General features: G+C 48.3%; 8 protein-coding genes and 2 pseudogenes across 15 annotated transcripts in view; 7 read left to right on the top strand and 3 right to left on the bottom strand.

The window, feature by feature from the left end:
- Positions 1-20,953, bottom strand: part of LOC120690559 (bromodomain and WD repeat-containing protein 1-like) — a 25,514-nt gene extending 4,561 nt beyond the window's left edge. The window contains exons 1-17 of one of the 4 annotated variants that reach the window (XM_039973247.1): positions 20,682-20,953; positions 18,730-19,105; positions 17,791-17,942; positions 17,404-17,634; positions 16,652-16,761; positions 16,487-16,564; positions 16,279-16,385; positions 15,113-15,207; positions 14,910-15,034; positions 14,633-14,823; positions 11,047-11,122; positions 10,444-10,612; positions 9,412-9,482; positions 2,188-2,268; positions 2,040-2,110; positions 679-775; positions 353-412 (exon numbers count right to left, since the gene is read on the bottom strand). In XM_039973247.1, coding sequence (XP_039829181.1) covers positions 353-412; positions 679-775; positions 2,040-2,110; positions 2,188-2,268; positions 9,412-9,482; positions 10,444-10,612; positions 11,047-11,122; positions 14,633-14,823; positions 14,910-15,034; positions 15,113-15,207; positions 16,279-16,385; positions 16,487-16,564; positions 16,652-16,761; positions 17,404-17,634; positions 17,791-17,942; positions 18,730-19,085 — 2,070 coding nt within the window. In that variant the 5' untranslated portion in view covers positions 19,086-19,105; positions 20,682-20,953. Of the gene's footprint in view, positions 1-352; positions 413-678; positions 776-2,039; positions 2,111-2,187; positions 2,269-9,411; positions 9,483-10,443; positions 10,613-11,046; positions 11,123-14,632; positions 14,824-14,909; positions 15,035-15,112; positions 15,208-16,278; positions 16,386-16,486; positions 16,565-16,651; positions 16,762-17,403; positions 17,635-17,790; positions 17,943-18,729; positions 19,106-20,213; positions 20,440-20,681 lie in introns of those variants that run through there. The other 3 variants (XM_039973246.1, XM_039973248.1, XM_039973245.1) reach the window with 3 other exon arrangements.
- A 41,889-nt stretch (positions 20,954-62,842) lies between these two features.
- On the bottom strand, positions 62,843-76,927 carry LOC120690558 (annotated as a pseudogene).
- Positions 76,928-79,710: 2,783 nt separating this feature from the next.
- LOC120690556 (bZIP transcription factor 53-like) lies at positions 79,711-81,144 on the top strand. Its single transcript, XM_039973244.1, has one exon. It carries the CDS (start codon positions 80,400-80,402, stop codon positions 80,892-80,894), a length of 495 nt encoding a protein of 164 aa, XP_039829178.1. The 5' UTR covers positions 79,711-80,399; the 3' UTR covers positions 80,895-81,144.
- A 2,756-nt stretch (positions 81,145-83,900) lies between these two features.
- On the top strand, positions 83,901-84,678 carry LOC120690555 (calvin cycle protein CP12-1, chloroplastic-like). Its single transcript, XM_039973243.1, has one exon. It carries the CDS (start codon positions 83,987-83,989, stop codon positions 84,377-84,379), a length of 393 nt encoding a protein of 130 aa, XP_039829177.1. The 5' UTR covers positions 83,901-83,986; the 3' UTR covers positions 84,380-84,678.
- Positions 84,679-85,077: 399 nt separating this feature from the next.
- Positions 85,078-87,180, bottom strand: LOC120690554 (bifunctional TENA2 protein). Its single transcript, XM_039973242.1, has 3 exons — positions 86,926-87,180; positions 85,672-85,883; positions 85,078-85,589 (listed from the first exon to the last, which is right to left on the bottom strand). The coding sequence occupies exons 1-3, from the start codon at positions 87,067-87,069 to the stop codon at positions 85,274-85,276; spliced, it is 672 nt and encodes a 223-aa protein (XP_039829176.1). The 5' UTR covers positions 87,070-87,180; the 3' UTR covers positions 85,078-85,273.
- Positions 87,181-88,297: 1,117 nt separating this feature from the next.
- Positions 88,298-92,949, top strand: LOC120690553. Of its 2 annotated transcripts, XR_005681805.1 has the most exons (3): positions 88,298-88,541; positions 91,787-92,564; positions 92,816-92,949. XR_005681805.1 is itself a non-coding variant. In XM_039973241.1 (2 exons), the coding sequence occupies exons 1-2, from the start codon at positions 88,469-88,471 to the stop codon at positions 92,476-92,478; spliced, it is 765 nt and encodes a 254-aa protein (XP_039829175.1). In that variant the 5' UTR covers positions 88,298-88,468; the 3' UTR covers positions 92,479-92,719. The 2 variants fall into 2 exon arrangements, 1 of the variants encoding a protein (XP_039829175.1); XM_039973241.1 differs by lacking the exon at positions 92,816-92,949 and having other exon boundaries at positions 91,787-92,719.
- A 65-nt stretch (positions 92,950-93,014) lies between these two features.
- Positions 93,015-101,220, top strand: LOC120690552 (probable glutamyl endopeptidase, chloroplastic). 4 transcript variants are annotated; one of them, XM_039973240.1, is made up of 17 exons: positions 93,015-93,153; positions 93,321-93,369; positions 93,458-93,681; positions 94,521-94,734; positions 94,848-94,958; positions 95,115-95,160; positions 95,247-95,356; positions 95,432-95,935; positions 97,241-97,369; positions 97,649-97,945; positions 98,046-98,504; positions 98,663-98,728; positions 98,841-98,901; positions 99,083-99,232; positions 99,311-99,448; positions 100,104-100,384; positions 100,888-101,220. In XM_039973240.1, coding segments are annotated over exons 3-17 (2,685 nt in total). In that variant the 5' UTR covers positions 93,015-93,153; positions 93,321-93,369; positions 93,458-93,563; the 3' UTR covers positions 100,889-101,220. The 4 variants fall into 4 exon arrangements, 3 of the variants coding, with proteins under 3 accessions (XP_039829174.1, XP_039829173.1, XP_039829172.1); XM_039973238.1 differs by lacking the exon at positions 93,015-93,153 and adding an exon at positions 100,493-100,581 and having other exon boundaries at positions 93,361-93,681; XR_005681803.1 differs by lacking the exons at positions 93,015-93,153; positions 93,321-93,369 and adding an exon at positions 100,493-100,598 and having other exon boundaries at positions 93,396-93,681.
- A 910-nt stretch (positions 101,221-102,130) lies between these two features.
- LOC120690551 (nicotianamine synthase 2-like) lies at positions 102,131-103,511 on the top strand. Its single transcript, XM_039973237.1, has one exon. The coding sequence runs from the start codon at positions 102,254-102,256 to the stop codon at positions 103,235-103,237; it is 984 nt and encodes a 327-aa protein (XP_039829171.1). The 5' UTR covers positions 102,131-102,253; the 3' UTR covers positions 103,238-103,511.
- A 19,372-nt stretch (positions 103,512-122,883) lies between these two features.
- LOC120690550 lies at positions 122,884-125,254 on the top strand (annotated as a pseudogene).
- A 14,545-nt stretch (positions 125,255-139,799) lies between these two features.
- LOC120690549 (protein trichome birefringence-like 6) overlaps positions 139,800-141,871 on the top strand; it is a 2,548-nt gene continuing 476 nt past the window's right edge. Inside the window, exons 1-5 of the mRNA XM_039973236.1 lie at positions 139,800-140,867; positions 140,969-141,161; positions 141,252-141,442; positions 141,582-141,740; positions 141,855-141,871. The exon at positions 141,855-141,871 is cut by the window's right edge and continues 476 nt beyond it. Coding sequence (XP_039829170.1) covers positions 139,864-140,867; positions 140,969-141,161; positions 141,252-141,442; positions 141,582-141,740; positions 141,855-141,871 — 1,564 coding nt within the window. The 5' untranslated portion in view covers positions 139,800-139,863. The remainder of the gene's footprint in view (positions 140,868-140,968; positions 141,162-141,251; positions 141,443-141,581; positions 141,741-141,854) is intronic.

Below are 141,871 nucleotides of genomic sequence, written 5' to 3'. Positions count from 1 at the left end.
TATCACAGCACTCTGATCTTTTCTCCTCAATCCTGAAAACTCTAGCTGCCTCTCTTGCCGCAATATTTTTGCTCTTTCTCTGTTCACCTTCCAATTATCATGTTTGCTGAGGTGACAACAGGGCCTCACAATTAACGATAAGCGAGCACAGCAGCCATGTCGAGACAACGGCAGCTATAGCAACAATGAGCAGCAAAGTGATGGCACCAATTTCCTTGAAAGCAATATATTATGTTGGAATCATTCCATTCATTAATCAGATTTAAACAATGCAATGAATGAAATTATGCATTTCTGAAAGAAATCATCTGAACTGTAGTACTTAACGAAAATTGTAACTTTCTTAACAAACCTGATCAATAACGCCTCCATTGGTATCTCGAATGAGGGGTCGATAGTCTCCAAGGAAGAACTGTTAGAGAACGCACATAGTCAGAACTACAAACAAATTCATAAAAAGATAATAATGTGCTCAAAGGGGTGTTTTTTATTATCTTAGTACAGTCATGTAACTATAGGCACATGGGTTGATGATTTTGTTAATATCTGCCAGACTAGGAATTTATACAGTACCAAATTGAACTGAGACATCAAATATGTATGTTATTCTTACTCATCAAACAAATCACATCATCACTGAGCTCCATAAACATGATAGTTGAGTAACAACTTGTGTACCTGATCATATTTTGCGTCCTTCTGGGACTCTCCTTGCCCAGTACCAATGATGAATATTTGCCCAATTTCGTCCGATAAAATAAGTGACGTGCCATCCCTAGAAGATCATCCAGCATATCATAAAGAGAACATGACAGATGATTTATTCACATTCATTACCAATTCAAAATAAAAATATTGTCAGGTCTCTTACTCCAATCCTATTAAGAGCTGAAGAAATGCACTACAAGGATAACTTCCATAGGATCCCTACTTAATGTAGCCAGAGGTAATGTGGCACCTATAAATAACCAAAGGCTATGAAGCCACCAGAAGTCCACCCAAGGAGATCTCATCCATAGCAAGTAGAAGCAGGAGTGTGTGTGAATATTGGGGGCTAGCTTATTCTTCTGCATGAGATTCTTTTATAGGGAGATAACATGACACCTCATAGGATTGAGAGGGTTATGAGAATTATAATTCCCTTGTACTCTTTGATGTTATTACAAGAATTCTAGTGGGTTCTGAAGCGATACCTACAAAAGTTGTGCATAAAGGAAGGCATTTCGTTTATTAACCATCTCAATATCTTCAACAATAATTCGCCTTGCTGGCTAGTGCGGGCATGAAAATTGAGGATAACAATAAGGTTGTCAAATTGGAATTCTTGTAGGGAGGACACTATCTCAGCTTCAACGAGGCCGTTTGCATTTCTATTTGTGCGGAGTCCTTTGCACAAGGTTGACAAAAGACTAGAACTTCTTGTGTTAAGAGTTTTTGTACAGGCAGAGCTGCATGAGTCATGTATAACTTTGGGAATCAATTATTTAAACAGTAAACATCTTGGGCAAAACAGCAGCAACAAGCTTTGTTGTCAGTATGTGCTGGTGCCTGGATTTTTAATCAGGTCAGATAAAATAAACCTATTATAATGACAATAGGGTCAAAGCCTTCAGCATTATTTAAATGTGTGGCCCTGTTTATATTTATTCACATGGAAATCATTCACACATGTAAATTACAGATTTATAGTGCACAAGGAAACATAAAACAGTGTTTCGCCAACACATGGCCTTGCTAATTTGTCACACCACCGCAACCTTGTTGAAGATAGGCCCCACAAGTCATGTCATCTCGAAGATCAGAACCCTGAACTGGCATCACCACCCCTCCCTCACGTGGGCTCGGCGCGTGGGTGGGGATGGGGATGTTTTTTTTTGGGGGGGGGGGGGTGTAAAGTCACTAGAATCACAGACTGTCCAAGAAATTCTTTTTGGATCCAATCTAGAAAATGTTATCTAAGTGCCATACTGAATCTCATGGTATTCATAGCATGTGTTAAGTAAAACAAGCTTGCGAAGAAAGTTTGCAATGATACTTACGGAGAGAACTTCCCATCAACTAGTTTAAAATGCCCTGTTTCATAAATTTGCACGGGTTTTCCTTCCCATATCTGGTGCAGAAAAACTGGATTAGATTTTTCAGGTATGGATATTGTTATAAAATAAAGGAATCTGGTTAGGAGCATACATCCCAGATGATCGTCTTTCCATCATACCCAGCACTCATAGCAATACGAGGGTTGAATGGATGCACATCAAGAACAAATGTCTGTTAAGAATGAAGTTGATCAAATTAAAAAGAATAACATTACTGCAAGCTAAAGATTCTGAGTAAGTAGAAGTTGAATAACAATACGCTGATGAAATGCAAAAGAACAGAAATCATGACATTGTATCAAGCAGCACCACAGATGCTTATTGTTAAAGAAGTTTGTTAGACATAAGATTAAAGGCATAGAACTCATGCAAGTTTGATGGTACTACACCAACTATACCTCAAATCATCATCAAGAAATTCAATAGTGATACAGGTTAAACAAGAAACTTCACATTATCACATCATTGCAAGAGAAAACTAGTAATTTATTTCAGATAATAGCACTGATGTCAATCTCTACACATATAGTCTGTTGCCAAAACAATATTAATGCACCAAATGGAAGTAAAGGGATGTGAAATGCAGTCACTGAACAAGAACCCAAAACTCCAGTAAGGTCCAAGGATGACACTAAATGGAAGACCTTACACATTAAATAAACAATTAAGAAAGAAGAGGTATAAGTTCTCAACAGTAACAAAAATAAGCAGCGGCAACTCAACAAAGTTTGCCAAAGAAAAAGGGGGGAAACATTTAAAAAAAAAACTCGAGCGGCAGGGAAAAGACCACCCCCACGGCATTGCACTAAGAAAGAAATCTCAGCCAAGCCAGCCGTGAAAACCCCTGAACTCCGGTTTCACCCTAGAGGGCCGCACCGTAACCTAGGCCGACCACGACCCACTGGGTCAGCGACCACTGCAACTACCCCCTGGTAAGAGGGCCCAGACCAACCACAGGTGCCACAGGCTGGCACTACTTTTACGGGTTGCCAACAAGGGGTATTTTCCGCTGGCACCAGGATTTGAACCCTGGTTGGTGTCTTCCTCAACTAGGAAGCTTACCACTACACTACATGAGTTTTTCTGCTCCTTTTTATGTTTAATCATCATTATCAGTGATCTTGGCAGAGCACTCAAGGCAATAATAATTAATAATAACGTGATGAACAATCCTTAAAAAAGGGAAGCTTAAGCTGAAGGGAAGAGGTAGTCCATTCACTTATACTTCAACACTCCTCACGTGCAGGCTTCCTCAGGCCTCAAACGTGGAAATCAGGAGTTGGCTGCAATTATTTTATTTAATCGTGCCCACCAGGATTCGAACTCGAAACCTCTAGCCCTGATACCATATTGAGTTATATGCACCAACCAATTCAACCCAAAAGCTTAAGCTGATGGGAAGAGGTAGGCAATTCACTTATACTTCAACTAATAGCACCCTAACAAACTAACTACTGAGTTACCCGCAGACTGAGTACCAACCACAATATAGCATTCACAAAATGAAAGCATAATGCATAGGATGTTAGAAGCTCAATTCTAACTCTCATTGAGCTGAGAGGATGACAATGAACTTGGGGCAATTTTCTGGTTTTCTCATATTCACAAACTCAAAACCATGCCAACCCAAGGGGCTGGGGATACATACTTATAGGCAGCCAAGACAGGCAGCCAAAGGTTGCTGCAGCAAAAGATGCTAAGATGCTAGTCAAAAGAACTAAAGCTAGATGCTGTCCTAGCAAACTGACTGTCCTAGCAAGATGCTGTCCTAGCAAACTGAAATATGCTAAAGGAATATATGCCCTGGTCCTTGCAAGGACTCTATGCCTTATCCATCCAGCACAAAGACTTATCCATCATTCTCCCCCTAAGTCTTGTGCGTCGTCTTGTGGGAGGATTGGACCATCCCGGTCCTGGAGCAGAGCTCAAGGAACTTGATCCTCCCAAGGAGCTTGGTGAGCAGGTCTGCAAGCTGGTCCTTGGTGTTGATGTAGCTTGCCTTGATGCTCCCGTCCTCCAAGCAGCCTCGGATGAAGTGGTACCTCACCCGGATGTGCTTGCTCCGTTCATAGAAAACGGGGTTCTTCGCCAAGGCCAGGGCGGACTTGCTGTCCACCCTGAGCTCCACCGCTCCAATGTCTCTGCCGAGTAGATCACCCAACAGTCGAGCGAGCCAGAGCGCCTGAGTCGACGCAGTGGAGGCCGCTATGTACTCGGCCTCGCAGCTGGACAAGGCCACCACCTGCTGCTTGACCGACTGCCAGCTAACGAGGCACTCGCCAAGGAAGAAGAGGATCCTGCTCGTACTCTTGCTGGTGTCGATGTCGCCGGCGTGGTCGCTGTCGCTGTACCCGACGAAGTGTGCCGCCCCAGGGCACCTCGGGTAGTGGAGACCGTGGTCGAGAGTCCCCGCAACATAGCGGATGATCCCCTTCACGGCCTGCTGGTGCTCCGTCGTCGGTCGCTGCATGAACCGACTGACGTAGCCGACGGAGAACGCCAAGTCCGGCCGTGTGTGGGCGAGGTAGCGGAGGCTCCCCACAAGACGCCGGTACTGAGTAGCGTCCACCTCCTCCGCCGTGCTGTCACGGCTCAGCTTCAGCCTCTCCTCCATCGGAGTGAGGGCTGGGTTGCAGTCGGTGAGCCCAGCGAGCTCGACGACGCGCTTGGCGTAGGCGGTCTGTCGAAGTGTGATCCCGGAGTCGTCCTGGTGCACCTCGATCCCCAGGTAGAAGGAGAGAGGCCCCAAGTCGCTCATCTGGAAGGTGGCCTTCATCTCCTCCTTGAACACTGCCACCTCCGCATCCTTGGTGCCGGTGATCACCAAGTCGTCGACGTAGACACCCACCAGCAGGGCATTGCCTCCTTTGCCCCGCCGGTAGATGGCCGCCTCGTGCGGGCTTTGCTCGAAGCCCATCCCCTTGAGCGTGGAGTCCAGCTTGGCGTTCCACGCCCTCGGGGCCTGCCGCAAGCCATAGAGGGTCTTGCGCAGACGTAGCACCTTACCCTCCTTGCCGGGGATCGCAAACCCCGGCGGCTGGTGCACGTAGACCTCCTCCTTCAAGTCGCCGTTGAGAAACGCCGACTTGACGTCCATGTGATGGACACGCCAGCCCTCCTGGGCAGCTAGCGCAAGGAGGAGTCGCACGGACTCCATCCGTGCCACGGGAGCGAAGGCATCGTCGAAGTCGACTCCCTCATGCTGCACGAAACCTCGTGCCACCAGGCGAGCCTTGTGCTTGACGACGGTGCCGGCCTCATCCCTCTTCAGCTTGAACACCCACTTAAGGGTGATCGCACGGTGACTGCGAGGGAGATCAGCAAGCTCCCAAGTGCGGTTCTTCTCAACCGCGTCCATCTCCGACTGCATCGCGGCACGCCAGGCCGCGTGTCCCTCGGCCTCTGCGAAAGACCGAGGTTCGCCATCGTCGCACGCGAGGTGCAACTGCGCCTCCAGGTCGTGAGGCACCAGTCCCGGCACCGGCTGGTCACCGAGAAGGTCCTCCATCGTACGGTACCGCAACGGCTCGCCGTCATGGTACGCGTCGACGCGCTCCTCGTCGTGAGAGAGCGGAGTAGCGAACTCCACCGGACTGTGCTCAGCACGAGCAGGTGTCGAAGTAGACGGGCCCGGAGGAGTAGCTATCGGTACTGGAGTGCGCGGCGTCGCCGGCTGTGGTGGTGCAGCCGAGGAACTCGGCGCAGCCGGAGTCGTAGCGGAAGGGCGTGGTGCCGCCGGTGTGGCGGGCGCCGGAGTCGGTGGAGGCTTGGGGACCGGGGTAGGCACGCTCGGCGAAGAAGAGCTGCCTACTCCCCCAGCTCCCTCGAAGTGGACGTACTCGACGGTGAAGTCGTCGTACGTCGGAGCCGAGCCGTCGTCCACCGCCTTGTCCCACGCCCATCCTCGCCCTTCGTCGAACACAACGTCGCGCGCCGTGCGCACACGCTGTGTCTCCGGGTCGAGAATGCGGTAGGCCTTCGAACCCGCCGCGTAGCCGATGAACACTCCCGGAGTGCTCCTGTCGTCGAGCTTGCCGATGTGGCCAAGCTCCTTGGCGAACGCGAGGCAGCCGAAGACCCGCAGGTGGGAGACCGCCGGCTTGCGCCCATGCCAAGCCTCATACGGCGTCATGCCGTCGAGTGCCTTGGTGGGCGAGCGGTTGAGGATGTAGACGGCCGTCACCACCGCCTCTCCCCAGAAGACAGCCGGCATCCCCCTCTGCTTGAGGAGGGCCCGGGCCATCCCCACAACCGTCTGGTTGCGCCGCTCGACGACGCCGTTCTGCTGCGGGCTGTACGGCGCGGAGTAGTGGCGCTGGATGCCCTCATCCACGCAGTACGCCGCGAACTCGGCCGCCGTGAACTCGCCGCCGTTGTCGGTGCGCAGCACGCGCAACTTGCGGCCGCTCTCCGCCTCCGCAGCAGCCTGAGCACGCCTGATGGCGTCCGCAGCCTCTCCCTTGCTGCCGAGGATCATCACCCACATGAAGCGGGAGAGGTCGTCGACGAGCAGCAGGAAGTAGCGCCGTCCTCCTGGTGTGACCGGTGTCACCGGGCCACACAAGTCCCCGTGTACGAGCTCGAGCCGCTCCTTGGCTCGAAAGCTCGCCTGCTGGGGGAAGGAGTGCCGCCTCTGCTTCGTCAGCACGCAGACGTCGCAGAGCTGCTCCACGTGGTCGAGGCACGGGAGGCCTCGCACCATCTCCTTGGCGCCGAGCCGCTTCAGGGCCTCAAAGTGGAGGTGCCCAAAGCGCTCGTGCCACTGCCATGCCTCGTCGTCCCTGCGAGCTGCAAGACAAAGAGGTTGGGCCACCCCGACATGGAGGATGTAGAGGCGGTTCTTCCCTCGAACCACCCTGGCGAGAAGCTGGCGACGGTGGTCCCAGATGCGGAGGACCCCGCTGTCGATCACCACACGGGAGCCGCTCTCATCGAGCTGCCCAAGGCTGATGATGGAGTTCCGCAGCGCCGGGATGTAGTAGACTCCGGTGAGCATCCGGTGCTCTCCGGACTTGGCGGTGAAGATCACGGAGCCCACGCCCTTGATCTCCACGGCGGAGGAGTCCCCGAACCTGACGGAGCCACCTACGTCGACGTCCAGGTCGGAGAAGAACTCCCGCCGCCCGGTCATGTGGTGCGTGGCGCCGGAGTCGAGGTACCAGCCATCGACATTGTCGTCGTCGGAGCCGTTGCCGAGAACTCGGGCACGCGGCTCGTCGAGGTGGAGTAGAGCTGTGACAGGCGGTGCCGTCGGGTGCGGCTCCATGTCCCCGTGGAGTAGGAACAGAGCCGGCTCGTCATCCGGCTGGGCCTCCGCGACGTGGGCTTGGCCCCCACGCCTCCGCTGCGGGCAGTCCCTGGCCCAGTGGCCGGGCCTGCCACAGTTGTGGCAGGCGTCGTCTCGTGCCGCCTTGGGCCTGTCAGCGGCGCCGCCCTGAGCATCTCCGCGGGCGCCACCCTCGGCGCGCCCTCGTGCCCTGGCTTGGGCACCTCCGCGCCCCTTTCGCGGCTTGCCGCGCTTGCGGCCACCTGTCGAGGAAGAGGGCTCCCCCCTCCTCCTGTCACCGCGCCGAGCCTCCCACTGCTCCTGAGTGAGGTGGAGCTTCCCACCGATGGAGATGCCTCCCGAGGGAGGCTGTGGCTCGTCGTTGTCGACGACCTTGAGGCGACCTATCGCCTCCTCGATCGTCATGGTGGAGAGGCCCAGCAGAGACTCGATCGAGCGAGCGGTCTGTCTGTACCTCTCGGGGACGCAGCGGAAGAGCTTCTCGACGGCTCTCTCCTCGTCCTCGACGGCTCTCTCCTCGTCGTAGGTGTCGTCGCCGAACTGCACCACCTTCTGCAGCAGAGTGTTGAGACGGAGGGCGAAGTCATCAACATCCTCACCTGGCTTGAAGGCCAGGTTCTCCCACTCCTTGCGAAGTGCCTGGAGAGTGGTCTTGCGGGCGCGGTCGCTGCCGATACGTGCCGCAGCGATGGAGTCCCAGGCCTCCTTGGCAGTTCGCTTCTTGGAAAGCGTGAACTGCATCTCGGACGGGGCTGCTGCGATGAGAGCATCTAGCGCCCGTCGATCCTCATCGTAGCCGACGTCGCCGTACCGGACTGCCTCCCACATGTGCCGCACCTGGAGCTTCACCTCCATGACTGCGGCCCACTCGACGTAGTTGGTCTTGGTGAGGGTGGGCCACCCACCGCCGGGACCGACGTCCCTGACCACCGCCTGGAGGCCGTGGTAGCCGGGGGCGCCGCCGCGCGCACCCCAACCAGGAGCGCCGCCACCGCCCTGCGCGCCGCCGCCAGGGGCGCCGCCTCCGCCGCCGGGTGCGCGGCCCATTGGACCGTCGCCGGGCGCACCGCCAGGCGCGCCGCCGTCCAGGCAGCCGCCGGGCGCGCCGCCGTCCAGGCCACCGCCGGGCGCGCGGGCCCCTGGACCGCCGCCGGGCGCGCCGCCGTCCAGGCCATCGCCGCCGGGGTGGGCTGCTGCCCACCGCGTGGTCCGCTCCCGCGCTCTCTCCCTCTCCAACTCCTCAAGGTCCTCGTCGGCGGTGGCGTCGCCGGCGATGGAGCCGCTGAGGCTGCCGCGCAAGGTCTCAACCTCGACCTCCGCCGCACGCGCCGCATCCTCCGCCTCCTCTGCTTCCACCTCCGCCCTGGCCGCTGCTGCAGCGGCTTGAGCCGTCGCTCGCCTGCGCTCCTCTGCCGCGGCGAGCTCGGCGTCTCGTTGGCGCCGTGCGCTCGAGGCGACCGAGCGCTGAGACGGTGCATCGGACATGGCGCGCCTCCAAGGGGCTGTTGCGTGGAGAGGGGGAAGGGAACGGGGAAGAAGCTGCTGCTGGTGCAGCTGCTGCTGCTGCTGCGCTAGCTGCTGGTGGTGGTGGTTGGGCTGCTACAGAGGCTTGGGAAGGAGAGGAGCAAGAGATATCCAACCTACAGGAAAGTACGGCTCGGATACCAGATGTTAGAAGCTCAATTCTAACTCTCATTGAGCTGAGAGGATGACAATGAACTTGGGGCAATTTTCTGGTTTTCTCATATTCACAAACTCAAAGCCATGCCAACCCAAGGGGCTGGGGATACATACTTATAGGCAGCCAAGGCAGGCAGCCAAAGCTTGCTGCAGCAAAAGATGCTAAGATGCTAGTCAAAAGAACTAAAGCTAGATGCTGTCCTAGCAAACTGACTGTCCTAGCAAGATGCTGTCCTAGCAAACTGAAATATGCTAAAGGAATATATGCCCTGGTCCTTGCAAGGACTCTATGCCTTATCCATCCAGCACAAAGACTTATCCATCATAGGAAGCATGAAATATACTTACGGATTCCTTATGGCCGATCAGTGAATGCACCAAGCTCCCATCAGAAGCATTCCATACACAAATTCTGCAATCTGCAAAAAATACAAGGACGATGAATAGAAATGATAGAATTGATCGTTGAATTATCAAAGAAGAATGGGAGAATGACTGATGCTTCTAAAAATAAAACTAAAAAATTAGGTGGATGATTTGAACATGAGGGTGGAGTAGCTGGAGGGGCTTCTACTCGTTCAGTAATATACATCAACTAACACAATAAGGGAGATGCAGGTTATTTGTAAACATGATTCCACGCTCTGGCACAGTAGTAGTTAGAGAAATTACTAAAACAATGTCACTAAGCAAAGCTACTGTTCTAAATTGTGCTGGGGGTGAGGGTGGGTGTTGGGTGTTCATTGTATTATATTATGATCCAAATTCATTGCACAAGAAAAGGCCAACTTCCGATGGAGCGAAGCGGAGGCCCGTCGCCGGGAGGCTTGGACCGGAGCCCCCCCCCCCCCCCCCCCCCCGCCCCGCCCGCGGTCCGGTTCATATAGCCTTTACTCCTCGATGGTTAATCCTCTTGTAAGCCGTCGTTACGTTGTAAAACACACCCGATATAGTGAAGATTTACTGGCTGGCGCCCGTGGTTTTTCCCCTTCCATATTGGAGGGGTTTTCCACGTTAAATCCTCATGTCTCTTGTGGTTGATCTCGTTGTTCTTCATCGTTTATTCGACTTAGCTTATACCACATTGCTAGGAAAATGGTTGACAATCAACAAACTAGGCACAATCATGCAACCCATTCTTGATTTGCCATGAATGAAATCAACATGAAAATTATTCTTTGTGGTGTTCGAGAAAAAAAATCTTTCTGGTCACAATGCAATTAAGCAACTATGAGAAATGAGATGATCAGATTAAAAAAGATACAAGGATCTACTGAAACAATTCAAATGGCAGCAGATGCAAATATTTCTCAAAAACAATAAACAAAGTGTTGTTTCAATATGGTTGCAGGGAGAACATATGAAACAGTAGACTATTACCCATGATAGCAGCAAGTACAAAGCGGTTGTCCAGACTCCAAACAATCATGTTGACACCACGAGGAGTTGGTTGGTATCTTTGACGAGGACCACCTCGAGGTGGTTGAGGAGCCATTGGAGGTGGGGGGACTTTAAGATGGTAAGCACGTGTCCAGCGTCCAACCCTTCCCTGGATCGAGATCAATGCAGAAACAAATTATACAGAAAACTATATCGAACGCAAACATAGCATACATCAAAGGCAGTGATCATGTATATTCTCACGAGAAGGAAGTCTGCTAATGAGCCAGTACACCTGAACTAGCCATCATATAGGATATTTTCGTTACAACTGGCTGCAGCCTGCTGCATCAGGTATTTTATATACTGACCCTTACTACACCCTCTAGTTATTGAAGCATGATTCAATGAAGAAATATGCAGTGGAGACTGAATTATGAAATATAATGGGCAGCTTTTCAGGAGGCGGTCATAGCAGTGATAGCACCATACTACCATAGCAATAGCTGCATTGGGCGGCTGTGAAAGTCATCATGGAAAATATTCACGCAAACAAAGGTTTTCGGGAAAAAAAATTGGAAGTTCTAGGATGCAGTAGCTTACATGTGACCTCCGAGATCGTGGAACCCATATAATTGCACTGCCATCACGTGAGCAGGTAACAATATTATGCGTGAACCTACCAAAAAGAGACCAACTTAGGTCATGTAATAGTTGAAGAGAGAGATGAAATCTTTTTGACATAGGTGAACAACTAAGAGGATTGAAGACAAAAATGACATCTTTTTGACATGGGTGAAGTGAACAACTAAGAACTGATTCCACTAACATATGATCATTTAAAAGGAGTAAACAAACCTTAACAACAACAACAACATAGCCTTTTTTCCCAAGCAAGTTGGGGTAGGCTAGAGAAGAAACCCGAAATAAATAAGTTCAAGGCTCAGGCACATTGATAGCTAGTCTCCAAGCGCTCCTATCCAAAGCTATCTCTTTAGAGATATTCCAATCCTTAAGATCTCTCTTAATCGACTCATCCCACGTCAGTTTAGGTCTACTTCTACCCCTCTTTACATTATCGACCCGCTCAAGAACCCCATTACGCACCGGCGCCTCAAGAGGCCTTCGTTGGATATGTCCAAACCATCTCAGCCGATGCTGGGTAAGTTTCTCCTCAATTGATGTCACTCCGACCCTATCCCGAATAACTTCGTTCCGGACTCTATCCCTCTTTGTGTGCCCGCAAAACCACCGCAACATCCGCATCTCTGCTACACTCAGTTGCTGGACATGTCGCCTTTTTGTAGGCCAACATTCAGCACCGTATAGCATCGCCGGACGAATTGCTGTCCTATAGAATTTGCCTTTTAGCTTTCGTGGCACCCTCTTGTCACAAAGGATGCCAGAAGCTTGCCGCCATTTCAACCAGCCAGCTGAAATTCTATGCCTAACATCTTCATCAATGTCGCCATCCTTTTGTAGCACCGATCCTAAATACCGAAAAGTATCCTTCTGGACCACCACTTGTCCATCTAGACTAACGTCTCCCCCGTCATGCCTAGTCGCGCTGAAATCGCACATCATATACTCGGTCTTGGTCCTACTAAGTCTGAACCCTTTCGACTCTAACGTGCGTCTCCACAACTCTAACTTCCTATTAACCCCTGCCCTACTCTCGTCAACTAGCACCACATCATCAGCAAAGAGCATACACCAAGGGATTTCACCTTGTATATCCCTTGTGACCTCATCCATCACTAAAGCAAATAAATAAGGGCTCAATGCTGACCCCTGGTGTAGGCCTATGTTAATAGGAAAGTCAGTGGTGTTGCCATCACATGTCCAGACAAACGTCGTCGCATCCTTGTACATATCCTTAATGAGGGTAATGTACTTAGTTGGGACTTTGTGCTTCTCCAAAGCCCACCACATGACATTTCTCGGTACTTTGTCATATGCCTTCTCAAGGTCAATGAAGACCATGTGAAGTCCTTCTGTTCCCTATATCTCTCCATCAATTGTCGTATTAAGAAAATCGCCTCCATGGTTGACCTTCCAGGCATGAACCCAAATTGGTTTTGGGTCACACTTGTCACTCTTCTTAGGCGATGCTCGATAACCCTCTCCCAAAGCTTCATCGTATGGCTCATCAGCTTAATCCCACGGTAGTTAGTACAACTTTGAACATCACCCTTGTTTTTGAAGATAGGTACTAATATATTTCTCCTCCATTCTTCCGGCATCTTGTTTGACCGAAAAATGAGATTAAAAAGCTTAGTTAACCATACTATTGCTCTATCTCCTAGGCATCTCCACACCTCAATGGGGATACCATCAGGGCCCATCGATTTACCTCCCTTCATCCTCTTCAAAGCCTCCCCGATCTCTACCTCCTGAATTCTCCTCACAAAACGTCTGTTGGTATCGTCAAAAGAGTCATCTAACTCAAGGGTAGGGCCCTCACTCTCCCCATTAAACAACTTATCGAAGTACTCTCTCCATCTATCCATGATCTCCTCATCCTTCACTAGCAGTCGATCTGTCCCATTAATGCATTTAATTTGGTTGATGTCCCTTGTCTTCCGCTCGCGGATCCTAGCCATCCTATAAATGTCATTCTCCCCTTCTTTCGTGCCTAGCCGCTGATACAGGTCATCATACGCCTTACCCTTTGCTACATTCACAGCTCGCTTTGCAACCCTCTTCGCTAATTTATAGCCCTCGATGTTGGCTGCACTCTTGTCAAGGTGGAGGCGCTTGAAACACTCCTTCTCCTTAATAGCCCTTTGCACCTCGTCATTCCACCACCAGGTGTCTTTTCCCTCCTGTTTGCCTCCCCTACTCACGCCAAACACCTCTGAGGCCACCTTCCGAACACATGTTGCCATCTTTAGCCACATGTCATCTGCGTCTTCTCCTTCTTCCCAAGGCCCCTCACCTAGCATCCTTTCCTTAAACGCTTGTGTCGCTTCCCCTCTAAGCTTCCACCACTTTGTTCTCGCAATCTTGGCACGTTTGTCCCGGTGGACACGTACCCGAAGACGAAAGTCCGCCACCACAAGCTTGTGTTGAGGGACAACACACTCCCCAGGTATCACCTTACAATCTAAGCAATCACGTCTATCCTCCCTCCTAGTAAGGATAAAGTCGATCTGGCTCGAGTGTTGTCCACTACGAAACGTCACAAGATGGGATTCCCTCTTCTTAAACACAGTATTCGCTATCAACAAGTCGTAGGCTAACGCGAAGTTCAACACATCCTCCCCCTCTTGGCTCCTGCTACCGTACCCAAAACCCCCGTGCACTCGCTCGAATCCTACATTAGTCGCACCCACATGGCCGTTGAGATCTCCTATGAAGAGTTTCTCGCTGGTAGGCACGGTATTAACCATGCTATCTAGATCTTCCCAGAACTGCATCTTGGTGCTCTCACTAAGGCCTACCTGAGGGGCATAGGCACTGATCACATTCAAAACCGAATCTCCAACTACCAACCGGATTAGGATAATCCGGTCGCCTTGCCTTCTAACCTCTACGACTCCATCCTTAAGGCTCCTATCAATCAAGATGCCTACACCATTCCTACCCGGAGTTGCTCCCGTGTACCAAAGCTTGAAGCCAGTATCCTCAACCTCCTTCGCCTTCTGGCCCTTCCATTTAGTCTCCTGAACGCATAGAATATTTACACGCCTCCTAATTGCTACATCAACTAGCTCTCGCAACTTATCCGTTAGGGACCCTACGTTCCAGCTACCTATACGAATCCTAATTGGCTCGGCTAGCTTCCTTACCCTTCGCACTCGTCGAGGGAAGTGCGAAGACCCTTGCTCATTTTTCACTACACCCGGGCGTAGATGTAGCGCGCCATTCAGGTGACGACCCGACCCTTGCTCACTTATCATCGTACCTAGGTCATGATACGACGCGCCCTTGGGGGGATGGCGACCCGGCCCTTGCCCATTTATCACCACACCCGGGTTCCGATGTAGCGCGTCGCTAAGAGGGTTACGCCCCAACGAGTTTCTTGTGGGTTTCAAATCCATTAGAGTGGCTATTTTTATGCTGGTTTGCCAAAACCTAACGCAACCCTCCTCCTTTATCCGGGCTTGGGACCGGCTATGCTGAGACGACTCAGGAGAGAGAGTCTTCCAGTCAGTAAACAAACCTTAAGTACGCACAAAATACTTACCAGGAATTTCTGAACTTCAGATTATTTTCTTCCTTAGAGATATGACTGGAATCAGATGAAAATGATCTTGATGCCACTGCACATCCACTAAACTGCACATAGTTTACATCGTTTTCATGCCCAGATAATAGATCCATCTCATGATTTGGTTGGTTGTGTTCCTCAGAAGAACTCTTGCAAGCATTCCATACCTGAAATAAAAATTTCTCTGAAAAAGCCCAATTTTCACTATAGTTAAATCAGAAGTTGACAACAAAAGGTAACAAGAAAAACACACCCTAGCAAAGGTGTCTGAGCTGCCAGTGACAAACACAGTTCCATTAGCATTGAACGCACAACATAGGATTTGGTGATTTGTTGGCTGGACTTGAACAGCGCTTGAAGATGCATCAACGCTCTTCCCTGGCATCAACACCACGTGGATTGGATTATCCAGAAACAGGTATTATTAATGCAGTATACATGCTTCAGTGAACTAACCAGGGGCAACATCTGGGGGCTTTGGTGTATATATTCGTGGAGGTTGTTGGGAGTATCTGGCATCCCAAATCCTGCATGTCCCATCATCTGATGACCTGCCAACATATAGCATTTGATAACTTCAGCAAGCACATAAATGAAAATAGCAAGCAAAACCCTACTTATGTGCAGTGAAGTACTACAGCATGTCAAATGGTGAGGTTATACCATAGCATAGAAGACACAAACACATTCTGAATACACCTTACATGTGTAATAAACGATCAGCATTCAAAATGACAATGAAAATCAGTCCAAGCAAAAGGTTGCCCAACAAACACGTAAAGCAATGCAACACATATCTTTTTATTTCGGAAAAAGCAAAATTATCTATGAAGGTAATCCACACAAATTAATTGCCCTAAGATCATAGAAAATGTAAGATCAGTAGACCGCATAAATAGAAGCCCATTCACTGTGAAACAAAACAAATTATACTAGAATATGGCTTTGCATATGTATATTTATTGCCAGTAAAATGGGTAAAAGTAAAACATTTGCCAAATAGTTCTTGGGAAGAAAAAAAAGGAAACATGGTTCACCACTTCAATCAAGTGTGTTCTTAACTGCACATACTGAATAAAGTAATGAGAAATGTCCCAGAAAATTCATTCAAATCCTTTAACCTGGCAATCTAGCTTCATAATTTCTTTAATCAAGTATCAGCCTCAGTTAGGGCTGGAATCGAGCCGAGCCTCGACTTTTTTCGAGCTTTCTTTGAAATCAATATATTCGTATTTATTATAGTCTCCCGCGTTGTTTGATATTCAACTTCAAATCGAGCATAACGAGCCGAGCCGAGCTTGCCAAAATTGACTTTTGTTCCAAATCAACTAATCTTTATTTTAAAAAAAGAACGAACGTAATCGGAGCAATTTTGAAACGAGCCACCGAGCCAGCTTAACGAGCTTTTTTTCCAGCCCTAGCCTCAGTCAAACATGAAAACTACAGCACTGCAGCAGATTACATACAGTTGTTATGCCATAAGCTGGTGTCAATTACATTCATGCAGAGCATTTTCATTTGAAAGCAGTTGCATCCAGTTTGCATGTAGCAACAACAACCAACAAAGTGGCACGAAACACATTTTATTATCAGGGAAAAAGGAAAGAAAAAGGAGCACTCACGACAACAGCTGGAAAGCAGCACCTGGCCTTGGACTAAATGCAATAGCAGTAACTGCTCCTGTGTGCCCCTTCAGCACTGAGACTGGCATTCCATCAGGCATACGCCACTGCATTGGTAAAAGTAGTTATGGAAGATAAGAATAATGTTATGGCCAAGAAAGAATGTTATGACAGTTTACTTAGGAAGAATGAGAACTACCAAACTCACCACTCTAATAATGAAATCATTGGATGAAGATGCCACCACAGCATTATTGGAACTGACAGCAAGATCAGTAATATCACCCTTGATTTGGAAAATGGAACAGAACAAGTGGAATTAAGTTATCAGTGAAAGGTCAGTTTATATATATGCAACGCAGCCACAACTTACTTCATGGCCCCTGCAGCTAGCCAGACAAAAAGCTGTTTCCATCGCCCATATTTTAACAAGGCGGTCATCAGAACCAGTAATAACATAACGCCCCGTGCGATCAAAGGTAGCTGCAGAAACAGGATTACTATGAAAGCAATACAACAGATAAAAAAGATGTATTGATGATGGAGTAAGATGGTTTGGGGTAAAAAAGATGTATTGATGATGGAGTAAGATGGTTTGGGGAACCAAAGACAACAAGGCAGCAACAAAATTTGTCAATGATATAGTAGGGGAAAGAATAAGGTCTTCTGGAACAGAATGAACAGCATATAAAAATTGTTAACTGAATTAACTAACAAATTTTGATCAACCACAGGAATTTTTCTAACAAGTACAGCAGGCCTTAACATTGAGTTGATTCATGAGGGACACAACAAAATACATGTTGAATTGCACCCTAACTCCCTAAGTGATGCCTAAGCTTAGTAAGCCACATCTTTTTCTTAGGCAGTGATTGGTTGCTGCTGCACCTTACTCTCCTTAACTTCTTAGCCTACTGGCCACGGGCATGGACTCAAGTTTCTTGACTAACTTTGCCTAAGGTTAGGTGGCCATTTTTCTTGCTCGTAAAGTGTGGCAAGTTAGCCACCTTACTCAAGAATGTGGGGCAAAATTAGTTATCAATTGAAATGCCAAATGCGCCCTTAGTTCAAATACTAGCAACAAACCATATATTTAAGCATAGAGAGCAAGAAAGTTAAACTAACCACAATACACAGCATTTTGATGTCCCCTCAATCGTTTTATGATTTGCATCTTTTCAACAAGGGTAGATGGCTTTGCGATAGCATAGCACGATGCACGTACAGAGGGAGCCCGACAGTGTTTAGTAAAACCACCAATCTCTCTTAAACCTAGACCATGAACTTGATCAGCCTGTATGTGCGGCCAACGAAGATAGCTTGGCATCTTGGGAGTTTCCTTATCTTGCCTGTCAGCTAAAGGATCCAAAAATGCATAAGCACATTACCATACTATAACATGGAAAAACAGGATAAATCGAACTGCTACAACTGGAAAAATAAAATTGCATATACAGATTATCAAAGAATATTAAAACGAAAAAAATGCATTGAACACCATGATATACATACATGCAAGAAGAGAAAAGGAGTTGGAGCCAAGAAGTGTTGGAACATCAGCAGCATTTGGAGAAACTGCCCCAATCAAGTTGTGTGGGTGACAGGAACTAACCATCAGTTGCTTTAATAGCTTTACCAAGTGGTTTTTACCAATGTGGGGGTATCTACAACAAGAAATGCTCAATGTTATGTAATCATTTAGAAATAGAAATAGAAGCAGATTAAGTATAACAGTTCTGCCAGGGTAGGAAGCTTATTTCATGTCTGCTCATTCATTCTGCTAAATTAATATGCTTTCTACTTTTCAAGATAACAGACATTTCAAAATCAAAAACTTAAATCAGTTAAAAACTAGACAGACAAGATATGCAAAACACTAATATCATTTACAAACTGTGGATGAAATATTATGGACTGAAGACTACCCAAGAGGCACCATATGAGTTTATTTGACTTATGCACTAAATACAGTTTTCTTTCCCAATTGTAATCTAAGAAACTAGCAAGTACTCCAACCATTTTAAAATATAAGGCGTCATTTGAATCTCCCAAACTAAACTCTGACTCTTAATTTATCTGATATGCATATATCGTGCAGGAATACTACACTTCCACAGGTGGGACTTTGCTAAATGTCCAACATCTTTTCCTATTGGTAGTGGTGATGTTAAGTTCACAGGAAAAGTATAGCAACATGATCATAACCGTAAGAAAGTACTTTCAAATGTCAATCCAATGGTATATTTTTTGTATAACAATATTTATATCATGCGTGGCTAATTGTTAGTTCAAGGTTACAAGATTTGACACTTAAATGGCATGCCTTATAAAATGAAATGCAGGGAGCATCTCCAGTTCTCCACATTAATTGTAGAATCAATCAAGAGTTTCTCACCTCCACGAGAAAATAACAGATTCAAATGATTAGACAACAGAATAACACATTTGTACCTCTCAGCTAACTTTGCATAACCCAAAGGGAGTGATATGCCATCATCATTTTCTTCACCACTATGAAAACCACCACGCGAATACCAAGCATGGTATCTTCTAGGCAGCAGTTGATGCTCCAGTAGTTCATTGCACAGTTCACCAAAGGTCCGTTTAAATGGACCATGAGATAAAAAATGCATAATGAGAAAGTAAACTTCTCTCATATCAATATCCACACCATCCATGGCTGCAACATCAGCTGACATCACTGAATTCAAAGGATTAACCTTCTCAAGTTCATGACTTGGAAAATCCAGAGGAGCCAAACTTATGGAGGCTGCATTACTGGAAACTTGGTGCTTTCTAAAAGACATGTCTACTAGATCACCTGGATCTGGAAATATAAAGAATAAGTATACACACTAAATTTAATAATCAAGTAAAGCATTAAATAATGAAATGATACGGCTCGGGAGTGGTAAGGAATATATAAAGTAGAAGTACATACATAAAAGCACAGAATCAAAAAAAAAAAGGAAAGACAGCAGCTAGCTGGCAACCACAAGTCCACACGATGTATGAGAGGAAAATGAATAAATTCTTGATGATGCGTCTCAAGTATCAACTAACTTGTGTACTGAAGTGATATGGCAGAACCATGATAAAAAATGGCACTGTGGTGTACAATAATACAAGACTACAGGCAAGCAAAAATCTATCCAGTGGTTGAAAAGCGCAAGCTTAGCAACTCGGTAGTATTACTGTAGCTACAGGAAAGATGGATTCACTAAACTATGAAGCAAAAGCACATCCTGTATAAAACTGCGCCACATAATCAGACCATGCACTGCAGAGATACATCCTACTAAGTCTAATTTATCAATGATACATTGCAGGATACTCTTCAACCTCCCCCCCCCATTCACCCCCTGCCAAACACCAGCATCTATAACATCACCAAAATGCAGGGAATCCTATCAATAAATAAATTATGCAACATACATATATTCAACCTAACTTTTGCACCATCCAGGCATCGAGCTTAACAAACAGATCTTCCCATGCAAACTCACCAGCTCCTAACAAGCAAAACTATTCCGAGATAATTAAATTCATATCACTAAAACCCTAGAATTCATGGCATTCAGGAAACAAGCAGATCCAATATTCAGGCCGCTCAATCATGTTCGTGCATGGAATTCCAACGATTATCAGTCCATGAAGGCCTTCTCCAAATACTCACAGGGGGGGGGGGGCAACCCACATAAGCACTTAATTAAACCCGCGAATTTGACCCAATTATCAATATTGGGGTTCTAAATCATTTCCCTAGCAACGGCACAACCGGAACTGCATCCTCTGCAAGAAATTGGACGCATCAATGGGTTCAAATCTACCATTCTAGCTCAAAATTCTGTAAATCATATACTACATAGGCTAAAGCAGCACGAGGCAGCCCGTAATTCGAGGCAGGGGGGACGGGGGAGGAGAGAGACAGACACCTCCTAGTCGGTGAGCCCTCTGGCAACGCGGCTACAACGGCGCGGAGGCATGCCAGATGCGGAGGGAGCCTCGGCGGCGCCCGTGCGGCACGAAGAGGGCGCCTCCGGCGGCGGCGGAGGGAGGTCGGAGGCCGCGGTCCGGTCGCCCCCACTGCGAGACTAGAGAGAAACAGGGAGACGGGACGGGGGCTGTTGCTTCGCGGGTGTGCGATCCGGATAGGCCGATGGAGGTAGCCTCCCGGGCTAACGGGTATTTTAACGCAACGGGCCAGTGGGTTAGCGGGCTGTGTTTATAGATCCGAGGCACAGCGGCGGGCGGTGCCGCAAAAATCGGAGCAGCAACCACGGCGACCACCTGGAACGAGCTCGCGCAAACCAAATCGGAGGGCACGGCGGCGGTCACGAGCACGCAGGTCGCAGGACCATGAGGCCATGAGAACAGAGAGAGGAGATGAAGGGAAAACCTACCGCCGATCTACGCGGGCCGCCGGAACCACTCTCGCGCAGCCGACAACCGTCGGAGCAGGCGGAGAACGCGAGAAGTAGCGGAGGCGGCGGCGAAGCGAAGCGAACCGCTAGAACGGCGACGACGCCCAGGGAGCGACGAACGGAGCGACCCGGCCAGATCGAGAGCCGCTCGGCGGCCGAGAGGAGAGGACGGGAGGGCACGGGCCAACGACGAAACGAACGCTCCCACCGGGCCGAAAGATGTCCATCGGCCCACAAAGTCGAGACAGGACGAAACAATCGGGTTAGCCCAGGGGAGTTATTTAGCAGTACCCGTGGCCGTGGGTGCTAGGGTAATACGATAGATCCAGTAACCATCAACTGTTCATTCACTTATGTACAGGACGTTCCTATCAAAAAAAACTTATGTACAGGGCGTACTGTGATTGTGCGAGATAATGATGGTCCGTGTTCTAATTAGAATTTCGATTGATTTCTCCAAATTTCTATTAGTATTTGAATTGATTTGTCTGGACTCCGATTAGGATTTCGATGGATGGACAAGAAAACATTGCTTGCTTTAGAAATTTATAGAAATAGTAGAGATTAACACCGCAATCTGCCCAGGTTGATCTCACAAAAAAGAAAGAAAAAACTCAATCTGCCGGGTCACTGTGCAAATTGATGGCAGTCACAAACGAATAAATAATACCCGTCACAGGGTAAATGTCAAGTAAAGACAGCCTAGACCTTATAGATGTTTATATCATTTAAAATTGAAGTAGATTAACACCAATTAGAGTTAGACGATCGGTATTTTTTTTAGCAGAGTTGGACGATCGGTATTGGGGTGTGGATTTACCTCTTTGGCATGGATGATCTGGTGGACTGCCGATGGAGCTGGGGCAGCAGGCATGATGCTAACAGCCGGTAGGTGGAAGTATCATGTGTTGCAATTGTTGATGAGATGATGGCCAATTCACTGGATTTCGAAAGGTAAGAGTATGGATGTAAATGGAACGAATATTTTCTAACCGTATCGATTTTGATCCGGATTGAAATAGTTTTTATCCGTTCATATCCGATTTCTAACCAATCTGCATCCGGACACTAAAAGTAACATTTTTATAATGTATTGTCCATCACAATCTTATCCCGTAAAAACTAATACTATCCGTATCCGATCCATATTCGAATAAAAACATGAAAATAAATACGATATCAACAATATCCGTTCGTATTCGATTTGTTTACACCCTAGGTAAGAGTCATCGGGACAAAGGACGAGGATACAACAATTGTCTTATAGCCAAGCTACTTAATATTTTTGCTAATGTGGAAAAGAAAAGGAAGGAGAGAAGAGAGCTTGGCTCTCATGCAAGTAATAAGGTAGGTATGGAAGCATATGAAGTAGTGAGTTCCAGCAGAGACGTAGGAAAAATAGAAAAGATAACAGAAACATGTAATAATAAAAAATAAATTTAATATATAAATAGAAAACTAACTATTGTATAGCTTGGCTCTTATGATGAACTCGCATTACTGACTATTAGTAGATGTAAATACCGTGGGTGAAAAAAGTTTAAGCAGCAAAATATATTTCTAGAAACACATATGTTTAACAGTTTAACTACTACCTTATTAAATTCTATAAATGTATTAAATAAATTATATTTGTAACACCCCAGTGTTAATCGCGATGCTAACCAAGTGCTTAACCCGCTAATCATGGACTTAAGTTCGTCGTTAGCGCTAATCAAGTTGTATAGTAAACATCGTTTTAGCCATGTTCGTCCGCGTTTTTCTCCATGATCCGAGCCTCAAATCAAATTTCGCCCAAAATAAAAGTTGAAGATCTTTTCTTCCTCTACAACTTCTATTTTGGCCAAATTTCAAGTTGCCATATGAATTTTTGAGTTTCAATCGGTCAAACACGAGTCAAAACTGGTCAAATGGATCACTGTGCTGCACTGCTCTTCACTGTGTCGCCGTGACGCCCATACCGGCGACTGTCGTCGTCGGCGAGCTTCCTCCACGCGTCAGTGATCGCGCCCCGAACTCGGCGTGGGCTCGTGCTTATCCCCTCCCGGCGTTCAACTTCGTTCCCCCTCCCCTTCTTCTTCCTGCTCGAGCTCGAGACGAGCCAAGCCGAGCAGAGCCGCCGTCGCTCGCCGCGCCGGTCACCCCTCACCACCCCGCCTCGATCCTTCGCGCCCCAACCTCTCTAGCCTCGCCCCGCACCTCCTCCACCCATCCACGAGCTCAATTGAGCCGTTTCCCCGGCCGAATCGAGCCCGCGACCGCCGGCCGCCATTGACGTTCTTCACCGAAGCTCCGCCCTCCCGTCGACGAACCACTTCCGGACCTCCTTCGCGCAAACCAAGCCCTCGGTGAGCATCCCCATGCCGCTCTCGTGCTCCCAGTCCTCTTCCCCGCTCAAATCCCACGCCGCCGTCACCGGGCCGCCGTCGCACCGCCGTGGGTGCCCTGCGCCGCCGCGCGTGCCGCCGCGACCTGCCCCTGTGTGGGGCCCCGCGCCGCTGCCGAGCGCCCCGTCACCGCCCGGCCATCCTGGCCGCGGGGCCACCACGCGCTCTCCGCCGGCCTGGGCCGCCGCCGGCGGAACGCCGCCACCGCCGTGCGCCCGTGGCCATGGCCACGGCCATGGCGTGCGTGCGGGGCAGGGGAGGGCGCTGGGGGCTGGGCTCCCACTGACGTGTGGGGCCCAGCCGTCAGTCCCCTCTTTTAAGTTTTGTTTTCTAGTTTTCATTTATTTTTTCGGCTGAAAAATTTGAAAATATGTAGAAAAATATAAAAAATGCAAAAAAATAAAAACTAAATTTTGTTGGGTTGCTTAGATCAAGATCTTCAGAGGAAAAATACTCTTGCATGCTAAATGTCACTTTTGCCCCTGCTAAAATTTTGGTTTGTGTTTAAGCTAGTTTATTTTGTATCTGTTATTCTGTTTGTCTAAAAACCTGAAAATTTTGTGGTAGCCTACTCTTTATATGTGTAGTTCACTGAAAATTTTTCAGGAGCATAGCCTATGTGCATGTTTGTGGATCTGTTATTGCTTGATTTCTATCCTAGGGCTAAAATAAATGTTTTCTGACACCAATAAATGTTGGTAAATTTTTGTTGCGTGTCCTTTCGATATCTTGTCTTGCTGGTAAATTGTTGTGGCTATATCATTCCTGCAAGTTACGCGTTTGTGTTTATTTCGTTGTTAGCCACCGTTTTTCTTTTATTGTTGCTAAATAAATTCTTTCCGACCATATTTATATCCTTGCAACAATTACTCGAATTTTCTGTTTATTTCTTGTGGTCCTGGTTTTAGGATCAGAATAGGGTGCTCTTAGATATGTGTTGGTTCTACTTGCTTGTTAGTGAATAAAATCTTTAATGAATCGTTGCCAAGTTGTGTTTTCCTTTAATTACCGTATTGCATTCTGAGTGCATTGCATCCCTTCATTACATTATTTTAACTGTTGCATGGCATCCTTTTGCATACGTGTAGACGCCGTGAACGAAGACGTCTACGAGCTAGTTGATGAGCGTGTTCAGGAGCTGCAAGCCGGAGAGCAGCAGGAGTACACAGTTGAACACGCTCCCGAAGAAATCGCTAACCCCGCTGACCTGCAAGGCAAACCCCGGAGCATAACCCATAAATTTCAGTATATTAATGTTTATTTACGTATTTGTGCATTTACGTTCTATGAGTTGTATGGAATCCTAGTATGCATATTCTCCCTAGGTACCTGTGAGTCTATACTAGTATGCAGGGTCGATAGAAATGTTCTACTAAGTAGGACCTCGGTAGAAGTCGAGTGATTCCTGTCACTCGCGAGATTTAAGATCTTTTTACTTGAGGCAATGTGGTTTGAGAAAGAATCAATGAGGAAAGAGAATTGGAGACCGGGCGGAGATGAATTGGTTCTGGATATGAAGTGACTGGAAAGTAAATCTCCGCCTATGTTGGTTGAGGACCGTACCGTTGCTGACACATTGATCAAGGCTTGAACAGTACTGACCACATGGAGGGAGTAGGAGGTAGTCGAAACCGGTAAACTGTGTACCACTTTACAACGATAGTTTGAATTCCGTCCTGCTACGCTGGGCGTGGGAGTTGGCGGGTGTTGGATAGGATGCCGCCTCCAGGTTCTCCGGGAGTTCACCGTGAGGGGCCCATCACCTGGGTTTTAGCAGGCGTGGTTCAGATGTCGTGGTAATGATGGAAACAGTTGATGCGCGTGGCCCGACGGGGCTTACATGTGTCGTGTTGGTTAGGTCCACCTTGCAAGGTTGAATCGGATCGATTTGCCGTCTCTCTCGATTAAGAGAACCTTGATCTCTCTGTCACATCGTAGTAAAGGATGGAAGTGAGAATGGAATGAAACTTTTGATTGTGTTTTACTAGAGGTTTAATGTGATCAACCAGGTGTACTCTAGATATTCAGGCTGATCTAGTTGTTACTTGTCAAACAAAATGGAGCTAAAATATTGAAAGTAAGGATTCACCGCTAGCAGCCTTTCAGCAAAAGAACTCCAGAGCCAAAAAGCTTTGCATATCTAGGTAATGGGCTAAGTATACCCATAGTCGGGTAAGCCTTGCTGAGTATTAGTATACTCAGGGTTGTTGTTGTAAACCTTCTGAGTAGGTTGTATCCCCGCTGAGTTCGAGGAGGTCTGTGCGTCCTAGATTGGACAACCGCTTCCTCCGGGTTGGACCGTCGAGTGGGCCCCGTCTTCCCCATGAAGATCGGGCAGGTTGGCATCACATCGGTGGGCAGGATGTGGAGCTCACCTTGTATCGTCATTCGTAGTTACCGTATTGTATTTCGAACTCGGTTTTAAACTTCCGTTGTGTATTTGAACTCTGTTGTTTGTATTCAAACATTTTATGTAAAACCATGTTGTAAATTAATTTGAGAACCTCTGTATGCTTGTATCACCTGTGCTCGTCTTCGTGCGAGCCTTCTAGTGCAATTGTGATTCTGGAGTACAGTAGTTTAATCGGGAATTACCCGACGGACTGCCGAATTACACCGTTTTAAGTGCGTGGAAACTTGATTATTCATTAAGATGATAGTTAGTGCACTTAAACTGGTTTAATTTGGGCGGATCTGCTACAGATGGCATCAGAGCTCTAAATTGCACTGGGGTGATTACTGGCGTGCTTAATTAAGTTAAGTAACTCTTACCTTGCAAAGATTTCGGGTTTTTCGAAAAGTTGACGCTAGATGCGCTAAAGAATAGGATAGATAGTTCGTATGCCCTAATTATGTTACATGAGTTAGGTGGCATCTAAGTATCTATTTTATTCCAGCACTTCCAGCTTTTACTTTTTGTTAAACCTTATTTTGGTAATGACGCACCTACGCTAAGGTAAGCATTCTTGGTAGTCCTTTAGAATAGCCCACGTGTTTCATACGTGCGCGGGTCCTGTATGATGAGCATACGAGGAGGTGATAAGGCTCAATTCAAACGAGCATGTCGCTATCTGCCGCCTGATATGGAGTGCGGATTTCCTACCGTGTGATTGTGATCACGACCATCTCGTAAGGCAATGTTACGAGATGTAAACTTGTCATGCGGTTGGCCATGACCGTGACCCTTGGGACACGTCTACCCTTGGATGTCCCGTAAGGCGAGTGTACGGGAAGTGAATACGTTATTATGACGTATGCAGCGCTGCCAAGTCAGCGTCGAACGTCTGGGTGCCATCTCTATAGTGGATGGTAATGTATGTGTGAATATGTGGGAAACTGCATATGCATTACCCATGTGGCGTAGGACACATGGGGGCCGTTCTTGAGTGCTGGCACGAAGGGTCCAGAAGTGGATATATATATTCTGTGTTCTTTTGCAGATAAACTAACCACGTTAAACACGTTATGAAATCCTTGACCGTAGGAACAACTAGTTATATATAGGGAGAGTACGTAATTGTGCAACCGGTCATCCTCGTATACCATATTTTGGTACTTGTTTGGTGAGAAACGATATAACATGCATGCATCTTGCATATTTGAGTTTGGTTTGATCGCCTTATTGTTTATTGTTGCGCTTCAGTAAAATTTATTTAGGTTTTTGTACAAAAATTTATTCTGCGGATACTTGAAAATTTTGGAAGTCCAGTGATGAGCTATGCATTGGATGTCTGTGAATCTAAATTCTGTGCGAGCAATGTTCAGTACCGCCTACGCTAGAGCTACTATGGGCGGAACTTGTGCAACCCGAGTTACCAATCTACGGTTCAAGTTGCATAGATGCGGTTTCAACCGAAGCAAGTTATTTTATTTTCCCTTGGTGAACCATATCGCGAGGGAAATGATTCATGCCGTGTGTTCATACTATATATGCACATTCTTTATTTGCATGAATCAGTCCTAATAGCGGGATGGTTAACCAAGGGGTGGTTATTTTGCAGATGGGTGATAACCATGCTGCCAACCATGACAATGATAATCACGGAGCACTGCCCCAACCACCTCCCTCTTTGGCTCAGGTTATTGCGGCTCTTACGCCGACCGCAATGAGCAGACTGAGTTGATGAGGCAACTGGTGCAAGCCAATACCGGTAGATGCCGACAAGCTCCCCTGCCACCGCCAGCAGAAACTGACTATGTCGGTTTTCTGGCCACCCAGCCACCTCTGTTCCACAAGGCAGATGATCCCCTTGAGGCAGATGCTTGGATTCGCACCATTGAGGACAAGTTCAGCATTCTCCATTGCACAGAAATGGACAAAGCTGCCTTTGCACCACAACAGCTTAGAGGCCCAGCAAAGATATGGTGGGTCAATCACAAGGCTCTACTTCCCGCCAATACGCGTCTCACTTGGAATGAGTTTGTGGAAGCTTTCAAAGCCCACCACATCCCTACTAGCTTGATGAGGAGAAAGATGGCGGAATTCCTAGCACTAAAGCAGGGAAATAACACGGTCCTTCAATATGCACAAACTTTCAATCAGTTAGCTCAATATGGTGGGTTCCATGTGGATACCGATGAAAAGAAACAGGATTGCTTCAGGAGGGGACTCAGCACAAAGCTTCAGAACAAGTTAGCTCTCACAGCTTGTGACAATTTCACTGAGCTAGTGAATAAGGCCATTACTCAGGAAGATGCCACGCTAGCGCACAAGGCTGACAAGAAAAGGAAGGCACCTGCTGGATCCTCCAGCAATGCACCCCAGAAGTACAAGCTGGTTCAGACAGGGACCCAGCAAGCTTCAAACCGCCCTCCGCAACAGGGTCATTGGGTCGCTAGGCCGCCACAGCAGCAGTGGGCACCACGTCCCTCGACACAACAACAAGGGTGTAACACCCCAGGTGTTAATTACCAAGTAATTAGGATTAATCATGTGTTTAACATCATCATTAGCATTGAATCATGGTTTTTAAAGATTTAAACTATCTTCAAATTTCAAACCAATCTGCCTTTAAAATAATTTCTTAAATATAGTTCAAATGAAATTTTTCCCAAAAGAAAAGTTGTACCATTTTAAATATGGAACAACTTTCATGTTCAAGTATTTTCAAGTTTCTATAAAAAAAAGTGAACAAAAATTTAAATTTAAACTGGAATATGGCAATTATGCACAATCATCCAGAATTCAAATTTAACTTTCAAACCAAATCTCAAATGAAGTTTTGCCTGAAACAAAAGTTGAATATCTCAAAATTTTGAACAACTTTCGTATTCAAAAGTTTGTCATTTGAGGCCATGAAAATAGAGAAAAATTGAGTTTACAAAAGAAAATTTTGAACTTTGATCTAATTACAAGACTGCCATCACCACCATCTTCATTTCTCTCCCTCCTCTGTTTTTCGCCGTGATGGCGTCCGTGCGCCGGCAAACATCGGGGACGGCACCCCGTCCTCTGCCGGCCACGCGCCGCGCCACGAGCCAAACCACCCTCGCGCCCCTAGTTTTCTCCCAACCCGCTTTCCCCTGGCACCCGTCGCCGTGTCCGTCCGCTGCGCCGTTGCCCCGTAGCTGCTCAAACCGTCCTCATCCTCTCCCAAGCCAATTCGACTTTCTCCTCATCCTGCTCGAGCACCCCTGCCCTCTGCAGTTCGCGAGTGTAACATCTCTAAAATTCACTAATCAAATTCACTCGCTAAAAATCATTTTCAAAACATATTGCAAAAATTTATCTTTTGAGCTCAAACTCCTTTGCCATCTAATTTTCACCATGCATCTAATCTACATCCAATTACCTTTCCTGTTGCACTTTCTAATCAAGTTAGTTTCTTTTTCTTCTCCATAAGCCATTTGCTCTCTTCTCCCCCTCCACATTCTTGTGCTTGCACATGCAAGCTACACACGCACAGGCCATCCATAGCATGAACACAGCAGCAGCACAGCCATAGCACGCGCGACGCAAGCCAAGCAAAAGCCGGGATTCGCTCGCGAGCTTCGCGGGCAATGCAGCACGCCGCACCGCGCCACCCGCGTAGTGCCAAGCCACTGCCGCTGAGCTGCCGTATCATCCCATCACCACGCCGAGCTGCTCACCGGGCCAAAGCCGTGCCGGCCGCCGCGACCGCCGCCGTGCGCCACAGCACCTCAGCCTCGCCTCCCACACACCGCACGCGCGCCCCTGTGCGCCCACGCGCTCCACACTCCCGAGATGTTCGCTGCGCCCCTGCCCGACCCATCCCGTCGTCCCTGAGCCGCCTCGCCGCTCACGCCGCCGCTCCACGACACCGGGCGCCATTAATGGCCGCCGAGAAGCTCGCCAGCTGGCCACCAGCGCCCCCCTCTCCACCGCCTTTCAGCGCCTATAAATAGGCCTTTACGAGCTCGCCTCGCCACCACCAAGCACGCCGAGCTGCGTAGCTCCACCGCTCGCCTTCCTCGCTGCTCCAATTTCCCGCTTCTCTGTTTCTCCCCCAACATCAAACCCTCCGATCGATCTCTCCCACTAGTCCATCTCGGTGTAATTCCCTTCAAGGTGAGCATCCCCATAATCTCATCTACCTCACCCAACTCGTGTCGTTCCCTACCCCTGCCTGAGCCGAGCTCCCCACGAGCTCCCATGGCCGTAGCCATGGCTGCTCGGGGCGGACCTCCTTCCACTCCGTCACCCATGCCCGGAGTCACCAGAACGGAACCCCCTCGCTCTCCTCTCTCTCCCCATTCCCTCAGATCGGGAAACCATTGACCGCAGCTCGATTTCGGTGATCCTCCGGCGAGCAGCCACCGTGGCAGCCGGCGCTGCTCGTGTTCGGCGTCTGTCTTGCGCCCTCCCCTCCATTCCCTGCGTGGGCCACAAAATAAACCGTAAGTCTGGAAACGGTAGCCCATGTGCTGGTCTGAGCAACCCAAAACAAAAACCAGCGGCCCAGCAAAGCACCATGACCAGCTCCCTCCATTTACATTAATTCATTTTCGGAATTAATTAAGTAATCTATCTTATATCTACAATATCTCATCCATCCAAGCTCCGATTCCGTTGATTCTTTTTCCTAAATTCTTCTAAAAATATATACTATCTATTCCTCTAATTGTCATCTCCTCTTGAGCTCATTTTATTTTATTTTATGTTTGCATTTGTTTGTGTTGTTGTCGTTGTGTTGCTCTCGCCCGTAGCGGACGGAGTGACTGAGGAGGAGAACGTCGAGGAGTACGCGAACCAGTACCGCGACCCCGAACCCGAAGGACAGTACCTCGATTAGGACTTCCCGGAAGACTTTGCGAACGGCAAGTTCAATCTCATCGTTTGATGCATGTTTTGTCCCAGTTTTTATAAACACAACCGATTAGCCTATTTTATGAAATTGCATATGTTTTGCCTGCTGAAAACATAGTTGGATAGCCACCCCTTGATTTGTTATAACCATTCCTTGACCACCTAGATTAATGTCTGAATGTGATTTGTTTGGACATTAATCGCTGCTAGAATGCTTAGGACCTTAAACACAATACAACTTGTTTTATAAAAGAAAAAATGTGTGAGTGTGTGGGAAGGGAAAAATTTGGAATTTCGAAAGATGAGATTAGACGAGATGGATGGCACTTCTGTGTGAATTGCCAAATGGTGTGCTCGTGCCTGTGTAGCAGAGCAAAGAAGGGAGATATCCATCTTTTCACAACTAAGGACCGAGTTGGTGTGTCATCTCACCTAACTCCACTATCGTGCAAACCACTCGACCGTTGTATGGGCAACAGCTTAGCATAAACCCCACTAGTTAGTCTGATAGCCATCAGGAGAGCTGAGAGCAACAGGTGATCAAGGAGAGGGGATTAGCTCTGTGTGACTTATGCTCCGGTTAAAACCTCTGTGATAGGTCAATGACCCCTTGGTGGATCCCGTGATGGCTAGTCAGGTCTAGCTAAGGTGGGTAAAGTTGCACACCTCTGAAGAGTTAAAATCTATTCGAATAGTCGTGCCCACGGTACTAGACGAGTTACGGTGTGGTCACATAACTAGTGTTTCTTCTGGGAATGGACGGGTTGGCGTGAGTGATTTTGGAAAAGTGTCCGGCAGTTGTGCTGTGTGCTACAACGGATGAGGAGTCTGGTAGCAGCTTAAAACTTGGATCCTGTGTGGGTCAACACTACGTGTTACCCGGTATAAGAAAAACTTGCTTTGAAAATCCTTTCTTTCAAACGAACCCCTGCATAAAAATTTGCTTTCCACAAATTAAACCCTAGCCTTATCCTTGATTTACCCTGTGCATTATATTTTATTTATATCCCTCCGTGGGTGTGGTTGGACTTGCTGAGTACGTTTGTACTCACCCCATTCTTAATTTTTATAGAGGAAGATCTAGACTTCGTTCCCGAAGACGTTGAGTAGAGATTCCGTCCTGCACCCAATCTTGCCTGTGGATAGGGTAACCTACAGGAAGTTCCGTATGGCGCAAGACTCTGATGACTTCTTCGTGCTTCACGTTCTCGTGTGGGTTGTAGTGGTTGTTCTCGCGATAGTGGCGCTTCACTGCCCACTTCCGCGTAGAGTTGTACGGTGATGTACCATCTGATATAATAAATATGTTATTAGCATCCTGGGACTGATAATGGTATCACATTTAAGTCTTCTCTTATGAGGGGACGCTTCAGGTGGTATCAGAACCATAGGTTGGCCGTAGGACGTGACCCTAGGAGCGAGACCTTTTTTTAGGCCTTTTACATTAAGACTTTTCCTTACTTAACCCCTTTTCCACACAGACACTCATCGTTGACTCTTGCCCTATTCCAGATGGCTGACAATGGATGGAGTGGCGAAATCTACCATGCAGAGCCCGGCCTTCCTAAGTTATTGATACTCAGCCTGGAACGCATCAGAGTGGTGGACCCACCAGAGTACGTCTACCGGGAGTACGACTCCAGGGGCACTCTTCGGTGCGACATGATGATTTTTGTGGGAAAAAGCACCCGCTACCCTGACGTGGACCCCTGGTTCATCTCCACCACTGGCTTTCGCTTCCCAGACACCTACCGAAAAGCCGCCCGAAAAGTCCTGCAACGTCTGCGTGTGGTCTACAAGCATCATCTTCAGCGGACTCCTATGGGATTTTTCCCGCCTACTGAAGGAAGATGACGCTCGTGGATTGTCCGGATGAGAGGACTTGGGAGAGAAGAAGAAGACCTAGAAGATACGGTCTCCCACCTATCCATCTACCTCACCGGCCTGGATGAACTTTACCGCGAACAGGCGGCACAACTGAAGCACCAAATCCACAGGGCAGAAAAAGCAACCCAAGAACTGGAGGAACAACGGACAAGAGCCGCACACGTCGAGTATTCCCTAGCCGCTCTCCAAGCCCAATGACAAGAATACGAGGCTCGCAGAGGAATAGGTGGGTGGATAGAGGAAGAACCCGAAGAAACCCATTGGGATAGAGGTACTCAGACCGAAGATGATATGATGGATCAGTGTCTTCCACCAAAGAAGCGCCCTATCCAGATCGAGGAAGAGTCCCCATGATAGGAGTAGCACTCCAAGCTAGAACCTTATCCTAATAATCATGTATCCATGGAAACTGTACCCCTCCATGTCCCCTTTGTATCCAAATACTTGTGCAAAATTTGTTCACCCTATCTTTATTTTCAGATGGCTGAGGAAGGATGGACCCAGGGCAATTGCCAAGCTGCACCTGGCTTCCCCAGCCTTTTGATCAACGCTCTGGAAAGTCTTGGCATTACGGAACGCCCAAGGTACTACAGTAGAGAGTACGAGCACCATGGTACCCTCCGCTGCAGGGTGATCCTGGTCATCGCCAGAAGCGACCGCTACCTCGACATCCAGCCATGGCGAGTGACCGCCACAGGGTTTAGGCACCAAGACACCTATCCCTTGGCCGTCAGGAAGGCACTTCGTTATCTGTGCCAGGTTTTTGAAGGACACCTAGCACCCACACCAATGAGATTCTTTCCTCCGGCCATCAGGACCCTAGTTTGGGAAGCTCATATGAGAAGCCTAGAACGGCGCCGCCATGAAGAAGATCCCCTGTACCAAGTGGCTACCTATCTAGCTTCTTTGGATCAGCTCTTTGATGAGCAAGCCAGCATCCTGAGGGAGCAGACCCATCGAGCCGAGCAAGCAGAGCTCGCGGTAAGACTGCAACAGATCCAGGCAGCCCAAGCCGAGGCAAGAGCCGCAGCCGCGGTCAGCAGCGAAGCGGTTGCCTAAGAGAGCCTCAGGCAAGCATGAGACCGGCGTATGCAAGAATGGACCAGAAGTGGAACGCCACTCCCGGCAATTGGGGAAGACCATGTTCTACTCGGGACGCCCGTCATAGGATGGGGACCACTCTTGAGAACCCCACAAGCCCCGCCTGAGAACCCGAAGGGTCTACTGCCGCCGTTGAAGGAGAAGCTGCTGTGCAACCCCGGGAAAACGAAAACCTAGAGAACGGCGAGCAAGGACTGCTTGTTCCCCTGGAAGCACACTCCTAAGAAGGCTTGCCCCGTGAGTAGCATGCCCCGAAGCCACCCCAGCCCCTTGGCTTAAGTTGTACCCTTAAGTGTGACCTTGTACCCGGACGTGTAGTACACGTTTGGCCTTGCCCCAGTGTTGTACCTCCCCTCGTTGTAATAAAGTTGTTTGTGCTTGTTGCTTGCTAACTTGTGTGCTTGTTGTTAGTTTGTGTATTTTTCAGCGGAAGGTAGATTCTGTCTTTTCAAAAATACGAATTAAATAACTTAAACATCACTTAATCCTAATTCTAATCTCACAAAAACTCTGCCCAATCTACAGATGGCTTCCCGAAGCGGTACGAGGGCCTCCTGCAATCGGACCTCTGCAGCCGCTGATGCAGGAGTACAGCCTAATGGACAGAACCCTCCTCAGGAAGAACAGAAAGTTAGCCAGAACAGAGGAGAAAATCAAGGAGAAGTGCCACTGCCACCACCACCACCCCTTGGGGACCTGGCACAGATAATACACAACCAGACCCTCATACTGGAAACACTGGCCAATGCCCTCGTCAACAAGCGGCCACGAGAGCAGACCATGAATGACAAGCTGACAGCTTTTCTGAGGACCAAGCCACCCACCTTTGCCGGATCCAGCAACCCCTTGGATGCAGACGACTAGCTACGTGTAATCCAGAGGAAGCTCGAGCCGTTCGAATGCCAGGATTGAGACAAAGTCCTTCTGGCAGCCCACCAACTCACTGGAACTGCCTTAGCCTGGTGGGAGAATTACTGTGCCGCTGCCGAAGATGCCTCCACCATCACTTGGAAGGAATTTGTGAAGGAGTTCCGCCGCTATCATATCCCCTCGGCCACCATGAAGCACAAGGCGGATGAGTTCCGCGCACTGCGGCAAGGAAGCATGTCAGTTGAAGAGTACACCCACCAATTCATGGAACTGGCCCGATATGCACCAGAGGAAGTGGACGATGATGAAAAGAAGCAGGACATGTTCAAGAAGGGATTGAACCCAAAACTCCGGACCTTGCTTACTGCTCAGATCTGCCCGGACTTCAACACTCTGATGAACAAGGCCATTCTCACAGAAAGGGCCAAAACGAAAGAAAGGAAGGATAACAAGCGCAAGTTTCTGGAAAGCAACGCCCGCCAGGAGGACCGCTTCCAGAAACCAAGGAATTCCAGCTACATAGCACCAAGATATCAGGCCCCAATGCAGTATAGAACTCAGTCACAAGTGACGGGATCCCAAACCCCTAAAACACAGTTTAGGAGCCAGAACACCATGAAGGCCCCGCAGAGTAATGCAAGCCAAGTCACCACCAACAACAGCAATGCTAGGGCATGTTTCAACTGCCGAGAGACAGGGCATTTCAGTGCTAACTGCCCGTATGCCAACAACAAGCTGGCAGCCTCAGCCTTCTCCAACTCTGTGAATGGACCAAGACCAGTTCTGTCAGGTGCCAACCGAGTGCCCATCCGCAACAACAACAACACCAACAACAACAGTCAGCAGATGAGGCAGCCCCAGTAGTCATTTGGACGAGCCCTGTTGACGCTCCTTAGCGCCCCAATTTATATACCGCAAGCACATGGGATCGTGTAGCTTTTCCCTTAGAGTATTCCCCCAAGATTTATCAATCCGTGGATCGACAATGAACTACCTAAGGTTTTCCATCTAATCTAACGGATCTATCCTAACATGAAGCATTGATTGCATATAAAGGGTAAACCTTTGATAGATATGAGTGATGTACAAAGGTTGATCTCATCCATGAACATCGGTAAGGATAAAACATGACCGAAGGCATGACTAAACCGATCGCTCGCATTCTAGTTGTAGTTCTAGCTAAACGAGTAAGCACAACATGCATCTCATCCAAAGCCTCTTTAAACCAAAACCTCCAATCCAACCCCTCGGGAACCCCCCTACTCAGGCCACGCCCTGTCACGACACTCCCTTTGGACAAGGGCACCCACAAGCACGCTAGTGTCGAACCCCCCTGGGTAGATCCGGTATGAACTCCTAGCCACCATAGCTACAAGAACACCCCATGCAATCTATCTCGAGAATAGATCTAGGAATAAGCACACCCAAGGCAAGAACGAAATCAAAGAGGAGAGACATGATCGCTAAATAGATCGGATGACATGAAGACATTACTCACATAATAGATTCGTTTGGATCGTCACCATCGCGTATACACCATTGCCGACTCCAACTAGCTCATGAACTCCACCATGACACAACCACGCAGGGAGGCCATGGCGACTAGGGGTGGCCTAAGCCATCTCCTAGACAACTTCGAAGACTTGCGGCGGCCGTCTTCTCCCTCCGGTCTTAGCCCTAGGTTTTTGTCGAGTTCTGGGTGGATGGATGCTGTGAGTTGAGTAAGGTGCAAGCTATTTATAAGCCGAGGAAGCCACCGGTCGAAGGGGAGGCCGAACCGCCTCAGAAACGGGCTAGGCCGGCCGGCCCCATGGGCCTAGGCCGGCCGGCCTACCCCCTTTCGGGTTCGCCTCGGTCTCATCTTTTGCGTGTAGACTCCTCGCATCTTCTAGAGTTTATGTCCTTCACGATTGCACCCCTTTGGACGTTGTTATCTTGGAGATATCTTCGAGGAAAGGATGGCATAGGGAATCCTTCCTTAAATCTTCATTTGCTTTGCTTAATCCCGAAGTATCTTGATCTCATCTTCGTGGGCTCGGTCCTTTGGGCTCTCTTGGAGGATGGATGTGCGTGAATGGGCTTCGAATCAACATGGGCTTTGGTCCTCGTCTTTCCTCGTGTCAGCGCTCGATCACGGGCCTCGTCATTTCATGCTCCAAAATAGGCCAAAAAACTTGCAAAAATGAAGTTCCTCCAAAATATATGTGCAAGTGTGAAAATGATCAATAATAAGGTCAGGGTTAGGACGGTTAGTGATTTTGATATTAAATTCATGCCATTATCAAGGATAAACAAGGGATAAAAGGGGTACTTAAGGAGCGCCAACATTCCCCCATGCTTAAACCTTGCTCGTCCTCGAGTAAGTCCAGGAGCTTTGCTTATAAAGAAATCAGCATTGCCCCTCAATGTCCTCTCTGCACTTAGTCATACATAACAAGACATATTGCTCTCTCAAGTATTTAGCATTTAAGTTCATATTGTGACCGGCTACTTTTTCATTATGGAAGATAGACTAGCAATTAAAGAACAAGCCACAATAATAAATAAATGCAATGCTCTCAAACTTAAGCGAACTTCAAACCTTTACCTTGTTTCATCGTGAAGAGTTTTCAAAAGAATGCATATCAAACATAAGTGAGGTTCTCTTGCAAAAGATCATGGAAATACTCATCTCATCAAGTCGCTCAAGCCTACATTAGATTGTCTTCAACTTATTCTACTCATATATAAAAGTGGAAGGCTTATGTGGAGCTTGGTAGGTAAAAACAATCCTAGCAAAATATTATACTTCAAATATTATCAATCTAAGAGAGAGAGATCTAATGGAATTAACGAGACTAGTCAAAAAGGCCATTGAAAATAATGTTGGAGAGGGAGAAAGATGAAACACACACATTTAGATAGGTGGACATGTGCAAGTGGCAAATGGATGATCCCGAGACACAAATGAAGTTCTCGTTATCGGATTGCACATGGTTGGAAGATTTGAGTATGGAATAGTTCTTCAAACTAACTTGGAAAATTAATGAAGCCAAAAAGAGCTAAGGAGCATTTTATTCTTCTCTTTTTTTTCTTTTTTTTCCTTTCTTTTTGCTCCTTAGAACTTTTGATAACATAGAATACTTACCCAGCCATCCCCCCATGCTTGAACGAATGCTCGTCCTCGAGTATGAATAGTGAGAGAACCAACTAGCTAGGGTAAGTATCTCAAATTCACCTTCTTCTTCGTAGAACCACTTGAATCTCCGGGGAGCCTTGTCTCCCAAAACTTTTCTTTATATGGTGCCCTTGATTCTTTTGATTCCGTCGAAATGATAATCCATACTCAAATTGGGTTGTGGTCAAGGAGGTAATCACAAAAAGATATTTTTGGTTTAGGGTAGATATCCAGCGAGGTTTGCAAAATTCCCGAAGTAGAAATTCACAATGCATGGATAAATAGGCTAGCAAAAAGAAGGTTACACAAAAAAAAATGAAATGACCAGCTTCTTAGTCTCGTACCAAAGAAATCAATCTTAATCCAACTCATCAAAATATAAGTTTGCAATCTAAAAGTTTCATCATGAAAGAATATGTATGTATAGGCTTTGGTAGGTAAAACTTTGCAAGAGATTCACAAATATAGATAGCATAGGAATTAAGTTTTCAAATTAAACAACACAAGGTGTAAGGTCATCGGTAGACTTAAATCAAAGAGCAACATAGAATATGTGGGTTTAGAATTTAGTCATTTAACCTCCACAAATAAAAGAGCCGGTATTTAATCATTTTAATTCCATTTAATTGAGAGCAAATGGTCAAGTCATATACAACATAGCATAGGTAAAACAAAGCAGCAACTTTCAACGCCAACAAGCCCGCGTCAACCACATCAACGTGCAGGAGGCTCAAGGAGCTCAGGGCGTAGTGGTCGGTGAGTACCTAGTCAGCTCAGCTCTTACAACAGTACTATTTGATTCTGAAGCATCACACTCGTTCATATCCTCGAGTTTTGTGGAAAAGCACAATATACCCACAGTACTACTAAAAACACCCCTATTAACCCGAACGCCTGGAGGTGACATCAAGTGTCGACTAGGTTGTTTACGGGTAAGAATCAATTTAAGTGGGGTAGAATTTCTAGCAGACCTAGTAGTACTTAAGTCTAAGGGAATAGACGTGATCCTTGGAATGGACTGGTTAAGTCGACACAATGGTCTCATAGGTTGTACTGACAAAGTGGTACACCTAACGAACCCAGAAGGAGTATGAGTGACCTGCCATACCCGGGGAAGTGGATCTGACCCAATGATGTTTAGCATGGAAGCCAAGTCCTTGGAAGAAGTCCCGGTAGTAAATGAATACCCAGATGTCTTCCCTGAAGAACTTCCCGGAATGCCACCAGATATGGATATAGAGTTTGTCATCGATCTTGTCCCCGGAACCTCTCCTATAGCCAAGAGACCCTATAGGATGGCAGCCTCTGAATTGGCAGAACTAAAGAAGCATCTGGAAGAACTACAACGAATTGGCTTCATCAGGCCAAGCTCGTCGCCTTGGGGAGCCCCAGTCCTATTTGTCAAGAAGAAAGATGGGAGTATGAGGTTGTGTGTAGATTACCGGACACTGAACGAAGTTACCATCAAGAACAAGTACCCCTTCCCCAGGATTGATGATCTTTTTGATCAGCTAAAAGGATCTAAGTACTTCTCCAAGATTGATATGAGGTCAGGATATTTTTAGCTCAAGATTAAAGAAAGCGACATCCCAAAGACAGCCTTTGTCACCCATTACGGGCAGTTTGAGTTTACGGTGATGTCTTTTGGACTCACCAATGCACCTGCTTATTTCATGAATATCATGAACAAGGTGTTTATGGACGAGTTAGATAAGATTGTCGTAGTCTTTATCGATGATATACTTATTTACTCCAAGAGTGTTCAGGAACACGAGCAACATCTGCAGGTAGTATTGGAAAAGCTGAGAGTACATAAGATATATACCAAATTCAGCAAGTGTGAATTTTGGCTGGAGAAAGTAGCTTTTCTTGGTCATATTCTGACCGCAGAAGGAGTAGCAGTGGACCCCGAGAAGGTTTAAGCAGTTTCCAACTGGCAGCAACCGACCAATGTTAGTAAAATCAGAAGCTTTCTTGGATTAGCTGGGTATTATCGAAGATTCATTGAGGGATTCTCCAAGATAGCCCGACCCATGACAGAACTACTTAAGAAGGAAAATAAGTTTGTTTGGATAGAATCCTGCGAAAGGAGTTTCTAGGAATTGAAGAGAAAATTGACAACCACCCCAGTACTCACCCTACCAGACGTTCATCGGGATTTTGTCATTTATTGTGATGCATCCCGACAAGGATTAGGGTGTGTACTGATGCAAGACGGGAAAGTTGTTGCATACGCTTCCCTCCAACTCAGGCCTCATGAGCAGAATTACCCAACACATGATCTGGAGTTTGCAGCCGTAGTGCATGCCCTTAAGATTTAGAGACATTATCTAATTGGAAATAAGTGCGAGATCTACACTGACCATAAGAGTTTGAAGTATATTTTCACCCAGCCAGACTTGAACTTAAGGCAAAGAAGGTGGTTAGAACTGGTTAAGGATTATAATATGGAAATTCATTACCACCCTGGCAAAGCTAATGTGGTAGCCGATGCCTTAAGCTGGAAATCTTATGGACCCAAGGATGCCCATCTGCAGGAAGAAATGGCACGATTGAATGTGCACATTGTCCCTCGAGGTTCCATTCGCAAGATGAGCATCCAACCCACTCTGGAGGATAAAATCAGAAAGGCCTTAAGTTCGGACAAGGACTTAATGGAGAAAATAAGGCACCGGATTTTAGAGTGGATAATAAGGGAACTTTATGGTATAAAAATAGGATTTATGTGCCCTAGAAAGGAGACTTCCGGCATATGATCATGGATGAAGCCCATAACTCGGTCTACTCCATCCACCCAGGATCCACCAAGTTGTATATGGATTTAAAATAAAAATATTGGTGGAAAGGAATGAAGGTGGATATTGCACGATTTGTCGCCCATTGTGATACGTGTCAAAGGATCAAGGCCGAACATCAGAAGCCAGCAGGATTGTTGCAACCCCTACCCATCCCAGTTTGGAAATGAGATGAGATAGGAATGGACTTTGTAGTGGGATTGCCCAGAACACAGAAAGGACATGACTCCATATGGGTAATAGTGGACCGACTCACTAAAACGGTGGAGAAAAGTTGGCTAAGCTTTATGTGGAAAACATAGTAAAGTTACATGGTGTGCCTAGTAGAATTATTTCAGATAGAGGGACCCAATTCACCTCTAGGTTTTGGAAAAGTTTGCATAAAGTCATGGGCACTAAATTGGATTTCAGCTCCGTCTATCACCCGCAAATGGATGGCCAAACAGAAAGGGTAAATCAGATCATGGAGGATATGTTGAGAGCATGCGTCCTTATCTATGGCAAGGATTGGGAGCAGAGTTTGCCCTATGCGGAATTTTCATACAACAACGGTTATCAGGCAAGCATGGGCATGTCACCATTCGAGGCTCTTTATGGAAGAAAATGCAGAACTCCCCTGATGTGGTCAGAAGTTGGGGAACGTGCCCTAGTTGGACCCACAATCATAAAGGAAGCCGAAGAAAAAGTGACCGAGATTAGAGAAAAGCTGAAGGCCGCCCAATCTCGACAAAAGAGCTACGCAGACAAGAAGAGACAAGAAATAAGTTTTAACCCGGGAGAGTTCGTCTACCTTAAAGTTTCACCTATTCGGGGAACTCGAAGGTTTCAGGTACAAGAAAAGTTGGCCCCTCGGTACATTGGACCGTACCAAGTTCTGAAAAAAGTCAGAGCTATAGCATATCGTCTGGAGCTACCAAAAGGAATGTCAAATATACACCCGGTGTTCCATGTATCCCAGCTAAGGAGATGTTTGAGGGTACCTGAGAAAGAGCATGTGCCAAAAGAAGAAATAGATCTATAAACAGACCTTCGGTACTAGGAAGTACCTGTCAAGATTTTGGACACTGTCACTAGGAGGACAAGAAACTCCGAAGTACGAATTTGCAGGGTTCAGTGTAGCAGACACGGAGTAGAAGAAGCCACATGGGAGCGGGAAGATGCCCTGAAGAAAGAGTTTCCCCATCTGTTTAGGAGCCAGCCGAATCTCGAGGACGAGATTCATTTTAAGTGGGGTAGGTTTGTAACATCTCTAAAATTCACTAATCAAATTCACTCGCTAAAAATCATTTTCAAAACCTATTGCAAAAATTTATCTTTTGAGCTCAAACTCCTTTGCCATCTAATTTTCACCATGCATCTAATCTACATCCAATTACCTTTCCTGTTGCACTTTCTAATCAAGTTAGTTTCTTTTTCTTCTCCATAAGCCATTTGCTCTCTTCTCCCCCTCCACGTTCTTGTGCTTGCACATGCAAGCTGCACACGCATAGGCCATCCACAACATGAACACAGCAGCAGCACAGCAATAGCACGCGCGACGCAAGCTAAGCAAAAGCCGGGTTTCGCTCGCGAGCTTCGCGGGCAATGCAGCACGCCGCACCGCGCCACCTGCGCAGTGCCAAACCACTTGCCGCCGAGCTACCTTATCATCCCATCACCACGCCGAGCTGCTCGCCGGGCCAAAGCCGTGCCGGCCGCCACGACCGCCGCCGTGTGCCACAGCGCCTCATCCTCGCCTCCCACATGCCGTACACGCGCCCCTGTGCGCCCACGTGCTCTACGCGCCCGAGATGCTCGCTGCACCCCTGCCCGACCTGTCCCGTCGTCCCTGATCCACCTCGCCGCTCGCGCTGCCGCTCCATGACACCGGGTGCCATTAATGGCTGCCGAGAAGCTCGCCGGCCGGCCACCAGCGCCCCCCTCTCCACCGCCTTCCAGCGCCTATAAATAGGCCTCCCCGAGCTCACCTCGCCACCACCAAGCACGCCGAGCTGCACAGCTCCACCACTTGTCTTCCTCGCTGCTCCAATTTCCCTCTTCTCTGTTTCTCCCCCAACAGCAAACCCTCCGATCGATCTTCCCCACCAGTCCATCTCGGTGCAATTCCCTTCGAGGTGAGCATCCCCATAACCTCATCTACCTCACCCAACTCGTGTCGTTCCCTACCCCTGCCTGAGCCGAGATCCCCACGAGCTCCCATGGCCGTAGCCATGGCAGCTCGGGGCGGACCTCCTTCCACTCCGTCACCCATGCCCGGAGTCACCGGAACGGAACCCCCTCGCTCTCCTCTCTCTCCCCATGCCCTCGGATCGGGAAACCATTGACCGCAGCTCGATTCCGGCGATCCTCCGGCGAGCAGCCACCGTGGCAGCCGCCGCCGCTCGTGTTCGGCGTCTGTCTTGCGCCCTCCCCTCCATTCCCTGCGTGGGCCACAAAATAAACCGTAAGTCTGGAAACGGTAGCCCATGTGCTGGTCTGAGCAACCCAAAACAAAAACCAGCGGCCCAGCAAAGCACCACGACCAGCTCCCTCCATTTACATTAATTCATTTTCGGAATTAATTAAGTACTCTATCTTATATCTGCAATATCTCATCCATCCAAGCTCCGATTCCGTTGATTCTTTTTCCTAAATTCTTCTAAAAATATATACTATCTATTCCTCGAATTTTTATCTCCTCTTGAGCTCATTTTATTTTATTTTATGTTTGCATTTGTTTGTGTTGTTGTCGTTGTGTCGCTCTCGCCCGTAGCCGACGGAGTGACTGAGGAGGAGAACGTCGAGGAGTACGCGAACCAGTACCGCGACCCCAAACCCGAAGGACAGTACCTCGATCAGGACTTCCCGGAAGACTTTGCGAACGGCAAGTTCAATCTTATCCTTTGATGCATGTTTTGTCCCAGGTTTTATAAACACAACCGATTAGCCTATTTTATGAAATTGCATATGTTTTGTCTATTGAAAACATGGTTGGATAGCCACCCCTTGATTTGTTATAACTATTCCTTGACCACCTAGATTAATGTCTGAATGTGATTTGTTTGGACATTAATCGCTACTAGAACGCTTAGGACCTTAAACACAATACAACTTGTTTTATAAAAAAAAATGTGTGAGTGTGTGGGAAGGGAAAATGTGGAATTTCGAAAGATGAGATTAGACGAGATGGATGGCACTTCTGTGTGAAATGCCGAATGGTGTTCTCATGCCTGTGTGGCAGAGCAAGGAAGGGAGATATCCATCTTCTCACAACTAAGGACCGAGTTGGTGTGTCATCTCACCTAACTCCACTATCGTGCAAACCACTCGACCGTTGTATGGGCAACGGCTTAGCATAAACCCCACTAGTTTTCTGATAGCCATCAAGAGAGCATAGAGCAACGGGTGATCAAGGAGAGGGGATTAGCTCTGTGTGACTTATGCCCTGGTAAAAACCTCTATGATAGGTCAATGACCCCTTGGTGGATCCCGTGATGGCTAGTCAGGTCTAGCTAAGGTGGGTAATGACTTTGTTGGGATCTGCACCGACACTACGGTGATCGAGCTGTGGTACCCCACTTGTGGTTAAAGTTGCACACCTCTGTAGAGTTAAAATCTATTCGAATAGCCGTGCCCACGGTACTAGGCGAGTTACAGTGTGGTCACATAACTAGTGTTTCTTCTGGGAATGGACGGGTTGGCGTGAGTGGTTTTGGAAAAGTGTCCGGCAGTTGTGCCGTGTGCTACGGCGGATGAGGAGTCCAGTAGCTGCTTAAAACTTGGATTTTGTGTGGGTCAACACTATGTGTTACCCGGTATAAGAAAAACTTGCTTTAAAAATCCTTTCTTTCAAACGAACCCCTGCATAAAAATTTGCTTTCCGCAAATTAAACCCTAGCCTTATCTTTGATTTACCCTATGCATTATATTCTGTTTATTCCCCTCCGTGGGTGTGGTTGGACTTACTGAGTACGTTTGTACTCACCCCATTCTTAATTTTTACAGAGGAAGATCCAGACTTCGTTCCCGAACACATTGAGTAGAGATTCCGTACTGCACCCAACCTTGCCTGTGGATAGGGTCACCCGCAGGAAGTTCCGTATGGCGCAAGACTCTGATGACTTCTTCGTGCTTCACGTTCTCGTGTGGGTTGCAGTGGTTGTTCTCGCGATAGTGGCGCTTCACTGCCCACTTCCGCGTAGAGTTGTACGGTGATGTACCATCTGATGTAATAAATATGTTATCAGCCTCCTGAGACTGATAATGGTATCACATTTAAGTCTTCTCTTATGAGGGGACGCTTCAGCGAGCAAGCTCGCCGTCGCGCCCATGGCGCTGCCGCCCACGGCCAACACGGTGCCCCACACCACCGCCCTCTCCTTCCCCAAATCAAGCAGCCCTGCACAACCACCGCCTCCAAATGGACCTCCCAAACCCGGCCGTACCACTCCTTCGCCGCCGGAGTGACGCCGCCGCGGCACAGAGCCGCCGCCGGCTGCCTACTCCCGCGGAGCCCCACCCTCCAGCCTCCTCCTGCCCCAACGGAGCCCGGGAACGGGATCTCCACATCCCCGCGGTGCTCACCGGCCAAGCCCCGCCGCTTTTCCCTCATCGGAGCGGCGCAGCCGCAACGCAGGGCCGCCGCCGACTACTGCGGGCAGGCCACCTCCGGGCACCTCCTCGCGCTCCAAACCCACCTACATGTTCGTGCCGACGTCCTCTTCCTTTTCCCCCACGGGGCCCTCGCCGCCGGGGTCGGACCTCATCAGAAACCGGGCCGGAACCACTCCTCTGTTTCCCCAAATCCGTCCAGGGACCTACAGTTAAAAGAAAGGAAAATTTCAAGGGTTAGATTGCAAAATGTTCATGAGCTTCAAAATAGTGAACTTTGAAAATGCGTAGAAATTCGTAGAGAAATCAGAAATATGCGAACTAAAATGTTAGGGAATCCTTGCAACAAGCTCTACAATTTTTGTTACATCCACATCTTCAGTTTTGGTCTGCATTTTAATCCAAGAAAAAGAATAGAATAAATAGGCTCAAAATGTTCTAGAAGTTGTCCTCAGTAGCTATAGCTAGTTTTTGGCTAGATTATGTGTTGCAATGTTACTAGTATCTTGCAAAATTTCGAACACATTTTGACATCAATAACTAGGTCAAAACTCCTAGTTTCCTAGATCTACTAGTTTTGTTCATGTATTAATGTTGATAGAAATAATAAGGTTCTGTGCATGAAACTTTTTCCTTGCATTCAGGTCCCTAAAACCTTACTGTTTCACAAGTTTGAGAAGTTTTAGAGCTGATTAACTGTATATTTGATTTAATCATGATTAATGCTTGTTTAAGCTTATTTAGTTAATATCTGCAGTTCGGGAAGTCGAAAAGTTATGAAATTTATGCAGTAGCTTTATCTGTGCATGTGTAGTTTTCTATAAAATTTTCATGTGCGGAAGATATATGCATGCTTGTATTTGTTAATTGGTTAGTTTATCTTGCTAAGGCTAAATAAAATAGCTCCTATTGTCAATAAATGTTGATAAATATTTATTACATGCCTTATCAATATCTTATCATGTTGGTAAAATTTGGTTACCAGTTTATACCTACAAGTTATGTTCTTGCATTTGTTTAGTTCCAGCTATAGTTTTCTTTTTATGTTGTTAAGTAAATCATTTGTCTGCATGTTTACTTTTCAGAAATGTATTTTGTTCAGTTGTAGATCATTCCAAATCTATTATGATCAGCCGTAGGTTGCTTTTGTTGGGCTTGCTGAAGTTGCTTGCTGGTTAAATAAATTGTCCTAATTGTTCTTTCTTGCTTTATATCTTTGCTTAGCCTTTTCTAAGCAAGATAGTAATGCTTTTTAGTAGGAAACACTTCAGGCTAAAATATTTGAATGAACTCTCGTGTTGTAGCACCAACCCAGTTTGCCTTTTTGAGTGTGTATGCGGTGCTTGCTCGATAAATGATTGCCCTGTCATGTCTTTCTTTTTAATCGCATTGCATTGCATTGCATTGTCAACACCCATGCAATTGTGACCTTATGCTTGTTTTGTATGCCTTTTAAATGCATCATGTGGTGTTTTTCTTAAGTTCATGCACTTGCATCGTTGCATCTCATTTAGGTACACTACATGTACAACGTGTGGACATGGAGCACGTGCTGACAGAACCGAACCACAAGACGTTGTTGGGTGGACGCATCCTGAAGAGAAAAGAACCCGCTGGAGCAACCGAAGACCCGGCTCAAAGTCAGAAGGGCCCAAGGCCTTGTTAGTACTAACACTGACTCAGTGTTATCCCAGGCAAGCCCCGGAGCATAACCCTAATTTTAAGTATTCAATGTTTATTTAAGTATTTCGTGCATTTACGTTCTAGGAGTTGTATGGAACTCTAGTATGCATGTTCTCCCTAGGTACCTGAGGGTCAATACTAGTATGCAGATATCATTAGAAATGCTCTGCTAAGTAGGATCTCGGTAGAAGTTGAGTGATTCCTGTCACTCGCGAGATTTAAGATCTTGTTACTTGTGGCAATGTGATTTGAGAATGATTCAATGAGGAAAGAGAAATGAAGACCGGGCGGAGATGAATTGGTTCTGGATATGAAATGGATGGAAAGTAAGCCTCCGCCTGTGTCGATTGAGGACCATACCGTTGTTGGCATTGCTGACCGAGTTTGAACAGTACTAACCATATGCCGGAAGTAGGAGGTAGTCGAAACCGGTAAGCTAAATACTTGATTTGCAACGATACTTTGAATCGCGACCTGCTACTCTGGGAATGGGATGGTGGCAGGTATTGGAGTGTATGTCGCCTCCTAGTTCTCTGGGAGTTCGCTGTGAGGGACCCATCACCCGGGTTTTGGCAGGCGTGATTCAGACGTCGGGGTAATGATGGGAACGGTTGACATATGTGGTCCGGCGTGGCTGCACGTGTCGTGTGAGTTTGGTCCACCTTGCAAGGTTAAATCGGATCGATTCGCCATCTCTCTCGGTTAAGAGAACCTTGGTCACTGTGTGACATCGTAGTAAAGAAGTGAAAATGAGAAGAGAAGTATGATGAGATATGTTTGTGGTACTCTGTAAAGATTAATGTGATCAACCATGCTTGCTTTAGATGTCAGGCAAATCTAGTTGGTACTTGATAAACTTAAATTGAGCTAAAATATTGAAAGTAAGGATCCAGTATTAGTAGCCTTTCAGCAAAACAAACTCCAGAGCCAAAAAGCTTTGCATGTGTAGATAGTGTTCTAAGTATACCCGTGTCGGGTAAGTCTTGCTGAGTATTAGTATACTCAGGGTTTGTTGTCACCCTATTTTCAGGTAACTACTGCTGGTTGGAGCTAACCAGGATTTACATTGGTGGGCTCGATGTGACATCCTCACGTCATCGTAGTTATCGTGGTTTTCAAACTAAACTTCTATTTAAATTCCGCTTCATGTTGAACTCGGATAATTTGTTTAAACCTCATTTTGTAAAGCTCTGCTTTGTAAATTAACTTTGAGAACTTTTGTCTGCTTGTCATCATCTGTGCTCGTCTTCGTGCGAGACTTCCAGTGTTTTTCGATCCTTAACCCGACAGACGACCGGATTACACCATTTTAAGTGTGTGGTAACTTGATTAACCATTAAGATGATAGTTAGCGCACTTAAGCCAGTTTAATTTGGGCGGTTCTGTTACAAAGGGCAGCAAGCTACATGCCTCAGCAACTACCCCTGTTACAATTGTGGTAACTATGGGCACTTTGCACGTGACTGCCGTATGCCGCCTAAGCAGAGCAACTACAAGACCACCGCACCGGTTCAAGGTCCTATCCAGCAGACTCAGAAGAAGAAGGTTGCACCTAGTAAGACTAGATGTGTGAACTACACCACTCTGGAGGATGTTCCTGAGGGTACTCAAGTGATGGCGGGTATGTTTTCCATCCATCACCGCCCCGCTATTGTGTTATTTGACTCTGGAGCATCTCATACATTCATCAGTCAAGCATGTGTAGCACGGCTTAACTTGCAAGTAACCCACATGATAAGACCTTATATCATTCATGCACCGGGCGCACACTTAAGTACCAGCCAATTAGTTCGAGGTGTGCCTCTTGACTTGAGCGGGATGATTTTTCAGACCACACCCATTGTCCTTCCAAGCCAGGGGATAGATGTCATACTTGGAATGAATTGGATGAAGGAACATTGTGTTATCCTCGATACTTCTTCTCGTGTCATTCAGTTAAACTCTCCCACATATGGTCCTATGGATATTCCTCTTTTCCAGCACGAGATTCCAACAAGAGTAGTATACCAGCTGGAGGCAAAAACCTTAGAAGAAATTCCGGTGGTTTGTAAATACCCCGATGTGTTTCCAGAGGACTTGCCAGGCATGCCTCCTGATCGGGATATTGAATTTGTCATTGAGTTACAACCTGGCACAGCACCTATATCTAGAAGGCCATATAGAATGACTCCAAGTGAGTTAGCTGAATTAAAAGTCCAGTTGCAAGAGTTGCAAGATAAAGGTTTTATTCGACCGAGCACCTCACCTTGGGGATGCCCGGCTCTGTTCGTAAAGAAGAAAGACCAATGGTTAAGGTTATGTGTGGATTATCAACCTCTGAATGCGGTCACCATCAAGAACAAATACCCACTTCCTCGTATTGACCTTCTCTTTGATCAGTTAGCTAGAGCCAAAGTGTTCTCAAAAATAGATCTTCGATCTGGCTATCATCAAATCAAAATCAGACCGGCATATATACCAAAAACAACTTTCTCAACTCGTTATGGTCTTTACGAGTATTTGGTGATGTACTTCGGATTAACCAATGCTCCCGCCTATTTCATGTATCTCATGAATTCAGTATTCATGCCGGAGTTAGATAAGTTTGTCGTCGTCTTCATTGATGATATCTTGATCTACTCCAAGAATGACGAAGAACATGCTCATCATCTTCACATAGTACTTTAGCGTCTTAGAGAGCACCAGCTTTATGCCAAATTCAGCAAGTGTGACTTCTAGCTGAAGGAAGTTCCATTCCTGGGTCATGTCATATGTGCTGAAGGTATTTCCGTTGATCCCAGAAAAGTACAGGATGTACTCGATTGTGAAGCCCCAACTTCAGTTCCTGAAATCCGCAGTTTCTTGGGCTTAGCTGGGTATTATTGTCGGTTCATTCCAGAATTCTCCAAAATTGCTAAAGAGATGACTGAACTCCTTAAGAAGGGTGTCAAGTTCTATTGGAGTAATCACTGTGAGGAAGCTTTCCAGAAATTGAAAACACTTCTCACCTCGGCTCCGATCTTGGCCCAACCTGACACTACAAAACCATTCGATGTCTACTGTGATGCCTCAGGCACAGGACTTGGCTGTGTTCTGATGCAAGAGAACCGAGTGATTGCTTATACTTCTCGATCACTCAAGCGTCATGAAGAGAACTACCCCACTCATGATCTTGAATTAGCTGCTGTGGTCCATGCTCTGAAGATCTAGCGACACTATCTTCTGGGTACATTATGCAACATCTATACTGATCACAAGAGTCTCAAGTATCTTTTCACTCAAGCTAATTTGAACATGCATCAAAGGAGATGGCTTGAGTTGATTAAAGATTATGAGCTCGAAGTGCGTTATCATCCAGGCAAGGCAAATGTGGTTGCAGATGCGCTAAGTCGCAAAGCTCATTGCCATTGCATTTCAGCTATACCGTTAAGCGAGTCTCTCTGCTTTGAAATGGAAAAGCTGAATTTAAGCATCGTACCCCATGGCACATTGGCCCATCTAGAACTCACCCCTACTCTTCATGATCTCGTCATCGCGGCACAAAAGAAAGATAAAGGGGTGAAGGAAATTCAGAGAAGGATATCAGAGGGAGATCCCAAAGTTGGTTGTTTCCACCAAGATAGTGAGAATGTGTTATGGTTCAAAACCCGACTAGTGGTGCCTAAAGATTTTGAGCTTAGAAAGTAAATTCTTGATGAAGCCCATACTTCTCGACTATCGATCCATCCAGGTAGCAATAAAATGTATCAAGACCTGAAACAACGATTTTGGTGGACGCGGATGAAGAGAGAAATTGCCAAGTATGTGTCTAAATGTGACATCTGTCGGAGGGTTAAAGCCAGTCATCTCAGGCCAACTGGAACTCTCCAACCTTTGAATATTCCTAAATGGAAATGGGAAGATATTAGCATGGATTTCATTGTCGGTTTGCCTCGAACTCAAAAGGGTTACGACTCTATTTGGGTTGTGGTTGATAGATTAACTAAATCAGCACATTTCATTCCCGTCAACACCCGTTATTCAGCAAAGAAGTATGCCGAGTTGTACATGGAGCGCATACTATGTTTACATGGTGTGCCAAAGACCATCATATCAGATCGAGGGACCCAATTCGTTGCTCGCTTTTGGGAGCAATTACATGCTTGCCTGGGAACTCATCTTATCCGCAGCTCTGCATACCATCCTCAAATAGACAGCCAAACGGAGAGGATAAATAAAATCTAAGAGGATATGCTCCGTGCCTGTGTCTTAGCCTATCCGCAGAAGTGGGATGAATGTTTGCCCTTAGTTGAATTCTCCTATAACAATAGTTACCAAGAGAGTATTAAAATGGCACCATTTGAAGCACTATACGGTCGTCGATGCTGGACACCTCTCAATTGGTCGGAATATGGGGAACGAACTATCTTTGGGCCCGATATGGTTCAAGAGGCCGAAGAACGAGTCCGTCTTATCCAAGAGAACTTGAAGATCGCGCAGTCTCGGCAGAAGAGCTATGCTGATAGAAGGTGTAGGCCGCTGGTATTTGAAGCCGATGACTATGTCTACTTAAGAGTATCACCTTGGAAAGGCGTGCAAAGGTTTGGAGTAAAAGGGAAGTTAGCTCCCCGCTACATTGGCCCATATTCAATTGTGGAAAGATGCGGTCCTGTGGCTTATCGACTGGATCTTCCGACAAATCTTTCTGCAATTCACAACATCTTTCATGTATCACAACTCAAAAAGTGTCTTAGAGGTCCGACTGAAGTTGTTGAGAGTGACTCGATTCAATTAGAGTATGATCTCACTTATCCTGAGCATCCTATCAAGATTATTGATCGCAAAGATCGAGTTACTCGCCGCACAACCAACCGATTCTACAAGGTTCAATGGAGTAATCACTCTGAAGATGAAGCTACTTGGGAGAAAGAGGAATTTCTGAGATCCAAGTATCTGGACTTTTAAAACGCTCATTCAGGTACTTCACCTTTGAACCTTCTCGCCTTATGCATTCTATCGTGCGTGAATCTCGGGACGAGATTCTTTTAAGGGGGAAGGGCTGTAACACCCCTGTGTTAATCAAGGTGCTAATCACGTGTTTAATCGCTAATCATGGCTTAAGTGTGTCATTAGCGTTAATCAAATCGTATAGTAAACATCGACTTAGCCATGTTCGACCCCGTTTTTCTCCTTAATCCGAGCCTCAAATCAACTTTCGCCCAAAAGCAAAGTTGTACATCTTTTCTTCCTCTACAACTTTTATTTTGGCCAAATTTCAAGTTTCTATATGGAATTTTGAGTTTTGGACAGTCAAATTGAGTCAAAATTTAGTCAAATGTGTTATTGTTCTTTCCTGTGCTCTTCACTGTACGCGTACGCGACGCCCATACCGCCGACCGGCACACCGCCGGCGACTCCATGCGTCGCTACGCCGGTGATCCTCGCCCTCCGCGCAAACCGTTCTTATCCGTCCGTGGAGCCCTATCCTTTTCCTCGCCCTCTCCTTCTTCCTCAAGCTCAGGCTGAACCGAGCTCGAGCAGAGCCGTCGCTGCTCACCGCGCCGGCCACCTCTCGCCGTCCCTCGCCGATTCCTCACGTGCCGACCTCCCTCGCTTCACCCCGCACCTCCTCCGCCCCATCCCGAGCTCGGCTGAGCCCTATCCCGGCCGAATCGGCCCCTCCTCCGTCGACCCGCCATTGCTGTCCCCGTCGAAGCTCTGCCCCTCATGCCGACGACCCCTCTCCAGCCGTCCTCTGCCCGATTCGAGCCCGTGGTGAGCTTTCCCGCGAGCCCCACATCCCCCGACCCTTTTCCCCTTCGATCCGGGCGCCGTCGGCGTCGAAACGCTGCCGCACCGCCGTGGCCGCCGAGCTGTGCCGTCGGCGCACGCCGCGTGCTGCTCCTGTGCAGGCCCGGCTGCCACCGCCGCAAGCCCCGGGGCCGCAGGGCTCCCCTAGCCGCGGGCCAGCCCCGCCCGCCGCGCGCCACGCCTCTGGCCGCCCCGCGCGCGCCACGCCTCGGCCGGCCCGCCCAGGCCGCGGCTTGGCATTGCCGCGCCGCCGGCCGGCCGCCGCCGCGCCTGGTCTGGCCGTGCGCCGGCCATGGCGCGGGCAAAACTGGGGAGGGGCTGGAGGCTGGGCTCCCACTGACATGTGGGGCCCGGCTGTCAGCCCCTATTTAGGTTTTGTTTTCCAAATTCAATTATTTGTTTCGGCTGAAATTTTCATAAATGCATAACAAATCACAAAAAAATGCGAAAAATGCAAACTAAATTTTGTTGGGTTTCTTAGATCAAGATCTTTAGAGGAAAAATACTCATGCTTGTGAAATTTCACTTTTGCCCCTGCTAAAATTTTGGTTTGTGCTTAGGATAGTTTATTTTATATCGGTTGTTCGGGTTGTCTAGAAATTATGAAAAGTTGATAGTAGCTTAATCTATGTACGTGTAGTCCAGTGAAAAATTTTCAGGTACATAGCTTATGTGCATATTTGTGGATCTAATATTGCATGATTTCCATTCTAGGGCTAAAATATTTTCGGCCATCAATAAATGTTGGTAAATTGTTTCTGCACTCCTTATCCGTAGTCTTTCATGATAGATAAGTTGTTCTATCAGATCCTTGCGGCATGTTAAGTTTTTGTGTTTAGCTAGTTCCTAGTTGTCGTCTTCCTTTATTTTTCGCCGTAGCCAAGCAATGCCTTATTGCTTCTTCCTGCTTATGGTATGCGCCTAGCTTTCTTAAAGCAAGTTTAGTAGTGTTGTTGATAGGAAACACTTCAGGCTAAACTAGGTTGGAAACTGAACTCTCCTAGCAGCACCAAGTCGTTTCTTTTTGCTCGGTTCTCTTTAATTGCTCGATAAATGATTGCCAGTCGTATCTTCTTTTCATTGTATTGCATTGCTTTGAAATGCATCACATCATGAGCACTCATGCATCGTACTATGTTCTAACTGTAGTATGGCATTCTTTTTCACACGTGTAGACGCCGCGAGCGAAGTCGTCTACAAGTTAGTCGCCGAGCCGATCCAGGAGCAGCAAACAGGGGAACCGCAAGCCGAAGCAGCCGTCGAGCCAGTTCCAGAGGAAGACGCTAACCCCGCTGACCTGCAAGGCAAGCTCCGGAGCATAACCCCTAATTTGAGTATTCCATGGTTTATTTATGTATTTGTGCATTTACGTTCTAGGAGTTGGATGGAACCCTAGTATGCATGTTCTCCCTAGGTACCCGTGAATTTATACTAGTATTCAGATATCGTTAGAAATGCTTTGCTAAGTAGGATCTCGGTAGAAGTCGAGTGATTCCTGTCACTCGCGAGATTTACGATCTTGTTCGCTTTGGAAAGTGGCTTGGAAATGAATCAGTGAGTAAAGAGGAATGGAGACCGGGCGGAGATGAGTTGGTTTTGAATATGAAAGGGATGGAAAGTAACCTCCGCCTGTGTCGATTGAGGACCGTACCGTTGCTGGCCCTGTTGATGGAGGATTGAACAGTAATAACCACATGCCAGAAGTAGGAGGTAGTCGAAACCGGTAAGCTGTGTACCGCTTTACAACGATAGTTTGAATTCCGACCTGCTACGCTGGGCGTGGAAGTTGGTGGGTGTTGGATAGGATGCCGCCTTCGGGTTCTCTGGGAGTTCACCGTGAGGGGCCCATCACCTGGGTTTTAGCAGGCGTGGTTCAGATGTCGTGGTAATGATGGGAACAGTCGACGCGCGTGGCCCGACGGGGCTTACATGTGTCGTGTTGGTTAGATCCACCTTGCAAGGTTAAATCGAATCGATTCGCCGTGTCTCACGGATATGAGAGCCTTGATCACTGCGTCACATCATAGTAAAGGATGTAAATGAGAATGGAATGAAAATGTTCATTGGTGTTTTACTAGAGGTTTAATTGATCTACCATGTGTGCTCTAGATGCTATGGCAAACCTAGTTGGTACTCGAATACTAAATTTGAGCTAAAATATTGAAAGTAAGAATTTACTACTAGTAGCTTTTCAGCAAAACCAACTCTAGAGCCAAAAAGCTTTGCATGTCTAGATATTGGGCTAAATATACCCATAGTCGGGTAAGCCATGCTAAGTATTAGTATACTCAGGGTTGTTGTTGTAACCCTTCTGAGCAGGTTGTGTTCCCGCTGACTTCGAGGAGGTCTGTGCGTCCTGGATTGGACAACCGCTTCCTCTGGGTTGGGCCGTCGAGTGGGCCCCGTCTTTCCCGTGAAGATCGGGCAAGTTGGCCCCACATCGGTGGGCAGGATGTGGAGCTCACCCTGTATCGTCGTTCGTAGTTACCGTTTTGTACTTCAAACTCCGTTTTAAAATTCCGCTGCATGTTTAAACTCTGTAGTTTGTATTTGAAACTTTTATGTAAAACTGTGTTGTAAATTAATTTGAGAATCTTTGTATGCTTGTATCACCTGTGCTCATCTTCGTGCGAGCCTTCTAGTGCAATTGTGATCATGAAGTACAGTAGTTTAATCGGGAATTACCCGACGGACTGCCGGATTACAACATTTTAAGTGTGTGGAAACTTGATTATTCAGTAAGATGATAGTTAGCGCACTTAAGCCGGTTTAATTTGGGCGGATCTGCTACAAGTATCACCTTGGAAAGGCGTGCAAAGGTTTGGAGTAAGAGGAAAGTTAGCTGCCCACTACATTGGCCCATATCCAATTGTGGAAAGATGCGGTCCTGTGGCTTATCGATTGTATCTTCCGGCAAATCTTTCTGTCATTCATAATATCTTTCATGTATCACAACTCAAGAAGTGTCTTAGAGTTCCGACTGAAGTTGTTGAAAGTGACTCGATTCAATTAGAGTCTGATCTCACTTATCCTGAGCGTCCTATCAAAATTATTGATCACAAGGATCGAGTTACTCGTCGCACCACCAACCGCTTCTACAAAGTTCAATGGAGTAATCACTCCGAAGATGAAGCTACTTGGGAGAAGGAGGAATTTCTGAGATCCAAGTATCCGGACTTTTTAAACGCTCATCCAGGTACTTCACCTTTGAACCTTCCCGCCTTATACTTCCTATCGTACGTGAATCTCGGGACGAGATTCTTTTAAGGGGGAAGGGCTGTAACACCCCAGTGTTAATCGCGATGCTAACCATGTGCTTAACCCGCTAATCATGGATTTATGTTTGTCGTTAACGCTAATCAAGTCGTATAGTAAACATCATTTTATCCGTGTTCGTCCGCGTTTTTCTCCATGATCCGACCCTCAAATCAACTTTCGCCCAAAACAAAAGTTGTAGATCTTTTCTTCCACTACAACTTCTATTTTGGCCAAATTTCAAGTTGCCATATGAATTTTTGAGTTTCAATCGGTCAAACGTGAGTCAAAATTGGTCAAATGGATCACTATGCTGCACTGCTCTTCGTTGTGTCGCCGCGACGCCCATACCGGCGACTGTCATCGTCGGCGAGCTTCCTCCACGCGTCGGCGATCACGCCTCGAACTCGGCGTGGGCTCGTGCTTATCCCCTCCCGGTGTTCAACTTCATTCCCCCTCCCCTTCTTCTTCCTACTCGAGCTCGAGACGAGCCAAGCCGAGCAGAGCCGCCGTCGCTCGCCGCGCCGGTCACCCCTCGCCACCCCGCCTCGATCCTTCACGCCCCAACCTTCCTAGCCTCACCCCGCACCTCCTCCACCCATCCACGAGCTCGATTGAGCCGTTTCCCAGCCGAATCGAGCCCGCGACCGCCGGCCGCCATTGACGTTCTTCACCGAAGCTCCGCCCTCCCGTCGACGAACCACTTCCGGCCCTCCTTCGCGCAAACCAAGCCCTCGGTGAGCATCCCCATGTCGCTCTCCTGCTCCCAGTCCTCTTCCCGCCTCAAATCCCGCGCCGCCGTCGCCCGGCCGCCGCAGCGCCGCCGTGGGTGCCCTGCGCCGCCGCGAGCTGCCCCTGCGCGGGGTCCCGCGCTGCTGCCGAGCGCCCCGCCACCGCCCGGCCATCCTGGCCGCGGGGCCGCCCCGCCCCTCGGCCGGCTTGGGCCGCCGCCGTGCTCCCGTGGCCATGGCCACGGCCATGGCGTGCGTGCGGGGTAGGGGAGGGCGCTGGGGGCTGGGCTCCCCACTGACATGTTTTCATTTATTTTTTCGGCTAAAATTTTGAAAATGTGTAGAAAAATATAGAAAAGTGTGAAAAATATAAACTAAATTTTGTTGGGTTGCTTAGATCAAGATATTCAAAGAAAAAATACTCTTGCATGCTAAATATCAGTTTTGCCACTGCTAAAATTTTGGTTTGTGTTTAAGCTAGTTTATTTTGTATATGTTGTTCTGTTTGTCTAAAATTCCTGAAAATTTTGTTGTAGCCTACTCTTTATATGTGTAGTTCACTGAAAAAATTTCAGGAGCATAGCCTATGTGCATGTTTGTGGATCTGTTATTGCTTGATTTCTATCCTAGGGCTAAAATAAATGTTTTCTGACACCAATAAATGTTGGTAAATTTGTGTTGCATGTCCTTTTAATATCTTGTCTTGCTGGTAAATTTTTGTGGCTATATCATTCTTGCAAGATACGCTTTTGTGTTTATTTCATTGTTAGGCACCGTTTTTCTTTTATTGTTGCTAAATAAATTCTTTCTGGCCATATTTATATCCTTGCAACAATTACTCAAATTTTCTATTTATTTCTTTCGGTCCTGGTTTTAGGATCAGAATAGGGTGCTCTTAGATATGTGTTGGTTCTATTTGCTTGTTAGTGAATAAAATCTTTAATGAATCGTTGCCAAGTTGTGTTTTCCTTTAATTACCGTATTGCATTATGAGTGCATTGCATCCTTTCATTGCATTATTTTAACTGTTGCATGGCATCCTTTTGCATACATGTAGACGTCGTGAATGAAGACGTCTACGAGCTGGTTGCTGAGCGGGTTCAGGAGCCGCAAGCCGGAGAGCAGCAGGAGGATGCAGTTGAACACGCTCCCGAAGAAATCGCTAACCCCGCTGATCTGCAAGGCAAGCCCCAGAGCATAACCCATAAATTTCAGTATATTAATGTTTATTTACGTATTTGTGCATTTACGTTCTATGAGTTGTATGGAATCCTAGTATGCATATTCTCCCTAGGTACCTGTGAGTCTGTACTACTATGCAGGGTCGATAGAAATGCTCTGCTAAGTAGGACCTCGGTAGAAGTCGAGTGATTCCTGTCACTCGCGAGATTTAAGATCTTGTTATTTGAGGCAATGTGGTTTGAGAAAGAATCAATGAGGAAAGAGAATTGGAGACCGGGCGGAGATGAATTGGTTCTGGATATGAAGTGACTGGAAAGTAAATCTCCGCCTGTGTCGGTTGAGGACCGTACCGTTGCTGGCACATTGATCAAGGCTTGAACAGTACTGACCACATGCCGGGAGTAGGAGGTAGTCGAAACCGGTAAGCTGTGTACCACTTTACAACGATAGTTTGAATTCCGTCCTGCTACGCTGGGCGTGGGAGTTGGCGGGTGTTGGATAGGATGCCGCCTCCGGGTTCTCCGGGAGTTCACCGTGAGGGGCCCATCATCTAGGTTTTAGCAGGCGTGGTTCAGATGTCGTGGTAATGATGGAAACAGTTGATGCGCGTGGTCCGACGGGGCTTACATGTGTCGTGCTGGTTAGGTCCACCTTGCAAGGTTAAATCGGATCGATTCGCCATCTCTCTCGGTTAAGAGAACCTTGATCTCTCTGTCACATCGTAGTAAAGGATGGAAGTGAGAATGGAATGAAACTTTTGATTGTGTTTTACTATAGGTTTAATGTGATCAACCAGGTGTGCTCTAGATATTCAGGCTAATCTAGTTGTTACTTGTCAAACAAAATGGTGCTAAAATATTGAAAGTAAGGATTCGCCGCTAGCAGCCTTTCAGCAAAATAACTCCAGAGCCAAAAAGCTTTGCATGTCTAGGTAATGGGCTAAGTATACCCATAGTCGGGTAAGCCTTGCTGAGTATTAGTATACTCGGGGTTGTTGTTGTAAACCTTCTGAGCAGGTTGTGTCCCCGATGACTTCGAGGAGTTCTGTGCGTCCTGGATTGGACAACCGCTTCCTCCGGGTTGGACCGTCGAGTGGGCCCCGTCTTCCCCGTGAAGATCGGGCAGGTTGGCATCACATCGGTGGGCAGGATGTGGAGCTCACCTTGTATCGTCGTTCGTAGTTACTGTATTGTATTTCGAACTCGGTTTTAAACTTTCGCTGTGTATTTGAACTCTGTCGTTTGTATTCAAACTTTTTATGTAAAACTGTGTTGTAAATTAATTTGAGAATCTTTGTATGCTTGTATCACCTGTGTTCGTCTTCGTGCGAGCCTTCTAGTGCAATTGTGATCCTGTAGTACAATAGTTTAATAGGGAATTACCCGACGGACTGCCGAATTACATCGTTTTAAGTGCGTGGAAACTTGATTATTCATTAAGATGATAGTTAGCGCACTTAAACCGGTTTAATTTGGACGGATCTGCTACAATATTCTAGTCTTGTTGCAATCGTTGGCTGAGCTGCACACAAATGACAAGATTTTATGACCTACATTTAGGAGAAATAAGATCATTTGTCAGCAGAGCGGATGATTTTAACCACTGCCTTATTTAAGTGTATAAATGTTTTAAATCAATCATATTCTTTTTTGCAGACATTGATTTTATATAGAAAAGCTTTATGACCTACATTAAGAAGGCATATTTATAAGAAAAATGAGGTTTTTACCTACGTACCATTATAAAAGTTGTCTCCTACTTGTGTACCATCGCAAATTTCTAAAAAAAATTTAGTACCATTGAATGAAATTTTCTTTTCCTATGTACCACTCCATCCACCTTCCGTCCATTCTTGTCATTTGCCTATCCTAACACATCGGCCCAGCCTGCAGCCCCGCCCCTCCTCCGCTGGGCTTGCCTAGACCAACCCCTTCACCACCTCTGCGTCGCTGATGGTCAACACCTCCGCCAACCCCAGTCGGCCGCGCTCGCCGTTGCCCACGCACGCCAGTGCCACCCTGGGCGCCAGGAGACGCGTCTCCGCCTTGTAGGCCGGCACGTAGGGCCCGCGCCACGTCAAGCACCTCCATGCCCGTGCTGGCGTGTATGTGCGACAAGGCCCAGTCAGCGAGTTGGCTGCTGTCCCAATGCTGCCCCGTGAGCAGCTCCAGCAGCACCGCGCCAAACATGTACAAGTCGTCCTTTGCGCACGCGTCCTCGCGGCTGTCGAGGAAGGCCACCAGGTTGTGGACCACGCCGGGGCCCTCGGGTGGGGCGGCACGGCGAGAGAGCAAACTGCAGCGGTTCCCGCCACGTACACGGCGAAGTGCCACCCCTGCTCGATGACCTAGCTTGGGTGGAACTTGTCTGGGACGCGCTCGACATCGACGAGCGGGACCATTAGCAGCGGCGAAAGCGGGGGCAGGCTGCGGCGGTGGCACGCCTCCTGTGGCAGAGCAGGAATATGGATGTCGTCTAGAGAGGGTGAATAAGTGTTTCTGCAAATTACAAAACTTAAAGAAACTGTCAGCATACTGACTGGTCAAATTGATCAGGCAGACCGGTCTAACACTTACAACTGCTGAAAACTTACCAACCGGTCGGAGTGACCGATCCAAAACAGAAGCTGCACAAAACGAGTTACTTCCTCTCCTTATGTTCTAACACAAACCAAACTTGATGTACCTCTATGGATGTTTTCAAGTGTATCTAAATAGTCCTTGCACACAGAAAAGACATACCCAAGTAGATCGAAACGGAAGCACAAATAAAAAATAGCAACAAGTAGTGAGGTAAACCACAGAGAGACACAAAGATTTATTTTACTGAAGTTCAGATTCACCACCGTGAATCCTAGTCTTCGTTGAGGAACTCTTTAGAAACGTGAGTCTATTCCAACTTACTTCCACCGAATTGGGCATTCTTCCAACCACTTCCTCACTTCATTATGTTGATCCTTTCCACCAAGGTGAAAGACCACAGCCTGTACAAACTTGTCGTTGCTCACTACATGTTGGGAGCTAGCCAGCAACGCCTATCCGTCTAGGAGGCAAACCTCCGAGTAACAAATGCTTCACGAGTTGCCTTGACGTAACCAAGAGTGCTCAAGCTATGGGATTTCTCACTGCAACTCTCTAGGAGCTCACACAATGCTCACGCGCACACACTCAATCTCTCAACCTAACTAAAGATATGCAAACTTGTTAGCACAACTCACAGAATGTTGGAAGAGCTTGCTGGTCAAGAGAAAAACTTCAGGAAGCTCAAAGAATACCAGGGAACCAGCAGCCCTCAGAGGAGAGGTCCAAGGAGCCTAAAAAACTAGCCGTTTGAATTATCAGTGCCGACCGGTCAGACTGGTCCTTAGTCCAGTCAAATCAGTCTATCTGAGAAATTAGCCGTTGGACCCCAGACCAGTCTGAGCCAGAGAAAACCCAAACCCAAAATAAAAGGCTTCACTTGATCCACCAAGTCAAGATTTGGTTGATCAGGTTACTCACAGTTAGTACACAAGGATTTCTCTCAAGGATCCTTAATTGGATGACCTATGAGCACTTTTAAGTGTTGTCAATCAACCAATGTTACATCCTTCTTGATAGTACGTCGTACCAATGCTTAAGATAAAATGTAAATCGCAATTCAACCATTTGAGCTTTGAACACTTCAGCCTTGCCATGTTTTGACTTTGTCAATCCTGGGACTTCAACAATACATCTCTTTTTGAATAAATCCATACTTGAACTAGTGACTTAAAAATTCCATCTTATGTGATAGTCCATACTTGAATCCATAAGTCATTCCATTTGAATTCATCCAAAAGTATTCGATGCATTGCATTGCTTCTCTCAATAAGACTTAGATATGATACTTTTGAAACCCCACTAACATTAGCTACTTCACCTTAACAATACGCACATGGTAAGTTGTCACTTCACCAAAGCTTGCTTAGCCCCTTGCTAATCATCTCAGTTAAGCTTTGCACATCAACATTGAATTCCACTTGCGTATTCATGTCTTCATATCTTTGTCTTGCTTTGTAATCATGAACCGTTTGACAAAGATCTTTCCATATTGCCAAGCCATAGATAGAAACCATCAATTGTCATTGCATGATCACTTGTTTATGTTTTTCTTCACAATATGCTTGATATTCATCAATATTTCCCTTTTATTTGATTCCTCTCTACATGAGCCAATAACATAAATTCTTTTACAAATAAATTTGTGCTCGTGATATCTTCAAAAAAAAATATTAGACCTTTAGTCATGTTGTTATTAAACTCACAAGAACCTATTAGAGACCTATATGCACTTTCAAGAGCTCGACGGCCAGCGTGAGGAGCACCGCGGCCGGCAACGAGTTGTCGGCCAGCGCGCAGGCCTGCCCCGCCACGAACGCGTGCTGGTCACCGGACGCCAGGGGGCAGAGCGCGAGGATGAGGGCGAGCGCGAGGGGGTGCGGAACGGCCCAAGCCCGCCACAGTGGGCGCGCACTGCACCTCGTCCTTTGCGGGCACGCGTAGAGGCGAGCTCCACAATGGCCGCCGCGGGCGCGCGCGGGTGCGAGCTCCGCCCCAGCCGCCATGTCGCTAGCTCCACCCAGAAACGTGGAGAGAGAAAAGGGAATATAGAGAGTTTCACGAACCAGGCCCACATGTCAGGACAAGCAAACAACAAGAATGGATAGAGTGGTATCTAGGAAAAGATAATTTCATTCAATGGTACTGAAGAACTTTAGGAATTTGTGATAGTACATAGGTAAGTGGCAACTTTTATAACGGTACGCATGTAAAAACCTCAAGAAAAATGGCATGAATTAAGAAAAGAATGGTTGACTTATGTGTCCTGTAGAGTTGTAAAACAAATGGAGATGCTGAACCAACGAGCTTGACATACCATGTTATTATATCTCATGAATTGGTTATTGTTGTGCTTTTTTGTGGATCCTTTGTTACCATATATCTTAAAAAATGAAGTCTCACTAGCAAGAACCCTAGAATTTCTGAATCTTCTATGGCCAAGAGAAACTAAGGTAGGTGATACGCTGCTACTGTTAAACAAAATCGATGCTTTTCTCTAACTGATAATAGCATCCTAGTTTTGTGAACTTTTCTCTGTATTTGTTTCTTTTTTAAAAAGGGGAGCAATGTCCAATTATTCTTCAGATTCTGTGCTTCCACAATTTTGCACAACCCTTTGATTCTGCACTAAATGCTGGTACATTCCGATATTCGACGAGACCAAAGTATATTCTTGCAAATAAGTCAATTCAGATAAGTTCTACCCAAATACATGCAACTCAACCAATGCAAACCAGAATCTCGTAAGTTCTAACTTGGAATACCATGCACCAGCCCAGGGATCTCTGCTACAATTCAGAGAATGACTACACTTCTGCATTCCTATTGTTTTTCTGTCTTTCTGAACTTGCACATAACAGTTATTTTACATAAGAGAGGGGGTAGGTGATTTTTTACAACTTGTCAAACTATATTGGCAGTTCTCTCATGCAAGAATTCACTTTGACTCCCATGTCTTAAGGTGTGTAAAAAGAATTGAGGTATATTAAACACTTCTCTAAGGTCAGCCATTATCTGATCTTAATGAAAACTGAATGCTTGAACATTTGTTGTCTCCAAGAATTGAAATGCAAAATGAATTTGAGCCATCAACCACTAGCTTTCTTGTGTCCTGGCATCACTTGCAAAAGCTATATCGTATATTTCATTGTATGTGTCAACAAAGTGGACTTGAAGACCTTCTTTTACATTGGAAGCAAGCTCGTCGAAGTCCCTTCTATTCGCTGATGGGAATATGATCATCTTCACCCCACTTCTCCTGGCAGCGATAGTTTTCTCCTTCACCTGTTTGAGAATCATTAACTGTTTATAGTGGCATTAACAAACAGAAGGTCATTTGCACAGTAGGTTGCAAACAATGTATGTATGCATGTGAACGGTTTCAAGTTTTTGATGGGTTCAAGGAATGCTATGGTTGATGTTATTGTGTGATAAATTTATTTTAAAAGCTCACAGTTTTTTTTCTCGAATGAGCTCACTTTGAATGTTAATAAGTAAATGACCAGAATTCAGATGACATAGATGGGGTATTTATTTAGATAAAAAAAATTCGAAAAATCTAGAACCAAAAAGGAAGCATGCACAATCATGAAATCAATGACTCTGTCCGGCTGGCTGTGGCTGGTGCTGATTTGTTGTGAGAGAAAAGTAATGCTGGCTGGTGCTGATTTAGTGTGAGAGAAAAGCACTACTGACTGGTTGGCTGACAAGCCAGCCGAACAGAGTGAATAGCTTTTTACTGGAAACATCAGTACGCCTGATTTCAAAAGACAAGCAGGGCAATGCATTTATGTACAGCATGTAAATTCCAACCAAAAGAGCAGACAACGCAATAGTGTGAAAACCATACCCCACCAATTGGCAGAATTCGTCTAGTCAGAGTAACTTCACCACTCATTGCTAAGTCTTTCTTGACAGACTTCCCCATGGCTAAGGACAACATTGACGTAACCATCGTGCATCCAGCACTCGGTCCATCCTTTGGGGTTGCCCCTGCAGGAACATGCAAATGCAGCTTCGACTTTGCAAAAAAGGGATTATTTCGTTCCTTTTCTAGTAATACAGCTCTACAAACTGTATGCGCAATTTGAGCACTCTCTTTCATGACATCTCCAAGCTGGCCTGTCACCACAAGTGCGCCCTTGCCTTCACTTTCCTCTATTTTTGCAGTCTCAATATACAAGGTCGAACCACCCATGGAATTCCAAGCTAAACCCATTGCTACTCCAATAGGAGTCTGATCGTATATACGCTCTGCTTGGAAGACAGGCTTCCCAACAAAATCACCCAGATTTGATGCATTGACAATAACTTTCTCCACAGATTTGACTGCAAGTGCTTCTGTAGTTCTCTGTGCACTTCTGTTGGCCTACAAAAAGAAACAGAAAACAGTCAACCTCTGCTAGTTAAGACATGTCCATCTAGAATGTGAATTGTCTAGATTTTATTTGTGGTCATCTTAGACAAGATAATCAGGTACAAATGCGAATCAGTAACATCTGAGATGGTACATCACTAACAAAATCAGTACCATAACCGGAAATAATAGCTCTAATATAACCATATCAATGCTTCCACTCTTCCAGCACTGAAAAGTGGACAATCCATCAAGTGGTTCACGTGTCACAAACAAAAAAATATATATATACCTGAAGGTTCCCTGTCCATTCCTAACTAGGTCTGGAGCCAGCCATTAGTAAATGACATTGTCAACATTCAAGTGCCCAAGGGCACAGCATAGCCATTCACATTTACCAGAATAGAATGCAACAATTTAGTTTATCTGAAAGAAAAAATATATCAGAGCTAGTTAGATTACCTCTGGTGCGCTAGAAGTATTAAATACTTTAGCTGTCTCTTCTAAAATTTTTCTATTGGAGCTTCGTTTGAATGCTCATTGTGGCCAACTTCTGACTCCGTTGTTAAAGGAACTGCATTGATATTCTCAAGAGAAGAATCAACTGGGTTCACATCCACTGAAACATCTTTCACAAGAGAGTTCTTGGAGTTCTCATCTTCTACTTTTATTGCAACATCAAAACCAGCTAACTCTTCATTTGCTTCCACTATTGTGATGTCTCGAGGTGGCTCATTTGATACCCCTTGGCGAACAAGTTTCAAAGCTATCTGCAAAGGTTGAATCAGGGATGAAAAATGAAAAGCAGAAAAGGCAGTTTCAGAACAAGGGCATGTATTAATAGCTATAGATGAGCCTTCCACACATCAACTTTTGTCATTATTATTTGATCTTTCAGTTCAGATGATTAAATTTGAAGTGAATTCTTGGTGCCAAGTACCAACAAATGGGAGATATCTTTACAGATGCCTTCAGTCTTGCATATCAGCATTCCAGTAACTCCCTTGAATGAACTAGTTAAAATGCATGCATGTGCCAATGGAACTAGAAATGTTTGAAGTAGTGGCACCATTTAAGATGTGGACATTGTGTACACCACTTCTTCTTTTTTTTGTCTTGAGTAGCATTATGCATACAGCTTTGCAATATGGACTGTGGTATAGTGCCATCTTAGTCATGGCCTCATGGATCAATTCAAGCCCCTCGTGATAAATAACTCCCATGTTGTCAAACTCCAGCAACTCAAGCCCTCCCCAAATGTTATGGTTTTCATAACAAATCGAAGCTTCGATATACAGCAACGGATGCTATAACTAACTCTGCTTAGATATGGATAAAAAGTAGTAGTGTTTGTTTCTACAAGTCTATTCTCCTTAGGCGCCTTGATATAGAGTTTGATATTGCTCTCCATATCCCCATTTGCTTCAATCATTGTGGATATGGTTCCTAGCAAGCAACCGGTAGAGGTCTCTGGAATGGTTGAAATGGTGAGTAATTAAGAATTAAAGGAAAAGTTTGCTCCAATGAAAGCCAGCTAGACTCCACACAAACATCTATATTTGCTAAATCTCAGCAGGATCTTTCTCTGATTTGCCTAGATTAGGATTTCTAGGAACATATAGTTCTGGAATAGAAACTAGCAATGAAACTTACAGAGGGTTATTTTTCTGTATACAGTAGATAATAGCACACATAACCTATGATGCCCTAGAAAGCAGAAGTTTTTCGGGCTAACAAATTTACACGAGATTTAGCCGTTACATAATAAATGTGCTGTTAAACAATAGCTTCCACCCTTCAAACTAGCATAAGCATCACCTTACCTTCCGGTAAATTTTTTCGATGTGTTTTTGAAGGTTCCGCACACCAGCTTCCCGGCAATAGTTTTCAATTAAAGCGAGAAGAGCATCATCTGTAACCTCAACCTGAACATGTATTTTAACTGTTAAGAAACTAACAGTGCATGAGAAAAAAAAAACAAGGCAGGGAAAGCTTTTTAAGTGCATTAGTAAATCTGTGTACACTCTGTTGATAGTATTTTAACTAGAAAAACTCGACCACAGAGGGAGATGATCCCCTGGGGCCTGGGCTTTGTCTAAAAGTAGATGCCATGCTTTGAACCTGAGCCAGATGGGATTTTCAATGAGCCTGGGAGTATTAAATGCTAAACGGTCCAATGGCTCTCCCGAAAATGATATTGTTTTTAATAACAAAACTAACATATCTGTTATGCAGGCAATTATCAAGGGCACCTATTGCCTACGTTTGTGGCGATTGATAGAAAGGGAGGACATTCAGATGCCATGCCACATATTGGAGATAGTGGCTATGGAGGTCTTCACCAAGAGTGGGTGGCGATTTAGTCATTGGATATATGGCTAAGCTTGGTGTCACTTTTGTTAGATCTCATCATCATTCAAAAATGAAACCTTGTAATAACAAAATGGGGCTGCATGCATCGGATGATGCAAAAGGCTAGAACACCTTTTCCATTATCTAAAAAAGCCCCAATGGCTTAAACTTTGATAAAGTGGATTGCTTAACTGAGGGAGGAATATTTGTCTTGATTTTGATAGATGATAGTACATCCTGCATTCCTGCATAAACCTATTTCCATTTGCTCACAATATTTTTTTAGTTGTATAAAATAAGCTTGATCTATTACAAAAACTTCATTGCTATTTCAGGATTTGGATAATAATGTGCCTTGGTTGCATTGACTGTATAAAAGCCTATTAATTGTGCTTCGATTGTGTTAGAACGGTTCTCTGTGAAACCTTTGTAAAATACTGAGCGAATCAATATTTTTATGTAAATACATTTTTCTAGGGCTTTCAGTGTTCTCAAAAGAATCTAGAAAACCAGTATGTACCAGCTCAGGCTTGATGCCAGAAGCTTCCCTTGTGTTCTTTTCTAGGTAGTCCCTAGCAATATGCATCTTCTCGTCAGTTATATAACCGGCAATAGAAATGATCTCCATCCTGTCCAGTAGAGGGTTTGGTATCATCTCTATGACATTCGCAGTACAAACAAACAAAACCTGATTTCTCACAAAGGCAGGTGTCAGACTACAATAAGATAACTAGATTATTGTGAACATTAAATGGAAACTCTTGTCCATAGAAGTTTCTCAAAAGCAAAAAAATGTAATTTAAATTTAACAAATAATGGCAATAAGGTTATAACATATGGGATTAAGAGAGAATAATTTATGGGAGTACTGGCCCAACCTTTGATAGGTCAATAGGGACATCAAGATAGTGATCAAGAAAGTTAGCATTCTGTTCAGGATCAAGAAGTTCCAATAGTGCACTGGCTGGATCACCTAAATGCCCTCTCCCTAGCTGGAAGCAGGAAAGAACAAAACCAGTAAAGGTAGTATACAATAATCAAAATACAAAATGGAACATGAAAGCTGCCCTGTGAAGTAGATCTGGCACACCATAGAACATCAAGTAAAGGATAATAGTACTAAAGTTACTAAAATGAAACAATAATAGCAACTGGAAAGTCACAGTTGAGCATGAACACCTTGTCAATTTCATCAATCAGAACTAGAGGATTTGCTGTCCCGACTGATTTCAAACATTGCACCATCTTCCCTGGCATTGCTCCAACATACGTCCGCCGATGACCCTAACATCATTCGAGAATTTAACTCGTGTTGCAATCATGACCTGTAAAGACTTGAATATATGCTGTAATACACCTTGATTTCTGCTACATCAGCCAAGCCTCCAACAGAGAATCTGTAGAACTTCCGGTTTAATGCACGTGCAATTGAACGTCCAATGCTAGTTTTACCAACTCCAGGTGGTCCAGAAAGACATATAATCTTGCCTGCAGTAAACAATTGAAATAGTTGTTATTTATTGCCACAGATGAGAAGAAAATTGAAGAACCAGGTTACCTAAAAATTAGGGCTCGGAATTAACAGGAACTAGGGGAGTAAACAGATGCCTTCAGCTCCAAATTCTCCAGCAGAGGCACATACATTGGGTACAAAGTGCTGGCTTTTCTTAATGGGCTTTTCAAAGAAACAATCAAACTGTTTTTTTTAAGGTTGGCAGAACTGTTGAAATATGCTAAAATGGAAAACATACATTTCCAGCAAAGACCATGAATTTTGAAAAAAAATAAATCAATATTGTGACAAGAGAAAAACTATGTAATTTGTCGCAATTAAGAATATGAGTAGCCGTATATTTTAGGCCATGTTTAGTTCCCAAAAAATTTTCTACAGTACCCATTACATCGAACCTTCGGACACATGCATGAAGCATTAAATGCAGTTGAAAAAATAACTAATTACACAGTTTAATTGTAAATGACGAGACGAATCTTTTACGCCTAATTAGTCCATGATTGGACATTAATTGCCAAATAACAACGAAAGTGCTACAGTACCAAAATAAAAAAAAACGTGAACTAAACATGTCCTTAATGTCTTTATAAGGGTGTCAATGAATACATGGATAATAACAACATTCATTCAAAATCAAATAAGATGGAATAATCAGACCTTGCGAACTTCCTCTCAATTTTCCAACAGCTATGAATTCCAGTATTCTTTCTTTGACATCAGCTAGACCATAGTGATCTTCATCAAGAATACATTGAGCGTGATGGACATCAAAGTTTTCATCGCTGCCATAGATGGAGAAAATAACATATAAGGACAAATCTACCAACCCAATAGGTTTTCAAGAAAAGAAAAAAATAAAGACCATACAAACCTGTAATCTCCCCAAGGCACTGCTGTTAGCCAGTCTAAATAATTGCGGGTCACACTAAACTCACTGGAGCTAGCTTCTAACAACTGAAGCTTAGTGAGCTCCTCTTCAATGACTTGCAAGACATGAGGAGGGCACTTATCTTTTTTTGTTTCAATCCTTTCCCTAAATTTTTCTGCAAGAGAAAAAATAGCAAGTTGATTTTGAGTTCACACAACAAAGAAATGGCAAATTTTTAAGAACAAACCTGACAATGCTGTTTTATCATCTGTCTCCAATCCTAACTCCTGCATAAATCAGAAATTTGTAATAAGGAAGAAGCAATAAAACCTTATCAAAATAGAAGAAAATAAAATCATGACAAACTAAATTAAATCAAACGGAGAAAAATCTAATTAACATAGTATGATATATTCATGAGCCAAGGTACCATATGAATTCAAAAGGAGATATATAATTCATCATCATGAATTCTTGATGCAAGATGTATAAAAAAAACAGAATGAAAACAATGGCTGCAGTACCTTCTTAATTGCTTTAAGTAGCTCATTCAACAAGTAGCGGCGCTGCTCTCCAGTTACTTTTTCTTCAATTGTTTTTGCTATGGATTCCTGAGGCACCATTTATAGAAGCATCATTAAAAATAAAGAAGGCACAAATATGATTTCAATGTCTGCTAGATCAAAATTATGAATTACCTGCAACTTACTAATCTCTAACTCCCTCTTTACTAACTCAAGGGTCAACTTCAACCTTTTGCATACCTGTTCCAAAGAATTAGTTGAATTTTGTTACTAAATAGTCGTTCTGAACTGGTACGGAGATATGACAAAGAATATTGTTTAAGGTATAGAGATATGGCACAAAGAGTGTTGTTTATCCGACTATCCACATTTTATAGTGAACCTAGAGAAAGAGGATGTGGTGACTTTTGGCAATCATATATGGGTACATTATGTGTTTGAATCTTAAAAAGGTTAAAGAAATATCTGTATATGTAATAATAAGGACATGTAATACAAAATCTCAAACTGGATCAATCAGAAACTTATTGTTGCTAGTGGTAAGTTGCATTCCAAATCAATGTAGCATCTAGTGAACCCAAACATGTAGAACAAACTACTAGTTCTTATGGATTACCCAGTGAAACCTGTCAAGAATATCCCCTAGCAACCCTTGGGAAAAAAGGAATAAGTTTTTTTTTAAAAAAAAGAATAACCCACACCCTTTGAATCTTACAAAAAGCAAAGTATCATCCTATAGCGGATAGAACATATAATACATGATATCCAAATGAAACCATCAACAAAATAGAAAGTATGTTCTTTTTCTTCAAACTGGGAGGAGAACTGTGTAATTATATTAGGAAGGAAAACAATAAAAACAGCCCCAACAAGGTTTTAGCACACACCCAGAATGCAAATATACAAAAAAAACACTCATGAGCAGGCGACATTCACGCCATAGAAATCCAGAGAGGCGACCAAAAACCAACAATATGACCAGGAAACACTCATGAGCAGAGGGATTTCAACTTAGTGGACAAAATAGAAAGTATGGTTCCTCTGTACATGGCTCAGGAGGGCCATGGCTTCTTCTTATCTTAAAAAAATAAAGGGAAATAATTGGCAGATAAGCAAGACAGCAATTCGTACAGGAGGGCCAATGTTTTGCAAGTGTGAGTGGGCACCATGTATACAACTGCGTTCCTGATTTCTGATAGGAACTGAGAGATTGGTTATTGCTGTGCAGAAACATCCCACTTGTGCATTCCAAACATCAATAACATAGCATGGCAATGTGATAATGAAATGCAGGCATGTAAAGCAACACAGAATATAATAAACATTAAGAAAAAAAGGAGCCTCCAGGAGAACCCTTACGTCTAACTCTTCAAGAACTTCCTGGCAAAGCAACTTGTTGGCACCTGAAATAGCAGCACCAAAGTCTGCTAGTCTAGGGTAGTTGAAGTCACCCATATGCTGGAGGAAAAAATATAGTCACAATGAAGAAGTCAGCTTAACATTTAAATGCATATGCAAAGAAAGTACAAAATGAAAAATTAAACAAGGAAGATATGTCAGAGGAAGCATTGTTGGCAGAAGTTATAGGCCAGAAATGGCATAGAAAAAATCAACCCTTTTTTAATCTAATATAATATTTTAATAGTAAACCATGCCAAACAATTTTTTATAACCTTTTGGTCATGTCAGTGTCATGACTACAAAATGAGGAAATGAAGGGGGCATAAAATTTCTCGACAAATTCTATGCCCAATCCAACTGATTTGGGGGTGAATTTGGAGTGGGGGTGACCAGGAAGGTCAAGCAGGGGGCACTCAGGTCGGCTCTAGTGTGATATTTGGGTGTGTATGTGGGGTGGGGGGTGATGGTGTTTCTGGTGATATTAGCCTTGTCGTACTATGGACATCGGCGTGGCAGACGCCAGTCCACGTCTACTCCACACTGGTGCAGCCTCCTGCTCCTGGACAGGCATGTGTGATAGTGTGGCCTTGTTGCGCCATGACACTCGGTGCGACCAAAACAGTTAGTTTTAAAACTCTGGCTAGGCACGAGTTATTATTACAATTAGATAAAAAGGATTAAAACATTTTCTAATGACCTACCAGGATGACAAGCAATAAAACCAAAATTAATAAATTAATAAATTAATAAAAGAATAAACAATGAAAACAAATTAGCACTTATCCAGCGTCACTGCCACAAACTATAAACGAATGATATCACAGTGGTATACCACGGAACAAATCTGATCTTTTAGGTTCTGTGAATAAATAGCATATGTACATACAAACAAACTAAAAGGACCTAAATTTGCACTAAAGGTAGGTTTAGAAAGCAAGGTAAAACCTGGGTATAGGTTTGAACTTGATCCTTCCACAGGGTGTTTGTCTTGAGAACATCCCTTAAAGTTGAAATAACTTCAAAAGATGTTGCCTTTATGACATCATCATCCTTATCATAAGGCATTTCCTGCAGAAGATTTCACAAAATATATTCAGCTTGTAAGGCATGAGAACAGGAATAGGGAATGAACTGAATGAGAGGAATCTTGTAACAATGGAGCAACATTTTAGGCCGAAAAATGTGCACTTTGTATCACATGTATGAGCAGCTAATTTTTCTCCAGCTAGAACAGGAACAAGAGTTTTTTTAACGGGAAACAAAATACAACTCATTTCTTTCTGCCCCCAAGGAAAGAAACATGAAGATGTTTCTAATTGTCAAAGTTGGAGTTTACATAATACATTTTGAAAATTGTAATATACAAACTACCATCGTAAAAAATCTTAATTGGGAAGGGGCGTAGGGTTGCCATGCAGGGACAGAAGATGTTTCACTCCTCCAAGTAGTCATGTATGCAAACCAAAATATAAAACTCGGCCAGCGGGGGAATGACCGCCCCCGCAGTATTGTGTGATAGAGAAGACCGTCTCACACCGGCCGAGAAAATCCCTGAACCCCTGCCCCACCCCCCTTACACAGCGGCACCGTTGCCCATGTGAGACGACCACGACCGGGGCCGGGCCTTAGACCTGTGCTTTGGCACTATGGGACAGACGAGGGGATTTTTTTAACCTCAACCTGAAATTCGCTCCCACGAGGAGTCGAACCCAGGACCTGAGGAGTGCCGCTGGTTCCTCTAACCAACTCAGCTAGAGGCCCTTTGGCTATGCAAACCAAAATATGATACATACAGTAGTTGAATTGTTATGGTTTTTGGCATTTTGCCCCCCTCTATGAAATACAAGATAATAATTGACTCACTTCATTTTTTAATCCGATGCTATCGCCAAGGTTTAATAGGTTTTCAGATCTGTACATTGACAATTTGCTAAAGATGGAAAACCTATAATACTTATGGTATATGTACCTTTAGATGATCAACTTTGACTATAAGTGGGTCCTCTGCAACCTGTATACTTTAGTTTTTATTAGCATAAACGGCAAAACAAAGAGGTAGAAATGAATAGGATGCGAAGAGGTTCTAACCATCTCAGTTATCTTTACACGATGATGACCAAGTAGCACTACCAGATCCCCTTGAATTCTTGTTATCTAAAGAAGCAGTGAAAAGCGCATTTCAAAATCAACAGAGCAAAATATGCTAACCACAAGATTTTCAAAACTGTTAAGTACCTGGGCGAGCGTGCCAACATCATGAAGACGCTTCAACAATTCTTTTCCCTTCAAATCATGAATGCTATTATCTGATTCTGAATTGGTCGCAGAATTAGGGTTGGTACCTTCGTCATCCTTGACAAGAAAGGCCCCAGCATATGGACCAGATCTTTTGCTGTTTTCAACTAAAGCTTGCAGCAGCTTTCGGTCCTGAGGAAAATAAACTGCTACATCACCAGTAGAAAGGCACGAGAACATAAATATAGAAGAGGTATATGAGGAAGTGATTTATATCTTGTAAAACGATTCGTAAGATACCTTCACATGGATTGGCATGTAAAATCCCGGAAATAGTGGTCGCTGTAGCAGAGGCAAAGCTATGACCTATTTGGCAACACCACAAGAATGGAAATGAGAGAAGAACACGACCAACAGAGCAGCAGCAATAAAAAACAATCCATACATGGAATCCTTGTTTTCTGAAGTGGATTCCTATTTCGCTTTTAAAATACTATACAACAACAAATCCTTTTAATCCCAACTGGTAGGTTACAAATGAAAGTCAACAAAAGCCACCAATAAAGACAATAAGAAAAAAAAGATCTTGTGAAAAGAACTTATGAATCCAACTTGATAGCTCAAGGTGCAAGAAACTACTGGCATTTACTGATAAAATTAAGGCACAAATAATGTACTGAATAAGAAAAAATGGCAACAAACGTGGTAGCTAAAGAAATACTGGGTATTATCTGATAAAACCAGGCCATAAATCATACTGGGCAAGTCATGGCATCACATGGCAGAAATTCACATAAAAAATTTAAACCATACAAAGGCTATAGGCAAGTTGTGAACTCTCTGTAACCATAGATAGGCTAAGGCTACATCAAATCATTTTCTATATAGTTCACATGTACTGTTACAACGGGGGAACTGACCACTGAACAGTCATTTGAAAACAATATCCTGCCTTAGCCTCTGGAACATATTAGTGAATTTCTGGTTTTTCTCCCTATAGAAAAGAATACTCACTCTCATTAAAACGAAGAAAAAGGTTTTAAACGACACTAAAAAGAACCAAATACAAATTCGGTTAATAACTAAAGAATATTTTTAGAAATTAGGCAGTAGGTGCTAATCACGTGGAAGCTGAATCAAATGTACACATCCTACAAGAACCACCTTCCAAACATCATCATCAAAACACATGAAAAATGTATAACTGTTCTGAAACAATGTTACTCGTCGATAGAATAGAATTAGTTGGATGAGTTTTTCCTCACGATTGAAAATGATTGGCTGCTGGACACTGAAAAAAAGGTGGCTTTTGCCACAAGCCACTAAAAAAAGATGTCTTGGCCACAACACAGTACAATTTAGTGTCAATTTGCTCCTAGACATTATAACCCTTATAATAATATATCCTCCTCAAAGAGGTACCAACACACTTATAAAAGACAAGTATACCCTTATCTGTCGGGTTGCTGAAGGTCTCATGGCGACGCACGATGAGGAGACGATGAACTACTTCCAGGGCACCGAACTACTTCCAGGGCACCGACGTTCGCTGCGTGATGTGCCCCCGGAACCCCGACGACTCCGGGAGCATCGTGCAGGACCTGCAGATCTCCACCATGTTTACGCACCACTACATGCCGGCGCCGGTGCCGGCCCAGTGGAAGAAGCAGATCGTCAGCTTCGTGGGCAGGCTCAACCTTTGCAACGGCCGCTACGACACGCCACTCCACTCGCTGTTCCGGACGCAGGACAATGCACCACGACGACTTCCACCAGCCCAACTTCGCTACGGCTGCCATCACCAAGGGTGGGCCCAGGGGAGCCCTGGCACGACATCCACTGCTGCCTCGAGAGCCCCGTGGCCTGGGACGTGCTCTACAACTTCGAGCAGCGGTGGCGCAAGCAGGGCGGCAAGGACCTCCTCATCCAGCTCCAGGATCTCATCATCCCGCCATCGCCCGTCACCTTCCCGGAGGACGGCGAGGCGTGGGACGTGCATCTGTTCCGGTCCATCGACACGGCGGCGCCGCGTTCGGTTCCCCGGACACCTCCCGACGACGCCACCAGGGCCTGGCTCGTCAGCGGCAAGGACCAGATCATCGACCGGAGCATCCAGGACGCCTACATCCACGCCATCCGCCGCGCCAGGAGCTTCATCTACATCGAGAACCAGTACTTCCTGGGCAGCTCCTACTGCTGGAAGCCCGACGGCATCAGGTCCGAGGACATCTTGAGAATCGTGGAGGCTCCATTTGCATGTCCATCTTGAGAAGCAGGTGCCAATGCCATCGGCCTACCAGCAGCCGGCCTCGCGAAGGGGACGACAGCTCGGCGTCGCCTCATGCGCCGCACCGGGAGCCCCGCTCGCCGCAGCTCCGGGCGCCGTGGGACGGGCTCACCCCGTGGCGCCGGCCCGTGCGCCGCGGAAACCAACCCGGGCGCTGCGGTGCGGCCAGGCCACCGCGCCCCCAGACGCAGCCATCCGCTTCGCCCCTGCGGCCGGGGATGGATCGAAGGAGTGGGATACCGCCGGCCGCCGGGGATCGCCGGAGCAGGGGCGGACGCCGGGGGCAGCAGGCGCGGCTGCCCTCTCGATTTGGTGCGATTCGGGCCAGCGAGGAGAGGAGTTTGAGAGGCAAGGGTATAATTGTCATTTCGCATGGCTTTCTGATTACTCTTTTCTTAAGTGGCTTGTGGAAAAGCCACTTTTTTCAGTGTCCATTAGCTAATTTTGTCAAGTGAAAAGGAGGTTTGGAGACATTTTCTAGCAGCTACTACTTGTTTCTTATCTGAAAATAAGAGAAATTATACCAGTGCGGGGTGCGGCATATGTTTTCACTGTACCTAAAAAATATTTCCAATGTTTCAAATATAATTCAATGTTTCCGGTTTCAACGTACTAAATGTCAAGTGATTCAGATATCATGAAACAACGAGTTTCAAAAATCAACACACCGGGTTGAGTTCCTGAAAATTGTTTAGGAGAATTCAAACGCCACAGGTCCTTATCGATCGGCTGAAGGTCGGAAACATTTTCCTTTTCTAAAAAAAAAGCTTATCAAACAGTTGTTTAGAAAAACTTGGCAGATAATTGAAACAAATGGAGGACGGGTTAGACTGCAGAAAACAATTCAGGGTATGTTTAGTTCGTGAAATTTTTTGGATTTTGGCACTGTAGTATTTTCGTTGTTATTTGATAATTAATATCCGATCATGGTCTAATTAGGTTTAAAAGATTCGTCTCGTCATTTACAGTTAAAGTGTATAATTACTTATTTTTTCAACTATATTTAATATTTTATTCATATGTTCGAAGATTCGATGTGATGAATACTGCAGAATTTTTTTTAGAAACTAAACAGTCTCAATGCTTGATCAATTGCAAGAGGGAGCACCGTGTGGCAGTCCTCGGGGCGGGAGGCAGCGGGCACGATCGCGGAGGAGGCATTCTCCTCCTCGCCTTCCTGCCCACCAGTAGCCTCTGCGCCCTCTGGCTCTGCCGCTTCAGGGCCGCTTCCGGCGTCGGAGTTGGAGCAAAAACACGCCTTCCTCCTCGGCACCGGAACTGGCCCGCACCGCAGCGCCCTGAAAATCACTGACCTCACCTCGGCACCCGCCAGCACAACCCTCGTCGCGGCAGTCGCCACCCGCGGCCTCCTGGCAGCGAGCCGCGCCGGGAACCCCGCGGTGGCCGTGGCGCGCAGCATTGGGGGTGGAAGCAGGAAAGGGCGTGGGGAAAGAGGCAATGCCTGACGGGTGAGGACGTGCTGAATTTGCATGATCAGTTTGTCTTCTTCAGGTGGTTTAGTGGTTTAGCTTAGGGTGGGAAGAAGAATGTGAAGGGATAGAGAGACCCTACTAAACCCGTTTCTGGTTGTGCCTTCTTCAGGTGGAAAAGCATCTGACTTTGGATTTATTAGAAAAATTCTTTTTATTTTATTTGCAAGACTTCAGCTTATATAGTAAAAAGTTTGGTTCATTTGAAATATAGGATCGCAACTGTTTTTGTTCGGAGTTCCTGCGATCAAAACGGTTCGTAGAGGAGATACATTTATCTTGCGAGACTGATTTGTAGTATTATGTATGTTTTCTTTAGCTTTTATAACGTGCCTTTTTACCCGTGTTATCACATCATTCAAAGAACGGAACAAAAGCTCTATCATAGTGCCCAATGCCTTGTGGACTTTGTTTCCGAACTTATCAGTGCAGAAAAAGGTTCGAATGCACCAGTAGGTGCAAAGGAACTCTGATCCTTTGGACAACCAACAATGCAAGGAAGGTTTTGAAGAGAAGCAAAAGGTTAAGGCTTTCATACCTTACCCTTTGTTCAAGTTTGAGAAAGACATCTTTATGTTCTTCACCACTGCTTTTTAACAATACGTTAGAAGAAACCATGAGTCAAAATAACATGAAGAACATGAAAATAATTTCAGATGTACTTGTGCTGTCACAGGAACTATTTTAGAGTCTGAAACCTTCTTCAACTGCTGGAACTTGAAATAGAGCTTGTTTGGAGGAGCTAAAGTTGAATGCTAAACTTTAACACATATTACCACTCATGCACATGGTAAAATTTTTAAATCTTGACTAAAGTTTAGCTACCCTATTGGTACTTCCGTTTGGAGGAACTAGCGCTAAAGTTAACTTTCACCCGTCAGCACAGGAGCATGGGATACCTCATACCTGAGAGTCCGTCCGACTGGTCCGTAAAGTCCAAACGGGGTGACGAACACCCCTTGCGGAGGCCCATTAATTCTTGTTTATTCATGAGAACGACAAAAAAACCTCCAGTTGGGCCGACCTACGCGGCTACGCCCCTCTCCCGGGCCTTGTAATTCGAGGCCTGGAAGCCGTCTTGGAAGTTCTGTAAAATTCTTCTAAAAAGAAAACCAAATTGTGAAGTAAAATAATTAATAGTGAAAAAGTTCGAAGCGGTCTTTCTCCGACTACAGCACTAGTCAACTTTAGCATAGACGATAGTACATCATATTGTGCGTCATAAGTTTGGTCGAAAGTAGTAGTATTATTGCTCGATCTACGGGTGAAGTGGATCAAATCAGCTCTGCTTTCATGGAGCCAATAAATTGCGGGAAAACTGAAAGATCCAGTGGACACCCTCTTCCGTAAATTTCCAAAGTCAGCAAGCACCAAGAAAAGGTCGGCTGTTTACAGGCACATCGGCCAGGGAAAGTTCGGTGGGATCATAAACAAGACAGGTTTAATAATTTGCTCCAACATGCTCGCATGTACTGAATGTTGAAAAGCTTTTCACGGCTCATCTTTTGCTAGCTAGCACTAGGATCAACTAAAAGCCATGATCTGCATGCGCAGATACACTATGCAGCAACATGATTAAGTAGAAATGCAAGCACTTGGCACTAATAGCTTACTGATCTTTGTTCAGGTAGAAAGTAGCAGATCGAATGCTGAACGCAAGTGTGTTTTAGTTGCATTATTAATCTTATATAATTTCCCTCAACACATGAGCAACTTTGCCAGCCCACTGCCACGGCCCACGGTGCAATGCGCCTAGTAATCGAAAATGACGTGCCCTTTTTTTGCATCTAAGCTACCTGCAGCTGCAGGTAAAATTACTGGTTGCCCGTTACGGTCAGGTTTCTAATTAATGTTATCTCGTGACGCCACGCTCCAAGAGAAGCAACTTGGGAATCTGAAACCTCACCGCCCCGTAGAATACTCGCTCAGACGACCTTGCTGTATACGCATGGGTCACTTGGCTGAGCAAATGATCTGTCGAGAAAATGCAGCCGCCACCTGTCCCCTGCCATGTACGTCGGCCTGAAAACTTAGTCAGCTATTCACAATTCATGAATTCGAGCAGTGGCATCATCAGAAGGTAAAGCGGCATCGGCCATTAGTCAATTCGCCCCGTTCCTTGCCTGGCTTTTGCCCTGTTGTGTGCTGCTTCGCAGAAGGTAAAGCCGGCCAATCCGTGTGCTTCTGGTCGGCGAACTAGCTAGACGTACGCGGAGTCGCCGATGGATGGAAAGCATCATCGCTCGTGTGTTTCCTACCGTGGCCCGATGGCTGCTTTGTAGGACAGCAACTTGCATTACTCGTGGTGACGCAGCACTACTGTCTACTGGTGAACTTTTAGTCAGGCTCGGACAAAGATCCAAAAGGACACCTCATCACCAGCGGCTGTAATGAATCAATTGCCATTGCATGGAGTTGTTTAATGTCTCTCGGATGGTACGTTGTGTATACTATACCAGTATATACCTACGGCTGAGAGACTCCATCAGATCTTTCAGGCGTAAAATATCTCAAATATGTTGACATCATGACTGACATTAATTGAAACCCAGGTTTTGTTGTGTTGTGGGGAAGGTTCATGCGTAATCTTGGGAAATTTCACTGCCGCCACCTGTACGGTTAAACCAACACTGGCCTGTCACTGTCACTGTCAGCTTAACAATGGAGGTGATTAAAAGTCGTTGGCAATACTCTTTAGTTTAATCAAGATATCTTAGTTGGTGCACACGCAATGCAATGGCACTAGCTGCTACCTTGTGCACGCATGCGTCCTCAGGGCTCCGCTCCCCCCGTTAAATTTGCGTCCCTCTCGCCACTCCTCAGACCTCCCCTTCCGCTCCTCCAGCCTTCTCACCTCCCTAGTCGAGTGCTGCGTTCTTGGTTGATTGGAAGCGGGTAGTGCGCGCCATGCCTCCTCCTCTCCCAGGCCGCCTGACGCCTCACTTCAGCTAGCTAAGTATCTTCGATTGAACATCCTCGTCAGGTTTTGTTGCGAGCTGTAGTTGCGGTAATCTCTCTCTGCTCTTGTTTCCGTATCAAGCTCCCGCGCCCATGTCGCTCACGGAGGTCAGCCACCACTTCTGCTACCTCCACTCCCTCTCCATCGTGCTTCTCTACTTCCTCTACGTGATCTCCTGATCGGCCGCCTCCGATCCCCCGACGTCCCGAGCAAAGCTTTGGCTCGATTCAGAATTGAAGCTTTGCTCGTCGCAAAAGCATTGCCATTAATCAGTTCGTGTTCCTGCTGTTCCATGATCCCCTCTTGTTCTGCCCCCTGCCCTCTCCTCCGTTGCTGCTAAGTTACGTGCCTCTCCTAGCGCGTACGCCTACGCTTGATCGTTAAACGACTGCTAGGAGCGGCGGCACCGTTCCAACTTCCAAGCAGGTAAGTGCTTTTATTCCCTCGTGCGTGCCAAGATGGTTGCAGCGGCGGCGGCGCCGCAGGGGGCGCGGCGCGCCGCGGTGGCCACCGAGGAGGAGAGGCGGCGCAACCGCATGACCTCGAACCGGCTGTCGGCGCGCAAGTCCCGCATGAAGCGGCAGCAGCACGTGGACGACCTGACCGCGGAGGCGGAGCGCCTGCGGCGCGAGAACGAGGCGATGCGCGCCGGCGCCGGGGAGGCCCTGCGGCGCGGCCGCGCGCTCGAGCAGGAGAACCGCGTGCTGGCGGCGCACGCGCGCCAGCTGTGCGCCGCGCTCCTGCTGCGCAACTCCCAGCTCCGCCTGCTGGGCGGCGTGGCCGGCGTACCGCTCGACGTGCCGGGCGTGCCCGACCACCTCGTGCAGCTGTACGGCGGCCCGCATCAGATGCCGGCCATGCCGCTGGCGCCTCCGCCGCCCCTGCAACTGCCGCTGGAGATCCAGATGCTGTTGCAGCCTGACGTCATGGACGCCGTCGGTATGCTCGTGTGAATGCTCTGCGGTGCTACCTGTTATATATTTTCGCGCGCTGCTGTTTGTACGGTGAGCCCCAGCTTGGTTGTGCACTTGTGCTGTATGCTTTGTCATGTGAACTACCACCGTGGTTTACTGTGAAGTGTGTTGTGTTAATGTCGTCGACGAATAAAGGAATTATGTAAGTTGTGTACTGTGTAATACATGCAGGAACTGAAGAAGTGGTATGTTTGTGGAATTCTAGTGAGCAAGAATCTATTCCTGTGTTGGATAACATTCTGGAAACACAGCTACGTACTCCACATGAAATGTGTCCTGATAGTGTATTTATTTGAGGGATAAGTCTATTTTACAACCCCGAATACACTGTCATATTTTGAATTCTACCTAACTAAACTAAATAAAAAAATATGAATTATCATATTTTTAATGCATTTTTATCATAGGTTTAGCTGACCTAAAAATTCAAGGAATTTTGAATTCTACCTATTTTTAAAATTTTATAATTCAAATTCCTTTATGTCTATTGTAGCACATCTAGCCAAAATAGATTCCTTGTCTTTTGATCTACCTCCCAAAAAAATATCATGATTTTTAGACAATATTAACTATGCTTTCTTTATTATTTAATTGAGAGAGGTGTGAAATTCTAGAAATTCGGAAATTTTACTGTAGCAAACCGCCTTTGGCTGAGCAAGGGTTGTTTTTCAAACGGTTTCGTTAGTTGGAGGTGTAGGATGTCCGGTTTCGTAGTTCAAGAGCCAAAATCGGACTAGCGTGATAGTTCAGGATTGAAAAACAGACTTTTCCCTTTATTTGATAGAGTAAAGTCCATTATCAATCCCTAACCTTGTACCGCCGTGTCATCCCGGTCCATAAACTTGCAAATCAACCGTTTAGATCCCCAAACTTATTCATCTGAGTTATCTCGATCCTCAAACTTTTTCAGTTGTGTCATCTCGATTCTTAAACTTAGAAATCACCCATTTAGATTGACAAACTTGTTAAGTTGTGTCGTCCCGATCCCTAAACTTAATTTTGAGTCTTATCTAGATCAAAACAATACAATCTAAAAACTCTATATCAAAAAATAATTCATAATTTTTTCATATAAACTCGAATGAAGACAAACTTTATATCACAATTGTAGCCCTCGACGCGATCTATAACTTTGTATTTGAAAAGTTTCTAAATTAAAACTGTTTATGGTCCCAAAATATTGTTGTAAGTCTACAGATTTTGAAATCTAAAATTAAATTTTGGGACACTAAACGACTTCAAATAAAAAAGAATTTCAACTACAAAGTTGTAGACTGTGTCGAGGGCTATAGTTTTGACATAAAGTTTATCTTCATCCGAGTTCATATGAAAATGTTATGAATTATTTTTATATAGAGTTTTTAGAACGCCATGTTTTGACCTAGATAAGACTCAAAATCAAGTTTAGGGACCGTGATAACATAATTAAATAAGTTTGAGTGATTTCTAAGTTTAGGGACCGGATGACACAGATGAATAAGTTTGACGATCTAAACGGTCGAATTGCAAATTTAGGGACCGGAATGGCACAGCCGAACAAATTTATGGACCGATGATGGACTTTACTCTATTTGATAATTTGTAGATGTTACTACATTTAAAGTTGAGAAAGTTTGAATTAGAACAAACTTCAAGTGAACTACAGTTTTGTCAATTTAGAATAAAGAAAGTGTACCCTGATCACACCACACCATGACGAGGATTCGTGAAATCTTGACAGCAACTGTACCAGACGATATTTTGTACGGTTGCAGACAACCTTACCGCTCGACCGAGACGTTGAGATCCGTTGCAAAAACAAACGCTGCGTCGCTGCCAGCCTGACACGCACGGTGATGACAATGCAAGCGACAATTTAATTTTCGTTCACCCCTGCGCCGACGAGGCGTTAAACTGGATGGTACCGGTAGTAGCACTACGAGACACTCGAGCGCGACGACTAAGACGCGTCGACGCGTACCGACATTTTCTTCGCTCGCCATACATACGCATGCGGCGTCATCACCCAATCGGCCATGCGCCCATGCATGAAAGCTTTGTGAGAGAGATGGTTGATCAGATAGAGAGATCGATCGAGCTCACAGGGGCTCCGGGTCCGGCTGACCGGGCCGCCGGCCGCTAGCTAGATTCCATCCTCTGGTTTTAGCGTCTGCGTACGTGACGGCGATCTGTCGTCCTCTCGCAGCCGCAGGCATCAGAATTGACGCCTCGAGCACGGCCGACAGAGCTGGAAGAAGACGACGTGTTTGGCGAGTAATTGGGACTAGCAGCTCAAATCTCCGCTGTTTGCATTGTTCCTCCCCATCAGCTGGTAAAACGCGCAGGCCGCTCCTGTTCGTCTCTCAGCTAGACAAAACCTTGTACGCTTTATGTTTTACATGCAACTTTAATTTAGACCAGGTCATATATCTAGCTATTATCAGCGATGGGAGAAAAACAGCATATCCATGTTAAAGGGTGGCTTAGATGGCAGGGGAGCAGGGGGCGGATACAAGGCCTCCTGGCATTGACAACACCTTCAACCATTTGTCATAGATTCTCTCTTTTTTTTAAGAAGACTTTTCACGTTGTATTTTTTGATTAATATGTCAAGATTATAAATGATTCAAGGCCAACCCAAATGTGTGCCAAATAAATCTAGCTCATTTTTTTTAAAAAGTATCAAGTCACAAAAACGTCGCTCTAAACTCAAAATTATAAACTTAGAGCCGACATGAATTTTGCTTTTAAAAAAATACTATTTTGTGTATAAGTCGCTCACCAAATGTTACTACGAGGTTTTCCTTCATTGATCTGTCAACAACTAGTAACTTTACCATCGGTAACCACAGCCCTCAAATAGCCATCAAAGGTGGAAATAGAGAAACTTAGCAGAGAAAAAGAGCTTCTAGAATGAAAATCTGCCGTGGCTGATCTGTCACCACACAATTGGCGGTGAAGGGATAAGATGAGAAGCATCATAAAAAGGACACCAGCCCAACCCAACCAAAACCTTCCGTGCTTCACTCCATCGCCATCGCCATCGCCAGATCGCCACTCCCAAGTCTCCAAGAGCTCCCAATCGTCACGCCATGGCCAGCATGGTCACCACCATGGCTGCCATAGCCTCTTTCCCGGCTCCAAGAAGCCTCCAGCAGGCCCCGGCCCCGCTGCAGCTCCGCCCGAACGCCGTGTCGTTCGCCGCACGGCCGGTTCGCGCGCGCCGCCGGCTGGTGGCCGTGGCGGCCAGCTCGCCGGCCACGCCGCCGGACCTCGCCAACAAGGTGTCCGAGAGCATCAAGCAGGCGCAGGAGACGTGCGCGGACGACCCGGTGAGCGGCGAGTGCGTGGCGGCGTGGGACGAGGTGGAGGAGCTCAGCGCGGCCGCCAGCCACGCGCGGGACCGGCAGAAGGGCGCCGACCCGCTCGAGGAGTTCTGCAAGGACAACCCCGAGACCGACGAGTGCCGCATGTATGAGGACTGAGCCGCGCGAGGCTCGTCGTGCCATCCGCCATCGCTGTCAGCCTGTTCACCTGATCTGGCTGAGCTTAGCTAGAGTGGCATGATGGCAACATGCGCCAATGTATGATGGACCTACTCCTTCGTTTCATCTGGCTTGGTTTGCAATAAATCGAGGTTTGCTTATTGGTTTGTTATTTACAAGAAATATTTAGGAGCTGCTACTGTAATCCCAAGATAAAGATGTAATCATTAGGAATATGTTTGCTGGTGTGCTTCTGGAACATGATTTTACTAGGAGTATATGTGATATTATGCTGTGAAGTACTCCCTCCGTTCCAAATTATAAGTCATTCCAAGAATTTTGGAGAGTCAAAATTTATTAAGTTTGACCAAATTTATACAACAAGATAATAATATTTACGATACCAATTAAGTATCATTAGATTCTTTGTTAATTATATTTTTATAGTATACCTATTTGATATCATAAATTTTTGTGTTTCTCTCTATAATTTTGGTCAAACCTTGAAATGGTTTGACTCTCCAAAATTCTTGAAATGACTTATAATTTGGAACGGAGGGAGTATCGCAGATTTAACGTCTTGTTTGAGCCACGAATTTAAGAGTCTGTGTCTAATTAGTACACAAATAAATTGCAATATGTCTGGATAATACTGCGGTATCAGAAGTTGTAATCTGTTGAGACTGGACTGGACATGGTATTTGGATATCAGATGGCAACATTATTTCAGTTCTTTGTGTCCGAACCCGAACGAAGGGTAATGTACTTGTCAGGAGACAACGATACAGGAGTTATGTGAAACCAATATACAGGTGAAAGTACAGTACATGTTCCATGCTTGGGTCTACGGCCGCAGCCATTTATTTCGTTCGAATATCCGTTGCCAGTTAAGAGTTAAGACTGAGAAGAGCTCATTTCCCAGAAACCAATTTCCAGCTCGAGTACCCTGATGAAGGCCTCTTCAGCGCTCTTGACAGCATCAGCTGGCGCGTTTGCCAAGCTGCGATCCGCGATTCTCTGCAGAGACTGGCAGTACTGTTTAAACTCAGCGCTGCCCCATCTCTGGCAGGTGCCCAGGAGCTCCGGTGGCGTCTTGTTACCTTCTTCTATACAGAAACCGAAGCTGTCCTGGTACACGGTTTCAATTATCCAGAAGGTAGTTACAGCAACAGCATAGATAACCTCTGGCTCTGTAAAGCTTCGAAGAAACCTGGCAATAAGGTTAATGTCAGCTATAGTCTTCAGACATGCTATTTTGGGGAGATTTTTGCTAATGTTTGACAGAGATGAACCTGTGGTACTCCATATTAGATTTGAGCGGTGAAACACTTGCTAGATCGATACCCCATTTGGCAGCTTCATTCTTGAACCAAGAGAGCTCATCACTGAGAGAAGCTACTCCACCCAAGATAATTTCCATGTCTGAGCTGTCTTGTTTGCAACACTTGAGCAGTACACTAGCTTCAAATGCGACAAATTCCCTCACAAACAGGTAGTCCTGGCTCTGAATATGGCAAACAAACAATGTTATTTTTTCCCCCACTGAGGACACCGATAGCAAAAATAGGGAGTTTCTGGAAGGAAACCACAGAAATGAAGTTAACCAACACAACTCCAATAATTATAAAACCTCCCATAAACTCCATTACGGATGTCTAAAGTATCTGAATTTCACTTCTAACTATCAACCACAAAAATACTTTGAACTGTTGCAAAATTTAGTGTCACTGCTTCCTTCAGTATACTAAATAAGCTCTTCAGTGTGTGGTAAAGAACTCTGTTGCGGAATAAGTAACAGGAAGCATCATAGAACAAAACATTTACAAGTGTTTTTTTCCACTTTTGTATATGTATGTTATAGTGCTCTACAATAAAACAGAAGCATATGATATGTGCCTACAGCCTACAGGGAGATCTATCTCAAGAAGAATCGAATCCAAATCATTAAAAGGAGAGCAATCTCTTGGGAGGGGATTTTAATAACCACATTAGTGATCAGAATAAGAGCCCAAGATCATAACAGAGTACCCAACTTTCAATATAATATATACTGTTCAACGGAACTAGGAATTGAGTTGAATTTTACCCGATTTCCTGAATATGATCATTGATCACTGTACATTTTCTCAATTGGATGATGTCAACAAAGAGTAAGTTCTATCCAAAAGTTACTTCTAGAAATCGGAAGGAAAAATTCAATAGTAACATTTAGTACCGATTTCCTTTGGAATAGTCTCTTGGGTAGATAAATTCCTAGTAATTCCCCATCATCCCTTTAAATCAAATGCCCATCCCAACTGATCATCACTGAATTCTAAGCCGCTCACACTAGTTTTCGTTATCGTAGTAGCAACTCCAGACTCCGCTATACACATACTTCTTGTTGCGCGAAGCTCCATGCCTCGAGCCCCCGAGCCAAAAAAACCGAAGCTACTTGGCATGGTCAAAGGCAATGCCACATCAATTTTCTCGCAGTTGGAGGCGTCACACAACGAGAACCTCACAAATTCAAACTGCATCAGTTACGGGGACATTGCGGGACTTACCAGCCAGCGCTTGAAGGTGGACAGGTCGATGGTGCCGTCGCGGATGGAGATGGTGAAGGGGTGCCGCGTGGCCCGCTCGTACATCTGCTGGTGCCTCTCGATCCATGCCGCCGTTGTGCTCGCCTCGACCCCGCCGCCGTCCATCGCCGCCGTCTGGATCGCGGTTGCTGAACCTCCAAGACTCCAAAGTCCGCCGCTAGCCCGCTCCCGGTCCCTGGGGGTTGGGCCCTACCGCTTTGACCACAACTAAAATTACCGCTGAGCCCCTAGAGATTTTCTCATGTCGCAGTCCTCCGAACCTTTAGTACTCCAGTAAGCAAAATTGTTTAGTGAGGCCTACCGGCACTGTGCTAATATTAGCAAGTGATAAGTTTATTTTACAACTTCGAACTAGTTAAGAAGTCCGTTTTTCAACCTCCTACTACGAAACCGGGTAACCTAGGCCCTCGAACTGGCAAAACCGTCCGAATCACCCCCTCGAGCACTGTAGCAAGTTGTTTTGAGGGCGGTTTGGTATAGTAAAATTTTCGAATTTCACACTTCTCTCAATTAAATAAGAAAGAAAGCATAGCTAATATTGTCTAAAAATCATGATATTTTTTTGGGGTAGATAAAAAGATAAGGAATTTATTTTGGCTAGATGTGATACATTAAACATAATGAAATTTGAATTATAAAATTTTAAAAATGGGTAGAATTCAAAATTTCTTGAATTTTTGGGTTAGCTAAACCTCTGATAAAAATGAAATAAAAATATGATAATTCATAATTTTTTATTTAGTTTAATAATGTATTTTTTATTGGCCTAATTTTTATGAAAGTTTTTGAATTCCTTCGCAATGCTCAAATTTGAATCAAATTTGATTCCTCAAATTTTAATTTATGAATTTTATATAGAACTTGGGCCAATAAAAAGTACCTAACTAAACTAAATAAAAAATTATGAATTGTCATATTTTTAATGCATTTTTATCATAGGTTTAGCTGACCTAAAAATTCAAGGAATTTTGAATTCTACCTATTTTTAAAATTTTATAATTCAAATTCCTTTATGTCTATTGTAGCACATCTAGCCAAAATAGATTCCTTGTCTTTTGATCTACATTCCAAAAAAAATATCATGATTTTTAGACAATATTAACTATGCTTTCTTTATTATTTAATTGAGAGAGGTGTGAAATTTCAGAAATTTTACTGTAGCAAAACCGCCTTTGACTGAGCCAGAGTTGTTTTTCAAACGATTTCGTTAGTTGGAGGTGTAGAATGTCCGGTTTCGTAGTTTAAAGATCAAAATCGGACTATCGTAATAGTTCAGAGTTGAAAAACAGACTTTTTCCCTATTAGCAGTAACGCCGTGCTTAGGAAGGCAACGCGGACCAGCCTGTAAACACGCGGCGGCAGCCAAGAGGACGCTGCGGCCATCCTCCTTCCTTGCTTTCTCTCTCTTTCCCTCGTGCTCTGCGGTGGTGAGAGGGAGCGGGAGATTGGTCCGTGGGCAGGGTGAGATCCGCACGGCGTTCGATCCGGACGGCGGCGGGCGAAGATGTTGGACATACAGAAGCGGCGCGTGCGGCTGATGCTCTTCATCATGGGCGTCCTCGCTCTCAGCATGACAGGTTAGTTTTACGGTGGCAGAATCTTTTCTTTCCTGTGCAATTTCACGGGTTAGTTTCCGAGGCGAAGATCTGTGGGCACTGGTTTCCGGTTAGCTTCGTCGATTGTTGTGAAGTAGTTGATTTTTTGGTGAGGAAACGCAGATTTACCTGATTTTAACTTGGGAAAATTCGATTCATGCCACCACAACTCCGTGAAATTGGGTTTCACGTTGAAAATCATGCCACTCAATGGCATGGATTTCAACATGAAATCCAACTTCTTGAAATTGTAGTGGCATGGATCCAACTGACCCTTTTAACTTTGAGTAGTGACGCGTTTAGATTCGTCGATCTGTAGTTTATACCTTAGGGGTGGTAATTTCCGCTTTCACGGAGTAATTATGCATTTATTTGGCTGGATTAGATTGATATCGATGGTTGAATTCTCCTTCCATTTTTTGTAAGTTCTTCGCTGCCGTACTTGTGTTTCTGGAGCTGCAAAGTTGCAAAGAAAATCCGTGTAGAGTTATTGAAGTCATAAATTTTCCAGAAAGATCTGATTGAGTTTGCTCATAATGCATAACACAGTAGAGAGTTGTCGGGTGCCACAACTAGGGACACCCTAACTGGGGTGATAAGATCGCTTTAAAACACAAAAACACTTGTTAAGGCAACTGGGTCCACGAAGGCCCATGGCCTGCTTCCCATCCGGAAGAAAGGAAAGGACTCAAAAGGAGCCCAGCATGCGGCCCATTTGCATCCCCCTTGAACCCGCCGGACAATCTCCGCCTCGCTCGAGGGTAGCGAATCTACCCTCGAGCGGGTGACTCATTTTCCGCCTCGCTCGAGGGCCCCCCTCGGGACCCTCGACTGCGCAACACACTTCCGCCTCGCTCGAGGGTAGCGGATCTACCCTCGAGCGGGTGACTCATCTCCGCCTCGCTTGAGGCCGTCTCTCGGCATAAGGGACAAACGGCCCCGCCGCTCAACCGCTCGCCGTACGAAGGCATTAAAAGCCAGCCGCTCCACCACGGCTCAAAGGACGGGCGGCGTCAGGCCGCCACTCCCACAGTAGATGTGACCGGGGTCCCATCCGCTGACTCTGGTCATCACTCCGCCATCCCGGACACTGTAGCAGCGCCTTGGGACCTGCGACGCGGGATAGGACAGGCTCGGCACTGCTCCCGTTACTGTTCTGCCGACGCCGACCTTCCGGACCCCCCCCCACTGAGGAAGGGGTCCGGCGACGTCACGTGTCCCCCGGACCTTCTAGTGTGCACACCCGCACTCCGACCAGGGGGTCCGGGGCCGACTCGCGCCATTACTACCGCCGGGGCACTGCAGAACGACCGGCGCCATCTTCGCAGAACCAAGGAAGAAATCCAGGACGACAGCGACGCGCGCCGCCTTCCCACAGTGTACTTCCTACAGTGTTCGACCACTGTACCCGCGATTCGGGGGAAAACGACGACTTCCGCGCCCTACACTCGTGTACGCCGCCCCCTCCTTGTGACTATAAAAGGAGGAGGCGGACCCCCCTTAAGCGGCGCTAGGCTCTAACTGGACTCTAGTTTGCTGGGTCTCTCTGGTTTCTAGCTCCCAAGAGAACTCTCAGCACTACTGAGCACTCATCTCAACCGACTCCACTCCTAGCAAAGACTTGGGAGCTCCCCTCTCTCTCTCGCCTCGCTTGTATCCCCTACTACAAGCACTCCGGGTGCAAGATAATACAGTGCCCTCGCACACCCCCTTTGCTGGACGTACGGCCCCGCGGCCGGAACCAGGATAAAACCGTGCGTTACTGTGATTGCCTCTTGCATCATCATCTGGGACGAGGAAACACGCAGCGTTTACTACTGTTTAATTTGTCAGAATTAGCAGCTCTTTACTACTACTGTTTAATTGTATGTCAGCAGCTGAGTGTGGGGTTGAATATTTGTCAGCATGGACTAATGTGCGATAATATGATGGCATTTTACATGTATTAGCCTAGCAATATGAGGAAATAGTCGCTGCATATCCGAGCCTCAGAGGTAGCATAACAATGTATGCTGGTCCTGGCGACAGTTATGTTGATTACTTTGAAGGTGTCAATGTGATGGTTTATTCTGGTTACAGAATTTACTTTTGTTGTTGTCTCGTCCTGCAAAGGCCCAGCTTATATGCATTGGTCATAGGCTAAGAGCCACTTGGCCGAAGAGCCATGCTCAGTTTTTGGGCCTCTCAGGAGCCTAGATGAATCTGTTTACAGCTACAGTACAAAATTAGACACTATGTTGCTAACTTCATTGCCCCAAATGTTATAGGTGGATTTGGGATCTCTCAAGTCTCAACGAATGATGACTTACCATCATTATAAGTTTATGACAACAAATGATATTATTATTATCTGATTTGCAAGGATAAAAAAAGTAAAATTGGGACAATGGAAACCGTAGAACTGCAGACGTTGTGGATTGAGATCCTCTGCAGTCGACTGCAGTGACCAACGCGTGGGCCCGACGAGCGTCTGGGCCCACGTGCAGTGACGGTGTCACTCTGCAGTTGACTGGAGAGGAGTTGATTCCGAAGTTGTAGCCATAGCTGTATGAAATACTCCACTAGCTCTGCTTTTGATTCAGACAAGCCAGGGCTTCGGAGTTCCATATATTCTACAGGGCAAAACTCAGAACATCTACCTGTTCAAACAGGTTTTCAAGTGAATCAATAATAAGAGAGCCGATGAGCTTTCAGTTTTTCAAGTTTGCCTGATATCAGCTGCTTACTGAGCAGTGTGTGCTCATTGACTAGCATTAGCTAATGAACCCACAAGCAATCATTTATAGCATATGCCAAACAAAACAAACAGAAAGCCTTAGTATTGGTGGTAACATGCCTACACTTTCCTGAAGAATTATTAGTGACAATACATTGTGTTTTAACTAAGTCATTAATGACTGGTGATTGGCTCGATTGTAAATATTGGATATGATTGAGTGGTTAGTTGCACAAGTTTACCAATCTGTTTTATGTAATCTCAAGTTTTGTCACACTCCCATTACTGGTCCAACGGGTCTAGTTAAAGATAATTCTTGCTAAGTAGTCGGATTGACGTTCTGCAAGCAACACTCCCACGTCCCATAGCCACAGTTGAATATGATAGTTTGATAGTCCAATATTGCAAGCTATTGGTTCCTTTTTAATTCTCTAAACTTAACTTCTTGTAGATATTCATGGATTCAAATAAAAAGCTATCTCCCAGAATGACATTCACTTCTTATTTACAGCTGAGAAGTTCAGGGAACTTGTTGGAAAGGAGGCTGCATCAAAGAGTGGTCAGTTCACATTCATGAACTGCTTTGACATGGGTTCTGGCAGCCTTGCATGCTCAGTGAAGGAGGGTGTCAAGTTGTATGTCAATAACCTTCGAACTGCACACCTGGAAAGGGTGCGGCAGCATGCCATGGAGAGAGCATTAGCCGATGCCATGACAGAAGGCCTAACACCTGCGGAAGCAGCCAAGCAGGCTCAGAAGGTCAGTACAAAAGCGGCAAAAGTGGCTGCTCGTCAAGCCAATCGGATATTGGGGCCAATAATTTCTTCTGGTTGGGACTTCTTTGAAGCAATGTACTTTGGTGGAAGCATGACAGAATGTTTTCTCCGAGGCAGTGGCACCTTGTTTGGAACTTATGCGGGTGGTTTCCACGGTGAGGAGAGGTTTGGAAAACTGGGATACCTCGTGGGAAGCCAACTAGGAAGCTGGGGTGGGGGAAGAATTGGACTGATGATTTATGATATCATAAGTGGCCTGAAATATATGCTTCAATCTATCCAACCTCAGAATGAATCGTCATATGCTTCAGAAGATGGTTCAGAATACATAGATAGTTATACAAGCCACCACGAAAGGGAGGAGTCAACTTACTATGAAACATTGGAGGAGAAACAGGAAGAATCAAAATGGTTTGGATTGTTTTGAAACTGTAAATCGAAGTGAGCTCTGTTATACTGGAGCATGGAAACGATTAGATTGTTAGCATCATTTTGTACTGTTACATAGAAGAGGTATAACGCTTCTTTGTAATTCGTGTTTTGGCTACTGTATATATAGAAACGTGCGCATACAACTCTTGATATTGTGCAGAATGCGCCACAAGTAGGCAAATTACAGCAATACTGAACCACTTACACGAAAGTTATGAGTAGTATCTCTAGTCTAGTGTTTGATTGGTGCTTTCGTCTGATAATGCTTTTTCCCCTTCTGAAGGCTTCGTTCTAAAGGGTATGTTAACTGAAGTCAGTCAATCAATCTGCAGATATTTAGCGGAAGGTTGTACACGTAACTGGGATGGGCGGAGCAGGTGGATTTCCAGCCAATCATTCGGCCGGTGCTCAATGGTCATCACAAGGCATAGGCATCTGGCTAGCTGCTAGCTGGAAGACAAACGGGGAAAAAAGAAAAGAGGAGAGAAGGAAACGGCTTTTCTCGCTCGCCATTCGATATCGAACTTTGTTTATCTTTTAAAAAATATATCAAACTTTTTTTATATAAAAAATATATCAAACTTTGCTTTTACTTTGCAAGGGTAACCTGATAGGAGCGTGGTGACATGATGACTCAAGAAAGAAAGTGCCAAAGATACCAAAGTAAAAGGTACCGGTATCTACGAACGAGAAAGCAAAATAAACAAAAATCATTTATGGTGCTAACGTCAGATATATTTAGTAAAAACAAATTTTTAGATCTGGTTGAAATACGAGATTTACTTCAAATATATTACTTTTTGGATAAAATTTGTTTAATTCCTTCATTTGAAACAGAATATTTACCGCAGAAAAGAGCAGCTATCGCCACGACCAGCAACACAACGCAAGCATCCCTCTGTCCCCTACTCGTTCGTATACAAGAAGGAAGCGAGACCCGGATAAATCATGTCCTCCATCTCCATCCTGCACAGGGCCTGCCTCCGCATCGCTCTACTGCCGCTCCCACCTCTGCGTGCTCGCGCCACCGCGCTCCGCCCTCCTCCGCGGCGGCGTCTCCAACTGCCCCGCCGGAGCGCCATGAGCTCCGCCGCGTCCAGGCTGTCCCACATCGCCACCGCCACCGCCCGTGGCGGCGCGGCCGGGGAGTCCAATGAGCCGCCGCCGGCCGGGTCCGCTGTGGCCCAGCAAGACGATGGTACGTGCCGCTCGCTTCTTCTACTCTGAGCGATGGATTCGTCGGTGGTTGCGTCGTGTATCTGTGGCCTGTGGGTTTTGATGGATTCGCTGGGATTTCGGGGGCGAGATCAGAGCACTGGTCAACTGCTGCTTCTCGATCAGTCGTTCGGCTCGCGAGAAGATTTTAGTATATCTTCAGTTATGATTTGAATTGTTCGTGATCGGATGTACCATTGATCGTAGATAGACTACTATGGGCTTGCTTGCTCTGGTGAAGATCACGTTATCTACTTCTTACCTTTTCCCCTCTTCGTACAACTATCCCAGGATTTTGGTCGATTTAAGTTGTAATAAGTAGCTTAACTTAGTTTGCTTGATGTCTAAACAGTGTATCTTTAGTTGCCAAGGAAAATTCATAGCTTTATTCTGTTCAAATTATCTAGACTAGTACACCATTCTTCAGTTCAACTTGCCTACAATCTGTTTACAATTCTGTCTCTGTAGTTGTTTTGTGAACCTACTTGAGTAGCAAACGTTGTCCCCAGGTTGTGTAAACTAATTTTGGATGCTGAAGCTTTTGATAGCTATAAATGATAATGGCTCTAGTACTTGGGAGTCAAATGGGGTCAGATATTTTGGGACAGTAATGTAGACTATTTAAGGAGAGCGACTTATCATGATAATAAACAGTCTACTCAAATGAGACTGTATATATTCTTGCCATTCATACATGTTTTTTTTTGTGTGCTATGTGAAGATTATACTTATTACTTGAGTGTATTTTATCCTGGATTCAAATCCACGAGAACCATAAGGTAGAAAATGGTAGTGAACCTGTTGTATTTGCATACCATGCAGGCCTTTCAGGGGATATTGGCTATCGCCTTCCTCCGAAAGAAATACAGGACATTGTTGATGCACCACCACTTCCTGTCTTGTCATTTTCGCCAAACAAAGACAAGATTCTGTTCCTGAAGCGTCGAGCACTGCCACCACTATCAGATATTGCAAAGCCTGAGGAGAAGCTTGCTGGTCTAAGGATTGATGCCAATTCTAATACTAGGAGTAGAATGTAAGCAATTAAAGCTTTGATCAAATTTTAATGGTTTTGCCCTATTTCCTTTCATTCATGACACGTTTGTCGCTGCATTTTTTAACATTTCACTATTGTAATCTAATTTGTAGGTCTTTCTACACTGGAATATGTATCCATAAGCTGTTGGATGATGGAACTTTGGGCCCAGAGAAAGAGGTACATGGGTACCCAGTAGGTGCAAGGATCAATTTTGTCACGTGGTAATTATTCTATATTTGCAATTAAGTGACTTGGATAATTTCTCTTGCTATTTTTTTGCCCAGTGTTTTTTTACTTTTTGACCATTTCACAAATAAATTCTTTTTCTAATTTGGATTGCACAAATCACTATTTTATGCACTGAACTATGTTACTAGGTCACAAGATGGCCGCCATATATCCTTCACTGTTCGAGTTGATGAGGTGATTGATTGACTTGGCTTTAAGACAGATATCAGACAAAGCTGATGTATTCGAATTGTTACTTATATGGACTGTTTGTCAAATAGGAGGACAACAAAAGCGGCAAGCTAAGGGTGTGGATTGCTGATGTTGAATCTGGAGAAGCAAGGCCACTTTTTAAATCGCCTGAGATATACCTAAATGCTATTTTCGACAGGTGAAATGAATTTCTATGCCCAGCGTCTTTCTTCTTTGTTGCTTGTAACTAATGTTCTTTTTGCTATTGTTGCAGCTTCGTATGGGTTAATAATAGTACACTGCTAGTCTGCACTATTCCTGTGACACGTGGAGCTCCACCGCAGAATCCATCAGTTCCATCTGGTCCGAAAATCCAGTCTAATGAGACAAAGAATGTAGTCCAAGTGAGAACATTCCAAGATCTGCTGAAAGATGAATATGATGCTGATCTATTTGATTACTATGCAACCTCACAGCTCGTGTTGGCCTCTTTGGATGGAACAGTGAAGCCAATTGGCCGTCCAGCAGTATATACATCCATTGACCCATCACCAGATGATAAATACCTAATGGTTTCTTCCATCCACCGTCCATATTCCTACATTGTACCTTGTGGGAGATTTCCAAAAAAAGTTGAATTGTGGACTGTAGATGGGAAATTTATTAGGGAACTATGTGATCTGCCCCTGGCTGAGGACATTCCAATTACAATGAGCAGTGTGCGCAAGGGAAAGCGTTCAATCAATTGGAGGGCAGACAAACCTTCAACTCTGTATTGGTAGGTAGAACACTACTCTGAGCTAACTTATTAAATTTTGCATTGATGTTTTTTTTCATTTATTTACAGGTAAGTTTCTCCTGTACTTTCATATTGAACCTAGCTACATTAGTCTGTACAAGTGATAACAGAATAATAGTTCAGTTGAGTTATATATTAAGTTATTATTAAGTAATTGCATAGAAATTGGAAGATGCAGGCCATCCAAGGTAGTTAGATTCCCAGTTCTAGTACTAGAATTGTAAAATTCTACAGAGCTGTTGTAACTTGTAACTAGTGTAAACTCATAATCCAAGTTGTATATTTGCTTACATTCTCAATTTGATTTGATCTGTACTGAAATTTGATAGCACCCATCTATTCTAACTTATTCTGCATAGCTTATCTTCCATAGGTCAATTCACATATACATTTTTATTTATTCATATAGGCATATATGAAAATCAATGCTCATGAAGATTTCTCCATATTAAATGTCTTCCATGTTCAAAATATGGGTACATACTTATTTTGTGTGTCAAATAGTACAATACAAATATTTAGTAACTCTACTGTTATATGATTTGGACTTTGAGTACCTTAAAGCCATTTAAATTGATCAGATAATCTATGTTATTTTTGTTGTGTCCAACAAGAGGATAGGTTGCTAGGCTAGATGCATTAGTTAGGTGAAAAAAGAAATAGTTTCAAATGTTGACCAGTACCTTCGGACACTTCTTTTTTGAAACATGGACACTCCAAAATTCAGAACCTTACAAAATTGGGATTTTGTCTATGAGAAAGCACAACTTTCGTGGCAGTGATAACTTGTCTTTTGTCCTTTTGTAATTAGTTCTAAGTATATTGATGCAATTTTAATATGGTGTGAATTTTGTGACATTGGTATATTTGCTTTAGATTAGGAACTCAGTTTTACTTTAAATTGATTTCTTTTTTTTAAGAAGCTTTAAATTGATTTCTCATCAAAACAATTTTATATCATTACCAACCCAGTAAAAATTGCGCATGCTCACATAGTCACATTAAAAGAGCATCAGCAGATATTTTATTTTCTTATCTCAGTTTGATTAGATGTCTAGTCTTTGATGTTCTCTTGTTGAAGTATGATTGGGGTAATTATCAGATCTCTTATGTATAATTTTTCTCTTTGGGTTTCATTTATATCTTTTGGATGATCTATTATAGTCATGTGCAGCATTTACTTGGAGAGTTATGCATGACTCAATTTGTCAAGAGGTGCTATACACATGTACATGAGTTTCTCCTTCGTTCTAGTTCGTTTTACTTTACCCTTATTTTGATCAGGGTGGAGACACAAGATGGTGGAGATGCAAAAGTAGAAGTTTCACCTCGTGACATAGTTTACATGGAACAGGCTGAACCCATAAATGGTGAACAGCCAGAGATCCTGCATAAACTTGACCTTCGATATGCGTACGCCCTTCGAACTATCTATTAGCCTGCTTTATTTGGATCATTGATCTTTTCTTTGCTGCCCTTACTTCAATATTTCTAACATGAAACTTTACGTGAATAAATAGCTTTCAATCTAGAAAAGAAAAGGTGAAAGTTAGAAATAATTCAAATGTTAGTGTAGTTGGTGCCCAGGCGAAAGCAAGATGGCATGTTTTTCACACTATCCCTTCATTACTTTTTCCTAGTAGCTAACTCTTCCCTCCTGATGCCTCGTGGATTTTCATTCTTATGTTACAGAGGCACCTCCTGGTGTGATGAATCTCTTGCTTTAGTGTATGAATCTTGGTATAAAACTCGGAAAACAAGAACATGGGTGCTTTCTCCTGATAAAAAAGATGTCAGCCCACGCATTTTATTTGACCGATCATCAGAAGATGTATACTCTGATCCTGGCTCCCCAATGATGAGAAGAACTGACATGGGAACATATGTCATTGCAAAGATCAAGAAGCAAGACGGAAGTACTTATGTCTTGTTGAATGGGATGGGCGCCACACCAGAAGGAAATGTTCCATTCCTTGATTTATTTGATATGTATGTCTAGATCCATGACCAATATTCTGCATTTCTACTATACAATCGTACAGACACATGGCACTTACGATTGCTTCTTCCTTTTATTCTTCTTTTGTAGAAATACCGGAAGCAAAGAGCGGATATGGGAGAGTGACAAGGAAAAATATTACGAATCTGTTGTTGCACTGATGTCAGACAAAACTGATGGGGAACTGTCCCTTGATCAGTTAAAGATACTTACATCAAAAGAATCAAAAACAGAGAACACACAGTATTACTTGCAGACTTGGCCAGAAAAGAAGCAAGTCAAGATCACAAATTTCCCGCACCCATATCCTCAGCTTGCTTCCTTGTATAAGGAGATGATAAGATACCAACGGAAGGATGGAGTCCAACTTACAGCAAACTTATATCTTCCCCCAGGTTATGATCCATCAAAAGATGGACCTTTGCCATGTCTAGTTTGGTCCTACCCTGGTGAATTTAAAAGCAAAGATGCTGCTGGGCAAGTGCGTGGTTCCCCTAATGAATTTCCAGGGATTGGTGCTACATCCCCTCTTCTTTGGTTGGCTCGAGGGTATTTTTCTCTTCTTGCTATTAATGACAATAGATTACGCATACGGCATCAGTACACTTAAGTAGCCTTTCAAAATTTTTGGAGTCATTTTTTTTTTTTCAATCGATGTCTTGCAAATATGTTACAATTGATGTTTTTTTCAATACTATGGTCTGCAGGTTTGCTATTTTGTCGGGTCCAACAATTCCGATTATTGGTGAAGGTGACGAAGAGGCCAATGACAGGTATATTTGCTACATGTGGTCAATTCCATTTCCTTCTTCAGTACTAGATAATTTTGAACTATGTCATTGTAACATAGTATATTTATTGTTTCAATACTGCAAACTAATGTAGGTATGTGGAACAACTAGTTGCAAGTGCAGAGGCTGCAGTTGAGGAAGTTGTTAAAAGAGGGGTAAGCCTTTTCGATCTCTTTCTACATATAAATGATATTTTTTACAGAAGGAGTTTGTGGAAGTCACATGATCCACTTGCTGGTGATTTTTATGGTTCGCACATACTTAAAATATTCTTCTATCTGATGCAATGCCTTCCAAAAGTTGACATGGTATGTATATTTCTTTGCATTTCTTTAGGTGGCTCATCCTGATAAAATTGCTGTTGGTGGTCATTCATATGGTGCATTCATGACAGCTAATCTCTTAGCTCACGCATCTCATCTTTTCTGCTGCGGGATTGCTCGTTCTGGAGCTTACAACAGGACTCTAACTCCATTTGGTTTTCAGGTAAAGACAAATGCTGGATATTGCCAATATGTGGGATCGTTTATTGAATCTTCATTAACAGCATGTATGTTTTTACAGAACGAGGATAGGACACTCTGGGAGGCAACAAGCACCTATGTTGAGATGAGCCCTTTCATGTCAGCAAACAAAATCAAGAAACCAATCTTACTTATCCATGGAGAGCAGGACAACAATTCCGGGACGTTGACGATGCAGGTAAACTTTCCTTGTCCATCTGCTTGCTGCCTTGTATGATGTTTGGAGTTCTCTCAAGCAGTTGTCTCTAATTCAAATTAAACATGTTGATATTAGCAAACAGCAAGAATATTATTTTCCATGCATAAGTAGTATGAGTGACCAAAACTTGTATCAGTAAAGGCAGGCTAATATAAAAAGCAAATGTTGCCAAGTCCTAAAAACTTTTTTTTATTGTTTTAATAGGTCACCAGTTCTCATTTGCATATGTGAAATTAGACCTGCTGTCTTAACTAGTAAACTAAAAGGGAACATATCAGATGCAAACCAATCTCTCTGTGCAAACTCTAATCTGGACCACCGGATCAACATCCAGGGGGGGGGGGGTTTGCAAAACTGTGATTGCCCAATTCAAAGACGGGCGGTTAATTGTAAAATTACCCAATCCCCTCATGCCCCTTGGATGTTGATCCGGTGGCCCAGATTGGAGTTTGCACGGAAAGGTTGGTTAGCACCTGATTGTCTTGTGCATTTCTTTTCGAGAAAAATATCTTCTACGCTGCTATTGTTTAATACTCTGTTTATCATTTTTTACTGGTTTATGAATGTAGTTGTCCACAATTTTTAGGTAACAGTTGAGTATTATCTAATTCTCTCTATCTATTTTATGGTACAGTCAGACCGATTTTTCAATGCCTTGAAAGGGCATGGTGCGCTGTCTCGTTTGGTGATACTTCCTTTTGAGAGCCATGGGTACTCTGCAAGGGAAAGTATTATGCACGTCCTCTGGGAGACTGATAGGTGGCTGCAGAACTACTGTGTAAACAGTGCTAGCAAGGCTGACTCAGATTCAGTGGCTGACAGTGAAAACAAAACACTGTCAGCCAGTGGTGGCAGTGCAGCTCGTGAAGATCCAAGTCCTGAGGGGTCCTCATATCTTCCACGATCGCTTCTGTGGTAAGTTTTCTTTGATTGTTGCTTTTCTTATGAAGTAAGAAAAAAAAAGAAAAAGAAAACTCCGTTGCTTATGGTGTCTACTAATTGGCACCTGTGGTATTGTCGTAGGATTTATGATGCCCGCTGCAAAGCCCATTTTCACCATTCTTGAAAAAAGATAATCCTTGTCTTTTTACTTAGCCAACACATGGAGCAAGGTGCCAACTATTTTGTCATAAGTCTCACACTGTGCTAAATATTTTTCCATACATCTCACACAGTACAAGTGCATGTAATATTGCACGACAAATATTTTTGGTTGACACATTGTGCAAATTAAACGTTCATACTATCAAAGGATATTGAGGCTAATGGTTTCAATAAAGTAGCTTCACTTTATGCTTCTTATATAATAGTGCTTACTTTGTTCAAATATGCATATGTCTGCGTAAACTTGTATGTTTTGTTGAATATTTATCCTTAAGCGAGGAAGATGACAATGTAACTATCTTGATTTCCTACAGATCAACTTTCCTCAGCTGGTGCACGACAGCAGGCCCAAACAGAAAATAAAGCCGCAATTGCGCTAGTGCCAGAACTGGTGCCCATTGCGTTCTCTACCAGTACCAGGCATGGCTCGATTGGCATTATATTTGATTGATCTCAGCAGAAGATGACTGACATGTGGGGCCTATAAAGTGTAGGAAAGGCTTAATCATTGGTGGATATTGTACCCTGTTATATTCGGATCCATATTTATTCTATTGGTAGAGGCCAATGCCAATAGAACTGTAATTCATAACAATCAATGACTCTGTACAGCCTACAGGAATGCAGTCTTTTGAGTTATGATCCCATATTCCCATGTCCTGCGCTCGGCACCTGAGCGGGAAACTTCTGTTTGCTTTTGTTTTGGCAGCAAACAGAAGTAATAGCGGAATGTTGGCTCGAAGTCTTTGCAAGTTGCATCGTTGCATCTAGTAGCACATGTCTTAGGCGGCGGGCTGCAGGTGCCGACCTGGCAGCGCTCCGCGGCTGAGGAAGGTGGGGCGCCGGAGAAAGGAAACGGCGAGAGAGAAGATGAGTGACTGAGTCAGTTGGAACCGTGGAAGACAATGGTTGGGTCGACGCCCACCATTAGTAATCAGGCGTAACTGCTGCTGTTTAACCGAGACTAATTGCCAATTTGAAAGGTGCACAGCAACTAAAAGTCGGAGTCTCATCAGATGGAAAACTTTTCAGCGTAACTGCACGGGTGCACATTAGAAATTATACTGCACCTTCTAGTTTCTAGTTTGCCTTTAGGGGTTGGAACAATTCGGTTTGAAGCGCCGGCCGATGCGTGTGTTTTGCCTGGCTTAACATGATATTGACGTGTGCAACCCACTTCGGGAAGAAACAAACAATGCGCTATCCACACTTACGTGGCGTGATGTGGGCGTGTTGAAAACCCCAATAGGTTTCCCTCCGCCCTCCGGTACGTGCCAAGCACAGCACAGGCATGAAACCGGCCATCGGCCGTGGAAGCGTGAAGCGCGCCACGCCTTGGACTCGGAGCTTCGACTTTTCAACCTCTTCCAAGCATGTAATCGGATGGCTTATTGTCCCCTTTTTTTTCAAGTATACTAATCGACGACCACACGCCTCGTCTACGTACTCTTTCTAAATTCTAGCCAGCACGTCAGCCGGAGCTGCCATCACTTTGCATGCCGCATCAACAGGTGACCAATCCGCCGTGTCGTCCTATATATGTTCTCGGTGCCCGTTCCATCACTCAGCAAGCAAGGAGCCAGCACACGAGCAGTCGAGCACTCGCCCCCTTTGAGCACAAGACCCATCATCAGCTGCGGCGTCTCTTCTCTCACGGCAACTCAAGCTACTACTGCAGGCATGGAGGCCACCCAGAACGTGGAGGTCACCGCCCTGGTGCAGAAGATCGCCGGCCTCCACGCCGCCATCTCCAAGCTGCCGTCGCTGAGCCCGTCCCCCAAGGTTGACGCGCTCTTCACCGACCTCGTCATGGCCTGCGTCCCGCCGAGCCCCGTTGACGTGACCAAGCTCGACCCGGAGGCGCAGAGGATGCGCGAGGAGCTCATCCGCCTCTGCTCCGACGCCGAGGGCCACCTCGAGGCGCACTACTCCGACATGCTTGCCGCCTTCGACAACCCGCTCGACCACCTCCGCCGCTTCCCCTACTTCAGCAACTACATCAACCTGAGCAAGCTGGAGTACGACCTCCTGGTCCGCTACGTCCCCGGCCTCGAGCCTTCCCGGGTCGCCTTCGTCGGGTCAGGCCCCCTGCCCTTCAGCTCGCTCGTGCTCGCCGCGCGCCACCTGCCCAACACGGTGTTCGACAACTACGACCGGTGCGCCGACGCCAACGACCGCGCCCGGAAGCTAGTCCGCGCGGACGCGGACCTGCGCAAGCGAATGTCCTTCCACACCACCGATGTCGCCGACCTCACGGACGAGCTCCACAAGTACGACGTGGTCTTCCTGGCCGCGCTCGTCGGCATGGTGGCCGAGGACAAGGCCAAGATCGTCGCCCACCTTGGCAGGCACATGGCCGACGGGGCGGCCCTCGTCGTGCGGAGCGCGCACGGGGCTCGCGGGTTCCTGTACCCCATCGTCGATCCCGAGGACATCCGCCGCGGCGGGTTCGACGTGCTGGCCGTGTACCACCCGGACGACGAGGTGATCAACTCCGTCATCATCGCGCGCAAGGTCGACGCCGACGCGATCGGGCCTCAGAATGGACAGGCGCACGCTCGCCGCGCGGTGCCGATAGTGAGCCCGCCTTGCAAGTGCTGCAAGATGGAGGCGAGCGCGCTCCAAAAGAGGGAGGAGGTGGCGGCGAAGGAGATGTCCGTTTGATGTGGCGCGACGAGGAGCTGCACCAGCTGGTAATAACAACATGCTGTTGATCACTTCAATTTCGTGTTATCTCCGTGTGTACTTTTTCTTCTTCTATGCCATGCGTTGTGTTAGTGTGCTTTATTACCTATATATGTGATGTATGCCAATAATACTTGTGTTTCCGATGTGGAAGACATCGATGAGGATAATGTTGCAAGGGAAGGAATAATACCACATGTGTTTGTAAGTGCGCCATCAAAAATAAAAATGATTTCTCTCCTAACGGAAATAATTTGCCGGTGCAATTGTTAATGCATCTACAGAATGTATGCCATAGCTCGGAGGAAAAGGGACCTTTCTTTATACTTTGTATGATGGTAGAGGCTCTCACCAATATGGATTTTTGATAATGCTTCGGTAGTCCTTTCTATAAGACGAAATGCTCCGGTAGACCTTTTCATAAATGCATCTACTTTCATGCTTGATTTGATATAAGAAATTTACAAAACAATTTGTATTTGTTAAATAAATCTACAGCCTCAAGAAATAAACGAAGAAGTACATTGCACTAGTACAAAAAATGGTTTGTGCTGGCGCCTTCCATTTAGGGTGCTGCTGGTTGGTTTTGCCACCGCCAGCACAAATGGGCACGTGGCCGCCTGCTTACGGACAGACAGCAATATTTTTAACAAACCACACAAGATAGTGCGCGTTTCATTGATATAGCAGAAAAGTACAAGGCTACGGCTCAGAAAGGCCATAGCCAAGAAAAAAAGAAAACAAACTCACCCAGTTGGATTGGGACATCAACCTGGAAAACTCAACAACTCAACTCACCCGGTTGGATTGGGACATCAGCACGGGAAAATCATCCACTCAACGCAGAGGAACACTCAAGACTACCATGGAAAGTCTAAACCGGTTGGATTGGGTCATCAACACGGTTGAAACGACCCCGCAGGGCGACACAGACAGAAAAAGAAGCGAAGCCATCGCGGCCAACCACATTTCTTCACCTGTAGTTGCCATGAAGACACAGCCCCACGCCGAAAGGGAGAAGAGGGAAGCAGACGGCACCTTACCGAGCAGCCACCGCCATGCAGAAACCTGTTGTTGTAGCACCGCTGCAACGCCACACACCATCCGATAGAGTGGAAACATCGAATCCAGACCTCACACCAGCTGCCTCGCAGACGCCACCGCGAAAACACAACGCGCGGGGACCTCGCCACACCTGCCGTTGGACTCCTCCTCACTCGCGTTGCCACGTCGAAGACACCGCATGCAGGGGCCTCTCCACTTCCGCCTCAGTACTCCGTGTCTCGGATTCGTATAAAAAATTGCCATCAGGATGATGCCTCGTGTTGCCCTGTTTCCAAGATCTCCAGCAAACAGCCGAGCCACGACCGTCAAGCAACATCATCTCGTTGCCCCACTCGCGCGCACAACCTCCGTCGCCATGCCAACAAGCCATGTTGTCGCTTGCGCCGTCTTCCGACGATGGACCGCACCGAAGTAGCCACAGCATTGCTGGACCGCCCGCCACAATCCGCTGCAAGCCAAGTCGTCCTACCTTGTCATTGCCGCAAGCGCCGCCCTCCGATGTTGTCCCACGCCGCACCGACAGCTGCAAATTAAGCAGTGTCCGCCGCCGCAGTCCGCTGCAAGCAGCCAACCCGGCAAACATGAAGCAACCCCCGGTCGCCAGCACGAAAATGGTGGCCGCCGCATGAGCTCGGCAGCCCCTTCAAGCTCACCACCTGCACCGAGCCGCCCCGCCCCGCCAGCGGCAGGCCTTCCGCCGCCTGGCCAAGAAGTGTCTCCACCAATAACGCCTTCAACAAGGTAGCAACGCCAAAGGCGCCACCGTCGCTCGTCCAACAAGTGGACATGGTTTTCACCCGGAGAAGCCCGCGCAGAAAGGATGGGGTCCAAAATGACACCCTCAACAGGGATAGCGACGCCCTCAGATGCTGTTGTCATCACCACCAGCAGGAAGCCAGCATGGCTTTCGCCTGGAGAATCCCGTCCTAGCTGCACGTCCACGGCCTGGCAAAGCAAGAAGTCCACCGAGGCCGGTGACGCAGCCGTGCCACCACACACCATGGACGACTCGCATCTTCTCGCTCCGCACCAACCGCAGTCGTTGTGCCACATACCGCCGCCAAACCACGACCACAGCGCGCAACCTCACGTGTCGCCATGAAGTCAGGCGTTGTCGTCGGCCACAGACCAAAGCGAAGCCCCGCGACGAGGTTCGCCGCACTGGATCCGCCGGCCACTGATGCCACGCACGCTGTCGGGTACCATGATTAGGGGCACCCTAACCAAGGGACTAAAACACCCTTAAAACGCAAAGCATATGCTAGTCAATCGGGCCCACTAAGGCCAACAGTATCCTTCCCATCCGAAGGAAAGGAAAGGACCCAAAGAGGCCCACTCCGCCCTCGGCCCACGATCTAGCTCTACAGTAAAGCCCATTTGAACCCCCCTCGGACTCATGGGGCAGCCTCCGCCTCGCTCGAGGGCTCCCCGCCGAGGCCCTCGACAGCTCCCCGCATCTCCGCTTCGCTCGAGGGTAGCGAACCTACCCTCAGGGAAGCGCGTCAACTCCGCCTCGCTTGAGGGTAGCGAACCCACACTCAGGGAAGCGGACCAGCTCCGCCTCACTCGAGGCCACCTCTCGACGAAAAGGACAAAATGGCCATCCATCCACCCGCCCGCCGTACGGAGGCATTAAATGCCAGCAACTCCACCGCAGCACCGGGGGTCAGACGGCGTCAGGCTCCTGCTCCGCACAGTGGCTGTGGCCAGGGTCTTATCTGCCAACTCCGGTCACTGCACAGCCATCCCCTGCGCTGTGGCGCCACTGTGGGAACCTGCGACGCACTGTGCGAACGTGCGCGGCGCTCCTCCCTCCACTGTGCTACCAACTCCCCGTACTTCCCTTGTACTTACCCCTCTGCAGAACCCTCAAGCGGTATGGGTACGACCCTCAAACGCGGACCGAGCCTTGACCAGGGCAAGACCACGTCCTGCAGGACCCTCGGGATGCCGCCACGTCAAGCGCAGAGGACGGTACCCTCTACAGCAACCACCACGCCGCCCGCTGGGACTGCCAGGACACCGGCGCGATCTCCGCAAGGCCAAGGACGATGCCTACGACAACTGCCACGCCTGGTGCCACGATCTCCAGTACCCGCAGTATACTTTCTACAGTAGTCGGCCACTGTACGCCCCCGATTCGGGGAAGAACGACGACTTCTCCCCCCTCCCGTACATGTACACCGCCCCTCCTTGTGTCTATAAAAGGGGAGGCGGGCTCTGTCTTCGGCGGGCTCTCACGATATCATCATTCGCACGCACACTACACTTAGAATAGCTCACAGAGCACACACGCTCTTGAGCCCCGATATTGGCACTCGCCTCAATCACTTAGCAGAGACTTGGGAGCTTCCCTCCCTCTCTCGCCTCGCTTGTATCCCCTACTACAGGCACCCCCGGTGCAGGATAATACAGTGCCCTCGCACACCCCCTTGCTGGACGTATGGCCCCGCGGCCGGAACCAGGATAAACCGTGCGTTCCTGTGTTGCCTCCTGCATCAACCATCCGGGAAGAGAGATCACGCAGCATGATTACTAGTTAGTGCCGGACCGACGGGTCTGGACACCAACAGTTGGTGCGCCAGGTAGGGTTCTCGCGCTGCGTGACTTCTCGTCTTCGTTCTCTCTTGTTTCCGGGATGGCAGACGAGCCACGCCTGCTCCCAGCAGGCACGACGCTCCGGTTCGGGAGTCTTGACTTCGTCGCAATCGGCGACGGCTACGGCACGGACATCCTCTCGTCCGGAGCCAACCCCGACACACCGACACCACCATTCCGGCACAGGAGGCCCCCTCGCAGACACGCATGGCGAGTGCGCATTGCGCAGCGCGGAGCGGCTCGCTTTGCCCCCCCCACACGGGTCGAGTCAAAGCGAGTCGTAGCCCGGCGTCGCGACGGAGTTCGTCGTTACCTCATCACAACCGACTGCGGGAATGGCTCGCCCTGCCTCCCCCACATGGGTCGAGGCTGGCGGGTCGCAGCCCGGCGCCGTGGCAGAGGACGTCACCACTTCACCGCCACCGGCTGCAGCGACGGTGCCTCCCGAGGAGGGCGCGACCGCGACGTCACCCCTTCCCTCCAGGACGCACACCCCCGCTGCGACCCACGCTTTATCCGTCAGCACCAACGTGAGTGCGCATGAGGATCTGCTAGGTTATCGCCTCATCTCGATCCACGACCTCATCGCACCGCCACTTGACAGCTCGTACCCCGACTTGTGTCTTCGTGCGCGAATGTGTCGCTCCGGACTTCTCCGGAGTTCGCGATCACGAAGCACTCCTGGCGTTCCAAGCTGCGGCGGACTACTGCTTTGCCTGCTCTGACGACTCCAGCGAGGAGGACTACGATCTCGCCCGGAAGTTCTCCATGATCGGGCTGTTGGGACAAGGTGAGGATGTGGCGAATGACGCGACGGACCCACCAACGAACTCACCAGTTGAGCCACCGGCGAGCTCCGCCACAACAGTCACTCCGACGAATGACGCCGAAAACTAACATTTGGAACATTCAAGCTAAGCTACGTCACTCCTACCCCTGAAATTCCAACCCCTTTTGTATACCGCTTGTACTTGTACTATATGTTTCCCGAAGTAATAAAAAGTATGCTTTACTTATTTATTTTTTGGGAACCTTCCGAACCCTCGGGGGCTCGGATGCGCACGAACACCAAGGTAGGCTCGGCTTTACCCTCGGCAAAGCCAAGCCTCCCTCAGGGGCCACTACGGGGGGAACCCCCGAACATCCCCGAAGACGCCACCATTTTTTTCGAAATTTTTTTGTATCTAAGGGTCTTGTATACATAGAAAAATGGATGCGAGGCATAAGCCTCTATGGAACGGGCCGGCTGAGTCACGGGACCGCCTACGCCTCCGGGATACGGCATCCCCCTAACCACCCTACGCCTAAGTTGCTTAGGAACGCAAAATTTCTTGCAGAAGTTTATCTGAGTCACATACGAGAACAAGAAAACTAAGTAACAAAAACGGTGTGCACGAATTCACGAGGCCTCAAGCGGCCAACGCTATCGGTTTACATTAATCTGTCTTTTCGCATAGAAACATGTTTAAGGCAAATTGGTAATCCGACTACATGGGCTCCACGAGCCACCGACTTTCTACAGGTCTCCCTCTCCGTCGCGTGTACCCTCGAGGGCCACCCTCGGGGGCTACACCCTCGAAGGCCACCCTCGGGGGCTACACCCGCGGAGCCGACAAATGAGAAGTGTGAAGTCTTCACCAATGCTTGGAACATTAAACATCTATGTTGCTTCTATCCTTAAATTCCAAGCTCTTTGTACATAGCTTGTGCTCGTACTTAAATTTTTCCCGAAGTAATAAAGTGTATACTTTACTTATTTATTTTCGGGAACTTTCTGAACCCTCGGGGGCTCGGATGCACACGAACATTGAGGTTATTTTCGGGAACTTTCCGAACCCTCGGGGGCTCGGATGCACACGAACACTGAGGTTATTTTCGAGAACTTTCCGAACCCTCGGGGCCTCGGATGCACACGAACACTGAGGTACGCTCGGCTTTGCCCTCGGCAACACCAAGCCTCCCTCGGGGGCTACTACGGGGGGGGGGACCTCCGAACGTCCCCGAAATCGCCAGCATTTTTTTGAAAAATTTCCGTATCTAAGTTTCTCGTATACTTAGAAAGGTAGACGCAAGGCGCAAACGACTAAGGAATGGGATCGGTCGAGCCGTGAGACCGCCTACGCCTCCGGGATATGGCATCCCCACTCACCTCCCTACGCCTAAGACGTTTGTGAACGCAAACCTCCTCGCCGAAACCTATCTAAGACGCATACGAGAACACGGAAGTAAAAGTAGAAAAAACGAGGGCTGGAACGCACAAGGCCTCGATGGGCCACACTGTCGATATACAATAACTAATTTCTTAAATCTAGAAGTACGATTACTACAAATCCTAACTTATTTACATGGGCTTCGAGGCCCAGGCTCCCTACAAATTGTCTTCCTCCCTTGGCGGATCTTCAACACATCGAACTCCGCGATCGAGGGGATGTCAGCTTCAAGCTTCCCGGCTAGGACAGTGGCGAACTCCTCGACGGCCGCATCGGCGTCATCCATGATGGCTGATGCGACATCCGCGCTGGCACCGGTCGGGACGACGTACCCCGACGACACCAACTGGAGGTCCATGTCGTAGTGCGTCGAGGCCATGGCAAGGGCTTGCTAGACGCCGAGGCGGAAGGTGCTCTTGGCATGCTCGATGACTCGATCGCCCAGCGCTCGCAGGCGGCTGGCCACCGAGCTACCAGACTGAGCACCCTCCCCCTCGAGCTCTTGACACACGGCCACGGCGGTCCGCTCCAGTTCCGTGTACTCATCGTGCGCCACCGTAAACGCAGTGTTGGTAGCCTCCTTCGCCGCAGTCTCGTTCACCACCGCCTTCTTCAGCTCTGAACAAGGGAACCAAGATAAGTTGCGATAAACTAGAATCGAACAACAACAAAATTTCGAACACTTACCCGCGATTAACCCTTGCGCCTCTTCTTGCTGGACCCGTGCGGCTTCTTGGTGCGCGGACAAGGAGTCCTCCTTCTCCTTGAGGGCGGCCTCCGCGTTCTGCAGGGCCACTTCCTTCTCCTCGAGGGCTTTGCTCTTTTCCTCGAGAGTCCCGGTGAGCATGGCGACAGTCGCCCTATCACGTTGGAGCTCGGTCTCCTTGCGTTGGAGCTAGGCCTCCTTCACTTCGAGGGCTTGCTCCTTCTGCTCGAGCGCCGCTCTGGCTTGCCACAGCTCGGCCTCACATGCCTCGGCCTCCTAGGCCTTCTGGTCAGCCGCAGCTCGTTGGGCGTCGCGCTGACCGGTGGCTCGGGCCAACTCCTGCTCCATCTCGTGGATGCGCGCCTCCAAGGGGGTCACCTGCTCGGCCTGAGCGTCGGCCTCCTCTAGTTGCGTGGCCAGGGTGGCATTGTACGAGTCAAGCCAATGCACCCTGGAGTGTAGCCGCGTCAGCCTTTCATTCTTCTCCCTCGACATGGACAAGATTTGCTGAGAGCGGGGAGGCGCGTGAAGACACATAAGCGGAAACGAATTTGTAATATTGAGAGTGGGCGAACAAAACACTCACGTTGTTGGCGTTGTGGTACGCTTGCGAGATGAGATCCACGACCCGGGAGAGGCCCTCCTTGATCTGGCCCCCGACGGCCAAATGGTTGCGCCATGCGTTATCCTCCTCCCGCTTGGCGTCGGCAAAATCTGAGGGAACGACGTGGGCCCGCCAGTCATCTTCTTCTCGCTCGGCGTGGGCGATGTCCGAGGGGACTCCAGACCAAACAATTGCCCAGTCGCCCTCGTCGCTATGCCCCTGGTCGCCGAGCTCCTCGTACATCTCCGTGCCAAGGATCTCCGCAGAAGCTGCGATGAACTCGAAGACCGGGCCGGCGGCACTGGTCGTAGCTGTGGGGTCGATCTCCCTCGAGTCCCCGTACTCGCTGCTGCTCGACGGCAGCTCCATCATCGGCTCCACATTCTCCGGCGTCACTTGCGTCGCCACCTCCGAAGCAGCAACCTCGTCCCCGGCCCTCGCAGGCTCCGGGACGCGGGACTCCTCCACCACCAGTGCCCCGGGCGCCGACTCCTCCTCTCTGACACCCTTGACCCCGGCCCTCGGGGGCTCGGGGGAGGGGGTCTCCCCCTCTCCTTGGCCGGTGGGGCGCTCCTGTGCGCCCCCACTAGCTCCTTCTGCTTCCGGCTGGGCGGAGGCATCCGCTCCGCGCCCGCCGGCTCCAACGCCCGGCTGGGCGGCGCTCTCCGCGTCACCCCTGCCGGCTTCCCTCTCGGCGTCGGCCCGGGCGGCCGTCGCAGCCTCGCCCTGACCAGCGTCACCCCCACTCTCCAGCGCTCGGGCCCATTGGGACTCCAGGGTCCCCCGAGCCACCGCCTCTCAGAGCTTTGCGGCCTCCGCCTCTATGTCCACCCCGGGCAGGGGCTGCAGCGTCGCGTGCGGCGTCGCAAATGCCCCGGTCTTGAGAGCCTTGTTCGGTGCGAGGCGGGCCACACTCTTGGCAGAGGCCCTGCAGCCGGGTAGTCGGCGTAGAAATGTTGAAGTCAGCAGAATTGGAGGGTCGAGCAAAAAACAAAAACAAAGTCGAGATCGCTTACTCCGATTGGGCGCTCATGCTGCGCTTGCCCTTGCTGTTCCTCCGGGCCCGCGGCACACTGACGCCTCCCGATAACTGGCCCGAGGGCACCACCCTCGGGTCGGCCTGGCGCCTCGAGGCCGTCTGCGCGGGCGTCTCCGTACTCGCCGCGGACTCACCGCCGCCCGTCGACACCACAGCCGCGGGCAACCCCCTGTACGCTGCCAGCGTGGGCGACCTCTGCCCCGCTGCCGGCGTAGGTGACCTCCGCTCTGTCCTCGTGGTGGGCGGATCCTCCAGTGACCTTGGCATGAGCCTCGCCTCGCCCAGCGTCACCGTCGAGACGTAGCCTTTGTGGCTTACCCCCTACAAATGCGACCAAATCAGGAACAGGAAGTAGGGAAGGAAACAACCCAAAACTGACAACGACTGAAAACCAAACTCACCACGGAAAGCTACCCCTCCTCGGGGCGCATCTTGAGCTTCCAGAGTTCATCTGGATCGCCGGGGAACTCCGCCACCGCACTCCTCACCCTCTGGGCAGCAACGTTATGGGGGAGCAGCACGTTCGACGTCCTCGAGCCCTCGTACGAGGCCTCGGGGGTAAGCTTGAAGATCGGCAGCTTCCTTTCCATGAGAGGATTCACCCTCTGCCGATGGAAGTTCGTGATTACGGCCGCCGCTGTCAGCTCTTTCTTCGCCAGGTACCGCAGTGCATTGGTGAGCACCTCAAGCCTGGCCTGATGCGTTGGGGGCGACACCCCCCAATTCCACTTCTCCGGCCTCTCCCGGAGCATCTTGTTGGTGAATGCCGGGAGCCGTCTGCCGCCGTTCCACAGGTAAAATCACCCTCGGGTCCACCCGGCGTTGTTCGTGGTCATCTTGCTGGGGATGTACAGGTGCGACTTGTTCCCGTGCCCATGAAGCATGAGGCCGCCGGCACGAGCGTACCACTTCGGCTAGCCCCATATGTTCTCGATGTAAATCTCGCTGTGGAACAATGTAAATCTCGCCGCGGAACAAATAGATCCAGAGCTCTCGGTGTGCCTCGATCCCCAGGTAGCCCTCGCAGAGGGCGACGAAGACCGCCACCTGCGAGATTGAGTTGGGGCCGAAGTTGTGCTGATCCACCCCATAGTAGTCGCACAACGCGCGCATGAACCTGCCGACGGGGATGCCGAACCCCCGCTCGTGGAGCCACACAAGGCTCACGATGTAGCCGCTCGGGGGATTCGGCTCGACCTCCTCAGGCCGCGGGGGGATCCACACCGGCCGCGACGGGTTGGAGTTTATCGGCAGGAGCCTCTCGTCGGCCAGTTGCTCCAGCACCACCGTGGTGGCGGTGGACTTCCCCCATGGCAACGGCTCCTCGATCTGCGTCATCACTTCGAGTCGGCGGGGAGCGTGGGGAAGCAAACTCGATGATGGCTAAGGAGCACTCTCTCCTCTTCTTCTTCCTCCTCTCGCTCTTGGCTCTGGGCTCTGGATGCAGGGGAGGCGGAGAAGGCAGGGGAGGTGAGAGCAAAATGGCCAGGTGAGCCCAATCGATTCCCCCTCCTCCGCTTTTATCCACCACGCCGGGCGGATTCGCCACCGCAGCCCGAATCTGCCGCATTGAATGCAGTAGATTTTGCTGCCGCTGACAACTGGGCCCCACGAGCGCGGAGTCCCCCCACGCAAACATGGCGATAATTACGGCGCGGTAACCGATGGGCGCGTTGCGACTGTAGCACCGTCCCATCCGCCAGTCGCCACCCACGCCTCTCCGCCTACCCAAGGTCGCCGCCTGAAAAGGCATGCCCCGCACCGCACCGCACCGCACCCGCGGCTAGCGGAAGACCCACGCACACGACCGGCGACTCCGCACCGCTTAGCGAACCGTTATGGAATATTCCCTCCAAGGATTCCTTACCGTCGAAGGAAATCAATTTCGAGGCCTTACTGATCAGGGGTTCGAAGCCTGGCCCGTCGTGGGTAGGACAGGCGCCCCAGATCGCCAGAGTCAGGGACCACCTGGGCGTGCCGTACAAGCAACCCTCGAACACGGGGTTCGAGATGTCCCATGTAGTGTTCGAGGCCAGTCGAGGGTGCCTAGCAGGGGGATCCCGTCGAGGGAGAGCACCGATCCCTCGGAACCTATCGAATGGGTCCGAGCCCCGCCTAGCGAACCTTTGTGAGTGCTCTATGCGATGTGTCCACGGACCGCGAGCCGACCCTTATTGAACAGGGCACGGACGTCCACTCGAATCACCCGATAACAGCTCACTAAAGCAGCCATGGCTCGCGGCCCGGGCATGGATAGCATGGCGCGCTTCACCCCTCCTCCCTGCGGAAGGGCGACGAGGGTCGTAACGAAGTCAAGGGTCGTAACGAAGTCGAGGGTCCCCGGAATGCCTTCACCCAGGCCGGGGCTCGGGGGCTCCTCGTGCACCGCGGCTCAGGCCGCACCCTCGAATGAACCGGCAACCGTCGATTGTGGAGTTCCCTGTGTTCAACCTACCTCCCGTGCTCACACGCGCCTGCCGAATTGCTCAACTAGATCACGGGTCGCTACACCAGCACGAAAAATGCCGAGGCCGGATGAAAGGAACGCCGAGGCCGGTTGAAAAGGACACTAGGCAGCCACCCCAATCAATCTACCATGCAGGGCGACGTTATAGCCCTTGGACGAGTGCAAGCACTCCTCCAAGGCCTCGGGGGCTACACCCGCGGGTGCGCTGACGCGCCCCCATGGAGGAAACTCCACACATTCGAGGACCAAATTCCCCACAAACCAGATTGAACGCCCCCATCAGCATGACGGCGACATCCCCAGCGGCTGCGCCATGGTGCTCGAGGCGACTATGATCTGCATAGACAACTCGGAGTGGCCTCCCTACTGCTTCTCCAACAATGAGACCTGATCTCGGAATGATCTTCTCCGACAACGCTCTCCGAAGCACCGTCGAGCCCCTGCCGAGCAAACCAAGACCACCGCAGTCAACACCCGAGTCACGCCCTCGAAGGGTTAAGCCTCTGCAGGGCTGATACCCATCCCTACAAAGGCTCGGGGGCTACTGTCAGGTACCATGATTAGGGGCACCCTAACCAAGGGACTAAAACACCCTTAAAACGCAAAGCATATGCTAGGCAACCGGGCCCACTAAGGCCAACCGTCTCCTTCCCATCCGAAGGAAAGGAAAGGACCCAAAGAGGCTCACTCCACCATTGGCCCACGATCTGGCTCTACAGTAAAGCCCATTCGAACCCCCCTCGGACTCGTGGGGCAGCCTCCGCCTCGCTCGAGGGCTCCCCGCCGAGGCCCTCGACAGCTCCCCGCATCTCCGCTTCGCTCGAGGGTAGCGAACCTACCCTCGGGGAAGCGCGTCAACTCTGCTTCGCTCGAGGGTAGCGAACCCACCCTCGGGGAAGCGGACCAGCTCCGCCTCGCTCGAGGCCACCCCTCAACGGAAAGGACAAAACGGCCATCCGTCCACCCACCCGCCATATGGAGGCATTAAATGCCAGCAACTCCGCCGCAGCACCGGGGTCAGGCGGCGTCAGGCTCCTACTCCGCACAGTGGCTGCGGCCAGAGTCTTATCCGCCAACTCCGGTCACTGCACAGTCATCCCCTACGCTGTGGCGCCACTGTGGGAACCTGTGACGCACTGTGCGAATGTGCGTGGTGCTCCTCCCTCCACTGTGCTGCCAACTCCCCGTACTTCCCTTGTACTTACCCCTCTGCAGAACCCTCGAGTGGTATGGGCACGACCCTCGAACGCGGACCGAGCCTTGACCAGGGCAAGACCACGTCCTGTAGGACCCTCGGGACGCCGCCACGTCAAGCGCAGAGGACGGTACCCTCTACAGCAACCACCACGCTGCCCGCTGGGGCTGTCAGGACACCGGTGCAATCTCCGCAAGGCCAAGGATGATGCCCAGGGCAACTGCCACGCCCGGTGCCACAATCTCCAGTACCCGCAGTGTACTTCTTACAGTAGTCGGCAACTGTACGCCCCCGATTCGGGGAAGAATTACGACTTCTCCCCCCTCCCGTACATGTACACCGCCCCTCCTTGTGTCTATAAAAGGGGGAGGCGGGCTCTGTCTTCGGCGGGCTCTCACGATATCATCATTCGCACGCACACTATACTTAGAACAGCTCACAGAGCACACACGCTCTTGAGCCCCGATATTGGCACTCCCCTCAATCGCTTGGCAGAGACTTGGGAGCTTCCCTCCCTCTCTCGCCTCGCTTGTATCCCCTACTATAGGCACCCCCGGTGCAGGATAATACAGTGCCCTCGCACACCCCCTTGCTGGACGTACGGCCCCGCGGCCGGAACTATGATAAACTGTGCGTTCCTGTGTTGCCTCCTGCATCAACCATCCGGGAAGAGAGATCATGCAGCACGATTACTAGTTGGTGCCGGACCTACGGGTCTGGACACCGACACACGCCGCCACCGGATGCCACCCGCATAGGGCACCCCTACGGCCACTCCGCCCCGCCGTCAGGCCAGCCTGCACTCGGCCCCTCGCAGCGTCGCCGCGAACCGCGGCCGCCGCCGCGCACCGCACGCACTTGCGCAGACGACGCCCTCGCCCCCCCCCCCGCGCGGACCCAGCACGCCCCACGCCGTGCGGGCAGCACCTCCACGCCGACGCCGCCGACGCGGACGGCACCGCGCCACGCACCATCGTCGCCACGACGGCCGCACCGGGCTACGCCGAGGTCGCCGCCCCCGCCGCACGTAGACACCCGCCGCATCCACTCCGCCACCGCGGCCCCCGTTGGCGTCGCCTCCGGTGCTCCACGCCAGATCCGGCCATGGAGAGCCCGGATCTGGCCATCGGCGCCACGGATCCGGCGGTCCGCCGGCGCACTGCGTCTCGGCGCCGGCCGACAGCGCGCCGCCCCCGCACGGCGGAGGACGCTGCCAGCCCGAGCGAAGTCCTCGCCGCCGTCTTTCTAGGGCCGCACGGGCTTCCGGGCGGACTCCTCCGACGGCGGCGAGGAGAGAGGATGAGGTGGTGGCTAGCGGCGGCGGAAGGTTGGGGGCGCCGCCGAGTCGCCCCGTGCGGAGGGCGACGCGGAGGCCTGTTTGACCGGCAACGCACCGGACAGACAGCAATGATCCGTCTTTGATGGTGGGCTACTTAAGCAACAGCCAGCACAAATGGCACAGTATATTGGCATTTTGCGCCACCTTCCTCCTCTAGCTTGCCTTCCATTCTTGCCCCGAGAGGAATAGAGGAGCTCGTGGCCAAGTGGAAAAGAGAAATACAAGAGGGAGATTTTCATCTTGATTTTCTTGGAGGAGCGGACTCTATTAGGTGAGTTTATACCACACACCACTATTTTCCAATACCTAGAACATGAGCAAAATTAGGGTGATTTTTCATGAGAGAGCTCTCCCATGGTGGTTGTCCCTATTTTAATGTAAATGTAGCTCTATTTAGCGTGGATTCTCTCTTCAAAATGGAGTAGTGGCTAGCACGCACCTCATAATCTACCATCAATTTCTAGTTTTTTTGGGAATGGTGTGCATGTGGATTTTCTTGCATACTAGAAGAGAAACGGATGGAGAGAGAGAGCAACAATGATCTAGTTTTTTGTGGTCATGTACTCCCTCCTCCGTTCCAATAAGAATGTAAATCTCGTTTTCCGAAGAGTTAAATAATTCCAACTTTGATCGAATTTATACAAAATAGTACTAATATGTATGTTACAACATAAATATCTTTAGATTAATCATATAATATATTTCTATACTACATCAATTTGGAGACACAAATGTTAATAATTTTTTGTATAAATTTAGTCAAAATTAAAAGTGTTTGATTTCTCGGGAAGCAAGACTTACGTTCTTTTTGGGACGGAGGGAGTAAGTTAATGAAGCATTATATATATACGGTAGCGCTATTCTACACCCTAGGTACCTTACATCCCGCCACCCAACCCGGCCCATCCCCCAACCTGTCCAGCTTCTATGTCCCGCGAGCGGCGAGTGCGAGTAGTCCTGGATCGACGGCGCGCGGGCAGCGGTGGGGCCAGCGGGGGCGGAGACTGCGACGGCGCGCGGGTAGCCGCGGCGGGGGCAGAGGTTGCGACGGCACGCGGGGGGCTGCGGACAGCGGCTGTGTGCGGCGGGATCCGTCGTGGGCGTTCGCGTTGGCCAGCGGCAGTCAGCAAGCAAGGGACAAGCCGGCAGCACCACACAGCAGCTGCGAGATTCCGGCGGCGAGCAAACGGTGCTTGTGGCTTGGTGTAACACGCTGGGATCCGGTAATTGCGCTTCGTAGCACCTAATTTCTAATGCCTATTGAGTTGTTCAGCGTTCTGCCAAATTCCTCTCCCTCTTAGTTAGTTCTCTTCCCAACACCTAATTTCAACTACTCTTACCAGATTATTGTGGCTATTGGTGATCTGAAATTAAGTGTACCTGGGTTAGGAGGGTCTCCACTGCCTCTCCTTGCTAGTGATTTGCACGGAAGCAGAACAAAAAACCCATGTATCTTAGTAACTGCAAAATTTGCTGAACTTTTGGCTTAGCGGACCGTGAGAGTAAATTTGGATTACTGAAGAATAGAATACTAATTGTGCAAAGTAATGAACAATAATAGGAACTGAGAATTGTGAGTAGAAATATATGTTGTTAGATTGAACCCAATTGTTACTGAAGCTGATGGGATGCTATTTAAACCAAAAGTCCAAAAGGATGGATTGCTAAAAAGCTGCTATGCATTACTGAACCCAAAGAATAGACTACTAAAGGTTATGGAAATATGGAATGCACTATTGAACCAAATTCACAAGTGATGCTCATAGGATCTACTGAAAAAAGGATGCTTTAGAATTACTGAAAGGATGGATTACTGAATTATTGATGAAATTTGTGCACTGCTTAAATAGTGCCAATGCACTACGTGATCTACTGAACTAAATGATTTGTTGTTGGTTGTTGAAATACTATGATTGCAGGATGAAAAATAGAGTGAAAAGTCAAGGGATGACTATAAAACAGGGAGAAGGAATCTAAGCGGGATGGCTGCAAATTAAAGAAAATTAATTCGCCAGCAATCGAGCAATCCCTACGAATGCACTAGTTCAGTAGTTTTTTTAGTTTTGGTAGTATCAATTATTGAGGTCTCTCAATCTTATGTAGCTCAGTAGTCCAGTAATTTGTAATGTGTCGTGTGATGGTGGTAGTTTATTAGTTTTTTCAGTAGCCCAGAAGTCTAGTTATTCAATTACTAAAAAAATGTATTTGCCAGATATCGGCAGTTCAGTAGTATTTTTTTAGTTCAATATTTTTTCAATCAATGCATTCTCTCAATCTATTATTATACAGTATTTCAGTTAATCCGCGGGGAGCAGCGATGGCGCGTGTCTGGAGGCGGGGGATTGCTGAAAGGCTTTGCTAGAATTTGAAGTATCTAGCTCTAGATGGTTCATTAATTAGCTTATTCGAACTATGCTGAGTTATTGAAAATAAAATTTCACAAGCTCATCGGTAGTTTTTGTTACTGAGCTCTGTTCAATCCCATGTAGTTTAGTCGTATAGTATTGTGGTTTGATCCAATAGTTTCTAAATAGTTCAGTATTGTTAAGTTAATTGAGCTTCCTCGATCATCTGTATTTTTCAGCATTTCAGTAGCTTAGTATTTCAGTAATTCAGTCTTCTAGTATTTTTCTCCAGTAGTTCGTGAGGTCAATTTTGAGCCATTGTGCAAGAATTCAAATGCTCATTGAGGGGGGAGCACAAAGCCGAAAATCACCGTAAAAGACCTCAAAATACTGAATAACTGGATCTTAGCATTACTGAACTCAAACAAATGTACGGAAAATCCCAAATCATCCAGAAAATGTGAGAAAATCAACTGGATGCATTCAAAATACTGAAATACCGGATCTCTGTATTATTGAATCCAAAATATACATATGTACTGATAATGGATCTCTGGATTACTGAATCCGTGATATAATAGGTACTACTCTGTGTATTACTAAATCTACATATGCATAGGTATTACTGGATAACTGAAACTCTGAATTACTAAATCAAGCATGAAAATGGATACTACTGAAAATTATTCCTCAAAAACGTGAAAAATTACTGGAAATGTGTAATACAAAACAATTGATTCTCTAGTTTACTTAAAATCCAATCATATACATAGTTGGCGGTGAACATAAATATTTATACATATTACTCACGATTAACAGTTTCATGCAGCCTCCCAAAATAAATCTACAGACAAATAATGTACATAGTTGGCGAGTGCGAGACGTCCTCGGATCGGCAGCGCACGGGGCCAGTGGGAGCTGTGGCGGCAAGGGCAGCGTCGGCGAGGCTGCGGGCGGTGCACAGACCGGCGAAGGTAGCTGCGGCGCACAGGCGGGCGCAAGACTGAGGCGGCGCAGGCCGGCGAGGGCAACATTGAATGTGGTTTAGAGCATTGATAAGTTCAGTAATCGCTGACAAAAAATGGGCATATGATTTTTGGATATTGAACATTACTCCCACTGTTCTCACCTCAATTTCTTAGTGTCGTTGACTAGGCATGTATTGAACTACTCCATTAACCAATTACTAAAACAAAAAAGCCCATGGTGCAACAAAATTTGTGTTACTGAACTAACAAATAAAAAGTCGTAGGTGCAAATCAATTATTGAAGCCAAAATGCTCACATATCTGCTAGGGCCAACTCCTTGAGGGATTACTGAAATGCTACATTGTATTACTGGGTTACAGAGAATAAGTAAAAATAACAAGTAATACTGGGGTATTGAGGGATAACTGATATTTGTAAGTATTACTAGATTGTAGGAGACGTACCGTAAACGAGGGCGATAGGATGACCCCATATCTGGAAGGATTGGGATTTAAATCTTTGTCATTAAGCATAAGTAATAAATAAAAACTACTGGGCTATCTACAAAACCTAAAAAATACTATACTAACATCCTAACAAAAACTACTAGCCTAACTGAGTACAGCTTAAATTATCAAAATATTCAGTAATCGCCCACAAAAATGGGCACGAGATTTTGGATGTTGAACATTACTCCCGTTGTTCTCATCTCAACTTGTTAGCATCGTTTCTTGCTTAACTCCTCAGTCACTACTAAAAAATTATTGAAAAACTAAATGCTTCCAATGCATGAATAAATGCTAGCATAAATTACTGAAGTACTGGAATTAATGACATCATGAATTACTGAACTTCCAATGCAGTAGTTTGTTAGCTAAACTTGCTTGTGAGGCCGAACTACATTTTGAATTAATGTTGCGCTATGGCTAGAACTAGGTGAACTGAAATGCAGAGAACAATATGCAACAGAGACAACATCACACCAAAAAAACTCAAAACTAGGTCACTGCTATTAGTAAGAAGACAAATCAAATCTGTTGTCCATGTCATGACTGCCAGAATAAGAAAAAGTATGGGAGTATTAGGATATGCTAGTAGTAAGAAGACAAATCAAATCTGTCGTCCATGTCGTGACTGCCAGTATAAGAAAAAGTATGGGAGTCTTCGGATATGCTGAAGAGGTACTTTAGTGCAACGGGATTTTATGAAGTATTATGAGATTTGGACTCATCATGGCGAAGGAGGGGTTGGTAGTTCCATAACAAGCAAAACTGATACAGTAAGAACAAGGTGCTAATGGAGTAAATTTGGACCCAGTTGGGGGATTCAAAAACTTCACTGATGATTGGAAAACAATGGATGACGGTGGTGTTGGCGGGGATTATCGTAATAATGTTGAACAGGCTGATAACTATGAGATTAATCTCGATATGGAAGAGTTGTTGCGCCACATGGAACCGGCAGCGCAAAGGGGTTAGAAAATTTTGATGTGCTGAAGAAGATCGCTTGTGATCGTGTATATGATTAATCCAAAGGATGTGAGAATACGTGGACGGTCTTGCGCTTCTTAATTCAACTTCTAATGCTTAAGGCTAAGCATGGATGGTCCGATAGTAGTTTCAATGATCTCCTATGCCTCCTAGGGTTTCTTGCTTCCAAAGCCTAACTTTGTGCCAAAAAACACATATGAAGCGAACAAGATTATTAGTCCGCTATCAATGCGTGTTCAAAGAATACATGCCTATCCAAACAACTGTATGTTGTACTATGGTACTTATGAGAAGTATGAGAATTGTCCGAATTGTTTTCACACATGTGAAATACATTGAAGAAATGATAATATTTATTTGTTAATTATTCAATGCCTAGTAAAGGTTAATTGTCTATGGTCTGATTGTAATGAAAACTAAAATAACACCACTATATCATATCTCAAGCCCCACACATTTTATAAGTTTTGCTGAGGTTTATTAAGACCAAGCAGAACAACATCTTTTTATGGGCATTCTTACACTGTGGCTCATGGTAGCCATTAGACTAGTTTACCTTGGTTCGAATACTTAGCATATATGATAAAATTCACTTCAATTAATAAAAATGATAGCTTTGATTATTCCTGGAAAACGATATATTTTCTTTGAGAGGAGGAGCTTTTATTCCATATCAACGTTCATCAGTACAAGAGGATTAACAAACCAACTATGCTGAGTTCCCATGTTTATTACATGATATCAAAGATTTTTTTGGAATTATTTCTAAATGCCTAACTCCAAATTAGCCACTTAAGTGCATATTTGGCTAAATTTTTATCTATCTTTTAATAAGTGATTTGATTATGCGCTAACCATATTTAAAGGACGACGGCTAGCGTGATGACTATGAAGCTTAATTTAATAGATAAAAAAGACCAGAAGAATCAATTGCTTCGGTCCTCTCATTTCTACTAGTGCTTAATAGTTTGGCAAAAAAAAAAAGAGAGTGCTCAAGTGGTATATGCTTATTCGCCGCATAATGCTCCGTGTATTTTTTTTATAATAATTTGTGGGCCACAAGTGATACTCATTGTATCATCTAAGTTTGCAGGCTTGTTTCAATGGTTTTTTAATTTGTCTTTTAGATTTTACTTGTGTTGTTAAGTATTCATTACTATATGCCCTTTTAGTTATCTATTGTTTTTTTTATGTGTGCAAGAGAGTTTTACTGGGCCAATACTGAGACCACGAGAACAAAGTTAGCCTTATTCCTTCTGCTACTTACTAGTCTCGCCGGGGCCACGTCCTCCTTTCCATCCACCGGCTTTGATGCACATTCCACGCTGATGAGCGTCTACTGTCGCGTTCCCGACCCGGCCAGAGACAATAGAGATGCACAGTCACGCAGCACAGCACGTTACCGTTAATGACGTGACGGTCCTATGATTTCACATGCTTTCTGGCACCCCCAGCCGCCAGCAGGAATCGCGGGTGCCGCCGTGCCGGCCTGGCAAGTGGCAAAGCCCTCGTGCAGTCGTGCTCCCGGGCCGGCCGACCCCAATATCAATGGCCTCACGCTTCCCCGGATCACATGCCATCCACATCTGTCGCGCAAAGCCGCCAAGCCTCGAATTGAATCTCACTGATCCATGAACAGTGGGCCGGCCGCGCTAGTGACAAACCCAAAAGATTCCGTTCCCGGTGTTGCTCGCCAAACACCCACCAAAACCACACCTAAACCGCTCTCGTTTTGCATCAGGCCGTACACTAAACAAAGCATTAAGCATCTCCGTCCACCCCTCCCCCTAATCCGAATCATTTTGGTTGTAACACACAAACGGAGGAGAAACCTCCACTTCCTCCCTGTCCCGCACGCACCGGGTCGGTCGTCGTCCCAGCCCCCGCTCCGCATCTCGCCATGTGCGGTGGTGGGTGCTGCCGCCGCCAACGCGGCCCCGACGGGGCGCCCGGCGGCCGCCGCCGGGGTTGCTGCGGGGCCTTCCTCGCCGTGCTGGCCCTGGCGGTGTCCGCGGGGGTGGCGTTCCTGGAGGGCACGGCCGGCGGGGTCTCCTACGCGGGGGACGGGTGGCTGCACGAGTGCGCCAAGTGGGACGCCGAGGGCGGGCGGTTCCTGGCGTCCACCATCTTCGGCGCCAGCGTCGCGGAGGTGCGCGGCGGCGAGGCGGAGGAGCGGGTGGTCCTGGCGGACCCCGACGCCGCCGGGAGGGTGTCGCTGGGGCTCGCCGTCGACGCGCCCAGGCGGCGCCTGCTCCTGGTCTACGCCGACCGCCTGCCGCGGTTAGGGTACGCCGCGCTGGGCGCCTACGAGCTCGGCTCGTGGCGCCGCCTCTTCCTCACTCGCCTCGACGTGCCAGGTGCGTCTCCCGGCGGCACGATTTACCCTTGCTAGTAATTCGGAATTTATGGAAGATTAGATCGTGTGCATTGTTTGGCCGGAGGGAGCCGCCGTGCTGTAGCGTCACCGACCGGTGGGCCTTAGCCTGCGCCGCCGCCAGAATGAGTTCGGTAGGATTTGCCCGAATATATCATGGAAGGCATTAAATTCTGTGTAGACTTCCATGAATGAAGCTTGCAGGCTGCAGTTCGCAATTCGTACAGGCCGCGCGCCTGCCATTTTGGAGTTTCAGTAATCAGTAGTATCAGTAAATAAAATTAGCAAAAATTAAGAACGACACTGTTGAGAGCATGTGAGTCCGGAAGTCTTGGATTTTTGTTTTCAGTCGGGTTTCATCTAGTACTGGCCGGCTAATTTTTCTCCGGTGGGCTGAAAGTCCAAGTTACGACACCAGAAAGGTCTACCACGTGAATGGCTCACGTTTTCGTCTTTCTAGAAAGTCCAAACACGTGGCTGAAGTTTTTGCAGTGGAAGTACTGGGCCATTGTCAATTTTGGTACACATGGACCTCATCGAATTAGTTAACTTCTAAAAAAGGTTAAGTCTATTAAAAGTCCGGATATGCATCATTGCTCCACCATTTGATCGAGTTGTACTGACAAAACACAGTGTTCAATTGTTCATGAAGTATGTGCTTCTGTCGTTGCCAGAACTTTATATGGTTGCCTGGATGCCTGTTTATTTTTCGCCCCTTAATCCTACACATCCCCAATTAAACTTTGGATATTTGACTCAGCAACCCACACATTTAAGTTGCTTTCATCGCTGAGAGACCTTCATAACCGACCACATTAAGCACGATGTGCCAACTGCCAAGTGCATAACCAATAGCTGTTTGATTTGCAGGCGAGTCTACGTGGCCCGACGACGTCGCCGCTGACGAGGACGGCAACGCCTACGTGACTGATGCCTGGGGAAGCAAGATCTGGAAGGTCAGCCCGGACGGCGCGCTGCTCGGCGTCATCAGGAACGCCACGTTCAAGCAGCGACCGGGGGCGCTGAACAACTTCCCCGGCCTGAACGGCATCGTGTACCACCCGAACGGCTACCTCCTCGTCGTCCACACCTCCGGCGGCGACCTCTTCAAGGTCGACCCCAAGACGGAGACCGTGCGCGTCGTCAAGGTGCAGGGGTCTCTGAAGAGAGGGGACGGGATGGAGCTGCGCTCTCGGCGACGAGGCTGGTGGTCGCCGGCTTGCCGAGCCGGCTGGTGGAGAGCTCCGATGACTGGGAGACCGCGATCGTCACGGGGCAGTACGTCGGGCCAATCCACCGCGTCGGGTCGTCGGCGACGGTGAAGGACGGGGACGTGTATGTCAACCACATCGTCGGGTTTGGGCTCGGCAAGAAGAAGACGCACATCCTTGCGAAGGCGGTGTTCTCGCCGTTGGCCGCGGCGAGTTGACGGCCGGCGCCTCCGCCGTTGCGAGATCGGCTCTCGCGCGCTGCTTGCTTAAGTGGCAGCTCATAGTTACAGATGCCCAATCTTTTGTTTGTAGAAATAATTTGTTGCTTGAAGCAGGGTTGTTCTCTATGCATCGATCAAAGGATGTACATGAATCATTTCTGAATTTTGATGCTGGGGTGATATCTCACATCGTGGCAGGGCTCTCCACAAAAAAAACTCGTTGGGCGTGGGTGCCAGGCTGGCAACCATAATTTGAATCCCGCGGGGTTGTGTCTCTAGTGTGGGTCCCGAGGAACGTCAGGAGGAAGCGTCCGCATCCGCCCTACACCCTCCGCAGTCCCTCCCTCTCTCCCGACCAGCCGACCTCGACGCAAGCCGCAGCCGCCCCTCCCACCTCCTGACCACCTGGCCGCCCGCCCTACCCCATCCTGCCGGCATGGGCGCGAGTCCGACAGTCTGTCGGTGTTCGGCGCGCCAGTCGCGTGTAACCGCCGCCTCCAGCGCCCACGGCCGGCCGCGGCCGTCCACTGTGCACCGGCGCCGCCCTGGCCGGCTAGCCCTGCCGCTCTCGACTACTCCCTGCTCGGTTGCTCCGACCGTCCACTACGCACTGGCGCCGCCCTGGCCGTGCACGGGCCTACACGGCCGGCAGTCGCGGCAAACCCGGTGCGCCTGCACCAGCCGTCTTCCACGCCCGTACCCGCGCGTCCGGCGCCCGACTGCAGTGGCCAGCTGACCAGCTCGATTGCACAATTGCAATCCCCTCAACGGTCAGTACTCTATTTTATTCCTCGAGACCACGGTTATGTGATTTCATCTTGATCTCACTTAATAGAAACATTGCTCTATTTTTCAAAAATATTAAACAAATTAATATTGTAATTTTCTATTTATGTAATTTTTTATTGATATTGCAAATATTTATATTATAAATTATTCAAGTTCTAAACTAATTTATTGTATTGAATGTATTATGGGAACTTTTTACTTGTGTTATTGTAAATTTAATCATTATATACCAGTGCTATTAGAGTGTACCGAATTACACATCAAATTTTTTTGCGAAGACTAGCCGCTGCGAATCTGCAAGTCAAGTCAATGTATGCGCCACGTGAAGCAGCTAGCCAATGCACGTTGATAGGTGGTGATGACTGATGAGATCCTCGGCGGATCTTGGCAGCGGCGTGTTCGTCTTCGTCACTTGCATGGTGAGCGGGATTTCGGCAGCCCGCGCGTGCGACGCAAGCGGCGGCTCCAGGCTCTAGCGGCGCGGCTGCCTGATGCAGCAGCGTCAAGGCGGGCGGCGGAGCACCCCTGACAGGGAGCGGCACGCCGCACGCGCGACCAGGAGCGGCGCGGCCCCCGGAAGCGCTGCCAGGTGCGGCCGTGCGGGCCGCCGGCCCCTGGCCCTGGGAGGCGGTGCCTGGCGTGGCGTGGGACCCGTCCGCACTCGCCCTCGGAAGCTGGAGGCTGGGAGCGGCCGGCTCGACCGGGGAGGCGCGCGTGTGAGCTGCGGCCCGATACGAAGCGCCAGGTCCGCGCGACGGGAAGCAGGTGGTGGACGCGGATAGGTGATTTGGGGAAGAAATTGCTTTCCGTCAGGTACTCATACGTAGTACTACCACTTTTGGTCCGGTTTGATTTGTGCTGTACTAGTGAATTGTCGGTATCCTGTAGCAGAGATACACACTCCTACTACAGCAAGACAGGACTCGCGTAGTCATCCATAACTACGACCTAAGGGGCGGAGCAGCCGGGCCCCAGGGGTCCGGCTCTTATCTCACCGGGCCAACGGCCCCGGACCTGTTAACTGCTCTGGGAACGGGTCCGGTGACGCCAAGTGTCCTTGAGGAGGAGAAGCTCCGCGCCGACAGCTGAGGGCTCGGATCCCCCATATTGGTGCGGGACCTTCCCGTGTCCGTCCGGACCTCCCACGCGCGTAAAACCAATATACCGCCGGGGCGGGGTCCGGGGGCGCCACGTGTCCCGAAGGCGCAGGCGCGGGAAGACTCGCCCACCCACCGCATTCAATGCAGGTGGTTGAGGCGTGCTCTGCCGCCGCGGCACGCGGGGCAGATTTTGTCAGGCCTCACTGTAGACCGCATATTACCGAGGTACACAGTGCAGCCGCATGCGCCGCATCCGCGCAGAGCCCGTCTGCCGCATTAAAAGGATACGACGGCACGACACCCTTTCATCATACCGCCTACGCCGCAAGCTACACGGCCCGTTCAGCTACGCGGCAGGCTACGGCAAGCTACGCTACAAGCTACGCCCTGGCGCCGTTTCGACAAGACAGGGCATGGTTATGCCGGACGTAAGATTTCCACGGGCAAAGCAAGCAAATCCCGAAATAAGATCTTTCCCAGGCGTAGCACCATAATAGCGCTAGGCCATTCATATTAAATACAACATCATTGGGCCCACCTGTCGGGGACTCAACGGCCATGTACGCGCCTCCCTTTTAGATATAAAAGGGAGCCGCTCGCTGCACGCTCTAGACTCACTCGACACTCTCTAAGGCCAAGTAAAGCCACACAACACAAGCTCGGATTCGCTCTGAACAATCCCGTTCTCAACCTCTTGAGAGCATAAGCAATACAACACACAGTGGACGTATGGTATTACGCTCCGGCGGCCCAAACCACTCTAAACCGGTTGTGTTCATCGTGTTCTTGCATCTAGATTGGACTAATCCTAGCTAACCCCCGAGTACTCACCCTCTGGATTTATGCGGGTGCACTACGCCACCCGGCTGTGGGTTTACACACCACGATATTTGACGCGCCAGGTAGGGGCAACTTTAGCTAGTTTTAGCTCATCTCTTGCTCACCTCCATGGTTCGGGTGGTTGAGCACTCCCACCACAACGACGACGTGGAGATGACGGAGGGTGTGGCGTCATCCACGCCACGCGCCTCACGCCTTCCTGCTCCAGGGGCAACCGTGCCCGTGGAGCAGCCACCGTCGGCAGCGGCGCGCGCGCTGCACGTCGGCGAGAGTCAGGGCGCCCGTCAAGGCCCCCTCACAAGCTGCGAGCGACAGAGCGCTGGCAGCAGCTAGGGAGTTGCTTCGCAACCCTCCGGCTGCTGCAGCCTCGCCAGACGCCCTGAGGCGGTGGCGGGACGACGTTGACCGTCTCCTCCATCTGGCTCAGGCCTCCCCCAGTTCTGCAAGGACTGGGTAACGACCTCCGCCTGGCAATGTGGTTGTACCCTACCACCAGGGCCAGGGAGGTGCGTCGGCGTCCGTGCGCTCCCCCACGGTGAGGGGTGCGCGAACAGAATACCTGCGGGCGGAGCTCAATCGCAGGCGCGCGGGGGAGGACGCCCGCATCTCCGTGGAAAGGGCGCGAGAACGCCGCATCAACATCGAGGGCCACAACCTCAACGCCGACTTGGATGCAGCGGCACCCAAGCCTCCGGGAAACGCCCGGATACAGGCGGGTACCTCTGTGGCTGGGGTGGGCTTCGCTGCGCTGGCGGATCACCTCCGCGCGGTGGCATGGCCGTCCAAGTTCCGCCCGCACCTGCCGGAGAAGTTCGACGATACCACTAATCCGTCGGAACTCCTGCAGGTGTACGTTACCGCCATCACAGCAGCTGGTGGCAACGACGCTGTCATGGCAAGCTATTTTCATGTAGCCTTGACTGGGCCAGCCCAGATTTGGCTCATGAACCTCACTCCTGGGACGATTTAGTGCTGGGAGGAGCTCTGTGCGAGGTTCACTACGAACTTCGCCAGTGCATACCAGCATCATGGTGTGGAGGCTCACCTCCACGTCGTGAGGCAGAAACCCGGAGAGACGCTCCAGGCATTCATCTCGTGCTTCACCAAGGTATGGAGTACCATTCCTCGTATCTCTGACGCATCTATCATTACTGCTTTCCGTCAGGGGGTACGTGATGAGAAGATGCTCGAGAAACTGGCGACGCATGAGGTGGAAAGCGTTACCATGCTTTTCTCCTTGGCTGACAAGTGTGCCTGGGCCGCTGAGGGCCGCGCATGGCACTCAGCCCCCCAAGACGGAGACGCCAAGGCTGGTGGCTCCGGAGCTACCGTCCAGGGTGGTGGCAAGAAAAAGAAGAACAAGAACCGGGGTCGCGGGGAGCCACAAGCCGGCGGTCCGGTCGCTGCAGCAGCGGCACCAGCTGCAGTGGCAGTGGCTGGGGGGCCAGAATGTGCATGGCAAGCGTCCGCGCCCGCAAGGTGGCAACGGAGGTTCATGCCCAGTTCATCCCACCGCTCGCCACAGCGCCGCTGACTGCCGCGAGATCCAGAAACTCGCGAAGCGGGTCAGTGGGCGGCGTGAGCAGTCCTCCAAGGATGGCTCACCCCCTCCTCGCCAGCGGTCTGGCAAGGAGAAAGCCTCCATAGCAAGATGGCGTCCCTCGTTCGTCCCCGTCGTTTCCAAACTGAGGAGGAACTGAACACGGTGTGCCGCCTGCTTGGGTGGAGTCCACAGGAGACTGCCTGGGGGATTCGAGCAGGCTCGGTTCCCCTCGGAGATCTGCGCGCCGGGGAATTTGTGCTGTTTATTTCACACATTTCCACCGGCTTGGGGCTGCCGATCTCTTCGTTCTTCCTGCTGCTGCTGGAGGATTTCAGCGTCAAGCTCCAGGATCTCACACCCCACTCCATCCTCATGACGTTGATCTTCGTACACCTATGCGAGATGTTCGTGGGGGTGTGGCCCTGCGTCATTCTCTTCCGCCGGGACCCCTGGAGTAGCCGCGCCGCCACCACCACCGCCGGGAGGTGCCTCCCCCCGGTAGCAACAGCAGCAGCAGTAGCCACGAGGTGCGCCTCCGCCGCCGCCACGGCATCCACGACCACCGCCGGGAGGTGCCTCTCCCCGGCAGCAGCAGCAGACACGAGGTGCGTCTCCGTCGCCGCCATGGCGGCAGCAGCAGCTTCCACCACCACCGCCACCACCAGGGCAGCAACAGCAGCCATGAGGTGCGCCTCCGCCGCCGCCTCGGCCGCAGCAGCAGTAGCAGCAGCCTCCACCACCGCCACCACCACCAGGGCAGCAGCCACGAGGTGCGCCTCCGCCGCCGCCACGGCAGCAGCAGCAGCCTCCACCACCAGGGCAATAGCAGCAGCCCCGAGGTGCACCTCCGCCGCCGCCACGGCAGCAGCAGTCACCCAGCCTCCGTGGATGCTGGAGACCCGGCGCTTCGGGGTAAACGTTCTTCCGTTCACTCCCCTTATTCCCGGTGCTTCGCTTTTTGCTGAAGGGCTTCTTCTCTTTGTTTGCCAGGGCCTCTCGCCCAGGCAGCTCTTCCACCGCCGTTGGCTCGTCAGCGGTGGTCCAGGCGACCGGCGCCTCGGCGGCAACGGAGGAAGTGACGGCGGATGTGGGGAGCTCGGGTGTGGCAACCTCCGCTAACCCGATGGCGCCCAACGCGGCGTTGGCGGATGCGCCAGTGCCAGGCGCAGCAACGCCCGACGCGGTGGCCCCCGAGGCCCCGGCTACGGCGGCGGTCGCGCCGACACCGGGATTGGCGACGACGAGTACAGCGGCAGCGGGCGCGGCAACGGCGAGCACCTCGGTACCCGAGGTCCCGACGTCTGTGCCGGATATCCCCTCCCCCAGCTCCCAACCTGCAGCAGAGGAAGAGCTGGAGGTGGTCTCTGGTAGGCGGCTCTTGCAGGGTCCCCAGAGGAGGATGCGGTTCCCCTCCCCCGGGTGCTGGTCCGGGTCCGGCGGACGATAGATGAGGCGACCTCTACCGCTGTTGCAGCATTCCAGCGGGAGTGGGCAGCTCTAGAGAGCGAGCGTCAATGCCTCGGTGACTGGCATATCTGCCTGGAGGAGCGCACGAAGGCCGAAGCCTCCCGTGCTGCCGCCACCCGGTCCGAGCTTGAGGCCGACCTTGAGTCCTACAGGAAAGGGCTCCGGAAGGTGTTCGACCGGGAGCTCACAGCGGCGGGACGGGAGAAAGCCCTGACGCTGCGGGAGGAGGCTATTGCAAAGGAGGAGGCCAGCCTTGCGGCCCAGCGATCCGAGTTCGAGTCTCGCAGCCAGGGACTCGAGGTCCGCAAGCTGGAGCTTGACAAACTCTCCGAAACCCTGCATCAATGGCGCCAGGAGCTGCAGGAGACCGCCAGCCAGCAGGCTGTTGCCGAGATAGAGCTCGAGGGGGAGAGGAAGTCCCTTGCCAGGTGGGAATCCCTCACCACCAGCATGGAGCAGGCCCTTGCGCGCCAGCGCGAGTGTCTTAAGACCCTGAAGGAGTCAGTGGCGCGGAAGGAGGCCTCGCTCCAGGAGAAGGCCCGCCAGCTGGAGGTGGCTCAAGCGGCACTAGATGCCCAGGCGCAGGAGGCGGTCCAGGAGGCAGTCCGGAAGCTGCAGGAGGACCAGTGCATGGGGGCCCAGCGAATCATCGACTGGGCGAGCGAAGCAAGCTCAACTCTGGTGTCACTTGGAATGAGTCCAATCCAAGTGGCGAATCCGCCAGCTTCAATTGCTGATGCACTCCCAGTGCTGAACTCTGCTTCAGATAGACTCCGGCTCCTGGAGCCGATCCTTGCTGGCCACCTTGAAGCCGAGGGCCGCGAGTTGTGCCGGATGGTGGCGGAGTACATTTTGACCTGCCTCCGGAGCCACGACCCTGCCATCTCGCTAGCCCCCTGTCGTCGACTTCGTAGCTGCTTATTTCAAGCGGGAGCCTGCAGATTCCTGAGCTGGAACATTACAGCAGGCGAACTTTTGTGTTTTTGTGTTATGTAAAAATATTGTACTTGTTGAAATTTTAATAGAAAAAAATTCAACTTAGTTGTTTGTCAGTTGCTCTGGTTTGAGGCATGCAGCACCCCGGCGCCCTGGCCCCCTGGTAGATAGGTTCAGTTGTTAGAACCTATCTGCCATCCGAGCCGAGAAGACGCTCCGGACCCCCATATGAGGTTGAGCAAGTGTCCTTGGGCATAGGTGTAGCATAGATTGCAAGTCAAACGAGCGACTTATTCCCTATATAGCAGAAAAAACTAAAGAGAGGAAAATCAAACTCGCTGGAATGGTAGTAATGATACTGCAACTTAGCTGTTTGACGCATGCAGAATCGATTCTTGGTGTCTGGCTCAAAGCGAACGCTCCGACCCCCCTGGGAGACAGGCTCAGTTGTTTTGAGTCTGTCTACCACTGAGACGGGACCTCGATCTGCAGGAAGTCTTAAAGCAGATGCCAGGACCTCCTGGTAGGTAGGCTCAATGGTTTGAGGCTAGCTACCACCAGTCAAGGCCTAACCTGCATACCACTCAAAGTCAAAGCTTAGTAGCAGGTCCGTGGGACCTATTTTGGACCGGCCCCCAAGCTAGTATGAGGTCCGGGGCTCCGGATACGTAGGTCCAGGCAGCACGATGCTCATTACAGAGTGGTGGAGTTTGTAGGCTTAGGGTACGGAACCAGGCTAAGCCGCTACACAGGGCTCCGGACCACTCCAGGAAACAAGCACGACTGTACCAGACCTGGTTCCGAGGTTCCGGATCGATCCCTAGCAGTGGGTGAGGCCATTCTGTCGTACTCGATCCTTTGAGATATGGAGCTGGAACTGCCATGTAGGATTAGGAAGCCAACTCTTGAGCTAGAACGAGGTCCGGGCCCCTAATTACCCAGCTCCGGGTACTAGAACACTCGTTACAGGGTGGTGGAGTGTGTAGGCTTTGGGTACGGAACCGGCTAAGCGGCTACACAGAACTCCGGACCACCACAGGAAACAAGCACCCCCTCTCCAGATCAGGTCCCTAGGGGTCCGGACCTGGACAGCAGTCCGACAACTCAATACAGATCTTAGCTGTAGCGACAAGAGTGGAAGTCCGCGCGGGGGTTAGAGAGGGAAAAGCTCGAGAATTGAAATGCGAAATAAAATTTTGACACAAAGACAGAACTAGGAGCAAATCTTTCCTTTGCAACTTGATATGCATGGCTTGCGTGATGGATGCCAGAGGCCGGGTTTATGAGGGCGGACCTCTACCGCTCTGGGCCGCGCATTAATGCTAGCTGATGGTGTGATGGATTTTAGAGGCCGGGTTTACGAGGAAGGACCCCCACCGCTCTGGACCGCACGCTAATTCTATCTTATTACAAAGGAAAAATTCATTTTCCTGCTCTGTCTAAGTGTAAAACTTACACAGATGCTCTATGTTCCATGGGTTGGGTAGCGGCACCCCTTCTTCTGTGCCAAGGCGAACGCATCCGGGCCGGCATACTTCTGTAACCTTGAAGGGACCCTCCCAGCTGGGGGAGAGTTTGTGGAGCCCTGCACGGTTCAGGATCTGCCTTAGGACGAGGTCCCCAGCCCGGAGCTCCCTACTGTGCACGAACCGTTGATGATAGCGCCTGAGCGCCTGGTTGTAACGTGCATTTCAGATTGCTGCTCGCCACCTTCGTTCGTCAACGAAGTCCACATCGTCACGCTGTAGTTGTTCCTGCATGAATTCGTCAAAAGCCTGGACCCGTGGTGAGCCCAGGTGAATATCCGGGGGAAGGCATGCTTCAGCCCCGTAGACCAGGAAGAATGGGGTCTCCCCGGTGGCTCGGCTGGGTGTGGTCCGGTTGCCCAATAGTACGCACGGAAACTCATCAACACATTTTGCACAATTCTTCTTCAAGCAGTTATAGGTGCGGGTATTGAGTCCCCTAAGGACCTCTGCATTCGCTCTCTCGACCTGTCCATTGCTGCGGGGATGTGCCACAGACGTAAAGCATAGCTGGATGCCGATGTCCTCGTAGTACTCTTGGAAGAGTCTGCTTTTGAATTGGGTCCCGTTGTCCGCGATGATGCGGCTTGGGACGCTAAATTTGCACACAATGGACTTGAGGAATGCGACTGCTGATTTTTTGGTGATGTTCACCACAGGGGTAACCTCCGGCCATTTTATGAATTTGTCAATGGCGACGTAGAGGAACCGGTACCCGCCGACGGCCCGGGGGAACGGCCCCAGGATATCCACGCCCCATAAGGCGAATGGCCATGAGGGCGGGATCATTTGCAGAGCTTGAGCCGGTGTGTGTATTTGCTTTGCATGGAACTGGCATGCTTTGCAGGACCTTACCAGCTCAGCCGCATCATGGAGTGCTGTCGGCCAGTAGAAGCCATGCCGGAAGGCCTTACCAACAAGCATGCGAGATGAGGAATGACTTCCACACTCGTCTCCATGGATCTTCGCGAGCAACTCGCGGCCCTCTTCCTGGGAAATGCAACGCATGAGGATACCATTGGTGCCACGGCAGTAGAGATCCCCTTCTACCACCGTGTAGCGTTTAGCCAATCGTACTATGCGCTCAGCGGACACATCATCATGAGGAAGGATATTGTCTTTCAGGTAGTCCCAGATCTAGGAGATCCATGCATCGGGACCTCCCTGAGTAGGTGGGAGTGGCACTATGAGGTCTCTAGGGTCCTCAACAGCGCACACAACCCTGGGCGGGCACCACGGATGGAATGCCGCTGGGACCGCTAGCTTCGAGGTGCTAGCTTGATCCCCTTCACCCAGTTCGGCAGGCTGGGCGGTAGGTCTCAGCAACCGTCTTTCAAAGACGCCCTCGGGCACGGATGCCCAAGTAGATGCTCTCACGGAGAGATCATCTGCTGCTTAGTTGAATTCGCGGGGAACATGTTGCAGTTCCAAGGTGTCGAAGTCCTTCTCGAGCTTCCTCACGTGAATGAGGTATACCGCGAGCTGGGGATTGTTGCAGCTGCAATCCCCCCGGACCTGCTTGATGATTAGCTGAGAATCTCCCTTCACCAGGAGCTGCCGGACCCCCAGAGACAGGGCTTGTGTCAGGCCAAAGATCAAAGCTCCGTACTCTGCCATGTTGTTGGTGGCCTTGAACTCAAGGTGCACTATGTACTTCAGCTGATCTCCGTTTGGGTCGATGAGGACCACACCAGCTCCAGCCCACTGCTTGCGGACGGACCCGTTGAAGAAGAGTGTCCAGTGGGGCTCGGTGAAGACTGGTGTCCTGACTTCCGGCTCCGGGGGTCCGGTGTTGTGGTCCGGACCCCCAGAATTGTTTGGGGAAGGACTACATTCTGCTATGAAATCAGCCAGGATTTGGATTTCGACTGCATGGCGGGGCTGGAAGTCCAGCTAAAACTCAACCAACTCTGCTGCCCACTTGGCGATGTTGCCCGTGGCGTTGGAGTTGTGCAGGATCGCTCTCAGTGGGTAAGAGGTCACTACGACAACTCGGTGTGCCTGAAAATAATGGCGCAGTTTCTTGGACGCAATAAGTATGGCATAAATAAGTTTATGCGTCTCAAGATACCTGGCATTTGCCTCGTGGAGGACTTTGCTGACGTAGTAGACTAGTTTATGGATGGTCCGGACCCTGGCCACCGGGTCCGGCTCGCCCTTGTCCACCACGTCAGGTCCTTGGGCCCCCAGCAGTTCTGGGTTCCCACTGGGTCGAGGCTCCTCCGGACCCCCTTGTGCGGGGTGCGGACCTTTAGACAGAGGAGTGGTTGTCGGACCCCCCATGTCCGTGGCCCGGCTCACCATCCTTGGCCGGAGGGACCCTGGTGTCCCCCTGGCGAGCTCACTCTGTCCTCTCGGCGATCAGCACCATGCTAACCGCCTCTGCAGACGTAGCAAGATACAAAAACAACGTCTCACCTGGCTCTAGAGCCACCAATACTGGTAGTGAGGTGACGTGCTGCTTCAGTTCCTGGAAGGCTTGTTCAGCCTCTTCAGTCCAAGTGACCGGACGCTCTCTGTGTGGAAGTTCTCCTCGGTCCCGAACGTGACCGGCAGAGTGATGCTCCCCAGAGGGAACACTAAATGTGGGCCCACTCCAGAGAATGGGCGAGAGGGAGTCAGCTTGGACTCCTGGATCTGCAGTTTCTTGAACGCTGCATAGCTGATGACGTTGAGGCCAGCCCCACCGTCAATCAGCACGTGATAGAGCCTGATGTTGGCTATGACAGGGGCGGTGATTAGAGGTAGTACACCAGCCCCGGCCATGTTCTCCAGGCAGTCAGATGGCCCGAAGGAGATGGTGGTGTTCCTCCACATGTGGTGCGGCGCCGCTTTCGGGACCCCCGGCTTCGCCGAAAGGACCTCTCGGTGAAGGGACTTCACGTCCCACCAGGAGACAAGCTCCCAACTCCCGACGTACATTACGTACAACTTCTTACAACACTCCTCGTTGTCAGAGTCAGAGTTGTCGTGGCTGTAAACGCCCTTCAGCTCCCGAGCGGGGGATTGGTACCCCAGCTCCTTCTCCCCGATAGCGGTCTCGCTGTCGGAGGCTTTCTCCTTGCCAAACCGCTGGTGAGGAGGGGGTGAGCCGTCCTTGGAGGCCTGCTCACGCCGCCCACTGACCCGCTTCGTGAGTTTCTGGATCTCGCGGCAGTCAACGGCGCTGGGCATGAACCTCCGTTGCCACCTTGCGGGCGCGAGCGCTTGCCATGCGCATTCTGGCCCCCAACCGCTGCCGCAACAGCTGGTGCCGTTGCTGCAGCGACTGGACCGCCGGCATGTGGCTCCCCGCGACCCCAGTTCTTGTTCTTCTTTTTCTTGCCACCGCCCTGGACGGTAGCCCCGGAGCCACCAGCCTTGGCGTCTCCGTCTTGGCGGAAGAGCTGCCTAGGCGAGAGGCCCTGGCAAACAAAGAGAAGAAGCTCTTCAGCAAAAAGTGAAGCACTAGGAATAAGGGGAGTGAACGGAAGAACACTTACCCCAAAGCGCCGGGTCTCCAGCGTCCACGGAGGCAGGGCGACCGCTACTGCCGTGGCGGCGGCCGAGGCACACCTCATGGCTGCTGCTGCTGCCCTTGTGGTGGCGATGGTGGCGGAGGTTGTTGCTGCTGTTGCTACCGGGGAGAGGCACCTCCCGGCGGTGGTGGCGGCGGCGCAGCTACACCAGGGGTCCCGCGTGAGCCGGGGGCCCGGGAGCTACCCTGGCCCGCGTCCTCAGCGGCCCTCTGACGCTTTGCGGCGGACTCCATAACTGGGGTCCCGTCGCTACGGTGCAACCTGCGCCGGCTCACCTCCTCCGGCGATGCGTCGGAGCTGCTTCGGGCCTGGCTGGGACCGCTCGCGGCGGAGCTACCGGCCACGGCCTGCTTACCCTTGGCAGAAGGGCCAGACCCTGCGGTGCTCGGCACGGCCTGTTCCTCGGATGCACCGGGGATCCGGATCCCACGGTCCGAGTCGCCCCGAGTTTGGCGCGCTGCTAGCCCACCGTCGTCGAGGGTCGGCAGAGTGGCCAGCACTACAGCCCTCAGGCTCAAGTCCTTGCAGAGGGGAACGACGTCCTGAGGGAGGATCAGGTGCTCCGGGATGAAGATCTCCCCAGTCACCGCCCGCACCACGACCTCCAGGCCTTCCTGGGTCAGATCGCTGCCCTCCCCGCGGTGGGTCCTACTGCAGTCTTGGAGTCTAGTGAAGCTCCAGGCAGGACACGACTGCTGCTTCAGATGGGCGATCCGGCGCTTCAGGAAGTCCCCGAGCATGTGTAGCGAGGTGAGGCCGCTCTCCGCCAGCGTCCTGATCTTGCTCAGCACGGGGTCAAACTCCAACGGCAGGGACGGCTTGGCCCTCCAGGACTGGCGGTCGGAGGCAGGTTCCTCGGTCGGCATGATGAGGCGCTCGTTGGCTTCGGTGGTGGCGATCACCCACTCCTTGCGCCAATCCTCCCACTTCCCGCTAGTAAGCCCGGGGATGTAGGGCGTCTGCAGATCACTCCTGGTCTGGAAGTAGTACGCCCCCGCTTCATCCTTGCTCTTCCCGGACTTCACCAGGACGAAGAAGTGGCGGAAGAGAATGACGCAGGGCTGCACCCCCACGAACATCTCGCATAGGTGGACGAAGATCGACGTCAGAAGGATGGAGTGGGGCGTGAGATGCTGGAGCTGGAGGCCGAAATCCTCCAGCAGCAGCAGGAAGAACGAAGAAATCGGCAGCCCCACGCCGGTGGAAATGTGCGAAATAAATAGCACAAATTCCCCGGCGCGTAGATCACCGAGGGGAACCGAACCTGCTCGAATTCCCCAGGCAGTCTCCTGTGGACTCCACCCAAGCAGGCGGCGCACCACATTCAGTTCTGCCTCGGTTTCGAAACGACGGGGGCAAACGAGGGACGCCATCTTGCTATGGAGGCGAGGAACAATCTGCGCAGAAGAGCAAGGGGCGGGGAGGCTCGAAGGCAAAGGGGCGCAAATGTTTGGAAGGAAGAAGGCGAATGCGGAAAAGTAACTGCGGTATGCGGTTCGGCCCTTTATGAAGCCTGATCCATCCGGCGCGCCCCGGAACCGTCGCTTTAAGCAAAGCGACGTTCACGCCTGGTGTTAGCCGCCTGGTCCCTGACAAGGGGGCCCAGGCCCGCCTGTCAGGGGAGGCGGGTAACAAACAAAGGTGTGAAAAGGCGGGATTCGAACCGCCGCGCGCACGCGGAACGAGGCGGAAGCCGAACTGACGAGCCTGTACGAGCGCTGACAGGGTCAGACCTTTCGGTAACCGCGCTGGCGGAAAAGAATTCCTTTTACCCCGGCGGCAGTAATGCCGAGCTTCGTACGCGTGACTAGGCGCACCACTGTGCGTGGGGGCCTTGAGTCAGTGAGCTGCTGGAAGACTCGTCCACCCACCACATTCAATGCGGGTGGTTGAGGCGTGCTCTGCCGCCGCGGCACGTGGGTCAGCTTTTGTCAGGCCTCACTGTATACCGCATATTACCGAGGTACACAGTGCAGTCGCATGCGCCGCATCCGCGCAGAGCCTGTCTGCCGCATTAAATGGATATGACGGCACGACACCCTTTCATCATACCGCCTACACCGCAAGCTACACGGCCCGTTCAGCTACGCGGCAGCCTACGGCAAGCTGTGCCGCAAGCTACGCCCTAGCGCCGTTTCGACAAGACAAGGCATGACTATGCCGGACGGAAGATTCCCACGAGCAAATCAAGGAAATCCCGGAATAAGATATTTCCCATGCGTAGCACCATAATAGCGCTAGGCCATTCGTATTAAATGCAACATCGTTGGGCCCACCTGTCGAGGACTCAACGGCCATGTACGCACCTTTTTTGAGATATATAAAAGGAAGCGCTCGCTGCACACTCTAGACTCACTCGACACTCTCTAAGGCCAAGTAAAGCCAGACACAACACAAGCTCGGATTCACTCCGAACAATCCCGTTCTCAACCTCTTGAGAGCACAAGCAATACAACACACAGTGGACGTAGGGTATTACGCTCCGGCGGCCCGAACCACTCTAAACCGGCTGTGTTCATCGTGTTCTTGCATCTAGATTGGACTAATCCTAGTTAACCCCCGAGTACTCACCCTCGGGGTTTAGGCGGGTGCACTACGCCACCCGGATGTTGGTTTACACACCACGGCATGAATAGTGATAGTTTGACAGCTAATTACGGTGTCAAACAAAGCCAGTTTACAAAACCAACTTCAGAATCCCTGCGCTAGTGACCTTGAAAAATATAATGAGGTCTTTAACCGCACGATTAGAGAATGGTTACTGTAGCACCACTATAGCAAACCATTGATTAATTATTGTCGTTAGATTCGTCGCGAAAAATTATATCTATCCCTAAAAAAGTTTTATAAATAAACTTTATTTAGTCTTTCATGCAAAGACTAGAAGAGTAGGATTCTAGCACGAAACAAACAAGTCCTTCAATAATCAATCATTGCTCCTAAAAAAACTCGCCGGCTCAGCAGCCAAATTTCGCGTTCGTCACATCACCAGTTCACCACACGATCCACGTCTCAACTTCGGCGACTCCCAGCCGCCCGCAGGCCGCGGAGCAATGGAGAGGCAGAGGAGCCACGCCTCTTGCTCCAGCTCGTACCACTGCCACCTGCTGAACCCGAAGAGCCTCCTCCTCGTCTCCCTCGCCTCGTTACCCCTCTTCTTGGCGCTCCGCCACGGCCGCCCGCTCCACCTTCCCTTGGCGTTCGCCGCTGCCCCAGCGCCGGTTCTTGTGGCTGGTAGGTGGGGCTACCCAGCGGCGGAGGTCGAAGAGGCAGTTGTTGGTCTCGGGAGAGGGGATTCGGTCGCTGAGGGAGCGAGCCCCGCTGTTGCCGGAGGCTTGTCGGTGCGGGGCGTGGGCTCGGCAGCAGAGGCTCAAGGAGGAGGAAATGGTGGAACTCCTTCGAATGGTGAGGATTTGAATGGGCAGGAGGTTGCGGAAGCTCGAAATCTCACACTTGGAGGCTTGGATTCGGAAGTGAAAGAAGCTGCTCCTCAACCTCAAGGCAGTGGTGGCGAGAGGCTGGCGAAAGCGAAATATTTGATTTCGGGGAGGCCAAACTTAGAAGAGGGCAAGAATCTTAGCAAAGAAAGTCTTGGTTCGTCAGCTGCATCAGCAAAGAAATTGGAGGGAAAGGGGTCTCCGCGGGATGTCAATTTCTCCACTGAAGCTTCAGGTCCTGCAAAGGGGACGACAGACGAATTCTTGCAAGATGACCATGTTGATGATGGGCGCAATTCCTCCCTACATATAGCTTATGCTTCTCAACAGGGGAGACGCAGGGAAAGCTCAGATAATTCAATGTTAGGGTACAGCCCTGGAGCAGCTCCAGTCAATCCAGATAAACAAGAAACGGCCAAGAGCAACATGGATTTTGCAAGAAGCAATGCTGCACAGTGTGATGTTTCTGACGGGAGTTGGGTGTTCGATGAAAGCTATCCACTCTATGAGAGCAATTCTTGCCCTTTTATAGATGAAGGGTTCAGCTGCCAAGCTAATGGAAGAATGGATGAAAGCTACATGAAGATGCGGTGGCAACCTAAGCATTGCAGTGTCCCAAGGTGTTGCTGCTCTAGTGTATTTGCTGAGTTCATATGTTGCTTACGAGTTAGGAGGTGGTACTAGGAGGTTGCTATTCACTAACTTCATGCGGCAATTTTAGGTTCGATGCAAGGAAAATGCTTGAGATGCTGCGAGGAAAACGGCTAGTGTTTGTCGGAGACTCCATTAACAGAAACCAATGGGAATCCATGATGTGCTTGCTAAGCACGGCAATCTCATATCCTTCAAGAATTCGTGAAACTCGTGGCCGCAAGATTACTAAAGAGAAAGGGTATTACAACTTCAAGTTCCTGGTTTGTATGATCTACTATAGCTAATGTACAGCTAGTCCCGTTCAGTGTCTAGACTACTGTGTAATAGTCATCTCAGTATGGTTGTTGCAGGACTACAATTGCAGTGTGGAGTATCATACGACACATTTCTTGGTGCATGAAACCAAGGCAAGAATTGGCCAAAAGCGCACAATGACACTACGAATCGATACCATAGATCAGAGCTCATCAAGATGGAAAGGTGCTGATGTGCTTGTGTTCAACTCTGCTCATTGGTGGTCGCATCACAAAACAAATGCTGGGTGAGTGTTGATTACTGCTAGCAATGTGTTTGATACACAGTTCGTGTATTCTTAGTCTCGTGTAACCTTGCAGAGAAACAATGATTTGATCATGTATTTCTGTTGGTATGCTCTGATTCTTAGCATCTGATGATTGCAGAGTGTATTTCTATCAAGAAGGGGATCATGTCCATCCCCATCTTGAAGCCTCTACTGCTTTCCAAAGAGCACTGACCACATGGGCATCATGGATCGACCGTTACATCAATCCACGGCAAACTCAAGTGTTCTTCCGAAGCTCATCCCCCTCTCACTTTAGGTTTGGTCCTCCACTGTTCAATCTAACACTAGCAACTTCAGAGTTGCTGGCTTGCTGCAGCCTCCTCTATGCAGCATACTTTGATAATTATGTCACATTTATCGCTGATTTCAGCGGAGGCGAGTGGAATT

The sequence above is a fragment of the Panicum virgatum genome, chromosome 9N (assembly GCF_016808335.1).
Source record: "Panicum virgatum strain AP13 chromosome 9N, P.virgatum_v5, whole genome shotgun sequence".
Classification (NCBI taxonomy): Eukaryota; Viridiplantae; Streptophyta; class Magnoliopsida; order Poales; family Poaceae; genus Panicum; species Panicum virgatum.
The sequence above is the reverse complement of the archived record's forward strand: the minus strand, read 5'-3'. Positions and strand labels throughout refer to the sequence as shown.

Excerpts from the sequence above, each read along its gene's own strand:
- LOC120690553 (XM_039973241.1), top strand. The coding sequence starts at position 88,469 with ATGTTGGACATACAGAAGCGGCGCGTGCGGCTGATGCTCTTCATCATG. Across the intron at positions 88,542-91,786 it reads CCTCGCTCTCAGCATGACAG|CTGAGAAGTTCAGGGAACTT; the intron begins GTTAGTTTTACG and ends TCTTATTTACAG.
- LOC120690556 (XM_039973244.1), top strand. The coding sequence starts at position 80,400 with ATGGTTGCAGCGGCGGCGGCGCCGCAGGGGGCGCGGCGCGCCGCGGTG.
- LOC120690551 (XM_039973237.1), top strand. The coding sequence starts at position 102,254 with ATGGAGGCCACCCAGAACGTGGAGGTCACCGCCCTGGTGCAGAAGATC.
- LOC120690552 (XM_039973238.1), top strand. The coding sequence starts at position 93,432 with ATGTCCTCCATCTCCATCCTGCACAGGGCCTGCCTCCGCATCGCTCTA. Across the intron at positions 94,735-94,847 it reads TCTAATACTAGGAGTAGAAT|GTCTTTCTACACTGGAATAT; the intron begins GTAAGCAATTAA and ends TCTAATTTGTAG. Across the intron at positions 97,370-97,648 it reads AAACTTGACCTTCGATATGC|AGGCACCTCCTGGTGTGATG; the intron begins GTACGCCCTTCG and ends CTTATGTTACAG.
- LOC120690555 (XM_039973243.1), top strand. The coding sequence starts at position 83,987 with ATGGCCAGCATGGTCACCACCATGGCTGCCATAGCCTCTTTCCCGGCT.
- LOC120690554 (XM_039973242.1), bottom strand. The coding sequence starts at position 87,069 with ATGGACGGCGGCGGGGTCGAGGCGAGCACAACGGCGGCATGGATCGAG. Across the intron at positions 85,884-86,925 it reads CCACCTTCAAGCGCTGGCTG|AGCCAGGACTACCTGTTTGT; the intron begins GTAAGTCCCGCA and ends TGCCATATTCAG. Across the intron at positions 85,590-85,671 it reads TCTAATATGGAGTACCACAG|GTTTCTTCGAAGCTTTACAG; the intron begins GTTCATCTCTGT and ends CCTTATTGCCAG.